This window comes from Aotus nancymaae, unplaced genomic scaffold (genome assembly GCF_030222135.1).
Source record: "Aotus nancymaae isolate 86718 unplaced genomic scaffold, 86718_ANA_hifiasm-v0.15.2.pri h1tg000131l, whole genome shotgun sequence".
Classification (NCBI taxonomy): Eukaryota; Metazoa; Chordata; class Mammalia; order Primates; family Aotidae; genus Aotus; species Aotus nancymaae.
In genome coordinates, this window is record NW_026988546.1 from 7114723 (window position 1) to 7236618 (window position 121896).

Genomic DNA, 121896 nt, shown 5'->3' on the forward strand with positions numbered 1-121896 from the left:
CCACTCATTGCATTTGGGGTCAAGCAATCCTCCCACTTCAGCCTCCTGAGTAGCTGGGGCCACAGGTGTGCACCACCATGCCCGGCTAATTATTTCTTAATTTTTCTAGTGACGGGGTCTTGATATATTGCCCAGGCTGGTCTCAGATTCCTAAGCTCAAGTGATCCTCCCACCTTGGCCTCCCAAATTTCTGGGATTATAGGCATGAGCCACCGCACCCAGCCTAGCATCTTTTAAATGCAATTTTAAAAGGCACAGAGATGTTGGGGGAGTTTAAAGTAAGTAAGATATAAGTTAAAATAAGTATAATAAATAAGTTTGCAAATAAACCTACCTCTGAACTCATATGACAAAACTCTCTCAACAGCAACTGAATGAAAGCCAGCAATAAAGAAATGAATAAATGCCAAGATTCTTTGTGGCCATTTAGACCCACAGGAAAGGGGACTCAGAAGCTGCTGCTTAAGGCCAGATGCCTCTATTTGACCCTTGCTGTGTACTTTGGCAAAGGTGGGATAATGGAGCTCACCCCAGAATACAGGTGGGCCCTGCCTCAAAGAGCAAATACAGACATAACGTCCAAGTTCATCTGGGGCTCCCCAGAGATGATGACTTTCAGGAAAGGAGATAGAGCAATGTCCTTCCAGTTATAGGAACCATCAAAACATGTCATTTTAATCTGATCTGGGGCCTCTTTTATCACTGGGAGGGTGAAAGAGGAGGAAGGGGAAGGAAGGCCTAGGGGCTCAGCTGGGCGTCCTTCCCAGCACCCACTCGGCTTCACTCTGCCCCTGCCAGGGGAGAGACACAGAAGTGGGAGGTAAGGCCCTCCTGGCCCTCCTGAGGGAGGCAGATGTACACAAAAGCACAGACAGCCCCCCAACATCTGCACGGAACCCCCAGGCCTTCCTATGGCTACCTGAGACACCATTTCCCCATCCAAGTGTCAATTCCCTAGAACTGGGGTCCCAGGTTTCAGTGGCACTCAGTTCAGCCGTCTGGTTTTTATCATAAACAAGGAGGGGGAGAAGTGGGATGGGGAAATATTCTTTTATTTAAGGCACTATAATTTCAAACTCTTTCCCCTCATCTTTCTCAAATTCTTCTTATGATACAGATGTTTTCTGCATCATTATCTGCTCAAATCTTGACTGGATCCTCCGTCTGTAGGAACAGATGCTTTTAATGACTTTGGCCTAAAAGAAGACTGGGCCAAGGCAAAATTCATCATTTACTTTGTTTGCAGCAAAACAAATAGCACATTCACGATTTGGGGCAAGGAAGTTTTGAGTTTTAATATTGTGGCGTGCAACCAAGGGGAAAATGAGGCAGCCACCGATGTTCTGTTCAGGCGATCTCGACACAAGGCTGAAGCCTTCAAACAGGTGTGTTCCTCGTCATTCAGTGGACATTGAGTAGACACCCGCCATGTGCCAGCCACTGTGCACAGGGGTGCAGTGGTAAATTAGACTTGGGTCCTAGACTCCAGGGGCTGAAGTGGGGGCCCAGATAAGTGAAGAAGCAGTGAAATAACCGCAAAGGGGAAACCCCCATCCACCTCACATTTGCTCTTGCATACATCCATGCATTATTGAATACTTATGGCGCCAGGCAGTGTGTGATAGCCCAGCCAGGGTTGGGGAAACCGGTAGGCAAGAGCAGTGGGATGTGAGAGGCAGGGAGCATGACAAGAGTACACACAGGGTGCCCTGGGGGTCACGGAGGGGGGCTTTCATAAAGCAGTGTTTTATTAGTTTGTTTTGTTTTATTTTTGAGATGGAGTCTTGCTGTGTCACCCAGGCTGGAGTGTGGTGGTGCAATCTCAACTCACTGCAACCTCTGCTTCCTGGATTCAAGTGATTCTCCTGCCTCAGGCTCCCTAGTAGCTGGAATTACAGGTGTGTGCCACCACATCCAACTAATTTTTGTATTTTTAGTAGAGACAAGGTTTAGCTACGTTGACCAGGCTGGTCTTGAACTCCTGACCTCAGGTAATCCACCTGCCTGAACCTCCCAAAGTGCTGAGTTACAGGTGTGAGCCACCACACTCATTATTAGGATTCAAACCACTTAGGGCTTAGCCTTTTGAAAGAAAGGAAACTGATTAAATTGTAACCTCCCTTTTTCTCCCCTAAGGGAATTCAATCTTTGCCTGCTCAGCTTCTACTCTGCTCTCCACTCCCTTATTTATTTATTAGAGGCAGGGCCTGGCTCTGTTGCCCAGGCTGGAGTATAGTGGCGTAATCACAGCTCATTGCAGCCTCTGACTCATGAGCTCAAGGCATCCTCCCACCTCAGCCTCCTGAGTAGCTGGGACTACAGATGTGCACCACCGCACCCAGTTAATTTTTTTTTAAATTTTTTTTGTGGAGACAAGGTCTCACTAGGTGCCCACGCTGGTCTCAGGTTCTCAAAGTGTTGAGATTATAGGTGAGAACCACCACGTCCAACCTCTCCTCTCCTTTAAATAAAGAACTGCCTTTTCCACCCAGTTTGTGAATTTTTGTGACACAAAATGGGAGAAAAGATTAAGATGAGAGGATAGGAGAAGTGGATGGAACTGGAGAAGGACTGGGTGATCATCTGAGTGATGGAAGAAGCACCAAAAAAATAAAAAGAAAGAAAGAAAGAAAAGAAAAAGGCTAAGTAGAGCTACTCAGTGCAGCAAGTATGGGAGGATAGAAAGACATGGGAAAATATTGCCCCACTGGCTGTTGGATTGATGGAAGCATGGTCTCACAGTAAGATCCCCAGAGCAGTTTCAGAGGAGAAAGAATTGGAAAGAAAAGGAAAAGGCATTTGAAGAGAGGCTGGCTCAGTGGTTTTCAAGATGTGTTGGGGATTGTGTGTCCCTGGGACCCTTCAGGGCACCTGCATGCCTGAAAGTATTTTCACCATAACATGAAGCTATTATCTGCCTTTTTCACTCACTTCCTCTCAGTCGTACAGTGGAGTGTACTAGAAGCCACCCGATGTGTGATATTACCACTGGCGGAGTACAGAAGCAGCTCTGAGAACCCAGCTGTCTTCTATTAAGCCAGACATTAAAAAGATTTGCCAAATGTAAAACAATTCTACTCTTCCGGTTAAAGTTTTTTTTAATACAGACTTTTTCAATAAAAATGTGTTACTTATCTTAACCAATGGATTTATTATTTTTAAAGAGAATTAAGAAAGATAATTTTTAAATTCTCAGATCTAATTTCTAACAGAGTGTATTAGTCTGTTTTCATGCTGCTGATAAAGACATAGCTGAGACTAGGTAATGCATAAAGCAAAAGAGGTTTAATGGACTCACAGTTCCATGTGGCTAAGAAGGCTTCACAATCATGGCAGAAGGTGAAAGCCATGTCTTACATGGCAGCAGGCAAGAGAGAGTGAGAGCCAAGTGAAAGGGGAAATCCCCTTATAAAATCATCAGATCTCATGAGACTTATCACTCTCATGAGAACAGTATGGGGAAAACTGCCCCTATGATTAAATCATCTCCCACTGGGTCCGTCCCATAATTCCAACACTTGGGAATTATGAGAGATACAATTCAAGATGAGATTTGGGTGGGGACACAGCCAAACCATATCACAAAGTAAATAGCATTAGAAGGAAGGCACATACACAAAAACTCTCAAGTTCCTCAATTTTATTTTATTTTCAGGAGTCCAGTCTTATTTATTGGTTACTCAAAACACCCTATTTTTGCCTAGATGCAAAAGTAGAAGCTCACAGAGGACAGTGTGCATCTCTTGGCAATCTGTTCCTGGTGTTTCTCTTTGACCTCCTTCATTCTCTTGGCCAAAAGTTCAGTGTATTTTGCAGCCTCTTCCACATTTTTCTTAGTACACTGTTTCTTCAGAGCAATATGTCAGCATTTGTGTTGCAAGTCACATGGAGTAGCAAGAAGCTGAATCTTGGGTGCTTTGGTCCCAGGCTTCTTGCCTTCTTTAAGGGCTTTCTTACAACACATTGGTGGACAGTATCTTCTTCAGAGAGACTGAAAAGTTTGTGGATTCTGCTAGCTCTTTTGGGCCCCAGGCGATGAGGCTCCACAGTATCAGTCAGTCCAGAAATATCCTTCTATTCTTTTTTTTTTTTTTTTTTTTTTTTTTTTTTTACCATAACAAAGTTTAGAAAGTTCAGACTGGCATCCACAATGCAACCACAAACAGCTTTGTGCTTCTTGCCCCAGTTCTCCTTGGTCTGTAACAGGAATGCCCCTTGCTCAGCAGTAGCAAGCAGACCCAGCCATGAGTCAAGACACTCTGCTTCATGGGAAACCTCGTTTGTCATTTCCGTCACCGATTCCCATCGCAGAACCTTTCCATTCTTCACCCTAGAGCGTCAGCAGTAACTTCTATGGCTGTATGCGTCTCATAAAAAGTACAAAGTTTGCATTCCTCGTTCACTTCAAGGAGCTTCTTGCAGCCAGCAGCTGGAAAGGAGACATTCAGCTTCATCTTGAAGTGGCTGATTGCCTCTGAGGTGCCTCTAAAAAGAGCCCTCAGTAATTTTAAAGAGTGAGACCAAAATGTTTAAGAATTGCTGGTGTAGGTTATAAAATTGGACCCCTTTTTTGTGCTTTTTGAGGGATTCACATAAAAGCTGGGCCATGTGGGCTCTGCATTCTTTGGGATCAGCCATAAGAACTTAAAAGAGGGGGAGAACGGACACAAATGTTATCCATTATTATTATTATATGGAGAGTAATCAGAAAAAGACTTAATATGCAACACAGTCAGGATTATCTGAAAAACCAGGTATTGCCCAAAGATTTCATTGACAGTTTGCATCTTTGTATGTTACTGGAACACATTGGTACAGTTGTCACTGGGAGATACAGCACTTACCTTTTAGCAAACAAAGGGTTTCTCAAACTAGGAGTCCAGGGATATATCTCAGTGGTCACAAGTTTCACAGATTGAGATACACATCTATAAACTAAATGGAAAATGCCTTCAAACTACATGTAACTGACAAACCACAACTCTGCCTTGAAGATGAATCATGACAGAAATACCAATAAATGTGGCAACTGTATCTCTGAATACAAATGTGCTGTGGCCCTGTGCTGCGTGAGGGGTGGCCAGCTTGCCTCAGGTCCTCTGACACTCTGGAGCTTACTCCGTGGTCCCTGCAGCCAATGGAAAAATGACCTTTGCATGTGCAGTGTGATTAATTAATTAGAAGAAACACAGTGTATTAGTCCATTCTCACATGGCTATAAAGTAATTCCTGAGACTGGGCAATTTACAAAGGAAAGAGGTTTAATTGCCTCACAGATCTACACAGCTGGGGAGGCCTCAGGAAACTGACGATCATAGCGGAAGGGGAAGCAAGGACCTTCTTCACATGGTGGAAGGAGAAAGACAGAGTGAAAAGCCCAGGGGAAACCACCATTTATACAATCATCAGATGTCGTGAGAACTCCTTCACTATCACAAGAGCAGCCCAGGGGAAACTGCCTGTGTGATCCAATCACCTCCCACCAAGTTTCTCCCTCAACACCTGGGGATCACAACTCAAGATGAGATTTGCGTGGGGACACAAGCCTAACTGTATCACACAGCAAGGAAGTATGTGCTCAGAATGGGAAACTAGAGTGTAAGATCTCCAAGGTCCTTTACAGCTATGCAAATCTAAAATAGTACATCTGCATTGGATAAAGAAAATGTCTTGTATACACCATGGAATACTACTCAGCCATAAAAAAGAATATCATGTCATTTGCAGCAACATGGATGCAACTGGAGGCTGTTATCCTTGGTGAATTAGTGCAGAACAGAAAACCAAATAGCACATGTTCTCATTTACAAGTCACGGGGGACTACAGAGGGAGGAAAGATGGAGATGAGTGAAGGCTGAAAAATTAACTACTGAGTACTATGCTCACTACCTGGATGATGGGATCAGTCATGCCCCACACCTCAGCATCATGCAATATAGCCATGTAACAATCTCCTGCATGTGTACCCCCTTAATCTAAAATAAAAGTTGAAATATTTTTTTAAAAAGCTTCTCAAAAAAATAAAAAATTATATAAAAATAGCACCTCCTTCAAAAGGTCTGAAATCACATGCCAGCCCAGAGGCCAATCACGGTGCTATGGACTGGATGCTTGTGTCTCCTCCAAATTCATATCTTGAGGCTGGTGTCCATATAAGAAGTGGAAGGGACTAGAGTCCAGTCTTTCTCTGCCATGTAGGACACAGTGAGAAGCCGGCTCTCTGCAAGCCAGGAAGAGAGGCTTCACCAGCAGCCCCATCAGCCAGCACTTTAATCTTGGACTTCCAGCCTCCAGAACTGTGAGAAATAAATTTCTGTTGTTTAAGCCACACAGTCTATAGTATTTGTTATCAGCATCCTGAGCAGACTATGACAAATGACCATCTATGCAGCCCCATTTGCTTTTAGGTAGTATTCACTCAATTAGGTGTTCAGTTTGGATAAAACTTGGCAGCCTTTTGCTAGTGATTCCTAGTGGATTCTAGCTGGTTGCCTTACTAAGAATTTTACCAGAAAACTTGTAGAAGACTTGGCGTAACTCTGCGCCACACGTGTGCAGCCTTAATTTAATGAAGGGCCACCTAATAAGGGATGGGCTGGGAGTTAAGGGGCCTAGGGTTAGGTTTCTGCTCTGCTACCAAATAACTACCTGGGCTAGAAGGTTCTTCCTCCCTTTGGGTGCCAGGAGCTTACCAAGAGCAGAGCAAAGGGAACAGCCTTCAGCTGCAGGGACTCAGGGCCACTGTCCATAGAGAATTTTAGAGTAATAATAAAATTGACTAAAAGTCCGTCCACTTTCATTTATCGCTGTGCTTTGGCAATTCTAAACAAAGTCAGTGATAAAATTTTCCTCCCTACAAAAACATCTTTTTTGGTTTAAGTTCTAAACAATGGCTATAGTTCATGTAGATTTTAAATCTATTTATATTAACCTTAACATATTCATATTACTTCTATATTGTATTAGTTTTCAGTGGCTGCATAACCCACTGCCACAAACTAAGTGGCTTAAAACAAACCCACCTGTTGCTCACAGGTCTATAGGTCAAAAGTCTAGTGCAGTGTGGCACGGTGGGCTTTCTGCTCTGAGATGCAGTGCTGAGGTTATGTTGTCGGCCAGGCTGAGTCCTCACCTGGAGGTTCTAGGGGAAAATTAACTTCCCAGCTCATCCTTGTCACTGGAAATTCAGGTCCTAGGCCGGGCATGGTGGCTCAAGCCTGTAATCCTAGCACTTTGAGAGGCCGAGGTGGGTGGATCACCTGAGGTCAGGAGTTCAAAACCAGCCTGGCCATTGTAGTGAAACTCCATCTTAAAAAAAAAAAAAATTAAAAAAAAAGAAAGAAGGAAAATTTTAAATTAAAAAAAAAAAAAGATGGTGCTGGGCGTGGTGGCTCACGCCTGTAATCCTAGCACTTTGGGAGGCTGAGGCGGGTGGATCACGAGGTCAAGAGATCGAGACCATCCTGGTCAACATGGTGAAACCTTGTCTCTACTAAAAATACAAAAAATTATCTGGGCATGGTGGCGCGTGCCTGTAATCCCAGCTACTCGGGAGGCTGAGGCAGGAGAATTGCCTGAACCCAGGAGGTGGAGGTTGCAGTGAGCCAAGATTGCACCATTGCACTCTAGCCTGGGTAACAAGAGCAAAACTCCGTCTCAAAAAAAAAAAAAGAAAGAAAGAAATTCAGATCCTTGCTGTCATCCTAGTTCTGAAGATCCCATTTCCTCACTGTCTGTCTCTTGGCTGGGACTGCTGTTGACTCCTAAGGCCACCCACATTCCTTGCCTCATGACCCCTCCATCCTCGAACCAACTATGTATGTTAAATAGTTCTCATGCTTTAGATCTCTGAATTCCCATGTCTCTGATCTCTGCACCAGATTGGAAGGCTTGTGGGATTTGGCCAAGCCCACCTGGATAATCTTCCCAAAACATCAACTGATTTGGGACCTTAATTACATCTGCAAAGTCTTTCAGAGCAGTCCCTATATTAATGTTTAATTCGATGATGGAGAAGATGTTTGTAAACCAGAAGCTGGAAATCTTGGGGGCTGTCTTAGAATTCTGCCTGCTGCAATCCTACATAGACATTGTTACACTACATGGAAGTTAAATCAGACAACTTGCAATTATACAATTGGCCCTGAATTAGCATGAACTCAGCTACATCCGTTCCTTAGGAGAGTAAGTTTGCTTTGTGTTCCTTTTGAGAAAGTTCACTTTGAGTTCACGTCTCATCCTCTGTGGAACTACATATTCCTGCCTTTAAGTAGTAGGTTTGAAAAGAACACTGATGATAGTGTGACTGTAAAGATAAAGAAAGAAAAATGGAGTTACTTCAATTGTGCCTTTCTATGGGATCACTTGGAGTTTTGACTTATGTTTAAAATTTAAACTTTGCACATAACAGAGATATTATACTTTCTGTGAAACAGAAAGCAACCTGAAAATATCTGTTATGTGTAAATTCTTCATATCTGAAATACATATTAAATTTGAAAAATATTTGAAAATATGAATATTTAAAATTGAAATGTATTTTTTCCATTCATCTTGCTTTTTATTCAATTGCTGTTTAACTATAATATTCTTTACAGCCATGAAAGACCAGTTTCCTTGGTTTTGTTTTGTTTTGTTTGAGACAGAGTTTCACTCTTTTTGCCCTGGCTGGAGTGCAATGGCGTGATCTCGGCTCACTGCAACCTCTGCCTCCTGGATTCAAGCAATTCTCCTGTCTTAGCCTCCCAAGTAGCTGGGATTACAGGCATGTGCTACCACACCTGGCCAATTTTGGTATTTTTAGTAGATATGGGGTTTCGCTGTGTTGGCCAGGCTGGTCTAGAACTCCTGACCTTAGGTGATCCACCCGCTTTGCCTTCCCAAAGTGCTGGGATTACAGGCGTAAGCCACCATGCTCAGCTGGAAGATCAGTTTTTAGGTACATAGTTTTCCTTGATACGAAAAAAAAAATGCAATTAAAAAGCACGAATCCATTGCCTGTTTCCTTTGTTGTAGTGGGTATTTATTTTACATTTTAAGTTTTACTCTCATGATTGTATATACAAAGTTCAATAAAAGGGAACTGTTACTGCATTAGTCTGCCGCCGTTATTAGTCATTGCATTTCTGGTACGGCTTGGCTCTGTGTCCCCTGTGTCCCCACCCAAATCTCATCTTGAATTGTACTCCCATAATTCCCGTGTGTTGTGGGAGGGGCCAGATGGGAGATAACTGAATCATGGGGGCGGTTTCCCCCGTACTGTTCTTGTGGTAGTGAATAAGTCTCATGAGATCTGATGGTTTGATAAGGGGAAATCCATTTCACTTGGCTCTCATTCTCTTATCTTGCCGCCGCCATGGGAGATGTGCCTTTCACCTTCCACCATGACTGTGAGGCCTCCCCAGCCACATGCGGCTGTAAGTCCAGTAAACCTCTTTCTTTTGTGAATTGCCTAGTCTTAGGTATATCTTTATCAGCAGCATAAAAACAGACTACTACAATGATTATTACTAAAAACATGTTGTTGTAAATGGTGTATGTGTGATAAAAAGGAATCCACTTTGAGTGTCAAGTGCATTGGGCATCCACTGCAGATGCTCAGACAAACCTCAAAGATGTCAGCAGAGGCAAATGCTTCCTGGCTGCCCGCTACCTTCAGGAGACTGTGGTGAGTGGCTTGCAGACACTGTCTCATCTAATCCTCACAGAAACAACATTTTAGAGATGAGAAAAAAGCCCAGAGAGCCATTCACTTGTAAGTGGAAAAGCTGAGACTTGAACCCATGCTAAGACCGTTCACCACATCACGCACTGGCATCTCTCAGAAAGGCGTCGGTTTGTTGAAAATGATGCATTTTTATCCTGCCCAGAGCAGGCAGCGGTAAGATTCCTGGATGCAACTTCTCTGCTGAAGAGAACATTATCAGCTCCTGAGTTTGGCCTGAGAAGCATGCCGAGTCTCCCCATTGGCTCCCCAGGAACGCCTTCCTCCTGCCCCGTCAGTACTTCTGCAAAGGCAAGACTTGCTTGGGAGGTTTTTGAATGTGCCTGCCTGCATGTTAGTATCAGAGTTCTTTCACAGCCAGGACTGTGTGTGTTTAAAACGTGTAACCCAGCAACTCCCAGGGTCCTTGGTACGTAATAGGTGCTTGAGAAATGTTTGTGGAACTTACCTGACTGGCTGAGTAAAAATTACTGGCTTAAGAGAGTGGGAATTCTCTGGGAATTTTGCTTAACAACATGACTCTCATCTCCCATGAATGATGATCTGTTCCTTCCTCTGGCAGGAAGTAGTGGTTGGTTTCCTCAGCCAGAGAGATTTTTTTCCCCTGCAACCCGTGGGTGGATTAAAATGGAAGGAGTGAGCCAAGCTGAGCCAGGAAGGACAGCCAAGGTCAGCAGGGCTGGCGGGTCTCCGCACACTGTCAGTAAGAGGGGAGGCTGCAGTCACTAAAGCCATCCACAACTATTCTAGTTCTTTTCTCCTTCTAGTTCATGGTAAGATTTTAATTCTGTGCACCCACTGAAATTAGGCCTGTTCACATGACTTGCTTTGGCCTTGAAATGTGAGCTTTGCGGGCTTGTGTGCTATTTGTTGCATTGCCTCCTTCTCATGCCACAGTGATCAGGGACTTGGGTGTGGGGAAACCTTTATCAACCTGGGTCCTTAAATGTTTGTAGAAATCCCTGCCAACCCGTAATAGACATGTAGGACCAGCAAGAAACAAACTTGAAGCCATCGTCATATGATTGACAAGAAGTCTGGATAGAAATATAGTTATAATTAAGCATTAATCAGGATGCACTTTTTTTTTCTTTTCTGAGATAGGTCTTGCTCCATTGCCCAGGCTGGAGTGCAGTGGTATAATCATGACTCACCACAGCCTCAACCTCCTGGGCTCATGTGATCCTTCTACCTCAGCCTCCTGCGTAACTGGGACCACAGGTAAATGCCACCACACTTGGATAATTTCTTTAAAACTTTTTTTTGTAGAGAGAGGGTCTTGCTGTGTTGCTTAATAGCTGGCCTCAAACTCCTGGGCTCACGTGATCCACCCTCCTTGGCCTCCCAATATGCTGGCATTACAGGTGTGAGCCCCTGTGCCCAGTATCAGGCTGCCCTTTGACCCACTTCCTTATAAGGGAAAGTCACGCAGCACTGGATAGCGACCACTGGCATCCCCATTGTTCCTATAGATAGGATCTCTGGTGTTAGAGACTTTTGTTTAAGAATTCCTGAAGATGTTTTCCAGATCCCAAATTTCAGTGGAACAACTGACACCAACCAGTTTGAAGACCCCCACAGAGAAACAAAATCATCATGAGAATCCAGCTTCTTCCTCTCCTGCCCCATGACTTCACCCTGCACTTTTCTACCAATCAACTCTCTCCACACTTCAGCCCACTCTGAAACCCTTAAAAACACTAACTCATCAGGGACACAGATTTGAGGGTTTCTCCCATCTCCTCATTCATTGGCCCTATGATTAAACCTATTTCTCTGCTGTGACCCAATCTCTTGGCATATTGACTTGCTGCACATGTCAGGCAATAGACCTATGACAGTTACAAACTTAATGTATGAGGTCATTAAGATTTGGAGGATGCTTGTTACTGCAGCAGCTTCTAGCCTCTCCTGACTAGCTCAGAGGACCTGAGGCAGACATGAAGAGGCTGAGGAGGACATCAAGAAACTAAAGAGTTAAGGAAAAGAGCAACAGGAAATGTGGATCAGGGTTCAGTGTGGACCCTGGAGCTGGGGCAGTTGCCTGTGGCTGGGCTGTCCACACTCTGTGCAGCAGGCTGGCTCCCTCTGAGGCTCCAGGAGGGGAGGTAAGCACAGGCCATGGAGTGGTGCCATCCATGTGCTAAGGATGATTTTGTAGCATGTGCTGACTGTGGGTCACAACTGACTGGGGAAGAGGTAGAGGAAAAGGGTTGGGGAGAATGTGTGTCACGCACTGAACAGTGTGATCCCAGAATGTTCTAACACTCCTCAAGAACAAATGAGTCGGGCATCAACAAAGGAGGCTAACCTCAGACTTCCTGTGTGGGGAGCAGTGCTGAGCTGGCAGTGAGTTATCTGTTTATCCCTTGTGCCCTGTGGCTAATGTACTTACTCTGTAGCCACTCCTGCAATAGGTTTCCTCTAGGACATTGGTTGTTCATTACTCATACATTCATTCTGCAGATACTTAAGATCCTAGGCACTGAGCCTACCACAGTGAGTAGACAGCTTCCATGGGCTTTATGGTCTGCATATAGTCAAACAATTAGTAGCAGTTTTCAATATGGATTGTTAAGTACTCTGACGGAGTTTAGTATAGGTTGTCTGGGAGAAGGGCATAGAAACTAGTCCAGGAGGTCTACAGAGAACAAGGCTGTGAGTAACTGAATCAGGAGTTAAGTACATGCTTCTGCATAGCAAAAGCCCCGACAATTACAGGCAAATAAATGCCACCCTTCCCAGCAAGGGCCAGGGAGTGCAGGAAAATATCGAGTTGCCTGAGAATCTGAATGCAATAAAAAAAGTTCTGAAAGTCAAAGGCCTTGCAATAGAACATTTGTGAGGTGAAGCCTCATGATTCATCATCTTGGGTTCACTCAGTGGTCAAATCAAAGAAGAAAGCCAAAAAAAAAAAAAAAAAAAAAAAAAAAACTGAAGGAATCCAGGTGTCTGGAATGAATTAACTCTTTTTTTCCTCTTTCTTTTATTTCTTTCTTTCTTCTTTTTTATTTTTTTAAGATGAAGACTGTCAGAAACTCAAGGGACCTGAGGATATTAGACAATTAGAATTTCACAATGATAACAGGTCTGTGCCCATCTATAGTTAACTCTTCCCACTCCACAGAGTCCCAGCACATCATTCTTCGCCCATCCCCTCCACTGACCAAATCTCATCATTAAGACCCAGTTTAAAATCCACCTCCTGGAAATAATTATACCAAGCCAACTCCAAACAGTGGTCACCTGTTGGGAATGGAAGTGCTTAGGGGAAGGAGGGAACTATGTGTCATTTTGTTTAAATAAAGCCAAATTTAAGCTTATGAGGAAAAAGAAAATTCCACCTCCTCCACGGACCCTTCTCTGCTTCTCTATCATAGAGTGGCCCCATGCCCGTCTCATTGCCGTCTACCGTTTACTGGTTTTTCACAACTGAGTCCTTTCCTCTACTTTGGACTCAGCCCCAGCTAGAGCCACCTGTAGAATGCACATAGCCTGGCCCATATACAGGGGACTACATGAATGGTTGGCAAAGGAATAAAAGCCTGTAATGTTGGCACCTCAGCTTACGGAAGTTGGGGGGAGTTTTCTGCGCTAGAAAGTCGTGTCTTTCACTGAATCCCCAACTTGAAGCAGTTTCATAAGCAGATCTTAACAACTGTGTTCCAGTCCCTGCTGGTTCCCACACACCCACACCAGGAAGAGGCTGGCCGGATCATCTCCCCAGGAAACGTAGAATGATAGTACTCGGGAACTGCTGGGAGCAGGGGATCCTACAACTCTTCCTCCTGTGAGGAACAGGACCCTAAGTTGGCGTCCTGTGTCTGAAGAGCCTGCTGGATCTGTGCGCACCTGGGAAAACAGCTCCCCTCTCTCCTTCCCCTCCCTCAGCACTGGACATTTTTCCCACGTGGATCCACTAGATGGCCTGCAACGAACACAGTGACTTTGAGGAGGCCTGTGCTGGAAAAGGAAATACCTTCTTGCTTATCTATTCGTTTGCTTGCTTTGTCACTCACCATTCGTCCTCATAAATCCTTTCAAGTTTAACTCATATTAAAAACCAATAACTTACCCATTCAAGAACAGGAAAAGGGCTGTGTCAGAATTGAATCTGTGAGTCTTCAGGCAGAGATTTTGGATTGTTGGCAAAATAATCGGAAATTGTTTTGCCAAATTGATTTCTGAGTGTTGTTAGCATTTTGTTAATTACAATGTAAACAACTCTGCGTAGAAAGAAATGAATAATTAAATAATTCTAAGGGCCCAATAAGTATATTTTAAACTAGTTCAAATAAAGAGAAATGATGCTACTTAGTACTGGTAGGTATGAGATAGAACAGGCTCATTTGCACATCACTGGTACCCTACATATCATAGTGGCTTTTGCAAAGCAATGTGGCCTTTCCTCTAAGAGCAGTGAGATAGCCAGGCCCAGTGGCTTATGCCTGTAATCCCAACACTTTGGGAGGCTGAGGCAGGCGGATCGCTTGAGGTAAGGAGTTAGAGACCAGCCTGGCCAACATGGTGAAACCCTGTCTCTACAAAAAAAAAAAAGCTGAGTGTGGTGGTGTGCACCTGTAATCAGGAGGCTGAGATGGGAGGATCGCTTGAGCCTGGGTGGTGAAAGTTGCTGTGAGCTGAGTTCGTGCTACTGCACTCCAGCCTGGGCGATAGAGCCAGACCCTGTCTCAAAAAAAAAAAAAAAAAAGCCGTGAGATAACACGTACTCTTTAACCAGGAAACTCTGAGGAAATGTCTAAAAGTTAGAGAACAGCAATCAGTAGTAAAATGTCCAGATTGCTGCTGTTTGTAGTAATAAAAACTTGGAAATAACTTGCAGAACCAACAATAGGGGAATGACTTAGTCAACGGCAGTATTATCAGTATAATAGGTACAATGAGAAAGGTTAGAAAGTGTGAGCTCTGCCTGTACCTGTGCATGTAAAGCCTTTTTTTTTTTTTTTTTTTTAAATATGGAGTCTAGCTCTGTCGCCAGGCTGGAGTTCAGTAGCGTAATCTCAGCTCACTGCAACTTCTGCCTCCTGGGTTCAAGCAATTCTTCTGCCTCAGCTTCCCAAGTAGCTGGGATTACAGGCATGTGCCATCACACCCAGCTAATTTTTGTATTTTTAGTAGAGATGGGGTTTTACCTTGTTGGCCAGGATGGTCTTGATCTCCTGACCTCGTCATCCGCCAACTTCGGCCTCCCAAAAGCCATATTTTTTTAAAGGTCCAGGCTTATTCTTTATTTAAAGCACAGGCCTGGGTTGACAGCTCATACCTGTAATCCCAGCACTTTGAGATGCTGAGGTAGGCAGATCACTTGAGCCTCAGGAGTTCAAGACCAGACTGGGCGACATGGTGAAATCCCCATCTCTACCCAAAAAAAAAAAAAAAAAAAAAAAAATACAGCACAGTTCAAAGTCATTAAATCATTAAATCTAGTACAAAAGAAATGGCTCCTATTTCCTGGATTGGCATCAGACATCCTACCAGCTGCAATTACATCATTTTTATCTATCCTCTGCTTTTCCTTTTTGTTGGGGTAGGGGTGGGGACTTTTAAATGGGTCAAAGAGACTTCAACCTCAAAACCAAGGAGAAATCCCTGATTGCAGAGAAACACAGGAAATGACTCTTCCTCTGTGAAAGGCAGTCAGGAACTCTGCTCCAGTGATGAGGACCACCGATGGTGTGGGAGAGAGATCAGGAAGAGAATCTTCCTGGAGGTAGCATAAAGACAGCGAGAGCCCAGGAAATCACACTCCTGGGATGGCTGCTGTCACCACCATCACCCTCTCTTCTGTCTCCACCTTGGTGCCATCAAACTGAGTGAGGAACAAGGGAAAGTAATTACATGTAGAAAACCAAAGTGAACAGGAACGTGGGTGGTGTGAACATAAAAGAAGAAACTAACAATGTCCAAAAGTTTCTGAGTGCTGCTTTCCCGCCCTGTAGTGGAAATCCCTGATCCATTTCTTCACGTGTCTAACTTCCAAGGAGGGGGCTAACAGTACACACGTGGGATCTCAGGTATGGTTGACTCAGAGATCTAAACGGTGGGCCCTTTTGAGATGGTGAATTCAGCAAAGGTGTCTGCGATGTCCTTGGTTACTCCACCTCTTGATCAGGGGTCTAGTTTACCATTGCTGAAAACAATGTCCATGTGCTAACTATTTTTTTGTCTCCATACATAGTAGTGATCCAGGAGGGCCTTGGTCTCACACTCCACTGTTTAAAACACTTATCAGAAAACTCCTTCAAGTTCCACAAGTGAAGTTCAAACAGGTCATCGATACAAAAGTGCATGACTATTTCTGTGCAGGCCTGATAACTCCAACCCAGGAATTCCAGAGTGCTAGCTGTTGCCTCTGAACTACTCAGGCACATCACCTGGCCCAAATCATTAGGATATACACTCACAGCTTGGAAAATATTCTGCACCAGCAATGAATCTGATACATTGGTTTTTCTCAAATATTGGCACATGGCCTTGATGGGCCAAGCAGGCAAATGCTATAAAGCGTTAGTGGCATAAGGATAGCTCACCACTGCAAGTTTCACCCAGTTTTTAGAGATCCAGCCTTTCAAATGTCGAATGTCAGTAAGCCACTGCAAACTACCACCCATATTTGAGAGTCAATTAATGGCATCCCAGGACCTGTGGATGTTCTCTGAACAATATGGACCACTTTTCCTAAAATCTGTAGTTATGATCTTCATAAATATACCATAAGGTACTAAATCCTTAAACTGCCAGATAAAGGCAGAAGTTGCAAGAGCTCCAACTACCATATGAGGGTATTTCATCCTGAACTAGGCTGCAAGCATGCCACCGTATGGACCCCGGAGGGCCACAACATGGTGATTTTCAGCTCCTAGGATTGTTCTGTTCAAATGTTTGATTAGCTCTACAGAATCAGCCAGAGCTTGTTCTGATGTCAGGAGATCCAAGTGTCCAGAATCCTTGAATGGGTCATCACAGGGCAGGGAGTCTCCACAGTATCGCTGTTCAGCATACACCAACGTAGCTTTCAGTTCCTCAGCTGTATACCGCATGAACCATGTATTACTGCAAAACCAGATGATGTTCCTGTCTTCTTTCTCCCAGCATTTATCAGCTATTAGATACTGCTGTTAAAAAAGTTTTCACAGTATTAAATCCAAAATGATCAACCCTCTGATGGAAGTGGAGAACCGAGTAGTTCTTGGCAACAGCCGGGTGGGATGTGCGGTTGGCTGGCAAGTGCAGGCTTCCCAGAGCCCTTAAGGCCAGCTGGAGAGCTGTGGTGGTCCCGGGAACCAGGAAAGCCACCAGCAGAAGCAGGAGGGCTTGGTGGCCCATGGCTCAGGCTGGTGGCTGCAGTGCAGGTCTAAAGCCGTCTTAAGTGAATGTTTTCTCTATTTAAAAAGTAATTTTCTAGTTTCAAGGCTGAGTTTAAGAGTAGGTTATTTTTCTCTGAGTAAGCACTTAGACAACAAAGTTTCACCAGATAAGAGTTACACAAAAGTAAACTCAACAGCTGCCTTCCACCCAGAGGCAGGGAGGGAGTGGACAGCCCCTAGCCGGGGGAGAATACAGGGCAGATTTATGGAAGGGGGAGCTGGGAAATGTCTTAGATGGCTTGAGCTGTTATAACAAAATGCCATGGACTAAGTGACTTTAACAACGGAAATTTATTTCTCATAGTTCTAAAGGCCGGAAGTCCAAAATCAAGGTTCTGGCTGATGTGGTTCCTGGAGAGGGACTGCTTCCTGGCTTGCAGATGGCCACCATCTCGCTGTGTCCCCGAATGGCAGGGGATGGGGGATCTGGTGTCTCTTCCTCTTCTTATAAGAACACTAATTCCATCCTCATGACCTCATCTAAACCTAATTACCTCCCAAAGGCCCCCATCTCCTAATACTATTCCATCGGGAATTAAGGTTTCAACATACACATTTGAGGGGGATACAAACATTTAGTCGATAGCAAAGGATAATTCCACCAGCAGATGTTGGGCAGTGCACAAAATAGTCCAGGCTGGGCCAGGCACGGTGGCTCATGCCTGCAATCCCTGCACTTTGGAAGGCCGAGGCAGGTGGATCACCTGAGGTCAGGAGTTTGAGACCAGTCTGGCCAACATGGTGGAACCCCATCTCTACTAAAAATACAAAAAATTAGCCAGGCGTGGAGGTGGGCGCCTGTAATTCCAGCTACTCAGGAGGCTGAGGCAGGAGAATCACTTGAACCTGGGAGGCGGAGGTTGCAGTGAGCCAAGATTACTGCACTCCAGCCTGGGCAACAGAGAGAGACTCTGTCTCAAGAAAAAAAAAAAAAAAAAGTCCAGGTTAGGAAGGCTCAAGAGCTGCTCCCTCTCCGAGTCTAGCTGGGAGCAGTCATAGTTGTGATGAAGAGAGGCTGGGCACTCAGGGCTGGCCCACACATGCACACATACACCACAGTCAGATTGCATCACTAACAGCCAATCACACTCCTTTAACTCAGACCTAGCATTATAAACTTTATTTCTCAACACAGGCTCCATCAAGTTCAAAACACTTTTGTAAGTGACGATATTAGCCATCTAGTCAACCCCTAGAGAACGGAGGGTCCTGGGAATTTAACCATGTCAATACAGTCATTTTTATATTTATTAACTGAAGAAAAATGAGTGCGCTTTAAGAATTTTTTTAAGATTAAGATATAAAAAAGAAGTCAGAAGGAACCAAATCAGGACTATAAGGTGGATGCCTAATGATTTCCCACTGAAACGTTCATTGAATTACCCTTGTTGGTTAAGAGGAATGAGCAGGAACGTTGTTATGATGGAGACGGACTCTCTAGTGAAGCTTTCCTGGACATTTTTTTACTAAAGCTTTCGTTAACTTTCTCAAAACACATTCAAAATAAGCATATACTATTGTTCTTTGGCCCTCCAGAAAGTCAACAAACAAAATACCTTGAGTATCCCAAAAGACTGTTGCCATGACCTTTGCCCCTGGCTGGTCCACTGTTGCTTTGGCTGGACCACTTCCATCTCTTGGTAGCCAGTGCTTAGTTGTGCTTTGTCTTCAGGATCATATTGGTAAAGCCACGTTCCATCTCCCATTACAGTTCTTCAAAGAAATGCTTCAGGATCTTGATCCCACTTCTTTAAAACTTTCATTGAAAGCTCTGCTCTTGTCTGTAGCTGATTCGGGTGCAACAGTTTTAGCAGCCATCAAGTGGAAAGTTTGTTCAAGTTTAATTTTTCAGCCAGAATTGTGTAAGCTGAACCAGTTGAGATGTGTATGGTGTTGGCTATTGTTTCTGTTTTTTTTTTTTGAGACAGAGTCTCGCTCCGTTGCCATGCGCCAGACTGGAGTGCAGTGGCGTGATCTCGGCTCACTGCAACCTCCACCTCCCGGGTTCAGGCAATTCTCCTGTCTCAGCATCCCGAGTAGCTGGGACTACAGGCACATGCAACCACGCCCAGATAATTTTTGTATTTTTTTAGTAGAGACGGGGTTTCACCGTGTTGGTCAGGATGGTCTCGATCTCTTGACCTCGTTATCCACCCTCCTCTGCCTCCCAAAGTGCTGGGATTATAGGCGTGAGTCACCATGCCTAGCCTGTTTCTGTTGTTAATCATTGGTCCTCTTCAGTTAGGGCATGGATAAGATGAATTTTTTTCCTCAAAAATTGATGTGAATGGTCTGTTGCTGTGGGCTTCATCTTCAGTATCATCTTGTTCCTTCTTAAAATGAGCTATCTGTTTGTAAACTGCTGACTTCTTCAGAGCATTGTTCCTATAACGTTTTCATAAAGCGTCAGTGATTTCACCATTCTTCTTACCCCAGCATCACCATAAATTGGATGTTTGTTCTTGCTTCAGTGTTAGCAGAATTCATGTTGCTCTGATAGGAGCTCTTTTCAAAATGAGGAAATCTTTCTTAGTGTCTCAAACTATATCCTGTTCAGACATGTTATAACAAATTAGTATGAATTTATTTTGGCACAAAAAATGAAAACCATAGTTTCCATTTCTATTTCCATTGTATAGTTCTTTCATTATATGCATTTTCCATGAACTTTTTGAAGACCCCTCGTGTAGCTTGTGGCCTACAGTTAAGCTGAGCCACTTTAAGGGATAGCCTGAGGACCAAAAGGAAGAAGTCATGAAATAAGGCAACATTGGATTGGATATTCAGGACCCACAAGGGGAATTTCCCTGGCATCCCCTTTGTTGTAGTAAAGATAGCAAAATATAAGACAGTACTAATTACTGCAACATGCTAATGTATATTTGAGGATTGACAAACATTGCAATTTTAAAAGGGTGACATAGAATATAAGATGTGTTCTTTTTCCCCTAGAAGATTGCAGATCCAAAAATAAAATTTTAAAAAATGCTCCAGAAGATTTCCTTGAATTCAAGAATAGCTTTCATGATCACGTATTTAAAATATTTATTGGCCGGGCGCGGTGGCTCATGCTTTTAATCCCAGCACTTTGGGAGACCAAGGTGGGTGGATCATAAGATCAGGAGTTCAAGATCAGTCTGGTCAATATGGTAAAACCCCGTCTCTACTAAAAATACAAAAATTAGCTGAGTGTGGTGGTAGATGCCTATAGTCCAGCTACTCAGGAGGCTGAGGAAGGAGAATCACTTGAACATGGGAGGTGGAGGTTACAGTGAGCCGAGATTATGCCACTGTACTCCAGCCTGGGCAACAGAGCAAGATTCTATCTAATATATATATATATATTGACCACATACTATGCTCTCGACCCTATGGTAGGTTCTGAGGTTACATCATTGAACAAGAGAGACATTGTCTCCATCTTCATCATGCATAATCTAGTGGAGAAGGCACCAACACTTGCACAACTAATGCTATCATACAAGTGCTACAAAGGAGAATGTGACTGCTATGAGACTGAAATTGTCTTAGTTCATTTAGTGTTGCTGTAATAGAATATGGACATTGTCTTAGTCTGTTTAGCATTGTTATAACCGACTACCTGGGGCTGAGTAATTTATAAAGAAGAGATTTCTTTGGTTCACAGTTACGGTGGCTGGAAAGCCTAAGGGTGTGGCGCTGGCATCTGCCCAGCTTCTGGTGAGGCTCGTGTTGCATCACAGCATGATAAAGAAGCAGAAGGGGACACGGGCTTGTGCAGAGAGACAAAGCAAGAGAAGCAAGCTGGCTTTGTAACAACCTATTCTTGCAAGAACTAATCCATTCCTGAGAGAACTCACCTAGTCTTTTGAGAAAGACGTTAATTTGTCTTAATGGCTTAGTCATCTCTTAAAGGTCCCATCTTCCTGCATCATGACATTGGCAATTACATTTCAGCAGGAGTTTTGCCGGGGGACTCTCAAACCATAGCAAACATCACGGGGTCCCATCTAAATGGGAATGTGGTGTAGGAGTGGGGAATCAGAGACAATTTTTTAAATAAGTGATTTAATGGAGATTTGAAGGATAAAGAGGGGTTATCTGAATATGGAGGTGAATGAAGAAAGATACTGGGGAGCAGAGGAAGTAACAAGGGCAAAAGCCCAGGGGCAGGGAGACCCAAGAGGCTGGAATGGCCGGAACGAAAACTAGACAGGGAGGAACTAGATTACCTCGCATCTTAGAGGCCAAGTTAAAGATTTTGTTCCCATCCTAGATACAATAGAAAGTGCACCCACTGGACTGTCTGAAGCAGGGGGGGTGATACTGAAGGGCAAGAATGAATATAAGGAAAGCTGTCAGGAGGCAAGAGATAGCAGGGGCCTAGACCAGGGTACTGGTCATGAAGATGGACACAAAGAAATGGACTTGTGGTATGTTTTGAATATATAATCAACAGGACTTGGTAAAGGCTTGGACATGGGACATAAAGGAGGTGTCAAAGATGATTCTCAATGTGGTGTTCAACTCGAGCAACTCCACAGATACTGATCATTTGCCACAGGGGCTTTGGGGGAGGGGTGAATTTGGAGGGGAAATGATGAGTCCGGTTAGAATTCCAAGGCTGACGTTGGACAAAAATGAGAGGTACACATTTGGGAATCAAATGAATAGGATCCACTAAGGAGAGAGCACAGAGAAACAAAAAGCCCAGGACCGCACCCTGAAGAATGCCAGGATTTATAGGTTGGGGAGGGAAGGATGAGGCAGCAAAGGAAGCTGAGAAGTGGTCACTAAACAGGAGAGAAACTAGAAGAGGATGCTTGTGGCAACTGATGGAAGAGAATATCTTAGGAAGGTGATATCAACACTATTGAATGTTGCTGCCAAGTTGAGAAGAGAAGGACCAAGATGTCTCTGTTGTTAGCAATTCCCATGCCCTTCCTTGCGTGAGACAGATTTTCTGGGTTGTGAGATACAAGATAGTATGCAGTGGGTCGAAATACAACTGGAAGGTGAGAACATGTGACTTTAATAGGGAGAAGAAGTGTGGTGTGGAGCTGAAGACAATGGGGCATTGAAGGAAGGATACTAAAGATGGAAGCGACTTGATCACGTTTCCACTGCTGATTAGAAGGATCTATTACTTGATAGGAGGAGATTCAAGATAGCTACACCGTGAAGGTCAAAAGGGATGGATTTAGAGCCATCTCTTAAAGGCACCATCTCCCTGGGTTTAGAGCCCAGGAGTGAAAGGCTGTTTGGACATTCTGTACTGGGGGAATGTGGTGGGGAGGTGGTGGGAGTTGTTGACTGTTAACTTCTCAGTCGAGTTATCTGGCTGGGCCATGTGCTGGGGAACCCCTGACATCAGTACCTTCAGGTCTCTCCTCTGGGCCATCTGATTCCCCTGAGGAGAAGCTTTCAGCATCTTGCCTAGAGGGTCAAGACCTGCCTGCCTGCATTCTGGGAGCTGAGTGAGAGAAGAGGCTGCCCACTGCAGCTTCCAGCAGACATAACTCATTTCATTGCCTCATGCTTTTAGGAGACTTACCTTTCCTTGTGCCTGATGTTCTCAGTCCTGAGACTCTCTTTGCTGTCTCCACAGACTGAATCTCCAGGCTCCTGATGGGGTTGGGGAGAGGCAGTGGGGGAGTGGGGATGGGGAAACCACCCCCATCGCTTCTCCCCCACTTCAAGTGCCTTCTTGAGCTGTTTGAGGGTGCTGTGATGGAAATCACGCTGAGCTTAGCTTTCTGCACTGCCAGATTTAGCTTTCAAGAGTTTTCTAACTTCCAAAACCTCACTGTTCTCTCTTTACTGTGGTTTGGTAGGGCTTCAGGAGAGGTCAGAATTAGATGCAGGTGTTCAATCTGCCATCTTCATCCGGAAGTCAGTGTCAAAGCCTGTCGATGGTGGAGGAATATTTTGGTTTTTATAAGAAAGGAAAAGGCCCCAGTGTCCTGTCCCTTCTGATGTTGTGTGGATGCCAACACCCCAAACCAACACCACCCAGCTGTATCAAACCAAACCAATGAGAACAACGAGCACACATAGATGGCAAACTGCAGGGCCCAGGGCTCAGGCAACTTGTAGTTGGAATTATTATTATTATTATTTTTGTAGTTGGAATTATTAATATGTGGACCCAAAGCCTTTGATCCACTACATCAGCCACCAAAGAAAAAATGAGATAAATTTAGGAACACGTTTGTCTTCCTGCTCTCATGATTAATAAAAGGCCCTTTAAGCTCAGAGAAGTGATTTCTTTTTTCTGAAGCCTACAAAGAAATTTCATTAAAAATATTTAACAGAAATCCAAATGAAAGAGAAGAAGAGCCTTATTATAATCCCATCCGCTCAGCTCGCAGTTTGCTTTGTTTTTTTCCAGGTTCTCAACCAGTTGTGATCTACAGACATTCATAATTTGACAAAAAGGATCTATTTCTATGTCAATTCTCATTGGTTTGTGAAAATGGGCATTTCCTCAAATTCTTCCGGTGCCTAAGCTGGGCCCCTTTGGGAAGAGCGTTAACTGTTCTGGGTCACAAGCACGCAGAACAGTGCTTTAATTGTCTAAAACAGTGGTAAGAGTATTATCCCCTCCTTCTAAGGTGCCCGGTAGTCAGGTGCTTCAGCACATAACGGAGGCAGACACCGCTCTGGGGATGATTTGCAGGTTGTAGAGAACCTGGCTCCAGATTTTTCCTTTCAGGCAGCCACAGGGCCTAGCTTCTCCCTGAGCAGAGTCTCCTTCTGGAAGCTTAAGACATTATGTCTCATAGAAGTACTGACATGGAGGGTTAGGAAGAATCTTCGAGGCCCTATGGCCAGCACCCCTGATGAGTGGCGGTCTATCCTCGGCTGCTCACTTCCATGGTTTGGAAACTCACTACTGGAAGTATCTAGTGATGCTCAGACACATCTCTGAGACTAACTACAGCTGACCCTTGAACACCCTGGGGGTTAGGGGCACTGAACCTCCTCCACCCCTTGCACAGTCAGAAATCTCTGTATCTCTCTTTTGGCTCTCCAAAAACTTAACTACTAATAGCCTACTGTTGACTGGAAGCCTTACTGATAACATAAACTGTTGATTGATTAGCACATATTTTGTGTGGTACACACACACACACACACACACACACACACACTGTATTCTTACAATAAAGTCAGCTAGAGAATAGAAAATGTTACTAAGAAAATCCCAAGGAAGAGAAAATATGTTAACTATCCATTAAGTCCAAGCGGATCATCATAAAGGTCTTCATCCTCATTTTCTTCACGTTGAATAGGCTGAGGAGGAGGATTGGTCTTGCTTTCTCAGGGGTGGCAGAGATGGAAGAAAATCTGAGCATAAGTAAACCCATGCAGTTCAAACTTGTGACATTTAAGGGTCAGCTGTGATTCATCAAGTCCTTAGCTCCCCAACCCCCAACCCCTAGCTTTACAGTTTTGAGCAGGGAGCATGGCCAAGGGAGGCCAAGCCAGACTGGGCACTGCAATGGGGATTGGAGATACCCAGATGCAGTTTGTGTTCCAAGTGAGCAGATGTGGGCACAGAGAGAAAGCCTAGCCTGTTAATGTAACCCTAGAAGGCCTGGCCAGCAGCAGTCCCCAAATTCCAGCTGTGTGTGTCAGTCTGATACAGTCCCCAGCATGAACATATTTAACTATCTGCAGCTCCCAGCAACATTCTGCTTTCTAGTTCCCAACACCTGCTGATCTGTCCTGATCTGCAACCACCCACCCCCACCCCATCCCCATCTCACAGCCCCTGCCCCAGACGAGGCCCTGACCCCTAAATCAGATTGTTTGATTTAGGGCATAACAAAGCTTGCAGCTCCCTGTGATGGATACTAGACTGTCCCCTGTCACCCATTTCAGTGCCTTCTAGAATGCCTTCTTGTTTTGTAGTCGACAAAAAGCTAAAAACTCCATTTCCCAGGTTTCCTCCCAACCAGGGCCCTGATGGGCTCAGATTCCACCAATGAGAGAGGCAAACGTGAGGCTTCTTCCACTGGGACCTGAGCCAAGAGGGGCGGGGAGAGGGCAAGACAATCAGTAATTCAGCCAGCTTGGAGGGCCAAGGAGGCAGCATGAGTGTGGTGGTGACCCCTTATGGATGGCTTTCTTCAGAGTGTGCTGCTGAGGCTGGGAGTTGTTCCTGGAACCGCCTCCCTATAGTCAGCTTCTCCAGGTCTTCAAGGAATTTTGTAAACGATCTAATAGTAATGAACCCCATGAACTGGCCAGAGTAGTTTCTGTTGTTTACAAGAAAACCCTTTTTTAATGTACCCTCAGATGCTGGTTGATATAACATTTAATAGGTATATTAATAGTTAATATCCACTTATTGATATCCTGTGACATTCCATTCTCTCATTATCTATACTTGTATATATGTACACACTGTGTACATATATATGTATATATACATGCATAATCAGTCAATTGTAATGTATATATACACACTGTTTGGAGATATATATATATACACACACACACACATATACACACGTGTGTATATTTAAGGTATACTGGAGTACTTAAGTATTTAAGGTCTATGGGAAGATGTGCATAGGTTATAAGTAAATACTATATCATTTTATATCAAGGACTTCATTATTTGTGGGATTTTGGCATGTGGGGAGCTTCTGGAACCAATTCCCCACAGATTCCAAGGGATGACATACATGCATATACATACATGTGTATATGTATACATATATACAGATACATATATACCCATATACATGTATGTTCATATATGTATACCATATATGTGTGTATATGCATTAAACACATATATACCCATGTGTATTATACACATATATCCACATTATATACATGTGTTTATATGAATATATACATGCATCCAGTGTGTATATATACACACATGTGTCATTCATGTATGTACAAAACGTGTATGTATATGCATATACAGTTGTCACTTGGACTCACAGGGATTGGTTCCAGGAGCACCCCATGCCTAGATCTCACAGGATGAAGTCCCCAATAAAAAATGATACAGTTTTTGCATGTAAATTATACAGATCCTGCCATACACCTTAAGTACTTTAAATAATCTCTAGATTATTTATAATACCTCATACAATGTAAATAGTTGTTATACTATATTGTTTAGTGAATAATGACAAGAAAAATATATGTACATGTTTAGTATCGACACTTTTTTTAATTCAAACATTTTTGCTCCATTGTTGGTTGAATCCAAGCATGTAGAACCCATAGATAGAGAGGGGTTGGCCAGGCACAGTGGCTCATGCCTGTAATCCCAGCATTTTGGGAGGCCAAGGTGGGTGGATCACTTGAGGTCAGGAGTTCAAGACCAGCCTGGCCAACATGGTGAAAACCCGTCTCCACTAAAAATACAAAAAGTTAGTCAGGCGTGGTGGCATGCGCCTATAATCCCAGCTACTCGGTGGCTGAGGCAGGAGAATCGCTTGAACCCAGGAGGTGGAGGTTGCAGTGAACTGAGATCATACCACTGCACTCCAGCCTGGGTGACAGAGCGAGACTCCATCTCAAAAAAAAAAAAAAGAAAGATAGAGAGGGCCTACTGAGTATGTTTGTGTGTATATCGTCTCACTTAACATCAGAACAACCTCAGATGTAGCATTATTCTTAATTTGGAAACAAGCTGAGAGTCAGAGAATTGAACAACTTTCCCAAGGTTTTGTAGCCTGTAAATGGCAGAACCCAAATTGAATATAAAATATCTAAATCCGGAGATTTTGTTCCTTTCTACACTGGCACCCAAGGTAGTCCTCTGAGACATCTATAACTGCTATGCTTGAAACCTGCATTTCCTTCCACCTGGCACCGACTCGCCTTAGATGCCAGGCTTCACGTCACGTCCAGTCTCTAAGACCCTCACAGTTCCAGGTCTGGGTCTGTTTGGCAGCAGGGTCCTCTGAGAAGGCCTGCAGTGTGGGCCAGGCCTTCACAAACCTTCATGTGCATGTAAAGCCTGGGGTCTTGTCAAAATGCAGATTCTGATTCAGGAGTCGGGGGCAGGGCCTGGGACTCTGCCTTTCTTACAATTGCCCAGGTGATGCTGCAGCTGCTGTGGGTCCCCCAGACCACTCTTTGAGTAGCAAAGGTGGGGCAGTGTGGCATCTCACTCTTGGTTTTGAATTTCATCTCAGCATGATCTGGGGTCACTTGTTTAACTAATGCGACTCCTCTGTGGCTTAGAATCCTCATCCGTAAAATGGGAACAATAGCATCAACCCCACTGAGGAATTTAAATGAAGGGAGATGATACATAACACAGATCAGCTTCTCATTTGTTTTGGTTAGAATTGGAGATGATTCCTCCATTGACATAAAACACCAGGCTGTTATCCAGACAGAGCTGTTAAACTTTGGGTTGAGTTCCAAATCATTTGGGTTATAATGTCAGCTCTCTGCATCACCCTAGAAAAGTGATCTTAGTGAGATCCTTCCAGTTATTTTGGCTGAAACTTGTTTCAGGTGGTCTGGAAGGCTTGGCTATTTATTATTTATTTATTTATTTATTTATTTATTTATTTATTTATTTGAGACAAAGTCTCACTCTGTCCATGCTGGAGTACAGTGGTGCGATCTTGGCTCACTGCAACCTCTACTTCCCAGGTTCGAGTGATTCTCATGCCTCAGCCTCCTGAGTAGCTGGGATTACAGGTGCCCGCCACCATGCCCAGCTAATTTTTGTACTTTTAGTAGAGATGGGGTTTCGCCATGTTGGCCAGGCTAGTCTCAAACTCCTGTCTTCAGGTGATCCACCCGCCTCACCCTCCCAAGGTGCTAGAATTACGCTGTGGCTATAGTTTTAAATGCTGCCTAGACTCCAAACTGCTGCACACAACCTGTCCCCAAGTCCGTGTGTGCACGTCCATTATCTGGAGTTTCAGAAGGAGTTGTCCCTAAGTGTGGTGTCCAAACTCTCCCTACGACGTAACTGGGGGAAAAAAAAAAAAAAAAGTAAAGCTAGTTCCACTTTTATCCAGAGAGAACCGAAAGATAGGATCACATTTCCTCAAACTTCTAGTGAAGAAGTCAGGCTGGGGTCTCGGCTCTGGAGCCTGGAGCCAGCTGTAGGGCCGGGCTGGCCGCCTGGAAACAAACAGCCCCACACAGGCCAGGCGGAACATGCGCGCACTGCCTGCCTCCATTGTTTTCTTTCCTGGAATAGCTGCTTGTTCTCACCAGTTAGTGTGGTCAGCATTTCCATTCAAGACCATATTGTCAGGGCTTTATTTTTAAGTCAGGCATAAAAATGGGCCTTGAACTGAAACTTGGAAGCTGGGCAATTAGCATATTTGAAAGGAAGCCAACTGGTCTTTTGTTATTCCATGGGGCAGAAGGGGCTTTTTCCATGCTCTTCTAAATGACAAAAAGGGTTTGTGTTTAGGGCATTTTAAAATGAAGCAGTAGGCATAGACATGGCTGTTTATACACAGAAGCTCACCAGACTATCGTCTCTGGGCTGCCCAGATGATGTCTGTGTAGGGGGCTGCAAGACCCCAAGTTTCTCTGCTGACCAGAGGAACTGGAGCACTTTAATGTGGAAATTGGAAGCCCAGGAACTTTGTGTTTAAAGTAGAACTGCTGGAAGTGGTCAAGTCCACGGCTGCTTTCCAGAATGCCCTGAGAGAAAATGCTGACCCACCAACTGGCAAATGCATCCTGAGTGCCTTCTCCCCAGGAGGCACTAGTTTAGCAGAAGTTTGGAGCTGGGCTGGGCAGTGACACGGAAAGAAGTATGCAGTCTAAGTAGGAGGGTCATCGGTATCTAGAAGGCTAAAAGCACAAGGTTAGTAAATGCTCCTTGCTGAGAGAGGAACCAGATGGAAAGGGATAGGGAAGCCCAGGACGGGAGGGACCATGAAGGACTGGGAAAGATTGCTGTGTGCGTGTTGGGGGTTGGAGGGCAGGTGGAAAGAACAATGGCTTTGGAACCCTTGACTCACTGTGACACTGGCAAATTTCTGGGCCTTGGGGAAGTACCAGAAATTATAAGAAAACTAGGAAAAATAGTTCCAGGACTGAGTTGCTGTGGAATTGTTTAATGAGATAATGCATGTCAAGGTTTAGCATACAGCAAATGGTAACTACAGTGTTTACATGATGGGTATATTGGTTTTTGGAGTTAAACAATCTGAGCAAATGGATCTGGTCAGAAATCCCTGAAGGTCCAGGCAGCCCGTGGCAGAGAGGCAGGATGCTCTGTAGTCCCCTGCCCTTGTTTTGTGCACACTAAACCCATGAGGTTAATTTTTTGCTGATTAATATTTTCATAATGTACATAAACAGGACAAACATATTTTTCTTATATTTCAGATGTAGAGATCAATATAAGTAGGGGTGTCAGACAAAGCATAGGCTGTCCCAATGGGAGATGTTTTTGTTAAAAATTATTTATACTAAAATGTTGTTGGTTGTTTATCTGAAATTCAATTTAACTGGGTGTCCTGTAGTGTGTGTGCGCATGTGCACGTGTGTGTGTGTGTGCCCGTGCACGCACATCCTAAGTCTGGAAAGCGTACTTCTAACACCTATGTACCCAACACTCAGAGTTAAATATCAGTGCTTTACTATCTTAGCGTGAGTTTTTTAATGTTTTAAAGAGAAAGTTACAGACCACAGTTGGAATCCCTTTGTCACAAACACACCAACATCGTTCTTCTCCAAAAATGCCCACAATTGATTATATTAGTGTGTATCCTTATGTGGCTGTTCTACATTTTCTATATGCGTATGTATCCAGAAACAAAATACATCTTGTTTTCTGTGCTTTATAGATTTACATAAATTATATCTAACTGTATTTTTATTTGTCATATAACTTTATTTTAAACATGATATTTTTGATAAAAATATTTTATATGTGATATACACATCGTCATCATCATAATACAGCCAATGCCTATGCATCCATTACCCAGCAGAAGTACCGTCCACTACGCAGCAGAAGTACCGTCCATTACCCAGCAGAAGTACTGTTCGTTACCCAGCAGAAGTACCACCTATTACCCAGCAGAAGTACTGTCCATTACCCAGCAGAAGTACCGTCCATTACCCAGTAGAAGTACCATCCATTACCCAGCAGAATTACCATCCATTACCCAGCAGAATTACTGTCCATTACCCAGCAGAAGTACTGTCCACTACCCAGCAGAAGTAATGTCCATTACCCAGCAGAATTACCATCCATTACCCAGCAGAAGTACCATCCATTACCCAGCAGAAGTACTGTCCACTACCCAGCAGAAGTACTGTCCACCACCCAGCAGAAGTACCATTCATTACCCAGCAGAAGTGCTGTCCACTACCCAGCAAAAGTACTGTCCACTACCCAGCAGAAGTACTGTTCATTACCCAGCAGAAGTAGACCATCGCCGACACTTATGAAGTCTCTGTGCCCTCTTCTGAATTGCATCCCCCTGACTCCACATAGAAGGTAACTGCCTCCATGAATGGAGTGCTTATTCTTTATATTTCTTTGTATTTATCTATTTTTGAGACAGGGTCTCACTCTGTCACCCAGGCTGAAGTGCAGTGGCACAAGCTCTGCTCACTGCACCTTCAACCTCCCAGGCTCAAGCAGTCCTCCCACCTGAGCCTCCCCAGTAGCTGGGACTACAGGAGTATGCTAGCACACCCAGCTAATTTTTGTATTTTTTTATAGATATGGGGTTTCACCATGTCGCCAAGGCTAATCTCGAACTCCTGGGTTCAAGCGATCCATCCACCTTGGCCTCCCAAAGTTCTGGGATTACAGATATGAACCACCGTGCCTGGCCATTCTTTATATTTCTTTATATTTTATCATAATATATGTAATTCTAAATGGCAGTGCTCAGTTTTGAGTGAGTTTAAACTGTGTACAGAATAGAGCATCATGCTGTTTGTATTCTTCTGAAGCTATTCTCTCTTGACTTCATATATTTAAGAAGTTCATTTCATGTTGATGAGTGTTCACTATGGCTGATGGATTTTTTCACTGCTGTTTACTATTCTGTTGGATAAACATAACTGCATCTTGTATTGCCATGGGACATTTGAATTGTTTCAAGTTTTTGTCATACAAACACAGCTGTTATGAACATTATTACACTTTTTTTCTGGTATGTATATATGAAAGAATTTGTCTGTGGTAAAAATTCCTGAGTGGGATCTTGGGGTCCTTGCATTATTACAATCATTTCTCACAGTGGGTCTACAAGTTTATGCCCTCACCAGAGACCAGTTTCTACCTCTACCAGAAGTGTGTAAGTGTCCTGGGTGTTTCATAGTCCCTCCCACACCTGCCAAGCTCCTGGGGACAAAATGATATCTTGCTAAGGCCTAAATTTTCTTTCCCTGATTATTAATGATATTGATCATCTTTTCCTGTAAGTATTGGCCACTTCCAGCTCCTTTTCTGTGAAGAGACTGTTCCGGTCATCTGCTTATTTTTCTATTGGGTTTGTCTTTTTTTCTTATTGATTTGTAAGAACTCTTTATATATTTTGGATATTAGTCCTTTGTTGGTTACAGATGTTGAAAATAATGACTTTTAGTTTGTGCCTTGCCTTTTCATTTTTTATGATATCTTTTGAGGAAGAAACAGTCTTAATTTTAATGTAGTCAAATTTATCAGTCATTCACTTTTCTGGTTAGCACTTTGGGGGTTAAGAACATTTTCTCTCTCTCTCTTTTTTTTTTTGGATACAAAGTCTTACTCTGTCACCCAGGCTGGAGTGCAGTGGCACAACCACGGCTCACTGCAGCCTCCAACTCCTGGGCTCAAGCGATCCTCATGCCCCAGCCTCCTGAGCAGCTGGGACTACAGGTATGCACCATCATGCCCAGCCAATTTTAAAATTTTTTGTAGAGATAAAATTTTTTGCTATGTAGCCCAGGCTTGTCTTGAACTCCTGGCCTCAAGCAATCTCCCTGCTTTGGCCTCCCAAACTATTGAGATTACAGAAGTGAACCACAGTACCCAGCCAAGAAAACTTTCCTTATGCTGGCATTATAAATACATTCTCTTATATTTTCCTTTTAGAGTTCTAAAGGTCAGCTTTGTTATTTAAGGCTTCTGGTGCAGGAGCTGAGCTCTTAATTAGTTATTGCTTATATCAGGTAGTAATACCACCTGCAAAGTGAAGCAGCTTGCACTAAAGAAAGCATAGAAAACAGCACAGTTCTGTAAATAGACAACAATATTTACTGAATGCTTATTTCTTTAAATGTCGTTGGGTACATAAAACCAATATTGGAGATCTATCCATTAAACTCATGGAATCATTCCAAATTCTAACTTAACTTCAGCAGTAGAGATGATTCATAGGAAAGCAGAACCAAACGGACTGCAGCTGGATTTTCAGGTTCCTGTAGTTCGTGTTTTCAAGTTTTAAAACAGATTTACAAATAAGCAAATGTATTTGTTTGTTTGTTTATCAGGCGGCCTCCTAAGCCAGAATAGGCTCAGAGAGACTCCTTAAACAGCTTTATTGGTAAGGCATAATCCAGGAGGCTGAGGGAGGGGAATTGCTTGAAACAGGAGGTGGAGGTTGCAGCGAGCCGAGATCACGCCACTGCACTCCAGCCTGGTGACAGAGCAAGACTCCGTCTCAAAAAAAAAAAGGGCTAAATCTACTGACTTTTAAATTCATTCATTGTAAGTGTTCAATTCAATAATTTTTCACAAAGTTAGGGAGTTGTGCAGCTATCACCATGATCCAGTTTTAGATCATTCCCACTAACCCAAAAGTTCCCTCAGACTGGTTTGTAGTTATTTCTCCCCACCCCTTAGCAATGGCTAATCTGCTCTCTATCTATCAATTTACCCTTTCTGGACATTTAATATAAATGGGATCATACAATATATAGCCTTTGTTTCTGGATTCTTTCACTCTGTTTTAGCAGACTATTTTTGAGGTTCATCTCTGTATCAGTAGTTTTTTTTTCCTTTTTCTTGCTGAAAAGTGTTGCAGTCAAATAAAATATATAGAGGCAAATCTCTAAATGTAGCATTTTCTTTGGGAAGAAAGAATTGCAGTTCAGGACATACACACAGACTGGTTTGTCTTTGGTATGTCCAAAAAACAAGGAGAAGTTTAGAGGTTTTATTTTTTAAAAATAGATGTTATATGTTGCTCTTTGAGAAAGTTCATTGGCACTACTAAGGTTTTAGGGAGCTGGCAGGCTCTGACTGGTAAGTGATGGTGGTGGGCAAAACTAGTTTTAGAATTGCAGAAAATTATTTCAGCAGCTGTAGATAAAACTGGTTTCAGTTTACAGCAGGCAGTTTTAGCAATTGGGCTTGCAGAGAATTACAGTTTTGGAGAGATGGTATGTGTCCCCAGGGTTTTTCCCTCCTGGCTTCTCAACTCTGTTTTAGTGACTATGACAAGACTTTCACAAGAGTATTTCACTGTATGCATGAGATGCACTTTGCTTATTCATTTCCCAATTAATAGACACTTGGATTGTTTCTAGTTTTGAGCTATTATGAATGATAATGCTCTGAGTATGTGCACATGTCTATGTGTGGACATGTGCTTTCATTAATCTTAGGTAGATTACTAGGAGTGAATCTAGGAGTGATTTACAAGGAGTGAATTACTAGGAGCTGAATCAAGTGGTTAAGTATAACTTTCTAAGAAAATACCAGATTTCTCTAAAGTGGCTGCACTATTTTAAATTTCCACCAGCAACATGTGACAGTTAAAATTTCTCCACACCCTTGTCGCACATGATATTGTCTGCTTTTTGATAATAGCCATCCCAGTGAGCATGTAGTTGTATCTCATTGTAGTTTTAATTTGCATTTTCCTAGTAACTAATGTAATTGAACATCTTCTCAAGAGCTTTTAAGCCATTTGTATAATTTTTTAGTGAAATGCCTATTCAATTCTTTCAACCATTTTTATACTTGGTTATTTGCTTTCTTATCAATATATATTTGAAGAACTCTTTATACAATTTAGATATGAGTCCTTTATCAGGTTTGGAAACATTTTCTCTGAGTCTTTGACTTATATTTTTATTTTTTTAGTGGTGTCTTTTAAAGTATGAATGCTTTAAATTTTGATGGTTTCCAGTTTATCAATTTTTTTCTTGTACGGATCTTACTTTTGGTGTCACTCATAAAAATATATAACCTAATCTAAGGTCAGAAAAATTGCCTTCTATGTTTTCTTCTACAAGCGTAATAATTTTATCTCTTACATTTATGTCTATGATCCATTGGAGGGGTAATTTTTCTGTTTATGCTGTGAAATGAGAGAGCCTAAGTTCTTTCTCTCTCTCTCTGTGTTTTTTTTTTTTTTTTTTTTTTTGGCATGTGGTTATTCAATTGTCCCAGCAATGTTTGTTGAAAAAATTAATCTTTCATCATTGAATCGAGTTTTCTGGAACCTTTTTAGAAAATCAGTTGGTTGTAAATGTGAGGGTTTATTTCTAGACTCAAAATTCCATTCCACTGATCTATATGCCTATCCTTGTGCTAGTACCATATAGTCTTAAAAAATGTAGTTTTAGAGTAGGTTTTAAATTGAGTAATGTCAGTCCCTAACTTGTTTTCTTTTAAAAAATTGTTTGGCTACTGTAGGCCCTTTGCATTTTTATATAGATGTTTTTAAATTAGGTTACCAATTCTCACAAAAAGAGTTTCCTGGGTGTTTGATAGGGATTGTGTTAGATTAATAAATCAATTTGGGGGAGAATTGCCATTTTGATAATATTGAAATCCATGCTCACTTGTGATATCTCTCCATTTATTTAGCTTGTCTTTGATTTTTCTCAACAATGTTTTGTAGTTTTCCATGTGTGAGTCTTGTATTTTATTTACAATTTATTCCTATTTTATTCTCTCTGAGGCTATTATGAACAGAATTATTTTCTTAATTTTATTTTTGATTTTTCATTGCTAGCATATAAAATTACAATTTATTTATTTTATAGTGATCTTGTGTCAGACAACCTTGCTAAACTTGTTTATTTGTTCTTATTAGTTTTAGGAGGATTCTTCGTCATTTTCTGCATACGTGATTCTCAGAAATCATCTCTTCTGAGAATAAACCCAGTTTTACTTATTCCTTTCCAATCTGAATGACCTTGCTATTATTGCTTTGTTTTTATTGTTGTTGTTGTTGTTATTTTGTTTTTGACTACTTTCCTGTCTAAAACCTCCAGTACAGTGTTTTAAAAAGTGACAAGAATAGACAGTTCTACCTTGTTCTTGATTTTAGGAGAAAGCATTAACCTTTCCACTAGCCAGTATATTAGTTACGGGTGTTTCACACACGCCCTCTATCCAGTTGTGAAAGTTGCCTTCTACTACTAATTTATTGAGAGTTTTTATCATAAAAGGGTGTGATATATTTTTTTGTCAAGTGTTTTTCTGCTTTTATTGAGATAATCATGTGAACTTTGTTTTTTATTCTGTTAATATACTGTATTATATGGTTGATTTTCAAATGTTAAACCAACCTTGCATTCCTGGGATAAATCTTACTTTGTCAGAGCGTATCATCCTTTTTATGTTACTGGATTCAGTTTACTATTATAATATCTTTTTAAAGAATAATGTGTCTATGAACATTAGAGAAATTGGTTTATAGCTTTTTCTTAAAATGTGTTTGTTTGGCTTTGATATCAGAGTAATATTGGCCTTCAAATAAAGTGGGAAGTGTAGCCATTTTTTGAAACAGTTTTTGAAGGGTTAATGTTACATCTTTTTTAATTATTAGATAGAATTCACCAGTGAAACCATCAAGTTCTGAGGTTTCTTTGTGGAAAGCTGTAAGCTAATTCAATTTCTCTACTTCTTAGAGTTCTATTCAGATTTTCTATTTCTTCTTAAGCTTTGATATTTTTTGTCTTTCTAAATATTTGTCCATTTTTTGGTCTGATTAGTTGGCATAAAGTTGTTCATAATAGCCCTTGTAATCTTTTTCATTTCTGTAGGATCAATAACAACATCCTCTCTATGTTCTCTCTCTCATTCTTGATTTTGGAAATTTGTGTCTTCTTTCTTTTTTCTTCATCAGTCTAGTTAAACATTTCTTAATTTCATTGTTCTACTCAAAGAATTAATTTTAGTTTTGTTGATTTTTCTTTTGCTTTTCTGTTTTCTATTTCATTGATATCTCTTGTAATCTATATTCCTTCCTTTCTTCTATTTGCTTTGGACTTAGATTAGTCTTCATTTTCTATTTTCTTAATGTAAAATATTGGGTTATTGATTTGAGGTCTTCTTTTCTGTTACAGCCATTTAAGCACTTCTTTAGCTGAATCCTGTAAATTTTTATATGTTGTGTTTTCATTTACATTTAGCTTAATGTATTTTCTAATTTCCCTAGTGATATCTTTTTTGACCCATGAGTTATGTGAAAATGTGCTGTTTAATTTTCAAGTAGCATGGAATTTCCCAGATTTACTTAGTTCACTAGTTTCTATCATCTTAGCCCAAAATCTGAGACTGAAACTCATAAGCAACTTCAGCAAAGTCTCAGGATACAAAATCAATGTGCAAAAATCACAAGCATTCCTATACACCAATAACAGACTTAAAGAGAGCCAAATCAAGAACAAATTGCTATTCACAATTGCTACAAAGAGAATAAAATACCTGGGAATACAACTAACAAAGAATGTAAAGGACCTCTTCAAGGAGAACTACAAACCACTGCTCAACAAAATCAGAGAGGACACAAACAGACGGAGAAACATTCCATGCTCATGGTTAGGAAGAATCAATATTGTGAAAATGGCCATCCTGCCCAAAGTAATTTACAGATTCAATGCTATCCCCATCAAGCTACCAATGACCTTCTTCACAGAACTGGAAAAAACCACCTTAAACTTCACATGGAACCAAAAGAGAGCCCACATAGCCAAGTCAATTCTAAGCAAAAAGAACAAAGCTAGAGGCATCACACTACCTGACTTCAAACTATACTACAAGGCTACGGTAAGCAAAACAGCATGGTACTGGTACCAAAACAGCATGGTACTGGTACCAAAACAGAGATATAGGCCAATGGAACAGAACAGAGGCCTTGGAGGCAATGCCACACATCTGTAACCATCTGATCTTTGACAAACCTGACAAAAACAAGCAATGGAGAAAGGATTCCCTGTTTAATAAATGGTGTTGGGAAAACTGGCTAACCATTTGCAGAAAGCAGAAACTGGACACCTTCCTGACACTTTACACTAAAATTAACTCCAGATGGATTAAAGACTTAAACATAAGACCTAACACCATAAAAACTCTAGAAGACAATCCAGGCAAAACCATTCAGGGCATAGGCATAGGCAAGGACTTCATGACTAAAACACCAAAAGCATTGGCAACAAAAGCCAAAATAAACAAATGAAACCTAATCAAACTCCAGAGCTTCTGCACAGCAAAAGAAACAGTCATTAGAGTGAATCGGCAACCAACAGAGTGGGAAAAAATTTTTGCAATCTACCCATCTGACAAAGGGCTAATATCCAGAATCTACAAAGAACTAAAACAGATTTACAAGAAAAAAACAAACAAGCCCATTCAAAAGAGGGTGAAGGATATGAACAGACACTACAAAAGAAGACATATATGAGGTTTCTAAATTACTTTTGTAATAGCTAGAGAACATACTTTGTATAATTAATCTATTTAAATATATTGAGACTTGTTTTGTGGCCTAACGTATGGTCTAAGGGAATGTTTCATATACACTTGAAAAAAAAAGTATATTCTGTAGTCAGAGTGATGAGTATATGTCAGGTAGATTGAATTGGTTAATAGTGTTGTTTAATTCTATATCCTTTTTGATTTTATGTCTAGTTTTTCTATCAATTATTAAGAGGTAGTAATCAAATATTCAAATATTTTATGGAATTATTTCCATTCTGTCAGTTTTTCCTTTATATATTTTGAAGCTTTGTTTTTAGGTATGCATACATTTGAATTGTTATACTTCCTGATGCATTGACCCTGTTGTTATTATGAAATATTCCTATATATCTCTGATTATATGTCTTGTAGTCATTTATTTTGTCTGATGCTAATATAGTCACTTGAACTCTCTTATAGATACTGTTTCATATGTCCTTTTCCATTATCTTACTTCCATCCTCTTTTGTATATTCAAGTCTGTGTCTTCTATTTCTTGGAGACAGGATATAGTTGGACTTTGGTCTTTGTTTTTTGGGGAATTTTTTTGTTTTTTGTTTTTTTGAGATAGAGCCTCACTCTGTCACCCAGGTTGGAGTGTAATGGCCTGAACATGGCTCACTGCAGCCTTGCCCTGCCAGGCTCAAGTGATCCTTCTGCCTCAGCCTCCTGAGTAGCTGGGACCAAAGGCACCTGCCACCATGCCCAGCTAATTCTTAAAAATTTTTTGTAGAGACAAGGTTTTGCCATGTTGCCCAGGCTGATCTCAAATCCTGGACTGAAGCAGACCCTCCTGTCTCAGCCTCCCGGAGTCCTGGAATTATAGGTGTGAACCACCACACGTGGCTGGATCTTAGTTCTGTGAAAGGGAAATGAAATCTTGGGACCCTAAACTCATTACATCAAAGGGAAAGTTGAGCTTGGGAACTGAGTCACACAAAAACTGCCTTCCTTTTGTTTTTCGGATAACTGAAATTTCACATGCTTGCTTTATCTTATGTAAAATGTACATGAATGCATAAACTACTTTCCCCACACTCTTTTCACATGTCAAATGTGGATTCAGTGAGTGCTCATCAAAGCCTTACAAGAATCTCCCTTCCTTGTTTTCTTTTTTTTTTCTTCCTTCCTCCTTTCCCTCCTTACCACTCTTTCCCCTTTAAATGTTGAAGTCCTCAAAACCCTCTTTGGAAGAAGCACAGGCCATAGGTCCTACTGTAACTTGTGTTTCTTTTTCCCAAGCACATCCTCAACCTTGGCAACATTAACTTCTAAGTCCATTAAGATCTATCTCAGACACTTTTTCATTTACAGTTTTCACTTCAATATGATAATGTCTGCTTTTTGATTCCAGGGGTTAGACTTGACACAGGCTTTGCTTAAGAACCTCAAATTAATAAAGTTTCTATCCTCTGTGAGTGGACAAGGGACACATTAAAAATTCAGGTCATTTTCAAGCCTTTCTCAAGCTTTTACTTTTCACCTGCATTCCCTCTGTGTCTTGTGTACAGCCTCATGGCTGACCATGAGTGTGGCTACCTTGGAATGTCTTCACTCTCTTCTGCACAAACACACAGATAACCGTAAATATACTTGTCTCGATCAGAAAGGCACCTTAGGCTACTAAAGCCACCCCTTGCCCACTGCCAAGATGGTCGTTTCTAGACCATCTTGGATGTGGGTGTCCTCCACGGCTCCAAATGAAGCAATCCCCTTTCATGGTGGCAGTGAAGTTGCCGGACCTCATGGCCCACCTGCTCTGGCAAAACATTCTCTTCACCTACCTGGGGAGTGGAAATGGAAGCAGCCCCAGGCAAGAATGCCACAGACTCCCACTGTTTTTAGTAGTTTTTTGTGCATAAATGCTTCTTAAGTTGTTATATCCCTTTGATCAATTTGCAGGGCACTGAAATTGTTGTTTTTGCCAATTTTGTTCAGTTTTATAGCTGCTTTTTGAGAAGAGGATTTTTTTGACCTCTTCATTTGGCTGTAGCCAGAAATCTCATTAACAAAGCCTGGGGGCACTGAAGCCCATCTCCTTCAGGGCAATTGAATGAGGCCTTTTAGATCCCGACGACTGCTCTCACCTCACTCATTATGGAGCAGAGTTACACAATACTGGTTTGTTCATGATGCCAATCTAAGGAAGTTTAGTTAATGAAATGGTAAAAGACCTTCACCAAGCAGCATTTTTCTCAACCCAGCAAACCCACCAAACCCATTTTTCTCAATCCTCAATAGAGACTTGCAGGTAGTGTTCCAATGTATTAGTAGATATATTTTTGTATGTTTTAACATTCATGACTTGAAGTTTTACAGTATCCCCAAGTAAGACATAGAAAGCAAGATTTTCCATGACCATTTAAAACTGGCGTAACTGTGTCTTTAAAAGATGACTAATAATAACACATGTTAAATGCTTAGGCATTGTACTGTTTCCCCTACATTAACTTTGAGATAGGTTTTATGACCAGCCACATTTTATAGTTGGGAAAGTAACCTACTAGGAGTTGCTATCTAATAACTGGTCTTTGAAGCAAGAAGTCCTTATTAATATAGTCTATGGCTTTGTGGCCTGGAAGTGACCTTTCACAACTAATCAGAAGAAGTTTGGTGAGTCATAACCATTTCAAAATTAAAGAAATGAACAAGGAGACAGTGTTTATACCCAGATCAGACGTTAAAAGTATAACTAATTATTCCCTAAGTGTTTGACTGGAGCCGTTGATGATGACTTTAAGCTTGCCCAGCCCCTCAAATGGTCCACACGGAATAAGATGGTGGAGTCGGGGAGGGACGCTTCTCCAGGGACAGCACCTCCTGCCTGTGGGTGGGCTGAGCAATTTTTACTGGGAAAGACCTTCTCTTGCCTATGGGAAGAGCTAATGTTGAAATTGGGGACCATCCAATTTCCTCATTTTAATGACAAGAAAATTGAGGCCTAGAGACAGGAAATGACTCTTCCCTGAAGACTCTGAAGGCCTAGTTCAAACATTACCTCTTCCCTGAAGCCTTCTGTGTCTCTCAGTTCCTCTAGTGTGATCCATATGCTTAGTGCAGAGAACCTGCTCTGGTTGGCTGAATGGTTGATTCTCATGGGACAGGCTAGATCAAAGCCATTACTGAGCAGCTACCTGTGCCCAGAGAACAACTGCTCTACCACACGAATGCAAGGCAGGGTGGCAACCCATTCAGCTTCTGCAGAAACATCTCAAACATGGGACCTTCTAATTATGGGCATACTCTTCCACTTATATGACCATATAGAATTCTTTCTCCCTTTTCCTCTCTCTCTAGCTCATAGAAATATTGAGACAAATCACATTATAGGCTAAAATAAAAGCTTCCCCAAACTGAGCCTTACCTCATTGTGGCATTGGAATGAGAGAAGTTAGCCCTTCCCAATCCTTCCCTTTCTGGCTCTTCACTCTATTTTCGAATTAAGAATGGGCCATTATGGGCATCTTTTCCAGGATGGAAAAAGCCCAGGGACTAAGAAAGGGCAAAAGCAGAGAATAGGCAGAAATACTTTTGTCCATAAACTTCGTATGTCTTTCTAAATGGTGCATAATGTGGAAGAGGCACCCACACTCTGCCCATGTGTGTTGCAAAGAATGAAGGTCAACCAAGGTGGTTTGCACTTTGAGACAGAAAGGAATTGGGCAAAAATACAGTTACTTAAAATGAAGTTTGAGTTGGATGGGTCAGTAGCGAGGAGTCATTGCAGAAGGAGAAATTTAAAGTTAAATATTGTTTCATAAAATATTTCAGGAATAGAGGCTCATTGGGTGGAGAAAGAACTGTTCTAGATGAAATAGCAAGAGAAGGGTACAGTTGTCCAGGTACCAGCAGCACATTGTAGATTAAAGGATTACAAAATATCTGGGTTTGGGGTGCGGGACAATGCATAATATAGTTGGGTCTTGTTTTTTTTTTTCAACCCAGTCTGAAAATCTCTGCCTTTTAGTTGTCCTATTTAGACCATGTATGTGTAATATGATTATTGATATGGATGGATTTAAATCTATTATCTTGCTACATGTTTTATATCATCTGTTCTTTGTTCTTTCTCATTTTCTGTTTTCTTTTGGACTAGTTGAGCGTTTTTAAATAATTTCATTTTATCTCCTTTGTTGGTTTATTAGCTAAAACTCTATTGTGTTTTAATGGTGGTTGCTTTATGATTTAGCCTATGACAGTCTATCTTCTAGTAATATTATATCATGTCAATTATAGTATGAGAAACTTGCAACAGTGTACTTCTATTTCTCCTCTCCCAGCCTTTGTGCCATTGACATCATACATTTTATTTGTATACATGTTTAAAAGTCTACAATATAATATTATTATTTTTTAAACTTCCAATAATCTCTTAAAGAGATTAAAATAATTAGAAAAAAATATGTTAAATTTGCTTATATAGTTACCATTTCCAGTACTCTTCCTTCTTTTGCACGGATCCAGATTTCTATCTAGTATCATTTTTCTTCTGCCTAGATGACATACTTTACCACTTCTTGTAGTTCAGGTTTGCTGGTGATGAATTTTTTCAACTTCTGTATATCTGAAAGAGTCTTTATTTTGCTTTTGTTTTTATAAGACATGTTTTTTGGATGTAGAATTCTGAGATGACAATGTTTTTCAGATGTTTGCTTCCCTATCATCTACCCTCCCTTGTTTCAGACAAGATAGCTGCCATTCTTTGTTCTTTTTGTGCATAACATGTCTTTTTCCCCGGGATGGCTTTTAATATTATTTATTTATTCATAATTTAAAGTAATTTTATTATTATATGGCTTAGTGTAGTTTACTTCATGTTTTTTGTGTTTGGAATTCATGGGACTTAAATTTGTGTGTTTATAGTTTTCATCAAATTTAGAAAAATTTTGGCCATTATTTTCTTAAATATTTTTTCTGTCCCCTACTCCCTTTAGGGGACTCTAATCACATGTACATTGGGTTGCTTTAAGTTACCTCACAATTCACTGATGTTCTGTTGATTTTTTCCCTAGTCTTTCTTCTTTCTGTTTTCATTTCAGATAATTCATATTGCTATGTCTTCAAGTTCACTAACCTTTCCTTCTGTAGTATCTAAATCTTCTGTTAACCCCATCTGGAGTATTTTTTATCTCAAACATTGAAGAATATATTTCTAAAAGGTTTATTTGTGTCTTTTTTATGTCTTCCATATTTCTGCTTACCAGGTTTAATCTTTCCTCTAGGTTCTCATGCATATGAAACATAGTTATAATGACTGTTTTAATGTCTTTGTCTACCGATTCTATCATTTGTTTAATTTCTGGGTAGGTTTCCATTAATTACTCTCCCCTCATATTTTTCTACTTCTTTCTATGCCTGGTAATATTTAACTGAATGGCAGACTGTGAATTTTACCTTTTGAGTTCTGGATATTTTTATATTTCTATAAATATTATTGAACTTCGTTTTGACATGCAGTTAAGTTACTTGGAAATAGTTTTGCCCTTTCAGATTTTGCTTTTAAGATTGGTAGGTAGGGCTAGAACATTGGATAGTCTAGTGATAGTTTTGTTCCACTACTGCCCTACTGTCCTACCCAACACTATATACGCCACCAATCCCCACTAACTTGACATTCATTCTTTCAACCAACAAGTGTTTATGGAGTTCATATGGTGTACCAGGCAAAACACTTGAGTCCTCTATCTGATGTTCCATGAACTGTGAGGTTTTTCACACTGGCTGGTAGGAAGAGAAACTTTTCTGGCCCTGTGTGAGCTTAGAAGATTATTTCCTCTAATGCTTTTGGGTAATATGCATCTGGCTTCTGGTAGTCTCCTTGTATGCACACGAAGATTAATACTCAGTTGAAGACTTGTGGGAGACTTCCTGCAGATGACGAGTCTTCATGTGCAGTTTTTTGGTCTTAAGTACTCTTCCCTGAAAACTCAGTCACCTTGTTCTCCCTGGACTCCCAGTGCCATCTACTCAACTCATGGAGACGATGGGGCCCCACCTGGCTTCCCTTCCCTGTGCTACAGCTTGGACCCTCTCTGAAGGCAGTAAATTGGGGCATGTTTTGTTTGTTTTTCCCTCTCAGAGATCCCTGTCCTTCATTCCTTGATGTCCAATGTCTTGAAAACATATATTTTCTTCAGTGTTTCAGTCTTTTCAAGTGGGACAATAAATCCAGTCCTTGTTACTACATTTTGGTCAGAAGCAGAAGTTCGTCTGTGTTTCTGGATGTTTTCCATCCATGACGTTCACTCTGCTTGGTTTAGAGTGAGAAACAGATGAGGTTTCTTGACTCTATGGGTAAAGAATCTCAACACCCACTGTGCAGGGTTAGGGAACACAGGTGCTTACATCAGTAGGCCTGGAAACCTATTCTCTTCTATTTCTAATCTCAGTGATCTGACTGCTTCTGCAAGCCCAAACTAGCTTGCTTGGCTCTTATTCTATATCTTGTTATAACTTCTGGTAAACCAGATTTATTTAACCTTTTCCTTGTCCTCCTAGAGAGCAGAAAATCTCTTGCCAAAACCAATCTCTACTGTCCTATGCAACAATATATACCTACCAACACCCACTAGGTTGACATTCATTCTTTCATTCAACAAGTATTTATGGAGGGCTGTGGTGTACCAGGCATTCTGATAATATTAGGAATATAATTGTAAGCAAATGTAGACACTATCCCTGCTTGCAAGGAGTTATTTAAATATTTTCTCACCACAATAATCAATAAATATTGAATTTTACACATTTGGCCTACCTAATTCTAAATATAACCATAATGATTACTACATATAAGCACTTTACTTCCTGTTTCATTATTTAGTACTTGGTCTCAGTTGGAGTGAGATCATGAACATTTAAGTTAACTTTGAAGGCTGCTCAAAACCATGTCATTTCCTGTGCATATCGATTTACTGCAGAGGCTATCATGGGGTCAGTTATCCAATTTTGCTCGTAGTTCTTGAACTAGAAACTAGGCTTCCTTGTCGGAAGTAGTTCCCATGTTTTGAAAAGCCCCCACCAAGCTTCAACTTCACCACTCAGGATCTGTTTAGGCAACTACTCAGAAAAGCTGTAACATGAAAGGTCATCACTCAGTCATTGACTTGAAACAATAACTAACTCAGCCGACACCGGCCATTCTTGGTCTTGTCCCTCCATGAAGCCTGTGATTCCTAGGGTGGAAAGTTTGAGTCCTTATTTTCTTTTTTTATTCCTTTGTCCTGAACCCTCACAGTCACCTCACACCTACCTCACTCCCTAATATGCACCCATTTATTAGGAAGGAACATTCCTACCCCACTCCTCCTATGACCTATGAGCTGATAACCTCTTGAGCAATACTCTTGGTCTATTACTACCCCTTACTTACTCCTCCACAGGCTACATGATTCATGAGAGACAGCGATTAGTCCATGTTCTCCACTGGGAGGATGTAATCTATTAAAAGGCTCTAAGCCCTGAAGTACCAACCTCTCTTCTTCCCTGTCTGCCCCAAGCCAGTGTCAACTACACTCTTGGCTTAGAGGGTATGCTTACAAACCCATGCTTCTTCTAAGTGGACTTTCCATGATCCGGATCTGGGGGCAGGGGAGGGATGTATGTGAAGGAGTGATGGAGAGTGTGTTAGCAAGCCAGCTTGGGTTGATCACCTATGCCGCATCCTCCATCCTAGCTTTTATCAGTCAAAATCTGCCCTGTTGATCTCCAGCTGCTGATCCCTTCATCTACCATTCAGTTGAGTCTATACTCAAGACGGGAGGGAATAATTTCTCCTGGAGTCTTACCTACAAGTGGACAGGTGACAGGTGGCTGTAACTGGACAGGGAAAGATCACTTACACAGGTGACATGCACTAGGACTCATGGTCTGCATGAATGTATGAGTGGGAGTCAACAAAATCCAGTGTCCCTGACACTGAGGCAGCAACGCGCACACAAAACGAGCCCTTTGTCTGCTGGTGGCTACTCATGCTCTGAGTTGAGGACAGGGGTGTGGATGGCGGGGGCGTTAGGAATTTGGATGGAGCAGTGATGAAGCTGTTATCCAGGAAACATCTTGACCCTGTGATCCCACCCTGCACTTAGAGGCTCAGCTTCCTGGATGCAACATGAGGGATTCTGTATGAAAAGTTAAATATAACTTTCGGTGTAGTGTTTCTGGACAGGAAGTGCAGTTTGAAAGTGAGGAAGACGAAAAACATAGTGACAAAGGAGACACAATCATGAAAATTGAGCCCAAGGGAAAACCAGAGCCTTTATTCTGAACACTTAGAGGACTATTGAAGGCATGGCATTTTTGTGCTGGTTGTTGTTTCTGGTTTTGTTTTAGGACAACTTGAAACAGGATGTGATGAAGAACTGGAACAAACAAAACTTCAGTTTTCTCTGGGCAAAACTTACCCTTGACCTAGGTGGAAACTGTAGAAACACAGTATTTAACAATTTCTTATAACTTTTGCTTCATATGCTGGGGATGGCTTTTTCATCTTTAAATACCAGCACATTAATTTTATTTCAAACACCAGTACCTGAAGGCTTCTGATGGTAACGGAGGTTAAATTGCTTTCATCTGTCATGAAAGACACTGGGTTTCCTGGTTTCTTTTTTTTGATAACCTTATTGTCTGCTTTCTGTATGTCCACACTCCAGAGCATGTCTCACAGAGACCTAGAAACAAACACGGTTCTCCCATTTCCATTTGGAATCTGTGTGCCATTTCCCTAGTTTTGTGTGTGTGCCCAGTTCTTCAGTAGCCCTTCACACGATGGGCCAACACCAATTTATACTCCAGACATGAATCAATAACTTTATAGCCTTGGTTTTAAAACTTTGTATCTTGGAAAATGTCAAATATCTACCAAGCCAGAGAGGAACCTCCCACTGAACTACCTCGTGTCCATAAGCAGCATCAACAATGACCATCTATATCCCCACCAACTCCCCACTGCTTAGTTTATTTTGAAGCAAATTCCAAATATCACATCGTTGCATCTGTAAAGATGTCATTAGGCATCTTAAAAATACAAAGAAAGACTCTAGGCCAGGTGCAATGGCTCACGCCTATAATCTCAGCACTTTGGGAGGCCAAGGTGGGCGGATCACCTGAGGTCAGGAGTTCGAGACCAGCCTGGCCAAACATGATGAAACCCCGTCTCTACTAAAAACACACACACACACAAAAATAGCCAGGTGTACTGGTGCATGCCTGTAATCCCAGCCACTCAGGAGGCTGAGGCAGGAGAACCCCTGAAGACAGTGGTTGCCGTGAGCTAAGATCCCGCCATTGCACTCCAGTCTGGGTGACAAGAGTGAAACTCCATCTCAAAAAAAAACCATATATATATATATGGACTCTTTAAAACTACCCAGAATACCATGTTCACATCAAAAATCTTAATAATAATTTCTTAACATTTCAAATGTCTCCACTGGATTGTTTTGAAGCAAATGACAGGCATCCTAATGTTTCATCAATAAATAACTCAGTCTGTATCTCTCTAAAAAGCCTCCTTTTCAATTTTTTCAAGCAAAATCACAATATCATCATCATGGTTTAAAAAAGCCATTAATTCCTTAAAATCATCAAATATTCAGTCAGTGTATACATTTTCCTGATGTTCTCATAAATATTTTATATTAAAGTTGAGTTGTTTGAATCTGGATTCAATTATTTATTTATTTATTTATTTATTTTTGAGATATAGTCTCACTCTGTCACCCAAGCTAGAGTGCAGTGGTGCAATCTTGGCTCACCATGACCTCTGCCTCCCGGGTTGAAGCGATTCTCCCGCCTCAGCCTCCTGAATAGCTGTGATTATAAGTGCCCACCACCACACCCGGTGAATTTTTGTAATTTCTCTACTAGATGGGGTTTCACCATGTTGGTCAGTCTGGTCTCAAACTCCTGACCTCAAGTGATCCACCTGCCTCGGCCTCTCAAGGTGCTGGGATTACAGATGTCAGCCACCGCTCCTGGCTTGAATCTGGATTCAAATAAATCTATGCGTTGCATTTGATAGATAGGTCCCTTACATTGCTTTTGATTTATGAGTTCTTCTTCCCTCTTATTCCGTCAAATAATTAATTTGTTGGAAAACATGTCAATAGCTGGATTTTTAAAGATTACAGTTCAATAGTGATTTGGGATTTTCCCCCTTTATCTTACCTTTATTCTTTTCATAAAGAAAACTTTATTGAGGCATACTTAACATAAAATAACTGCACGTATTTGAAGTATATCATTTGATAAGTGTTGACTTATATATCCACTGAGAAACCATCACCAACAGTCAAGATAATGAAACTGTACATATACATGTAGCTCTCCGAGTTTGGGCACATGCTTAGCTTCTCCCTGACTCAGTTTCTTTTCTGTAAAATGAGTGCATGTAAAGGACAGGTATATGTAACTACGTGATCTTTAATGCCCCTTGCCTGTCTAAATATCTATTAATCTTTCCTCCTTTGCTCGCCACTCTGTCAGACATTAGGAATGGATACATGTGAGCCCCGAGTTTTATCTCTGTAAATCCACAGCTGAAACATGTAGGTTAATTTAGTTTTTTGTATCTCGTAGGTCTTTTCTTTAATTAAAAGAAAATCAGAGGCTATCTAGCTGCTTTCTCTCCAGTATGTCAGAAAGATGTATAAGTTGGTTACTCATTGCTGAAAACTGGCGTATTTCTATTTCAGTTCTAGCATTGCATGGTTCCCACCCTGAGCCTTTTCGAGGCATTGTCCTTCTTGAAACTAGACTGAATGTAACGTGGGTTCATGGCCCCAGAAGCTCTAATCATTCTCTAACACAGGAAAGCACAGAGATGAAGGATCAAACTCCTCCTACTGAGAAGTTCAGGAGGTGCTGATTTTTAAAACGTTCGAGGGATGATCAAAATGAACACAGCAGGATAGCATGTAAGACCGACGAAACTAAAGCAAAGGCTGTTTGAATAAAGTGATATTTATATATACTAAGGTCTAGGCAGAGACTGGTGACAGGGCATGAGCAAATTTGGGCCTACAGTATTAATAAAAAGTACGATGAAGGCCAGGTGTGGTGGCTCATACCTGTAATCCCAGAACTTTGGGACCCTAAGGTAGGTGGATCACCTGAGGTTAGGAGTTCAAGACAAGCCTGGCCAACATGGTGAAACCCTGACTTTATTAAAATACGAAAGTCAGCTGGGCATGGTGGTGCATGCCTGTAGTTCCAGCTACTCAGGAGTCTGAGGCAAGAGAATTGCTTGAACTCAGGAGGCGGAGGTTGCAGTGAGCCGAGATCACACCATTGCACTTCAGCCTGGGTGACAGAGTGAGACTCTTGTCTCAAAAAAAAAAAAAGTATGCTGAAAATGTCCCTGGGGATTTAAATTTTTCACGAACTCTAAAGCCTTGTCAGTAACACAGTGGCTTGTTTATTTACTCTCACACTTGGTGCCAGGTAACTGGTAGGTCTAGGAATACTAAAATACACAATCCATGGCCCCTAAGGAACTCATTTTCTCATGGTGGGTAAATGTGTACTTGAATCTCTACGAAACTAAGCAGCCTGTACTTTGGGCTCAGCTTACCTTCCTGAGAGGGTTAGACTTAAAGATCTCAAAGACAAAATACCCAGACAATTCAGATGGAAGCTAAAAGCTTCATTTTATTGCAACCTGGAGCATATCTGTCCTTTACTGTAAGGGTCTTTGATTCAAAGGTGTTACATTAATAATTATCATTCATCCATTCATTCATTCATTCATCTGTTCATTCATTCATTTATTCTAGTGCCTTCAGTCTTCTGGGCACAGTTCCATTTCCCTGGAAATCTTTTTTCATCCTTTCCCTGGCTAATTTCTACTCATGTTCAGGTCTCAATTTAGGCATCTCTTGCTCTGGGAAGACCTCTCTGACCTCTAAGTCTTTATTAATACTCTTCTTGATGAAGAATATTAATACATATTAATTAATACATCTTCTTGATGACCACTCTGGTCAAGTACCTATTACTCCTTAGTAACCACCCAACTGGACCATGCGGTAGGAAAGTATTAATAATTGCAGGTAATATCTCTTAGCTGTTTCTGCATTTAAAAAAATCCCCAAGTGAATACCTTAGAACCACAACTGTCTACCAAGCTCAGAACTCTAGACTCGCCGGCTGCTTCTGCTGTGCGCTGGCCTGACTGGTCTTGCTGGGATCACTCATGATCTGTGGTCAGCTGGGAACTGGGTGATCTAGGGGCCTCATCCTGGTGGCTCAGCTCTGCTTTGTGTGGTCTTCTCACCCCAGAGTCAGGCCTGGGAGCGTTCTCAAGGAGGTCATGTTCCAAGAAAAGCAAAGTGGCACCTCCAGGCCTCCTGAGGCCCTGGCTCAGAATGTGTATGCCTCCCTCAGGCTGTCTGCTGGTTCCAGGTCGCAAGGTCATTCCAGATCAAAGGGCTCAGGAAATGGACTTCACCTGTTGAGGGGAGAAGCTGGCCACTTCTGCAATCTACAGCCCTGATTTTAAAACTGAGACTATATTCCTCAGGGAAAGAGCTGTGCTTCATGAAAGAAAGAAAGGAAGGAATCCTCAGGGAACTGCCACAATAGGCTGAGGATGAGCAAAGAGAAGTAAGTTGCTTAGAATAAAAATCTTTTTAAAAATTTGTTTTAAATTTCCATTGATGGCTGAGCACGGTGGCTCACGCCTGTAATCCCAGCATTTTGGGAGGCCAAGGAGGGTGGATCACCTGAGGCCAGGAGTTTGAAACCAACCCGGACAACATGGTGAAACCCCATCTCTACTAAAAATACAAAACATTATCCAGTCATCGTGGCGCGTGCCTGTAATCCCAGCTACTCAGGAGGCTGAGGCAAGAGAATCGCTTGAACCCAGGAGGCGGAGGTTGCAGTGAACCAAGATCATGCTACTGCACTCCAGCCTAGGTGACAGTGAGACTCTGTCTCTAAAAAAAATCTCCATCCACGGCCAGGAAGCGGGAGGGCCCCAAGGAGCAAGAAGGGGGCTGAGAACTCCAGCGCGTCCTCCATGAGGGCTGGTGCATGCCTCACGCACTCACATACCTTCCAGCGGATCTTGATGAGTCTCCCTGAACATCCAGGCCTGGGACACTTGGGAGGAAAAAGTGAAATGGGAGGCATCAGGCAAGGTGACAGGAGGTAGCAGAGGGGACCTGAGGACGTCCAGCAACCTACACCTGTGCCACCTCTGATTTGTTCCTTTAATACAGCCAGTTTTGGGGGATATTGCTGGATTCCATATTTTTGCTTTAAGCAATGCTATCATTTTTGTCTTATCATGCAAAATCTCAAACATATAAATAAGTAGGTAGAGCAACCTCATAATTCCTCATGCACTCAAATCCCCGCTCCCGCTATGAACAAGTCAAGGATCTCTTGCTTCATCTGTCCTCCTGCCTATCTCCTGCCCAGTACATTGTTTGAGGCAAATCCAGGATCTCTCCTCTGTAACCATTTCAATATATCCTTCGAAAAGAAAGGGAATTACTTTTAAAATACGTAAACACAATATTGTTATCATGGTGTTAAATTTTGACAATGGTTCCTTAACATAATCAAATATCCAGTTAATGTTCAAACCTCCCATTGTCTCCATAATAAGGTCTGAACATCGCAAGTGATTGATATTTGATGTCATTCATAGAATGACCGACCCTCTGATATTCCCGCCCCCACTTCTGTACTTTCTCATATACTTGCTGAAGAAACTAGATTTTGTCCTACTGGTCTAGATCCCGTGCTCTAGATATTGTGAATGGCAATGCTTTGCAGCCATTTAACATGTTCATCTGTCTCCCGGATTTCTTGTCAATGGGTGATTAGATCCAGAGGTTTGATTCATTTGTTTTTTTGTTTTTTGAGATGAAGTCCGGCTCTGTCACCCAGGCTGAAGTGCAATGGTGTGATCTCGGCTCACCGCAACCTCCGCCTCCCAGGTTTAAGAGATTCTCTTGCCTCAGCTTCCCAAGTAGCTGGGATTACAGGAACCCACCGCTGCGCCAGGCTGATTTTTGTATTTGTAGTAGAGACGAGGTTTTGCCATATTGGCCAGGCTGGTTTCGAACCCCCGACCTCAGGTGATCCACCCACCTGGGCCTCCCAAAGTGCTGGGATTACAGGTTTGAGTCACCGCGCATGGCTGATTCATTTGTTTTGAGAGGACAATTTCATAGGTGATGTTAAGGGCTACCTTGTTTTTCTTAAATTTTTATTTTCTAAATTCTTACCCTATTTTATGGTGCTGATAAATACTACCCCTTTTATTTTGAAAGATTTTCCCCCCAGATTCTTGGCTTTAGATTTCTGTGCCTCTAATTTGTTAATTGGTTTCTTTCTTCCTTCCTTTCTTTCTTTCTTTTCTTTCTTTCTTTCTTTCTTCTTTCTTTCTCTTTCTTCCTTCCTTCCTTCCTTCCCTCCCTCCTTTTTTTTTTCTTTCTTTCTTTCTGACAGAGCCTTGCTCTGTCTCTCAGGCTGGAGTGCAGCGGTGCCATCTCAGCTCACTGCAACCTCTGCCTCCCAGGTTCAAGCAATTCTCTTGCTTCAGCTTCCTGAGTAGCTGGGATTACAGGTGCACACCACCACACCCAACTGATATTTTATGTTTTTGGTATAGACGGGGTTTCACCATGTTGGCCAGGCAGGTCTCAAACTCCTGAGCTCAGGTGATCCGTCCACCTCGGCCTCCCAAAGCACTAGAATGATAGGTGTGAGCCACTATGCCTGGCCTGGTTTCTTAAATAAATAAAATGTTCACAATCTTTTCCTCCCAATTAATGAACAATTTTTAGCTTTTCCATGTTAAAATAGGGAGTGAAGAATACACATAATTTTTGAAATGCCACAGCAATAAATTTCCAAATCAGTTTCATTTGGAAGAGCCATCTGTGTGCATGTGATCTAGCTTCCAGCACTCACCACTAAGGCTTTATGGGAAGGCCCAGGGAAAGGTCCAACACACTGATGTGAGCAGTAAACAGGAAGCCACTGGTTAAAGGAAAAGAAAACTGCAGCCACAGGGAGGTGCAGAGACTGGCTAAGGGGAGAGTGAGAGAAAGATGCTTGTCAGAAACTTCCGGCATCCAGTGTCAGTGTCAGCCATCTAAACAAGATATTTCTGTCTCTGTTGGCCACGCGTAAATATTCGAGTTAGCTAGCAGCTCTTCATGAGCTTATTGTTAGTTAAGAGTTGGAAACTTAGACATGACACGTGTTTGTAAACACATATGCGGTCATAGTTTACATCATCTCTTTAAATAGAATCACGTTCCCTTTCTGAAGTATGCAGCCATGAAGGCTGGGAAAGCAATCCTTTTTTTATTATACACTTCAAGTAACAATCTGAAGAAAAAAAAATCCATGATTTTAGAACTGGTTCTAGCACCAACTATGAAGAGAGAAAATGCAAACTAGAGCAGCCTTTTATCAAAATTCCCACGGGTGCACATCTAGCAGCGTGGAGCTGTCCTCTGGAGGAAAGGCCAGTCTAACTGTCGGTACTATATATAGAAGCCAGGAAGAGAATGTGACCCGTGGGCCTTGATCCAAAGGATATCAGCAAGCAGGCCTGAAATTTAATATGCCCTCAGCCTCACCCTCCTGGTCTCTTTGATTTTTATGAGAATCCATATGAGGGCTCTATCTCATTCTCTTTTTTCATTTTTCTTTAAAAATAAACTATGGAATTGTCTTATTTTTAGGATATAGGAAGCAATAGACAGAGGTGGCTTCCATGGAGAAGCAATAAAAGGCTCCATTTTAACTTGAGACCATGAAAGTCTGGAAACTAATGACACTGTTGTTTGATTGCTGATTCCTGCTTGGCCCCAGATTAGGTGTGACACAAATGGAAATGCTCTCCAGCCACCACTACTCCAACCAGTCACAGTTGGAGGGTGGAATATACAGAAGAACTGCAGGGCAGCGGAACTCTGGGCTGGGAGCCTACATTCCTTGACCACGAACTGGATGTGTGAGCTGGACTTGGGTTTCCTCTGTCATAAAATAGTGGGTTGAACCAGGTATAGTTGGCCATCTGTATCCACAGTTTCCGAATCCAGATTCCACTCACTGCATATTGAAAATACTCAGAGAGGTTGGGCATGGTGGCTCACACATGTAATCCCAGCACTTTGGGAAGTCGAGGCAGGTGGATTGAAGTCTGGAGTTCGAGACCAGCCTGGCCAACATGGTGAAACCCTGTCTCTACTAAAAACACACACAAAAAATTAGCTGGCATGATGGCACATGCCTCTGAGCCTGTGATCCCAGCTACTTGGGAGGCTGAGGCAGGAGAATCGTTTAAACCCGGGAGGTGGAGGTTGCAGTGAGCCAAGATTGCACCACTGCACTCTGGCCTGGGTGACAAAGCAAGACTCTATCTCAAGAAAGGAAAAAAAAAAAAACTTATATGCACAGAGAACATATGAGTCCTCACAAGATGGGGGGCGGGTGGGGCCTCTGTATCCCCTTCAGGAGAAGCAGACACCGCTTGACCCTGGGTGAGGCTCACAAGTAGAAGAGAAGAGTTGGTAGAGCCTCCCTTCCCCCTCAATTCCCAGACTTCCCCCACTGCACTCACACAGGTAGCAGTAAACTGTGTGGTCCTTCTGGGACCGTATAAAAATAGGTCACAAAACAACTAGGATTCCTCCATCTGCCCCAACAGCTCTGGCACGAGTTGAGTTGAATTGTCTCCCTCCAAATTGCGATGCTGAAGTCCTAACCCCAGGATCTCAGAATGTGGCCTTACTTGGAAATAAGGTTATTGTAGATGCAATCAGTTAAGGCGAGATCATGCTGGTACAGCCTCTAGTCAGTCCCTACTCCAATATGACTGGAGCCCTTATAGGAAGGGGAAGTGTAGACACACACACACACACACACACACACACACACACAGGGAGGACATCATGTAAAGATTACACTTCTGCTGCCACAAGCCAAGGAACCACTAGAAATGAGGGAACACATCCTTCCCTAATGCCTTCAGAGGGAGCCTGGCTTTGCTGACACTGTGGTCTTTAACTTCTGGGCTCCAGAACCATGAGTCCCATTGTTCATTCCCACGGTTCTAAGCCACCCAGTTTGTGGTGCTTTGCTACAGCAGCCCTGGGGAACTAATACCAACTCCAACCCATTTGGCTTGACTTCCTGTGAAAGCCAACATTTTTCTGTAGACAGAAGAAACTTCCAATAGTGCAGGAAACACCACCACTGACTGTTTAACCACTCTAAACCCCAATTTCCTCATCTGCACAAAAGTGAAGACAGCGCCTACTCGATAGAGTGGATGCGAGGATAAATGTGACCTTGACCATAAAGCATCTAGCCTAGCCCCGGGCACATTGGAAGTTCTCAGTAAATGTTGGTGGTTTTTTTAGTCTCAGTTCACGTGTGGGTGTGGGCATGCTCAGTTAGTGGTCAGGGCTGGGTGGAGCACCAGGCACCAGGGGAAGGGACTGGGAGAAGCCAGATGATGAAGCTGAGGCACTGCTGGAGTCTCCTAGTCCGGCCCCTTCAGGGGTCCCTGGCTCGTCTGCTTCCTCGCCTGCCTCTGCCTTGTCTTCATCCCCCTCTCCTGCTGGCTGTTGTGCTGAAGAGGACAGGAATGTATGTGCATTGTAGTTCATGGCCATCCTATTGATGGGCAAAATGAGTTGTATCAAGTCACCCAAACGGTAGGACCCAGCTTATAATAATATTTGTTGAACAAGCAGATGAGTGAATGAGCAAATGAATGAATAAATCTATCTCTTGACTCCATGGACTCAGACATCTGATCCCAGCAACCTGATTAAAAGTAGGATTGTCTTGGCCCCCACTACCCTCATTCAAATGGTAGCTGCTCTACCTTCCAACTCAGATTTGAGAGGTTTTAGCAGTGACATGAGAAGAAAACATGTCACATGGGAAGAATGCCACCGAATCGAATCCTCTTGCCACCTGGATGATTTCAATAGCTCAGCATAACTTTCTGGGCTGACTCGTAGGCCCTCAAACGCTGGCTGGCTTTCCCCTCTCTCCCTCATGCCCTCGTTGGCCTCACACCAGCCCACCCAGGGATTCACCAAGCTGGCTATCCACACTTTCACTCTCTCAATGTAAATCCTGGGCGTCAGTCCCCCTTGACATCCCCTGTGTTTGCCACACCAGGAAGGGGCATAAAAATAACAGGAGAATCCCTCCCTCCCTTCAGATCAGATTCACTTCGGTGGCTTTTCTTCTCCATTGTGTCTTAAGTTAAACTTCCTAATTCCATATCCCTGCATGCTCGGACTTCCAGGCCTGTTTGCTCCACCCTGGCTCAGCTGTAGCCCATGCACATCAATGGCACCTGCAGATTTCCTGCCTGTGTCCCTGCCCTGGAGTTCCAGAGCCCTGCTCTGTTCTCCTACAATCGGACTCTCCCAACCCAGCTGCTTACGATTCCTGGGGCCCTCATTGCCCCTGGGATGCTCAGGCTGTTCTGTCTTCTTGGCATGATCCCTCTTCTCCCCCAGGCTTGCTCTTGACTCATTTCAAACACCTGAAAAACATACCCTCTCCACTTCCCACTTCGATTCACACCTCCATTCCATCCCGGCCTGGACTCCGCTTGCAATAGACTAAGAAGCCTTTATTTATACAGAACCCAGAGGGCCAGCCCCTATTTTCCTATTAGGATTATCTGCATCTTCAGAAGAAGATACATTTTTACTGTTTTCAATTATTTCATGTCCTTTGTGCTTAGTAGAAAAGAATCTAATTGATCAATGTACTCAAAGTACAGCCAGGACCAGTTATTCTGTCACTGGGATGGCAAATAAATTTCCACTTGCATGCCAACCCCAGTGGTTAACAAAGCTGCTGGAGTGCTGAGTGTTGGAGATTAGAAGAGTCTAGGTTCACATCAAGGCTTGGAAAGACTGTGACCCCTGGGTGATGCCCCTCAGGCCACAGGGGAAGGGAGCTGACCCCAGGTCACATGTTTGCCAGCCCCTGTCCACTAACTCTGTCTTCCTTTCTGAACTCACTTTAGGAAAGGGGGATTTTGTGGTTCTTACAGGTTGGAAGTTTCTGGGGTTGCCAGGGAAACACAAGAGTTGCTTAGCTGAAAATGATCTTTGTCTCTAATATTGAACGTCCTCTCATCTGAGATCCAGGGTTGGCTAGAAAAATGAGTGAAGCAGGGGGTAAAATGACAGCCCATGACCCCTGCAAGAGCCATCATTCACTCAGGAGCTTTGAACACATTAGGATTCTAGCAGAAATGAGCCTTGACAAGTCAGATTTTTTTTTTTTTTTATTTTTTTTGAGATGTAGTTTCACTCTTGTTGCCTGGGCTGAAGTGCAATGGCATGATCTCAGCTCACTGCAACCTCTGCCTCCTAGGTTCAAGTGATTCTCCCACTTTAGCCTCCTGGGTAGCTGGGATTACAGGCGCCTGCCACCTTGCCCAGCTAATTTTTATGTTTTTAGTAGAAACGTCGTTTCATCATGTTAGCCAGACTGGTCTCGAATTCCTGACCTCAGGTGATCCACTTGCTTTGGCCTGATCAAAGTGCTGGGATTAAGGCATGAGCCACCACACCCAGCCAACAAGTCAGATTCTTTAAATAGAAGTTGTCTCTAGACAGCAATCTGAACTGCCTACTCAGCCCAGATGGAAGAAGAAGAAGAAGAAAAAGAAGAAGAAGGAGAAGAAGGAGAAGCAGCAGCAGCAAGGGGTTCTTGCAAGTGAGACCTTAAAGAAGTTAAGACTGACTTTTACTATGTAGACCTGCTTTTTTCTTTTTCTTCTTTGAGACAGGGTCTTGCTCTGTTGCCCAGGCTGGAGTGCAGTGGTGTGATAATAGCTCACTGCAGCATTGAACTTCTGGGCTTAAGTGATCCTCCTGCCTTAACCTCCTGAATATCTAGGACTACAGGTGCACACCACCACACCTGGCTAATTTTTTGTTTTATTTTTGTAGAGATGGGGGTCTCACTATGTTCCCCCAGGCTGGTCTTGAACACCTGGCCTCAAGCAATCCTTTGATCCTCCCTCTTCAGCCTCCCAAAGGGCTGGGATTACAGGCATGAGCCGCTGCTCCCTTGGTGACCTGCTTTTTTACATAAATCTTAAGTTCCTAAAACAGACTGTCAGTCTCCTCAGGTGCCTGTCATGCTTGAGTTCCTCCAGTGACCTTGGGCTACCTCTGGTCCAGCCCCAGTCCTCTTCTCCTGTGCCCTTGACCTTGTCTCTCACCCTTGTCTCCTGCTGTCTGGAGGTCCTGGGCTATTCACTCCTAGCTTCAAGCCTTCCTTACCCTTGACTCTGGCTTACACACAACCAGTACTGTCCACAAGGAGCAAATCCCTATTGCTTTATTTCTATAAAATGTTGCTGCCCTCCAAAGACCTCTGTCAGCTCCTGGCTCCAGCATGGGTAGCTGGAGTTCTGGCACTGAGTATTCAGTGTCCACATTCTTACCCAAAATGCTATTCCGGGAGGAGGGTGTGGAAACTCCTCTGGGGAAGGATGGTTATTTCCTGTTTGGAAGGGGAGACAATTCCTCCATGTGATACTTTCTTTGCAATGCTATGAATGTCCCCTCACCCCATGGCACCCTCTCTCATAAGAGAGCCCTCATCCATCGCTTCCTGCCTAGAAACCTGTATCTTACACTTGGAGGCATCATTTCACGCTCCCTGTTGCCATATCACTAGGAGATGGGTCCTGGTGGCATCTGGAGGAGGAGGAGGAGGAGTTAATCCATAAGAACTCGAGCAAGTGGGAACAGAAAAAGGAGAGCTCTCCTTCTCAACCTTTTAAACTCTTAAATGGCAAGGAAGAATAAAGAAAGCTCTCCCTATGGGAAACAGCTCTTCTTAAAGACCAAAATTTCTCTTTTCATTTGAGGGTTTTTAATTAGGCACTAACAATAAATGGATCTCTTCAGTGATATTTAGGCAAATATTACACAATGCCTCCATTTCTTTTCTTTTTCCATTTTCAAATGAGGATCTGTAAAGAAAAAAGGAAAAGTAAAAATTCCCCTAAACCTAAAGCAAAGAATTGTAGCAACATATTTATCAGAGACCAAGCTAAAATCAAACATCTCTGTAATCACACTCACGTATCTATAACATTTTGATTTTGACTAATTAAGAAAACTTTTGGTGCAGTGGCTCATGCCTTTAATCCCAGCACTTTGGAGGACCAGGGTGGGCAGATCACCTGAGGTCAGGAGTTTAAGAGCAGCCTGGCCAACATGGTGAAACCCCATCGCTACTAAAATTACAAAAAATAGCTGGGTGTGGTGGCATATGCCTGTAATCTCAGCTACTCAGGAAGCTGAGGTAGGAGAATCATCTGAGCCCAGAGGCAGAGGCTGCAGTGAGCGGAGACCATGCCACTGCACTCCAGCTACAGAGCGAGACGCTGTCGCAAAAGAAAAAGAAAACTTTTAAGCAATTTCATTCCCCTCCAGCCCCATAATACCTCTATTTTGAAACAGATATATATCGTCTCCACTTCAACTTTTTATTTCTTCGAGTTTTAACTAATCACGAGCATTTAGCATTCTTCATGGGCTGCATTATTCTGAGATCAACTTGGAAATGCTCTGCAGGGAGACTGAGCGCCAATACTGTCTGACACACCTGCTTCATGGGAATGGACTTTTTCCCCCTTTGAACAACTCCTGAATAACCTAGAGTTGGGAGCTTGTCCTGGGGAAAGCAGATGATTAGTCATTAGCAGAGATAAAGGAGAAGTTCTCCTACCTCCAGCTATCCCAGCAGCTGCCCAAAAGGCAGAATAGATTGACCTCTACCAATCTCCTCCCAGAATTACACGTGCCCCTGCCATGGTTCTTGACATCACTCCCCGCTTTGGTGAGGCCCTGTCCTGGAGGGTTGCCTCTGCGTAGTTTTATCAGTTGATCATAAACAAGTGGTAACTCCACTTCCAAGCACTGAAAAGCAACTTCCTTTTCCAAATTTTTCAGTTGCTATTACCCAGGATGAAGTTTAAGAGGAAATGGTTAGAATGGTCCAGGTTTGAGCTCAAAGCTTGGGTACCAGTCTTGATGGGATGATGGCAGGGTCTGGCCTAGAGGAGTTATGGAAGGTGCATATTCTCACTTTTGAATGTGAGCAAACAGTGCTGCACTTGACGAACAGAAAGACATCACAAAACCAAAATATTTTAGAGATGAGTAGTGTTTAGAATTCACAGGCATTGAGAATGTATATGACTCCTCTTCTTTTTTTAAAAAGGAAGCTCTCAATCTTGGAACATTGCATTAGTAGGTCCCAGGAAGGAGGTGTGATAAAACCCAAAGGACAGAAGTTAACTCTGCTTAGAGATAGCACTGAAAGCACTAATCTAGTGCTAATTCATGCTGAAACGCTTCCTGTTTAGACTTCAAAGGGGCTCAAGGACGGAGCAGCTGTGCCCTGGCAGCATCTCCTTTGATAACCAGACCTCTCGCCCCAGTGCGCCAAGGGCAAGCCAACAACCTGTGTGCAGAGAGAAGGGAAAACATTGCTGATAAAATGCCTCCCGGACGACAGAGACTGAGGACAAATATGAAAGATCAATACCTAGGTTCTATCTGATATGGGATCAAAGCAGCCAGACAGTTTATGCACGAGCAAATACAATGAATCAATGCATAGCCGCAATTTTAGAAATGTAAATATACATTTTTATGATACTCTGAAGGACCTATAAAGCTAGCAAATAAGAATGTAAATATCCAGCTTGGTCAAATTCTAAGTCAGTTTGATCATTCAGGACAACAGTGTGGCAATATGTATAATAAAGAACCGTCAATGTGTTTCGTGCCCTCTAGCCCAATACCCTACTTTGGGTAGGTATTTTCTCCTGTTTACACTGCAGAAAAAATTTATTATTTACAATTGTAAAAGATAGGGATTCTTGCAGACGCTCAAGAATGGGGAATTGGTTATATAAATACAGACCCCCTGTAAACTGTTACCGGCAAGGATTCCATATGGGTCTGCAGCAACTTCAATTTTTGCCTCCTCAGAACAAATAATTAAACTGAGGGGCATAAGGCAGAGTTAGAGACTGAGGCAGGTTTTAGAGCAGGAGTGATAATTTATTAAAAAGCTTTAGAACTGGAATGAAAGGAGGTAAATTGCACTTGGAAGAAGGCTAAGCCGGCAACTTGAGAGATTCAGATACACTGTTTGATCTTTGACTTGCGGTTTTATACCTTGGCATGCTTCCATCATCTTGCGTCCTTTCTCCCCGATTCTTCCTTGGGGTGGGCTGTCTGCTTGCCCAGTGGCCTGCAGCACTTGGGAGGGGAGCATGCGCGGTGCATTTGCTGGAGTTGGATGCATGCTCACTTGAGGCATTCTTCCCTTCCCAGTTGAATGTCCCTAGGAGGTCATATGCCAGTTAAGCTCTGCCATTTTGCCTCTTAATGCACATGCTTGAGCCCACTTGCCCAGCTCCTGAGATCTTATTGGGAAGCTGCTGATCACCAGCTTCAGGTGTTTCTGTTTATTGGGAGACTGCCTTTCCCTGGTGGTGGCTGCAACCAATTATTGTTTTAGAGAGACAGTTAACAACCGCCTGACCATCCCCTGATGGTCTCCTGACATTCCTGGTGGGGGTTGGGAGACTCTCTCCTGCCCTGCTCATGTCTGACTAGCTATTTACTGTAACAACTCCTCTATGACACCGTAACCTAAAAGCATGGAGACCTATACCATTATTTTATACATGAGGACACTCAGGAGACTTTAAATCTATGATCGCAAATGGTTTTCACCTTACTAATTCCCTCAGTTGGAAAGTGTGTCTGAGTCCTGAATTGAAAAGAGTCCACCCCACTTACTACTGCTAAAGAATGATTCTCATCCCTAGGATGTGACATTATCTGGAAAGAAATATAGCTTCAAATAGCCAAAGAAATAGTGGTCAACGTCACTGTTTTCAATGTAGCATAATGATTTCTGCCAGTTTTCGTGATTCATTGACTAAAACCCACTGACAAAATTGTTACATAACTTTTTTCAGATTTGGTGTATATTTTTCAAAGTAGTGGTTAAAAACTATTTTTACAAGTATTATGAGATATTAACTAGGTAGATATTCAACTTTGTTTTATTTTATAAGATGATAACCTTTTTTACCTCATAAAAGCAAGAAATAAATAATATACTAGCAATCATTAAGCTTTTGGCGTTATCTACCTTTCATTACATGAATATTAAATAACTGGTTATGCTGTTTCTGATTTAGAGATTCATTCCTCCCAAATTCTGCCTTTTATGTTTCATTAGATATTAATATTGATAACATATTTCTGTTGTTGTAATCAATCATGTTCTAAAATTATAATTATAATAAAAAAATTTGGAAGAAAACTGAATACTTAGACAAAAAATTGTGAATGAAATATTAAGTGAGAAAAGACGAACAAAATAACATTGACATACATTACAGCTATGCAAAACTGTTTACTGGTTAAACAATTTCTGGATCAATGTAAATAGCCTAGCATTTCCTGTTCTTTTCTTTTGAAAAGTTGTTTAAGACAAAGACAGCAAGTTGGAAGGAAAGAAGAGAGAGAGAGAGAGAGAGAGGATGCCTGTACTGAAATGGTACAATTCCAGTTTCCATGCATTGATTTTATGTGGTAGGATAACCAATAAAACACTTCTATGCATAAATATAGTATGAGGACAAAGGCTATGGAAAAAGTGAGTTGGAAATACTGGTTCAAGAGGAAAAAACTACCTTAGTTCATTCTTTAAATGAATGTTGGTGAATTTCAAATTATTATAGTTTTGAAATTCTATTGGAAACTTTTTAAAGAGATAGATGCAAAAAAGCATTAAACATCAAATTAGAACGATGTTTAATGCTTTTTTGCATCTATCTAAACTTATGTAAAAATTATAAATATCACTTAAAATATGCAACAAAGTGAATAATTTCAAAATCCTTTTAGGAAGTATGTGAAAATAATCTTTGTAAACTATTAGTCTTCAAAGCTTGTCCTGTTAAAAATGTCTCACAAAAAGAATTCTCTTTCTTTTTGAGACTCTCACCCAGGCTGGAGTGCCTGGGGCACGATATTGGCTCACTGCAACCTCCACCTCCCAGGTTCAAGAGATTCTCATGCCTCAGTCTCCTAACTGGCTGGGATTACAGGTGCCCGCCATCATGCCAACTTATTTTTGTATTTTTAGTAGAAACAGGGTTTTGCCATTTTTTCCAGGTTGGTCTCAAACTCCTGGCCTCAAGTGATCTGCCCAACTCAGCCTACCAAAGTGTTGAGATTACAAGTGTGAGCCACTACATCATGACAGGAAGGAAGAGAACAGGCTCAGAATATCACCTTCACTCTAAGAAAATGCATTGTCAGGCCGGGCGCAGTGGCTCACGCCTATAATCCTAGCACTTTGGGAGGCCGAGGCAGATGGATCACCTGAGTTCAGTAGTTAAAGACCAGCCTGGCCAATATGGTGAAAACTCGTCTCTACTAAAAATAGAAAAATTATCCAGGTGTGGTGGTGCATGCCTGTAATCCTAGCTACTCAGGAGGCTGAGACAGGAGAATCACTTGAACCCAGGAGGTGGAGGTTGCAGTGAGCTGAGATCATGCCATTGCACTCCAACCTGAGGGACAAGAGTGAAACTCCATCTTAAAAAAAAAAAAAAGAAAAGAAAAGAAAAGAAAATGCATTGTCAGACTAGCTTCCTAAATAAGGATGTCGCTCCTTAAATAACAAAGTCCGAAGTAGTCTATGCTTGATTATCTGAGTTTACTTATCTAATTGCAGATTATCTATATTATCCACATATATACGTGGCCACAGCAATTATCTCCTATTCTACATGTTCTTTTTATTACTATTGAGGCAAAATTCATATAACATATAATTAACTGTTTTAAAGTATACAATTCAGTGGTATTTAGTATACTCACCATGTTATACAACCGCCAGCTCTAGCTAGTTTCAAAATGTTTTTATCACCCCATATAAGCATCCCATACTCGTTAATCAATCATTCTCCTCTTTCCCTTATCCCCAATTGCCTGGTAATTTCTAATCTGCTTTCTGTCCCTATGGATTTGCCTGTTCTAGCTCTTTTTGAGGATTTTTGTATCTATATTCATAAGAAATACTGGTCTGTTTCTTTGTCTGGCTTTGGCATCAGGGTAATTTTCACCACATAAAATGTGTTAGAAACTGTTCCCACTTCTATTTGTTTGGAAGAGTTTGAGAAGGATTAGCATTAATTCTTTTTTAAACGTTTGGTAGAATTTACCAGTGAAGCCATCTGGTCCTAGGCTTTTGTTTGCTGGGAGGTTTCCGATTACTGATTCAATCTTCCTACTTGTAACAGGTGTGTTGATTTTTCTATGTCTTTTTGAGTCAGTTTCACTAATTTGTGTGTTCCCAGTTATTCATTCATTCCATCTAGATTATCTAATTTGTTGTCGTACCACTGTTCATAGTACTTGCTTTTAATTCTTCTGATTTCTATAAGGTCAGTTGTAACGTCCTCGCTTTCATTTCTGATTTTAGTTATTTGTATCTTCTCTTCTTTTCTTTGTCTAGCTATAGGCTTGTCAATTGTGTTGATCTTTTCAAAGAAGCTGCTTTCGGTTTCATTGATTCTATTGTTTTTCCACTGTCTATTTCATTTATCCCTGTTCTAATCTCTGCTGCTGCTTCTCTACTTCTTTACCTCACCTACCACATAAAAGAATTGCCATAGAAAAGGTGAAGATGTGTTTGTTAAATCTTCAGATCATTTTGTCTTATTTACTAGTCCTAAAGCTATGAAACTTAAGGAGGTACAAAGAGCTCCAATACCCTAAAGAAAACTTCCCTGAGACTTTTAGAAATATATGGCACATAATCAGCTAAACTAATCATGCAATATAAATTATTTTAGTTTCTTCTTGAAAGTGATAGAATTAGAAATTATTTTGCAATATAAAAAAAAATCAAAGAAAAATGTCTGCAAACTATGACATGCAGGGAGTTTCCTTGTCCTTCTGCCCTCACAAGCACCTGTCAAACAGCCCCTATGCATGTATATATGTATGTAAGAGGGTCTTCAAAAAGTTCACAGAAGGCCAGGCATGGTGGCTTATGCCTGTAATCCCAGCAATTTGGGAGGCTGAGGCGGGTGCATTGCTTCAGCTCAGGAGTTTCAGACCAGCCTGGGCAATATGGCGAAACCCTGTCTCTACAAAAAAGTACAAAAAATTAGCTGGGTGTATTGGCGCATGCCTGTAGTGGCAGGAGGATCGCTTAAACCCATGAGGTAGAGGCTGTAATGAGCCAAGATCACACCACTACACTCTAGCCTTGGTGGCAAAGTGAAACACTGTGTGAAAAAAAATTTTTTTCATAGAAAATGCATATTATGAAAGAACTATTCATGAATTTCAAAAATTTTTTTGCACCAAAATAAGCTCATGCTTATTTACCAGCTTGTAATAACATGTCTGAACCGGATCTAATTTGTGGCCCTAAGAAGGATAAGACATCAATTTGGAACCAACCCAAATGCCCATCAATGATAGACTGGATAAAGAAAATGTGGCACACATACACCATAGAATACTATGCAGCCATAAAAAAGGATGAGTTCATGTCCTTTGCAGGGACATGGATGAAGCTGGAAACCATCATTCTCAGCACACTGACACAAGAACAGAAAATCAAACACCTCATGTTCTCATTCATAAGTGGGTGTTGAACAATGAGAACACATGGACACAGGGAGGGAAACATCACACAGGGACCTGTTGGAGGGTCAGGGGAGCTAGGGGAGGGGTAGCAGGGGGTGGGGGGATTGGGGAGGAATAACAGGAGAAATATCTAATATAGGTGACAGGGGATGGATGCGTGGCATATGTATACTTATGTAACAATCCTGCACGACCTGCACATGTACCCCAGAATTTAAAGTATAATAAAACATAATAATAATAATAAAGAAAAGATCTCCTATCAGAGCGATATGATTTCTGCCAATATCGAAGCAAGAACAAACATCAAATTTACGGCAACACTTGGGTGGAAGAATGGTAGAACCACTAATGCTTTATGAAAAGCTTACGGTGATAATGCCCTGAAGAAATCAGCAATTTCTGAATAACTGATTTAAAGAAGGAAGATGATATTGAGGATGAAGCCCACCGCAGCAGATGATCCACATCAGTTTATGAGGGGAAAATTCATCTTGTTTGTGCCTTAATTGAAGAGGACCAATGATTAACATCATTGAAGAGCAAGAGTGAGAAAACAACAGCCAACACCATAAACACCTCAATTGGTTCAGCTCACACAATTCGAACTGAAAATTAAACTTGAGCAAACTTTCCACTTGATGGGGGCCAAAACTGTTGTGCCCAAATCAGCTGCGGACAAGAGCAGAGCTTTCAGTGGAAATTTTAAACAAAAGGGATCAAGATCCTGAAGCATTTCTTTGAAAAACTATAACAGGAGATGGAACGTGGCTTTACCAGCACAATCCCGAAGCCAAAGTACAATCAAAGCACTGGGTACCAAGAGGTGGAACTGGCCCAGCCAAAGTAACAGTGGACCGGTCAGGAGCAAAGGTCATGGCAACAGTTCGGAGGATGCTCAAGGTATTTTGCCTGTGGCTTTCTTGAGGCCAAAGGACAATAACATCTGCTTATTATAAGAGTACTTTGAGAAAGTTAGCTGGAGCCTTGGTGGAAAAACACTGGAGAAAGCTTCACTTGAGAGCCCATCTCCATCCTGACAATGCTCCTCATTCTTCTCATCAAATGGGGATAATCTTTCGAGGGTTTTGATGGGAAATCAGTAGGCATCCACACTGTCGTTCTAATTTGGACCCTTCTGACTTCTATTTATTTCCTAATCTTAAAAAATCTATCGGGGCACTCATTTTTCTCCAGTTAATAATGTAAAAAAGATTGCATTGACATGCTTCGATTCCCAGGATCTTCAGTTCTTTAGGGATGGGCTACATGGCTGGTATCATCACTTACAAAAGTGTCTTAGACTTGATGGAACCTACGTTGTAAAATAAGCCCAGCATGGGCCTATAATCCCAGCTACTCAGGAGGCTGACGCAGGAGGATCACTTGAGCCCAGGAGTTCAAGAAAAGCCTGGCAACATATTGAGATGCTTTCTCAATAAATTAATTAATTAATTTTAAAAAAGTTTATAATTTTACTTTTTCTTGTAATTCCATTTTCCTACAGACTTTTTGAAGTTCCCTTATATATGAGGGTTCATATATATGTGTGTTTGTATGCATGTATGCACATGTGTATGTATGTAGGTAGTATATGTATGCATGATATGTGTATATATGTGTGCACATGTATGTGTTTGTAGTGTATGTATGTATGCATGATTTTGCACTGCCCTAGACCCATGGTTCTGGTGAAGTCATCAAAGACCGGGAGTGAGAAAACAGTCCCGTCCTGTCTCTGCCACGGTCACTGTGTAAGGTAGTTACAGCAGATGTCTCTGGGGTGCCAGCGCAGCTCCCGACCATTCTGCCCTTTGCTATGTACTATTCTCATCCCCTATCCTCACATACCACCAAGTTTATATTATATGAGTCCCCTGCCCCCAGCAATGACTAATTCAACTGGGTTGGACAGTTGTCCCAAACTGTATCAATCAGATTCCTTCCTCCCAAAACTTTGACTAGGGACTAAAAAGACCCAACCAGTTTCTTTGTGTGACTGGAATTGGAATGTGCCTCTGGGTGCTCTCTAAGCAGCAGAGAGCCAGGGCCAAAAACACCAAGCAGACACCGAGAAACGTCAGGTGAAAATGTAAAGAGAGAATTCCCTGAATTCTCCATGGCTTTCTATAGCATTATTTCCAGCCCAACTCTATCTTTCCCTTTGGACTTCATGGAATACCTCTGAATCTTTATAACAAATTCTATATTTTTGCTTGAAATAAGTGGGATCGGCTGCTGCTTCTAACAAAATATTCCTTACTGTGCCACCTTGGACAAGTCACTTACCTTCATTTTCTTTCCATTTCTTCGCCTCTGAAATAAGGAACTTTGGCCAGATAGCTTCCTACCTCTAAATTATATTAAACAGCACCTTCCTGGAGCCCGCCTCCCACGTGAAGCTAGGGTTTTGCTTACCTGCAGCAGAGAGACGGGAAAGACTACTGGAATCTTTTACTGTGTGAGTCAGCTCTCTGGGAGTTGACACTGAGGTAGAATCTCACTTCCTCCAGAGCATGCCGGCTAGAAAGACCTCATCTTTAGATACACCAAATAAGGGCTGCACTCACCAAAAGAAATGAAAGTCTCTGGTCAGGAGGAATCTTTGCAAACAGAATCTGGATAGAACATTTTTCTAGATGAGAATTTGGATCATGACCCTATAAACATACAAACATTCTGGTCTCTATCTCCTCTCTATACTTTCAGTCAGTCCCGTACAAGTATATATTATATACTGAATTATAGACTTTTTAATATTATTAAGTATGGTTTTATGATCATAAATCTTGTCTTCCTAGATTAAATGTATTTCTTTCTTAAAAATTTATTTGTTTATTTAGAGAGAGAGAGAGTCTCACTCTGTCCAGGCTGCAGTGCAGTGGTGTGATCTCAGCTTACTGCAGCCTCCGCCTCCTGAGTTCAAGTGATTTTCCTACCTCAACCTCCTGAGTAGCTGGGACTACAGGCACATGCCACCATGCCCAGCTAATTTTTTCATTTTTAGCAGAGATGGGGTTTCACCATGTTGGCAAGGGTGGTCTCGATCTTTTGACCTCATGATTCACCCTCCTTGGCCTCCCAAAGTGCTGGGATTACAGGCATGAGCCACCGGGCCTGGCCTTAGATTAAATGTTTTTCAAGATTAAGGGTGAAAATATGTACATGCTGTTCTGCAATCCCCATCTTATCCAACCCTATTTTTGGTATTTGGTAGTTGCTTTTGAAAAGTAAGTTTCATTCACCACTTAAATAAATAATTGCTTAAAGATGCTCTTACTGATGTCAAGATTCTTAAGAGGGGACAGATTCAGTGGCTCATACCACTGAATCCAGCAGTTTGGGAGACCAAGGAGGGAGGATCACTTGAGCCCAGGAGTTCAAGACCAGCCTAGGCAACATGGCAAACCTCGTCTCTACCAAAAAAAAAACCAAAAAAACAAAAATCAAAAATTAGCTGGGCATGGTGCCACACATCTGTAGACCCAGGTACTTAGGAGGCTGAGAGGTGAGAGGGTGGCTTGAGCCCAGGAGTTAGAGGTTGCAGTGAGCCATGATCACGACACCGCATTCTAGCCTGGGTGACTCAGTCAGACACTGTCTCAAAAACAAACAAGCAAAAAAAAAAAAAAAAAACAGGAAAAAGACTCTTAAGAGGAACAATTTCGGGGCACAGTGGCTTACACCTATAATCCCACCACCTTGGGAGGCCAAGGCGGGCAGATCACCTGAGGTCAGGACTTCCAAACCAGCCTGACCAACATGGTGAAACCCCATCTCTACTAAAATACACAAATTAGCCAGGTATAGTGGCAGTCACCTGTAATCTCAGCTACTTGGGAGGCTGAGGTGGGAGAATCACTTGAACTCAGGAGACGGAGGTTGCAGTGAGCTGAGATCGCACCACCGCACTCCAGCCTGTGCAACAAGAGTGAGACTCCATCTCAAAAAAAAAAAGGCCGAGCCCAGTGGCTCATGCCTGTAATCCCAGCACTTTGGAAGGCCAAGGCGGGTGGATCACAAGGTCAGGAGTTCAAGACCAGCCTGGACAAGATGATGAAACCTCATCTCTACTAAAAATAGAAAAAAAATTAGCTGGGCATGGTGGCAGTTGCTTATAATCCCAGCTAATCAGAAGGCTGAGGCAGAAAATTGCTTTAACCTGGGAGGCAGAGGTTGCAGTGAGCTGCACTCCAGCCTGGGCAATAAAGTGAGACTCCGTCTCAAAAAAAAAAAGAGGAACAATTGATTGAATAATTAATTAAATGGAAGAAATGAATGATGCCAAACATATTCATTGAGTTCATGCTAAGCATCAAAGTGCACCCACCCCTCTCATGCACACAAGCTCAGCTCTCCAAAAGCAAGGAAGGAGGAAATAGAGGTCAGCTGTTCTCCCATTCCTACTGACAAAGGTTTGCTTTTTTTTTTTTTTTTTTTTAAGATAGAGTCTTGCTCCATCGCCAGGCTCCAGGCTGGAGTGCAGTGGCATGATCTCGGCTCACTGCAACCTCCACCTCCTGGGTTCAAGCAATTCTCCTGCCTCAGCCTCCTGAGTAGCTGGGACTACAGGCGCGTGCCACCACGCCCAGCTAATTTTTGTATTTTTAGTAGAGACGGGGTTTCACCATGTTGACCAGGATGGTCTCTATCTCTTGACCTCGTGATCTGCCCACCTCGGCCTCCCAAAGTGCTGAGATTACAGGCGTGAGCCACCGCGCCCAGCCAGGTTTGCTTATTGAATGTCACTTTGCACACACTAGATACTATGCTAATCCAGGTCATTGGAGAAGTATATGGGATTAAATGTGGAAGCATTTTATTAGGGGAAATGCTTGTGTGAGAGAAAATAGGAGAGAAGCTGGAAAAGGCTGAGACAGTTATCAGATCATGATACAAGTCTGACTCTGAGTGAAGGAGAGGGAGGGAAGGTTGGGTGAAATTCTCCTGGGCTGCCACTCAGTAAAAGGAAGGTTCAGCAGAGCCTGAGGAGTCCTGGGGCTCCAACAATAGACCTGCCTTAATGCTCCTGCCTTGCTCAGGCACTGACTGAGCAGCCCATGGGAGGCATGGCCTCGGTACAAGCTAATGATGGATTTCAGAGTGGAGCAGATGAGGTCCTTGACTGGTTACACTTCCTGTAGCTGGTTATCTGCAAGGCATGACCACCACAGATGTTCAAATATTTGCTTCATTAAATTGGCAGTCCTACCTGAAAGAACCCACACTCCTCCTCTTTTCTTACCATATCCATTCTCACCATGACAGATAGGTTACAGATCCCAAGAGGTTAAGTGACTCCAGTCATTCGGTTTTATAGTCTGGCAAATTTCCATAATTTCAGCCCATTAGGAGGTTTCTAGGATCCACGATTTTTTCAGGTTCAGACAGTTCAGATTACTTGACAAACACCTCATTTAAAAAATATAGTCCAAGATTTGTTCTCTAAAAAATATGGGATAAAATAGAAGGGGAGTGTGTGTGTGTGTGTGTGTGTGTGTGTGTGTGTGTCAGAAAGAAAGACATCTGACTGATTCAGAATTTGCTCCAGCTGAGCTTTGATTCTGAACATTTCAGTACTTACCCTCCTTTGATTAAAATGGAAAAGCAGAGATAATGCAGCCAAATCCACTCAATATCAAGTCATCAATAAAAAAATCTGTTTTATGATTTTTTTCTCCTGACTTCAAGCAATTTGGCAAAATTGCAGTACAACTAGCCAAACACTCACTGACATCAAAACATCCTCAAGGTTAGGACTGAGTAAAAACCACTGCTTTATGAAATTCAAAAGAAAAAAAAAAACTATCAACCCAAGCAAACAAAAATTAATCATTTTAATAGATAAAACATGCCATTTCATGCCTCCTCTCTGGGTATACACAGCAGCAATATTTGAGCAGACCAGAATGGTAACATCAATTCTGTAGAATTAAAGGCTAAGAACTTGCCCTGGCTTTGGATAATGTCATTTTCTTCTACTTTCATTTTTAGGAAACCTTATTTACATTATTCTGGAAGAGGAAATCTAATCATATTAACATAGAGTTTTCTAGTAGTACGTAGACAATTAAACCAGACTTGCAAATGGCTTGAGCAATAAGAAATTCAATATTATCTGTGAACGACCTATGTTTGATTGGAAATAACTAGACTCAGTCTGTGTTCACACCTGAACTTCCTACACAGCCATCGCAAGAAAAGTAGATTTTGTTCAGGGAAAAGCCATTTGGCTAATTTCCTTGAATCTGCATGTTCTAATCAAATTTGGTCAAACACAAAGGACACAAGAAGCCAAGCATTATTTAGATGTGTTGTTTAGATTGGCTTTTAAAATGTTCTTTTCTTCAGAAGTCCTCCTAAAGATAAAAGAAAACCTCTTCCCAATTTCTATGATTCCTATTGGCACTTTTTTCTTGAACTTTTCTTTATTCTGGTTCTTCTAACATCCACTGACTAATATGTGCCTATCATTCTGTTAGGGTCTGTGGAGGATATACAAAACAGAAAATGTATCTTTATTCTCACAAGCCTTTTATTTCAGTTGGAGAAATAAGACATCTGCGTATATACCTATAACACATAACCATACACAATCAGTAAAAGATAAGTTTAAGGTGGTGAGATAGGAATGTTGGCCTTGATTGTGGGGTGGCGTTTGAAGTAGAGATTGTGAAAGATGTGTCAGCTGAAAAAAAGCAAAGAATATACCAGAAAATGAGAAAACTGTGAGCAGAGACAAGGAGGAAGGAAAATAGCAAGCATGCTCTTGACTGGGCGCCCTGTCTCAAGCCTGTAATCTCAGCACTTTGGGAGGCCAAGGTGGGCAGATCACTTTTGGGCAGGAGTTCAAGACCAGACTGGGCAAAATGGCGAAACCCTATCTCTACCAAAAATACAAATACTAGGCAGGTGTGGTGGTGCGCACCTGTGGTCCCAGCTACTGAGGAGGCTAAGGTGGGAGGATCACCTGAGTCCAGGAGGTCAAGGCTGCAGTGAGCTGTGATCATGCCACTGCACTCACTCCAGCCTAGGTGACAGAGTGAGACTCTGTCTCAATAGAGAAAGAGAGAAAGAAAGAGAGAGAAGGAAAGAAGGAAGGAAGGAAAGAAGGAGGGAGGGAGAGAGGGAGGGAGGGGAAGGGAAGGAAAGGAAGGGAATGAGAAAAGGAAGGAAGGGAAGGAAGGAAGGGAAGGAAGAAAGGAAAGGAAAGGAAGAAGGAAAGAAAGAAAGAAAGGAAAGTAAAAGAAAGAAAGAAGGAAAGGAAAGAAAAAAAGAAAGAAGCAAGCTAGCTCTGTTTTGTTGAAGACAAGGCCCATTTAGGGGTGCAATGCGATATAAAACTGAAAAGGAAGGAGGGCCGAGTACCAGGCAGGGCATCTGGTTGCATTAGGTAGGCAACAGAAACCACTAAAGCTTCCAACTGAGGAGGAACGAACACATTTTTGGAAGATATGAGCCTGGTTGGTGACATGCAGATTCCTGGAAGAGGCCAAAACAAGAGGTCAGAAACCAGGAGGGTCTCACGAGAATCAGAGCCTAAAGTGAATGGCCAGGTTAGGATTGTGGCAGTGGGAATGGAAACGTGGGGGCAAAAGGAAGAGCCACTAAAAATGAAGACTGGACGGGATGTGACCCCTCGAATGATGAGGATGACAAGAGAGATGACCCCATTCCAAGCCTGGGTGATGGGAAGTGGCTGTGCAACCACTGAAAATAACAATGGGAAAGAGAGAGACACTGGCATGGACGGAAGGCTGTAGAGGGAAAGCAAAGATTCCATGTAGATGGAATTACTCATGTAGAGTTTGCAGTGTGAACAATTCGTCCTCACAGTCACCTGGCAGGAATAGGGGTGAGAATTCAGGACAGAAGGTATGGGAATCTGGGAGTAATAAGGGAAAGGCAGAGGTTGATTCCATGGGTACATATAAGCCCATGAGAAGGATGTAACACGTAGAGAGGAGAGGTGCATCAGGGGAGCAAAAGGGGAGCAGAAAACAGAGTTCAAGCCAGAATTTGGGAAGTCTGTCTTCCCTTGTAAGGCACCTTCCTGTAACGTCTTTGGGGTGCAGTGCAGTGTGGTTGCCCACCCTGTTCCACCCTCCCTCTCAGCATCCACACCTCTGGGTCTCCTGCCCTTCCCTCAGCAGGATCCACCTGGGTGGGTGGGGACGATGCAGAGATGGCTCCAGTCTTCTCTCTGGGCTGCTCCAGATTTATCCACACGACCACTCATACACAAGTCTCTAGAGCATGGCAACATCTTTATCAAAGTTTTGGGGATACCTGGAAGAAATTATAATGTAGGAAAGAAGAAATAGAAGTCCATATGCTAAATATGAATATTTTATCCCAGAGTCCGGAAGAAGAGGAGAAATGCCAGTGCTTTCACAAGGCAGACTCAACTTCCCAGCCTTGCATTCATGACTTGAGGTCCATGAATCTTCTCTTCCCCTCCTTAAGAAAATCCCTTCTGATTATTATTTATTTATTTTTGGTGTGTCAATCTCCACATCCCTCTTCTGGACCCAGTGGGTGCTCTCACATGGAGCCACATCCTCACTCCACACAGGCATGCAATCCAGGGAATGCAGTAAATACTAGGACATTTCCCAGCATGTGAGTTAATCTCCTCAGAGCCCCAACGCAGGTGGCTTCGGGAGCAGAGTGCTGAGGCCTCTCCCATGCAGGTTCGATCCCTGCCCAGGTGTCTCCATGGTGGGAGGTGAGGGTAGTCTTCTAAATTGTCCTACATACCATGAAAATACAACCTCACACACCCCTTTCAAGGACAAACAGTCATTCTCAGAAACAGTGTAGTCTAAATACACAGTAAAGGAAGAGAAACATTTTCCTAAAGGCACTATAACCTGCAAAATATTTCCCAGCCTATCACTGAAAGAGCTTTTTATACTTTGAGGCAGAACCATCTGTTTCTCTTTTTCCCCATTCCCTGCTCTAGGACATGTCTAGGGCCCAGCTGTGAGATGGATGCTTGGCTTTGCAACAACGGAACCATCCATCCGCCCAAAGACCCTGCAGCAATTCTGCAGTTATACTTGTTTGATGAGGAATGTGAGAAGAGAAGCCTGCTGAAGTGGGAGAGACATATGGATGAAAGGTAGAGGGCTGAGGAAAATAGAACTACAATTTAGGCCAAGGGAAAGAAGAGATGTAGGGAATAGTAGGCCAGTTTCATGTGCTCCAGTAAAATCAACATAGAAGAGTGACCCCTAAAAATTGAATTTCCAACCTAGATGTTATTGGCGACCATCTACAAAGGCAATTCAATAGAATGAGGGTGGGAGTGGAGCAGAAACCACAGGTTTCCTTTTCAAGAGAAGATAACAATGAGGAAAAAAAAAAAAGATGAGATGACAGACCAAGATGGCAGGAGATGTGGGGTAAGGTTTCCTGAGGTGAGAAATACCTGGGAATATTTGTAAACACAATGGAAAATCCGGGGATAAGGAGAGATTGAAGCCTGTCTCTAGTTGATGAACAGCAGTGTGACATGGGAACTGGGGGAGGTGGGACATAGAAAGTTGAGGCCCTGTAAACAGTGCATTTTTATTATTTATTTATTTTGAGATGGAGATTCGCTCTGTCGCCCAGGCTGGACTGCAGTGGCATGATCTCAACTCACTGCAACGTCCGCCTCCTGGGTTCAAGTAACTTTCCTGCCTCAGCCTTCCTAGCAGCTGGGATTTCAGGCGCGCACCACCATGCCCAGCTACTTTTTGTAATTTTATTAGAGATGGGGTTTCACTATATTGACCGGGCTGGTCTTGAACTCCTGACCTCAGATGATCCGCCCACGTCGGCCTCCCAAAGTGCTGGGAATTACAGGAGTGAGCCACCACGCCCCTGGCCTAAATAGTGCATTTTCAGAAAGGAAGTACACAAATAGGCTGGGCACGGTGGCTCACGCCTATAAGCTCAGCACTTTGGGAGGCTTAGGTGGGCAGATCATGAAGTCAGGAAATCTAGACCATCCTGGCCAACATGGTGAAACATTGTCTCTTCTAAAAATACAAATATTAGCTGGGCATGATCGCACGTTCCTGTAATCCCAGCTACTCAGGAGGCTGAGGCAGGAGAATCGCTTGAACCCGGGAGTCGGAGGCTGCAGTGAGCCGAGATCACACCACTGTACTCCAGCCTGGATGACACAGTGAGACTCCGTCTCAAAAAAAGAAAGAAAGAAAGAAAAGCAAGCACACAAATAGATATAGAGATACAAAAACAATCAAACAAGAGCCTGCAACAATACTGAGGCAGAGGCGGCTGTAGGGGAAGATTGGCTTCCTCAGTGGGGTGAAAGCTAAGCAAGGTGTTGAGTCTGAAGAACTGAGTGGTAGATTGAACACCGCAGTGAACGATGCCACAGCTCCTGTGTGGAATTCGAGAGGCAGCAACGGAAAGGTGGGGGAGGGAACACCAGACCTCCTTTTCCAACAACTTAGACCATCCCTCCCAATGTGCACACTCAAAAAGCCAAACGAAAGAGAAGCAGCAGCTACCTGATGACGGCTAAAGGCCATGAGAGATCCCCCAGGGACTTGGGAAGAGAATCCCCTAGAGAGGTGAGCGTGCGCGGAGTCCTTTTCCCTCGAGAGTGTCTGCCGGTTCCCGCGGAGGCATCTGGGCAGTGCTTCTGACAGCCTTATGGGGTTTTGATTTTTCCAAAGTCCAGTTAATTTTCCTAATAGTAGTAGAGCCACCCCTATCTTTTGCTATTTGCATGGACTTGGAAATTTCCATCCTTTCACTTTCAGCCTGTTTGTGTTGGAAGCTCCTACATCGCTAGGGGGAAGTAAACCCGGCAGCAGCTCTGGAAAACGATTTGGTTGTTCCTAAAAAGCTAAACATAGAATTACCATATGCCCTAGCAATTCTGCTCCTAGTTATAAACCCCAAAGAATTGAAAAGAGACTCAAACAGATACTCGTTCATGAATGTACATAGCTAGCCCAGATGGAAACAACCGAACTGTCATTAGCAAAGGAATGGATATATATTAGTCAGTGTTCTCCAGAAAAACAGAGCTTTGTACATGCTGAGTGTGTGCATAAATTAACCATTACAATGAGTAAACGAAACATCATATATATGTTTTGTTCAGAAGAAGAAATGAAGTTCTGAATCATGCTACAACATAGATGAACCTTGAAAACATTATGCTAATTGATATAAACCAGACAAAAAAGGACAAATATTGTATGATTCTACTTAAGTGAAATATCTAGGATAGGCAAATTCATAGATAGAAAATAGATTAGAGATTATGAGGTGCCGGGAGGAGGTGAGATGGAGGGGGTTAAAGCTTAATGGCTAGAAAGTTTTCATTTGGAGTAATAAAAACATTTTGGAGCTAGGTAATAATGATGGCATGTGCATAATTAATGATATTGAATTTGTACACTTAAAAATTATCAAAATGTACAGAAAGCCTCATAAGTTTTATGTTACATATATTTTACCACAATAAAAAAATTGATTAACATATCTGATCATGTAACTACAGAGAAAAACCATATGGTCTCCTCAATAGATGTAGAAAAGTCATTTGATAAAATTTAAAATTCATTTATGAAAAATAATTTTAATAACCTAAAAACAGGCCAAGTGCAGTGGCTTATGCCTGTAATCCTAGCACTTTTGGAGAAAGTTAATGATCCTGAAGAGGGGGAATCTCTTTAGGTCAGGATTTCGAGACCAGTCTGGCCAATATGGTGAAACCCTGTCTCTACCAAAAACATAAAATATTAGCTGGGCATAGTGGCAGACACCTGTAATCCCAGCTACTCAGGAAGCTGAGACAGGAGAATCACTTGAACCTGGGAGGCAGAAATTGCAGTGAGGAAACTCCATACTCTTTTCTACAGTGGCTATACTAATTTACATTTCCACTAGCAATGAACAAGAATTCTCCATTCTCCACACCCTCATCAGCATCCCTTATGTTTTGTCTTTTTGATAATATCCATTTTAAATGGAGTGAGATGATATTTCACTGTGGGTTTCATTTACATTTCCCTGATGATAACTGATGTTGAGCATTTTTTTCATATGCCTATTGGACATTTTTATGTCTTCTTTTGATAAATGTCTATTCAGATGATTTGCCTTTTTTTTTTTTTTTTTTTTGCCATTGAGTTGTTTGTGTCCCTTATATATGCTGGTTACTAATCCCTTATTGGACGAATAGTTTGCAAATATTGTTTTCCCATACTGTAGGTTGCCTCTTTACTCTGTTGATCGTTGCCTCTGCAGCACAATCCTTTTTAACTTAAGGTAATCCCATTCATCCATTTTTTGCTTTTTTTGCCTGTGCTTCTAAGGTCTTACCCAAAAAGAAACTTTGTGCAAGTCAGTCTCCCCAAAGTTTTTTTCCAGTTGTTTTATAGTTTCAGGTCCTACAATTAAGTCTTTAGTCCATTTTGAGTTGATTTTTGTATACAATAAGAAATAGTAGTCTCATTCCATTTTTCTAAATACAGATATTCACAATCTTCCCAAACTATTTATTGAAGAGACTGTGCTTTCCCCATTGAATATTCTTGGCACCTTGCTAAAAAATCAGTTGGCTATAAATATATGAGTTTATTTCTGGGCTCTCTTTTCAGTTTTATTGGTCTATGTGTTGGTGTTTATGCCAGTACCATACTGTTGTGGCTACTGTAGCTTTGTAATATATATTCTAGTCAGGTAATGTAGTGCCTCCAGCTTTGTTCTTTTTGCTTGAGATTGCTTTGGCTACTTGGAGTCATTTGTAGTTCCACTCAAATTATGGAATTTGTTTTTAAATTCTGTGAAGAATATCATTGGTATTTTGATAGGAATTGCATTGAATCTATAGATTGCTTTGGGTAGTATGGCATTTTCACAATATTAATTCTTCCAATTCGTGAACATGAGATGTCTTTCCATTTTGATGTAACATCTTCAGTTTCTTTTTTATCAGCATTTCATAGGTTTTTTTGTTTTTATTTTGTAGCAATCTTTTACCTCTTTGGTTAAGTTTATTCCTTTTTTTTTAGTGGTTATTTAACATGGGATTGTTTTCTTGATGTCTTTTTCCACTGGTTTGTTGTTGGTACACAGAAATATTATGAATTTTGTATATTAAGTTTGTATCATGCAACCTTACTAAATTTTAAAATCACCTCTAAAAGTTTTTCTGGTGGAGCTTTTAGGGTTTTCTATATATAAGATCATATCGTGCTCGCTTCGGCAGCACATATACTAAAATTGGAACGATACAGAGAAGATTAGCATGGCCCCTGCGCAAGGATGACACGCAAATTCGTGAAGCGTTCCATATTTTAAAAAAAAAAAAAAAAAAAAAAAAAAAAAAAGATCATATCATTCACAAACAGGGACAATTTCATCCTTTTCAATTTATTTCTTTCTCTTGCCTAATAGCTCTGGCTTGGACTTCCAGCACTATGTTGAACAAGAGTGATGACAGTGGCCTTCCTTGCATTGTTCCACTTCTTGGAGGGAAAGTTTCAGCTTTCTCCATTCAATATTAAGTTAGCTGTGTGTTATACATGGCCTTAATTAGGTTGAAGTATGCTCCTTCTATACCTAGTATGTTGAGGACTTAGTTTGTTGAGGATTTTATCAAATGCCTTTTCTGCATTTTTTGAGATGATCATATGGTTTTTGTCCTTCATTTTATTGATGTAATGTAAAATGTTCATTGATTTGCTTATGTTGAACCATGCTTACATTCCTGGGTTATTCCCACTTAATCATAGTAAATGATCTTTTTAATGTACTACTGGATTTGGCTTGCTAGATTTTTGTTGATGATTTATGTTCATCAGTGATACTGGCCTGTGGTTTTCTTTTTCTGCCACGCCCTTGTCTGGTTCTGCTATCAGGGTAATGCTGGCTTTGTAAAATGAGTTTGGAAGAATTTTCTCCTCTTCAATTTTCTGGCAGAGTTTGAGAAGAATTGGTATTAGTTGTTTGTGTATTAATGTTTGGTAGAATTCAGCAGTGAAGCCATCAGGTACTTGACTTTTCTTTGATGGGAGACTGTATTACTGACTTGATCTTGTTACTCATAACTGGCTCATTATGGTTTTCTGTTTTTTCTTGGTAGGTTGTATATGTGCAAAAACTTATCTATTTCTGTTAGGCTTTCCAATCTAGGAGGTATAGTTCTTCATAATAGTCTCTAGTGATCCTTTGTATTTCTAAGTTGTAATGTCTCCTTTTTTGTTTCTGATTTTATTCATTTGAATATTTTCTCTTAGTCTAGCTAATAGTTTGTCTATTTTGCTTATTTTTTCAAAAAATAACTTTTCATTTTGTTGATCTTTTTGGTTTTTTTTTTTTTGAGACAGAGGCACGTTCTGTTGTCAGGCTGGAGTGCAGTGGCACAATCTCGGCTCACTGCAACCTCCAACTCATTGGTTCAAGCGATTCTCCTGCCTCAGCCTCACAAGTAGCTGGGATTACAGGCACGTGCCACCATGCCCAGCTAATTTTTGTGTTTTTAGTTGAGGTGGGGTTTCACCGTGTTGGCCAAGATGATCTCGATCTCCTGGTCTCGTGGTCCACCTGCCTCAGCCTCCCAAAGTGCTGGGATTACAGGTGTGAGTCACTGCACCCGGCCGATCTTTTGTATTTTTTTAATCTCAATTTGTTTATTTCTGGCCGGGCATGGTGGCACGTATACATATATTTTTGAGATGGAGTCTCGCTCTGTCGCCCAGATTGGAGTGCAGTGGCTTTTGGTTTATTTCTTCTCTGATTTGTAAAAATTTCTTTCCTTCAACTAATTTTGTGTGTGGTTTATTCTTACTCTCCTGGTTCCTTGAGATGAATCATTACATTGTTTATTTGAAATCTTCCTACTTTTGTGGTGTAGATGTTTATTGCTATAAAATTCTCTCTTTATGCTGCTTTTGCTGTATCCTGCAGGTTTTGGTATGTTTTGTTGCTATTTTCACTTGTTTCAAGACTTTTTTGTTTTTGAGATGGAGTCTTTGTCACCCCGGCTAGAGTGCAGTGGTTTGATCTCGGATCCCTGCAACCTCCGCCTCCCAGGTTCAAATGATTCTCCACCTCCTGAGTGGCTGGGATTACAGGTGCACACCACCATGCCCGGCTAATTTTTGTATTTTTTAGTAGAGATAGGGTTTCACCATGTTGGTCAGGCTGGTCTCAAACTCTTGACCTCATGATCTGCCCGCCTCAGCCTCCCCGGGATTGCAGGCGTGAACCACCTCATTGGGCCTATTTCAAGACATTTTAAATTTCCTTCTTAATTTCTTTATTGACTCAGTTGTTGTTCAGGGGCATGTTGTTTAATTTTCATGTATTTGTACAGTTTTGAAAGTTCCTCTTGTTACTGGTTTCTAGTTTTTTTTTCCATTGTGGTCAGAAAAGATATTTAATATGATCTCAATTATTTTAAATTGGTTGAGATTTGTTTTGTGGCCAACATGTGGTCTACCCTGAAGAATGTTCCATGTGCTGATGAGAAGAATATGTATTCTGCAGCTGTTGGATAAAATATCCTGTAAATGTCTGTTAGGTCCATTTGGTCGAAAGTGCAGTTTAAATCCAGTGTTTCTTTGTTGATTTTCTGTCTAAATGATCTGTTTAATCTAGTGAGTGGGGTGTTGAAGTCTCTAACTAATGCAGTACAGGCAAGCCCTCAAATTGTGATTTAGTCCTGGAGAGTTCTTGGCTTCACCCATGAAAGAATTCAAGGGCAAGCTGGTGGTGTTAGACAGTGGCAGTGTACAGCAGCAACAGAGGTACCCATAGGGAATGTGCCCAGAGCAGCAGCTCCTAGGCAGTTCTGCACTCATATTTAGATACACTTTTAATTATATGCAAATTGAGGGACAGATTATGCAGAAGTTTTTAGGATGAGGGTAGTAACTTCTGGGTTGTCAAGTTGTTGCCACGGAAAGGGGCAGTAACTTCCAGGTGTTGCCATGGCAATGGTAAATTGACATGGCACATTGGTGGGCATGTCCTTTTTTTTTTTTTGGGATGGAGTCTCGCTCTCTCAGGCTGGAGTGCAGTGGCACAATCTCAGCTCACTGCAACCTCCACCTCCCGGGTTCAAGCAATTCTCCTGACTCAGTCTTCTGGTAGTTGGGACTACAGGTGTGTGCCACTATGCCTGGCTAATTTTTGTATTTTTAGTAGAGATGGAGTTTTGCCATGTTGGCCCATCTGGTCTCGAACTCCTGACCTCAGGTGATCCACCCTCCTTGGCTTCCCAAAGTGCTGGGATTACAGGCATGAGCCACCGCGCCTGGCTGCTGGGCATGTCTTATAGAAAGATACTTCCACCCCAACCTGTTTTATTTTTCATTTTATTTTATCTCTTTGAGATGGAGTCTTGCTCTGTCGCCCAGTCTGGAGTGCAGTGGTATGATCTTGGCTCACTGCAATCTCCATCTCCTGGGCTCAAGTGATTCTCCTGCCTCAGCCTTGTGAGTAGCTGGGATTACAGGCACCTGCTACCATGCCTGGCTAGTTTTCGTATTCTTAGTAGAGACAGGGTTTTACTACGTCTGCCAAGCTGGTCTTGAACTCCTTACCTCAGATGATCTGCCTGCCTTGGCCTCTCAAAGGGCTGGAATTCCAGGCGTGAGCCACCACACATGGCCAACCCCAATCTGTTTTAGTGAGTCCTCAATTTGGTCTAGCATCTGAACCCTGCTTTCAGAGTCTAGTCTTGCCTCCTACTTTACCAATATTATTGGAATACAGTTTATCTTTCCCTTTAGATCTAATATTTGCTTTATGTATCTGGGTGCTCCAATGTTGGGCATATATGCATTTATAATTGTTATATCTTCTTGCTGAATTGATCTCCTTATTATTATGTAATAACCATCATCTCTATTTACAGTTTGTGAGTTAAAGTCTGTTTTATCTGATATATGTATAGCTACTTCTGCTGGCTTTTGGTTTCCAGTTGCGTGGAATATCTCTTTCCATCCCTCCACTTCCAGTCTATGTATGAATTTACACATGAAGTGAGTTTCTTGTAAGCAGCATATAGTTGGGTCATATTATTTTTATCCATTCAACCAGCATATATCTTTTAAGCAGGGAATTTGATTCATTTACATTCAAGGTTGTTATTGATAGGTGAGCACTTATTCCTGTCATTTTGTTAATTGCTTTCTGAGTGTCCTTTGCTCCTTAATTTCTCTCTTGTTGTTTAAGTGTTTTTGCTTTTACTTCCTCCTGCTGCATAGATGGTCAGAGGTGTAAATGTGCTGGGACATTTGATAATGCTCTATCTACTCCAGCAATGTGCCCAGAATATGTAGTCCACAGCATCTTTCAGCATTAACCCAGGCCCAGTAACTAACTTCCCATGACCCTTACAAGGTTCCCAGCAAGCCATTCTTAGTGGCAGCCTAACATCTTCTATACATCTACCCAGTAACCCACCAGCTTTGGATTCTAAAGAGTGGTTTTCTGCTTGCCCATTGACTATGGCCCAGTTCTAGCCTGTGCAGTCCAGTAAATTTCTCCACCAACCAGAGTGCTGCAACCACATGGTCTAGAGTAAGAGTGGAACCCCAGGCTTTGGAAGACAGCCACTCTTCCTTGTGTACTCTCCCAGAGCCCTAGGGTACCTTTTAAACATCTTTAGAGTTACCATCCTATCTTTGCTTAGTAATTTTTTATACTGAACTTTCCTGTTTAAATTATCATGTGGTTTCTGATGGATCTGATTGGACCCAGACTGATACAAGAATCTACAAAATATCTGTAATAAATGTTGTACTCAACAGTTAAATGTTGAGTGTGTACCCTTTGACATCAATAATAAGACAAGAATGCCCGACTGGGTGCAGTGGCTCATGCCTGTAATCCCAGCAATTTGGGAGACTGAGGCAGGTGGATCACCTGAGGTCAGGAGTTGAGACAGCCTGGCCAACATGGTACAACCCTGTCTCTACTGAAAACATACAAAAATTTAGCTGAGCATGGTGGCAGGTGCCTGTAATCCAAGCTACTTGGGAGGCTGAGGCCAGAGAACTGCTTGAACCTAGGAGGTGGAGGTTGCAGGGAGCCAAGATCATGCCATTACACTCCAGCCTGGGCAACAGCAAAACTCAAACTCTGTCTCAAAAAACAAAAACAACAACAAAATGCCTATTACCACTTCTATTCAACATTTAACTGAAAGTCTTGCCCATTGTAGTAAGACAAGAAGAAAAATTAATAAAATATGTATGGATTGGAAAAGAAGAAAGGAAATTTTTATTATTCACAGATTATAGTGATAGTATACATTAAAACATCCAAAGCAATCTATTCAATTATTATAATTATTAAATACAATTAGCAAGATACCTGAACACAAATAACATTCAAAGTCAATCATATTTCCTTATACAAGCATGAGCAGTTAGAAAAATAAAGTTTAAAAAATACCACTTACAAAAACATCCAAAATATTATTTGGCAACAAATGTAACAAAAGAGATGCAAAAAATCATAATACATTACTGTGAAAAATTGAAGAGCCCTAAAAAATGATATTCATGTTCATGCATTTGCAGATTCAATATTGTGAAGCTGTCAATTCTCCCCCAAGACTGGCGTCCAGAGTCAAAACAATTACAATTTCTACAGGTATTTTTTGTTTATGTAAAAAAGCTGACAAGCCTATTTTTAACATTTATAGGCATACCTTGGAGATATTATGAGTTTGGTTCCATACCACCACAATAGCAATAAAGTGAGCCACACAAACCTTTTGGTTTCCCAGTGAGTATAAAAGTTATGTTTACATTATACTGTAGTCTATTGAGTGTGCAATAGCACTGTGTTTAAAAAATAATATATATACCCTAATCAAAAATACTTTATTGGTGGGGCGCAGTGGCTCGCACCTGTAATCCCAGCACTTTAGGAGGCAGAGGCAGCTGGATCATGAGGTCAGGAGTTCAAGACCAGACTGACCAAGATGGTGAAACCCCGTCTCTACTAACAATACAAAAATTAGCTTTTTATGGCTACAGGTCCCCAAGCGGAGCGGGAGGCCAGACTGGGTAGCTGAGTGGTGGCGTCAGCGGCAGAGGCGGTAATAGCGGAGCTGGTGTAGGGGCGGAGCGCTTCTGTGGGGATGAAGGCCGAGGGCTGCATGGATGCCCTGCACCAGTCCAGCAGATTGCTGCTAAAATTGATTCAATTCCTCACTTGAATAATTCCACACCTCTAGTGGACCCCTCAGTATATGGATATGGAGTACAAAAACAGCCCTTGGATGATGGAGGATCTGCTTATTCATATTCTTACGCTCTTGAGAGAGTGGCCCAGTGACCTTACCCCTAGCGGAAGAAAACTGATCAACTCTTGAGGCACTAGAATCACTTGACTCCATGAGGCGGAGGTTGCAATGAGCCAGGATCGTGCTCCCTGCACTCCAGCCTGGGCGACAGAGCAAGACCTTGTCTCACAAAGAAACAAGCAAACCAACCAAAAGATTATTGCTCAGCCTGGTGTGGTGGCTCACACCTGTAATCTCAGCACTTTGAGAGGCTGAGGCAGGCAGATTGCTCAAGCTTGGTCTGAGACCAACCTGGGAAACATGGCAAAACCTCATCTCTACAAAGCATACAAAAAAAAAAATTAGCCAAGTGTGGTGGCACATGCCTAGAGTCCCAGTCACTTAGGAGGCTGAGGTGGGAGGATCTCTTGAGCCTGGGAAGGTGAGGCTGCAGTGAGCTGAGATCGTGCCACTGCACTCCAGCCTCAGAGGCAGAGTGACACCCTGTCTCAAAAACAAACAATCAAAAAAATTAAAATAAATACTACTGCTCATTGGCAATGTGCCTGGTCGCCCAAGAGCTCTGATGGAGATGTACAAGGAGATTAAGGTTGTTTTCACACCTGCTAACACAACATTTATTTTGTAGCTCATGAATCAAGGAGTAATTTTAACTTTTGAGTTTTATTATTTGAGAAATACATTTTGTAAGGCTATAGTTGCCACAGAGAATGATTCATCTGATGTATATGGGCAAAGTAAATTGAGAACCCTCTGAAAATAATTTACTATTCTAGATGCCATTAAGAACATTTATGGCCGAATGCAGTGGCTCACGCCTGTAATCCCAACACTTTGGGAGGCCAAGGTGGATGGATCACCTGAGGTCAGGAGTTCAAGACCAGCCTGACCAACATGGAGAAACCCTGTCTCTACTAAAAATACAAAATTAGCCAAGCATGGTGGTGCATGCCTGTAATCCCACCTACTCAGCAGGAGAATCGCTTGAACCTGGGAGGTGGAGGTTGCTGTGAGCTGAGATCGCACCATTGGACTCCAGCCTGGGCAAAAAGAGCTAAATTCCGTCTCAAAAAAAAAGAACGGGCTGGGCGCGGTGGCTCACGCCTGTAATCCCAGCACTTTGGGAGGCTGAGGGGGTGGATCACAAGGTCAAGAGATCGAGACCATCCTGGTCAACATGGTGAAACCCCGCGTCTACTAAAAATACAAAAAATTAGCTGGGCACTGTGGTGCATGCCTGTAATCCCAGCTACTCAGGAGGCTGAGGCAGGAGAATTGCCTGAACCCAGGAGGCGGAGGTTGCGGTGAGCCAAGATCGAGCCATTGCACTCCAGCCTGGATAACAAGAGCGGAACTCCGTCTCAAAAAAAAAAAAAAAAAGAATATTCATATTCATGATTCATGGCAGGAGGTCAAAATATCAAGATTAGCAGGAGTTTCCAACCCTCATGAATGATTTTAAGGAGTTCAGGACTTCAGTGGAGGAAGTCAGTGCAGACATGATGGAAATAGAGAACTACAATTAGAAGGGGAGGCTGAAGATGTGACTGAATTACTGCAACCTCATGAGAAAACTTGAACAGACAAGAACTTGCACTTCTTATGGATGAGCAAAGAAAGTGTTTTATTGAGATGGAATCTATTTCTGGTGAAGACGCTGTGAATATTGTTGAAATGACAACAAATAATTTAGAATATTACATAAACTTCGTTGACAATGTAGTGGCAAAGTTTGAGAGGATTGTCTCCAATTTTGAATCAAGTTCCACTGTGGGTGAAATCACACGCTACACAGAAATTCTTCATGAAAGGAAGAGTCATTGACGGGACAAATTTTTTCCTATTTTCTGAAATTGCCAAAGGAATCCCATTTTTAAGCAACCACCACTCTGATCAGTGAGTAGTCATCAACGTGAAACAGGATGCTCCAAAAGCCAAAATATTATAACTCACCAACAGCACAGATGACCATTAGCATTGCTAAGCAATAAAGTGTTTTTCTTTTCTTTTTTTTTTTTTTTAAGACTGGGTTTCACCATGTTGGTCAGGCTGGTGTTGAACTCCCGACCTCAGGTGATCCGCCCGCCTTGGCCTCCAAAGTGCTTGGATTACAGGTGTGAGCCACCACGCCGGGCCTAAAGTGTTTTTCTTTCTTTCTTTCTTTTTTTTTTGAGATGACATCTCACTCTATAGCCCAGGCTGGAGTGCAGTGGAACAATCTCGGCTCACCGCAGCCTCTACCATCCTGCCTCAGCCTCCCAAGTAGCTGGGATCACAGGCGCCTGCCACCACATCTGGTTAATTTTTGTTTTTTGATTATAAAAATTCTTGTGTATTTACAAAGCGTTTATGACCACAAAACAGAAAATTCACCCCGGGGCCACTGGAACTAAGATAACCATGTAAACTGCTTCTCCAGAATTGTATGCTGTGTGCGATCTTTTTATATTTGACTGGTATTAGTGATTCCCTAGACCAAAGAGGGATGACTGCATTATCTGCATTTTTGCCTTAGCAGAAAGCTGTCATGGAAAGTAGCCTTTTTACCTCTTCAGGGCAATCATGCTTTGGTTCCTCTTAGGAGACAGCAACGTGAAAACAAAACTAAGTTGTCTCCCTCTGTGCACACATCTCATTAATGGACAGTGTCTCTCTGGCCCAGTGTTTCCAGAAATCGAGATCGATACATTTCACAACTCATTCAGCCTTTCATAACAATTTCACAATTCAGCCTTGTTTTTTTTTCACTCACTGCCTGGAGTTGAAGTGTTAAAAATTTGTGCTTGTAGTGAGCAGGTATCTGCTGTCCTCTACATAAGGAATACCTGAATATTTGCAAATAAAACCCTCTGGCATTTTGCAGACATTTTTCTCCCATTAGTCCACTGCACACACATTTGAAAGAAATTAGCACCAATAAAGAGATTTTCAGTGTTGATAAGGAGAACTGGGTCACAGGCAGATGTAGCTGACTTGGCCAAGATCACCCAGTAGATCCGGAATCTCACTTAAAACATAGGGTTCATTATTATATTGTATATTTTCACTTCTTTGTTTTGATAATTTTTTTCCATGTCTGCCTTTTGGAGAATAAGTCTTTACAAACAGAAAATGACTATGATTTCTCTTTTTCCTCCCTCTAAATATTAAGCCCTCTTTTAGCAAGAAAGAATGATTCTGTGCCGTGCTGAATCTCTCGTCATCCCAGAACACTTGGTCTTATGTAACAACAGACTGTATTTGAAGAACAAGGAATTTCCCTCAGGCTTCTTACATTCTGCATTACGGTTCAACAAAGTTAATTCTGTCTTCTGCTGAGCATTGTTTAAATAAAAGGATTACACATATTGTTTTTTTTTCACCAAGTTGTTCTTCACACGTAGAATTTGAGGTCTGCGTTGTTCAGTTGTCTTCTGGTGGGGTAAGGTAACTGGGCCACGTAGCTGGGACTACAGGTGCAAGCCACCACACCTGGGTAATTTTTGGTATTTTTAGTAGACACGAGGTCTCACCACGTTGCCCAGGCTAGTCTCAAACTCCTGCACTCAGGCAATCTGCTCACCTCAGCCCCCCAAAGTGCTGAGATTACAGGCATGAGCCAATGCACTTGGCCTGCAGTAATATTTTGAAAGGAATTTCTTTCCTAAGCAGTAGGTCTCAGGAATGAAGAGTAGACTTAAAGTTTTCGTAAATCACTCCATATACAGATGTGCTGTCATCCAGGATTTGTTGTTCCCTGTATAGAGTACAGGCAGAGTCGATTTAGCTTAATTCTTAAGGGCCCTGAGATTTTCAAAACGATAGATGATCATTGACTTCAACTTGAAGTCACCAGCTGCACTAGCCCCTAATGAGAGAGTCAGCCTGTCATTTGAAGCTTTGAAGCCAGGCATTGACTTCCCCTCTCTAGCTATGAGAGGCTGAGATGGCATCTTCTTTCAATAGAAGGCTGTTGCATTCTACGTTAAAAACTTCTGTTTTGACTAGGTGTGCTGGCTCACGCCTGTAATCCCAGCACGTTGGGAGGCCAAGGTGGGTGGATCACCTCAGGTCAGGAGTTCGAGAGCAGCCTGGCCAACATGGTGAAACTCTGCCTCTACTAAAAATACAAAAATTAGCCAGGCATGGTGGTGCACACCTGTAATCCCAACTACTTGGGAAGCTGAGGCAGGAGAATCGTTTGAACCTGGGAGGCAGAGGTTGCAGTGAGCCGAGATCGTGCCATTGCACTCCAGCCTGGGTGACAAAGCAAGGCTCCATTCTCAAACAAAGAAACCAACAAACAAACCCTCTTTTAGTGTGGCCAGCTTCATCAATGATCTTAGCTAGATCTTCTGGATAAGTTGCTGCAGCTTCTTCGTTGAAGAAATTCACCTCGCAATTTCATGTGATGTTGATTACTTCTTTCCTTAAACTTCGGGATCCAACCTCTGTTAGCTTCTAATTTTCCTTCTGCAGGTTCCTCATCTCTCTCAGTCTTCATAGATTTGAGAGTTAGGGTCTTGCTCTGGATTAGGCTTTGGCTTAAGGGAATGTTGTGGCTGGTTTGATCTTCTAACCAGACCACTAAAACTTTCCATGTCAGCAATAAGTCTGTACTGGAGTAGCAGTTTTAATTTCCTTTAAGAACTTTTCTGTTGCTTCGCAGCTTGATCGTTTGGGGCAAGAGGGCTGGCTTTCAGCCTGTCTCAGTTTTCAGCACACCTTCCTTACTAAGCTTCATCATATCTAGCTTTTGATATAAAGTCAGCGATGTGTGATTCTTCTTTTCACTTGAACATTTAAAGGCCACAGTAAGGTTGTTGATTGGCCTAATTTCAATATTGTTGCTTCTCAGAGAATAAGGAGGCCCTAGGAGAGAGAGAGAGAGAGAGAGAGAGACAGACAGACAGACAGAGAGAGAGAGAGAGAGAGAGAAAGAGAGAGAGAATGGGGAGGGAATCGCTTTGCTGGGGAGTAAGCGGTTTTCTGTCTTATACGGGCAGTTCATAGCATCCCCAATTATGACATTAACATCAAAGATCGATGATCACAGATCACCACAAAAGATATAATAATAATCAAAAAGTTTAAACTATTACAAGAATCACCAAAATGTGCCACAGATCTGAAGTAAGCACACGCTGTTTGAAAAATACTTTATTGGACTGGGCACGGTGGCTCACGCCTGTAATCCCAGCACTTTGGGAGGCCGAGGCAGGTGGATCACCTGAGGTCAGGAGTTCAAAACCAGCCTGACCAACAAGGTGAAACCTCATCTCTAAAAAAAAAAAAAAGAAAGAAAAATATGTTATTGATGCAGAACTGCCACACACCTTCCATTTGTAAAAAATGCAACCTCTTTGAAGCATGATAAACCAAAGCACAATGAAACAAGGTGTGCCTAACTATGGACATGAAAAGGTCAATAAAGAGTCAAGACAGGCTGGGCACAGTGGCTCACGCCTGTAATCCCAGCACTTTGGGAGGCTGAGGCGAGTGAATCACAAGGTCAGGAGTTTGAGACCAGCCTGACCAACATGGTGAAACCCCCATCTCTACTAAAAATGCAAAAATTAGCCAGGCATGGTGGTGTGCACTGGGAGTCCCAGCTATTCAGGACACTGAGTCAGGAGAATCGCTTGAACCCGGGAGATGGAGGTTACAGTGAGCTGAGAACGCACCACTGCACTCCAGCCTGGGTGACAGAGCGAGACACTGTCTTAAAATAAATAAATAAGTAAGGTATATTGGCCAGGCACAGTGGCTCACACCTGTAATCCCAGGATTTTGGGAGGCTGAGGTGGGAGGATCACTTGAGCTCAGGAGTTCAAGACCGACCTGGCCAACATAGGGAGACCACATTTCTACTAAAATTCAAAGAAATTAGCTGGGCATTGTGGTGCACGCCTGTAGTTTCAGTCTTGAGGCAGGAGGATCACTTGAGCCCAGAAAGTCAGGGATGCAGTGAGCCCTGATTGCCACACTACACTCCAGCCTGGGCAACAGAGAGAGACCTTGCAAAAAAAAAAAAAAAAAAAAAAATTATGGTCTATTTATAAACAACATTGGGAACAAATGAACTACAATTTTGTTTCACAAACATAATATTAAGTGAAAGAAGCCAGATAAACATAACACACAATATGTGCTGTTTAATTCCAATTATATGAATTTCAGAGAATGGGAAAAACTAAATTATAGTGTCTAATGGTGCGTGTTTAAGTGGCAAAATTATGAAGAAAGGTAAGGAAATTCTTACCAAAAGACAAAGTAATGGTGATTAGGAAGGGGCGTGAGAGGGACTTCGGGGGTTTGACATCATTCTAGTTTTTGGCCCAGGAAATGTTCAAATGAAGAATAACTTTGGAATGGTTATTTGAACTCTATAGCTTTTGTAGATGTCTGTAATATTTTATTTTTTAAAGGCATAAAAGACAAACGGTTGGCAGGCAGCATTGAGCACCCAGTAGAAGGTAGACAGCATTAAATTTCAGTAAATCCTGGCAACTAAATGTAATGAATTCGCTTGCGGCGAGCAAGGGCTTGAGAATGTGAGAACAGAGGGAGGCTATGGCGCTGGCCCAGGAGTGGAATGGCCTGTGAGCTCACTGGAAGGCTAGGCTTGGGGACAGCACGCATATTTGACATTGCAGACTGTGAGGCAGACATTTAGGCAAACATACACTCAGAGTCAAATGTCCTAGGTGATTAGAAGAGAGCTTTAAAGATTAAAGATCACAGTGAGGGTGAAGAGTGAGTTCATAGATGTGAGTCTGGAAAAAGTAGAAACATGTAAGGGAAGCTTCCATGAACACTTGAGTAAGATGTAGTGTATTGATACGATGTACACAGAGGAGAGAATCTTTTAGCCTGGTATTTATTTATTCAAACACTTCTTGAGCATCAGAAACTGTTCTGGATGCAGTTGAGAAGACAAGAAGGTATGAGACACAGTTCTTCTCTTTAGTTTTAACTACAATAAAACATACCTTCATGAACATTTAAGCAAAATTCCCATTGGCCAAGGGATAAAGTCCAAACTCACCTCCTCCCCTAATATAGAAACTTCACTCCATATTGGCCCCTTGTTGGTGGCATCTCCCCATGGGTCTCTGCTCCTCCCCAGAGCTGTTCATCTTCACTGCTCCTATAACCATATAGGAGGCACAGTCCTATGCACTTTATATCTCTTCATTCCTACAGCAACCTCAGGAACTGGTATTATTATCAACAATGTCCAGGTGAGGTAACTGAGGCCCAGAGAGGCTAAATAACTTGTTCAAACACTGTTTGTCAGTTCTCGGGCCAAGATTCCAACCCTGGGAGTCTGTCTCCAGTACCTGTTCTCTTAACAATCCAATTGGGCTATAGCCATTTGTGCTCCAACCCTGACAAGCTCAAGCCCCTTTCGTCTCTCTGTGGCTTGGGATTTCCTGTTTGTGGGCTTCTCCCAAGACCAGCTTGAAGGCTGCCTTCTCTGTGCAGCTTTCTGTGCTACCTCCTCCAGGTTAGTCTCTCTCTTCTTCCCTGACCTCTCTTTCAGGGGCCTCCTCTAACACATTGCTGAATGTCCTTGAGGGCAGGAAGTTGGACTTAGTTTTCTATATGTTTCACAGAATCTGTCACATATGAGATCACAGACAATGTTGAATTGGATTCCAAAGAAGAATGTGAATCCCAAAATGCGTGGTGTCAGCATGAAGGGTCATGAAAGGTAAAAGGAAAAGAGGCACCTGTTATCTGAGGTATCCCAGGGAAGGCTTCCAGAAGGGGTAGCTCTTGGCTGGACTTTACAGAATGAGCAAAATGTGCATAGCTGAAGATGACCAAGAGGGTGTGCACAGGCCTGGACACTCCAGTGCACAGGACATCTCTAGGAGTCGGTCATTAAACCAAACCCATCAAAGCAGAGCTGCAGGGAAAACAACCAGTGAGCAGGAGGCAAGAACATCAAACTCCCAATACAGACCCACCCCAGAACCCTCAAAAAGTTCTGCTATGTAAGTAAATCCAGAAAATCTGAATACTACAAAGTATAATAAACCTGGTGGGGGGGAATTCCAATTTAACCAGATTTAGATTTTAAAAATAATTTTTATTGGATAATATGGTACATAATTAACTGCAGGGTTAGAGCTGCCCTGAATTAGGTCCTGTTTTAGATAAATCAATATTGGAGTGAGGGGATTTTACTGCATATTCTTTGCAACTAGGCCATCTGAATCATTGCCATAGATCAGGTTCCAACAGAAGAATCCAGCAGGAGATCTCAGCTGGTGCCCGTGAGACGCCTACCCAAGCCAAGAGCAAGCTCCTTCCCAAGCTTCTCTCGGTGGTGATACAGACAGTCTAGGACCCAGCCAAGAAAGAGGGCACTGGCCATGCTAATGGGGTATTTCTTGAGGTGAACGTGGGATGGACTTATGTGGTCCATTTTGGTAGGGAGGAGGGTCTGAAAAATTATGCCACTGGCTTTGGCTTACTGATGGGATGTCTTGGCAAGACAGACTGAATGGATTAGGGCTTAGGGGAGTTGAACCTACAATATCTAAATTGTAAGGTTTGCCCTGTTTAGTCTTTGCTTATATTATTACCTTTCTTCTAGGTGAATTTTGGGAACATAAGGAATACAAGTTGAGTATCCCAAATCTGAAAATCTGAAATGCTCCAAAATCTGAAACTTCTTGCCACTCAAAGGAAAAGCTCATTTTGAGATAGAAGATCAGTAGGACTTGTTTTCACAACCTTGCTGATCAAACAGGATGTAGCAAAGAAACCAGTCCAAACCAGCTAGGACCAGGAATTATAATGCATTTGCGTGCTATAAGACACTCGCCAGTGCCATGACAATTTGCAAATACCATGGCAATGCCTGGAAGTTACCCTATATAGTTTTGGGCACTCCCTGCCCCTTTTCCAGAAAGTTCCTGAGTAATCCACTCCTTATTTAGCACATAATTAGGAGTAGGTATAAATATAACTTGCCAGCAATCCACAAGTGCTACTCTGCCTGTGGGGTAACCCGGCTCTGTCTATGGAGCAGCCATTTTGCTATATACTGTTGCTCTAATAAACCTGCTTTCTTTCACTGTCAGCTCAGACTTGTTCTTGAATTCTTTCCTGAGCAAAGCCAAGAACCCTCCCCGCCAGAGCCCCAGTTTGAAGGTTCACCGGCATTTGGGATTTCAAATTTTAGATAAAGGATGCTCAGCCTGTACATAAATAATATTTTCAGCCGGGTGCGGTGGCTCACGCCTGTAATTCCAGCACTTTGGGAGGGTGAGGCAGACAGATCACCTGAGGTCGGGAATTCAAGACCAGCCTGATCAACATGGCGGAACCCTGTCTCTACTAAAAATACAAAAATTAGCTGGGCATGGTGTCAAGTGCCTATAATCCCAGCTACTCAGGAGGCTGAGGGAGGAGAATCTCTTGAACCCAGTGGGTAGAGGTTGCAGTGAGCCGAGATCATGCCATTGCACTCCAACCTGGGCTACAAGAGTGAAACCTCATCTCAAAATATATTTATGTTTTAAATATCATATATATATATTATTTTCAACTGGTGTCTAAATGAGAAAAACTTTCCGCTTTTCATCAGAAGACCCCAGACCTGTCATAACTTCTTCAAGGTGTATAAGAGGCCCCTTGCCCACTTCTGATCTCTCAGCACCCATTACTAAGAGAGAATGCAATACAGGGAGTATGGTTTTCAGAAGATGAGAAAATCCTTCCTTCTACTGTTACCTATTTGCCTTAGATTCTTCACAAACAAGGACAATACATTTCACTGGCACTCTTCCATCTACAAATTACCTTGCTGACCTTGATCTCATTGAAACTCATTTTGCAAATGAGAAAACATTGTTCTGTGAGTTTTATTGATTTGCCTAAGATGGCAATGTTACAAGGTAGTGGATTCAAGCCCAAGTCTAGGACTGCAGTGCCCAGGACCCCAGCCCACTTCATAGCAAACGCATTACAACATATTTACATTCCACAGAACATATACATTTTTGCTGTATAATTTTTATAATTCCAGTTTGGAGTTTTGTTATAACATACATTTTTTCCTCGTGATTCAAACCGTGTTATATTTTCATGTAACCATATAAGGCTTGAGTTGAGTGGCAGCTGACTCATTAATATCACATCACAATTTGCAGACACTTAATTAAATATTTATTTCCATTTTAATGTTTTATTTTCATGTTTAGGAGCCAGTACATTTTTTCCAGGTCTGAAATACTGTCTTGGGTCCTTGAAAGGTCACAGGCCCTGATCACCGAGCCAAGAATACCTAGTGGCAGAAACAACCCTGTTCTGGCTGGGCTGCCACCACAGCACAGGGCTGTGATGTGAGCAGTTGCTTAGAGGCTGGAATTACAGCAGGCAGGTAGAGATGGCTGTCACTGACCCCAATGACCAGAGCAGAACGAACAAGATCCTGTCAATCTCTGGCCTTCAGACAGCAAGGTTCACTTTCATGGATCTTCTCTGGAACAACTTGCTACCTGCATTCTGAACAGCATGGGTCCTTATGCTAAACCATGATATTACCCACACTGTTAAGCCAGCATCCGGGAAAACGTCACAGATGACCAGAGGAAGAGTTTACTGTATATGTTTTTTGTTTTGTTTTGTTTTGTTTTAGACAGAGTCTCGCTCTGTCACCAGGCTGGAGTGCAATGGTGCCATCTTGGCTTATTGCAACTTCCATCTCCCAGGTTCAAGTGATTCTTCTGCCTCAGCCTCCCAAGTAGCTGGGAATACAGTCACACACCACCATGCCTGGCTAATTTTTGTATTTTTAGTAGAGACAGGGTTTCACCATGTTGGCCAGGCTGGTCTTGAACTCCTGACCTCAGGTGATCCACCCACCTCAGCTTTCCAAAGTTCTGGGATTCTGGCTCACAAGTGTTAACCACCATGCCCAGCCCAGTAGACCTCATATACAAACCTCACAGGCTGGCATTTTGGATTCAATGGACGGTAGGATTTGTACCCAGAGACAAGCTAGTCCTGACTGACTTCATCACCAAAAACTCCAACCCTAGAGAGAGCTGGGATTGTCAAGAAACTCCGGCAGCAGAAGGGAGCCCCTCCTTCTGTTGCCATGGAAACACTCAGAATCTTCCCACCAAGCCTTGATTAAAACCCATTTATGCCTAGCGTTCCATGATTGGAACGCTAAGCTTGTGGGACTTATTTATATCCTACTGATAAAGGTTATCTCCAAGGTCTGACTTTTCACACAAAAAGTTTTGCAAGCTCCAGCATAAATAGGTTAAGGCTGTATCTACTGAACCTCCCACTATATGCAACATTTGATACATGCACCATCTCCCTAATAATTCTGCCTAAGTTGAGCTTTAATAAAATACATTTTAGGCTGGGCACAGTGGCTCACACCTGTAATCCCAGCACTTTGGGAGGTTGAAGCAGGCAGATCACCTTAGGTCTGGGAGTTCGAGGCCAGCCTGACCAACATGGAAAAACCCCATCTCTACTAAAAATACAAAATTAGTCGGGCATGGTGGCACAGGCCTGTAATCCCAGCTACTTAGGAGGCTGAGGCAGGAAAATCACTTGAACCCTGGAGGTGGAGGTTGCAGTGAGCAGACATCACATCATTGCACTCCAGCCTGGGCAACAAAAGCAAAACTCCATCTCACCTCTCCTTTTAAGTGAGAAAGCACACTCAGAAGGAAGTGGGGACCAGTCTCTTTACTGCTCTAAATGGCAAATAATCCAAGGAGGAAAAGACAGACCTCATGCCTGTTCAGGAGGGGAGAAATTCACATGGAAGATATTGACGGTTCTGGGGTAGTGCACCCTTCAGAACTCTCCAGAGCCTCCTGCCTCACTTCAGGATCTCATTTTTGATCCTCAGAACTCCAGGTTTCTGAGTGTTGGTTCTTTCTCCAAGTTCATCAGGTTTCCTTTACCAAATATTCTACTTCTTTGCACCCATCCGTCCCGGAGCTTCTGTGAACACAGTTTCACCCTCCAATTATCCTTTTCCATTGCCTACAAATGGCTTCATTTGCCTATTCAAATTCCTTCTCATCCCTCATTCCTCAGGGAGCCCCCTTTGCTCTGTTTACCTTAAGGAAGGAGGAAACTAGCTAATAATGATAATAGACATTAATTAAACACTTCTGAAGCACTTGTTTGGATTACTTCATTTTATCTCCCAGCAACCTTAAGATAGATCATATCTCTACCCCATTTTACAAAGGAAGAAACAGTCTTAGGAAGCTCAGATAACCTTGTCACACAGTTGGCAAGAACCGGAGTCAGAGTTCAACCCAGACAGTCCAACCCCAGAGGTTCCCCTCGTCTTTCCATCAGATCATTCATTCATTTATTCAGCCAGTATTTATTGAATCCTCACTACATGCCAGGCACTGTTCAGGGTTTATAGCATTGAGGCAAAAGAGGTTTCCTCCCTCATTATGAGACTAATTCTAGCAAGGGGAGGTGGGCAAGGAACGAACAAATAAGTCAGATAATTCCTCTGTTTGCAGATGACATAATCTTATATGTGGAAAACTCTGAAGACTCCACGCACACAAAAAAACTCTTAGAACTAATAAATGAATTCAGTAAAGCTGAAGAATACAAAATCAACATAAAAATTGGCAGTGTTTGTATACACTAATAGTGAACTATCTAAAAAAAAAAAAGAAGAAAACAATTCCATTTACAACAGCTATCAAAAAAAAAGAAAGGGATACCTAGGAATAAACTTAACCAAGAAGGTGAAATATCTCTACACTAAAAACCATAAAGCATTAATGAAAAAAATTTTAGAAGACACAAATAAATGAAAAGATATGTTGTGTTCATGGATTAGAAGAATTAATATTGTGAAAATGACCATACTACCCAAAGATAGCCACAGATTTAATGCACTCCCTATCAAAATACCAAAGACATTCTTCACAGAAATAGAAAAAAAAATCCTAAAATTCATATGGAATCACAAAAGACCCCAAAAAGCCAAAGCAATTCTGAGCAAAATGAACAAAGTTGGAGGCATCACACTACCTGATTTTAAAACATACTACAAAGCCGAAGTAACCAGAACAACATGGTACTGGCCTAAAAACAGACACATAAAGCAATGGAACAGAAGAGAGATCCTAGAAGTAAATTCAGGGACCTACAGCCAACTGATTTTTGACAAAGATACCAAGAGCACACATTGGAGAAAAGATTGTCCCTTTAATAAATTGAATATTCTAGGGAGGGTGAGGCAGGAGAATGACTTGAACCCGGGAGGTGGAGGTTGCAGTGAGCCAAGATTGTGCCACTGCACTCCAGCCTAGGCAATAGAGTGAAACCCTGTCTCAAAAATAAATAAAATAAAATAAAATAAAATAAAATAAAATAAAATAAATTGAATATCTACATGGGGAAGAATGAAATTAGACCTCTATCTCTCACTGTATACAAAAATCAACTCAAAATGTATTGAAGACTTAAAAGTAAAACCTGAAACTATAAAACTACTAGAAGAAAACATTGGGAATCACTTCACAACACTAAGCTAGGAAGGATTTTTTAAATAAGAACTCAGAAGCACAGGTAATAAAAGCAAAAATAGACAAATAGTACCACATGAAATCAAAAAGCTTTTGTATAACAAAGGAAACAATTAACAAAGTGAAGAGAAAACCTACACTCTCTTATAGGTTTGGAAGAAAATGTCAGTAAACCATCTGACAAGGGGTTATTATTCAGAAATATATAAGGAATTGAAGCAACTCAACAGCAATAAAACAAATAACTCGATTTAAAAATGGGCAGAAGAAACCTTAATAGACATTTCTTAAAAGAAATACAGATGGACAACAGGTACATGAAGAAATGCTCGACATCACTAAATGTCAGAGAAATGCAAATCAAAACCACAATGAGATACCACCTCGTTCCAATCAGAATGGCTCTTACCAAAAAGACAAAGGAAAACAAATGTTGGTGAGGATGTGAAGAAAAGGGAACACCTGCACACTGTTGATAAGAATGTAAATTAGTACAGCTATTATGGAAATCAGCATAGGGGTTCCCCCCGAAATAAAAATAGAATTATAGTATGATCTAACACTCTCACTGCTGGATATATATCCAAAGAGCCAGGCACAGTAGCTCAGGCCTGTAATGGAAAGCCAAAGCAGATGGATCACTTGAGGTCAGGAGTTTGAGATCAGCCTGACTGACATGGTGAAACCCATCTCTACTAAAAATACAAAAAATTAGCCGGGCATGGTGGCGCACACCTGTAATCTCAGCTACTCAGGAGGCTGAGGCAGGAGAATCACTTGAACCCAGAAGGCAGAGGTTGCGGTAAGCTGAGATCACACCACTGTACTCAAGCATGGCTGACAGTGCCAGACTCTGTCTCAAAAAAACAAAAAAAAAAGGAAGTGAAATCAGTATGTTGAAGAGATCTCTGCACTCCCATCTTTACTGCAGTACCATTTAAAATAGCCTAGATATGAAATCAACCTAAGTGTCCATCAACAGATGAATGGTAAAGAAAATGTGGTATATAAGCATGACAAAATTCTATTGTCATGAAGAAGAATGAAATCCTGTCATTTGTGACAACATGGCTGTACCTGGAGGACACTGTGTTAAACGAAATAAGCCAGATGCAGAAAGACAAATACCACATGATCTCACTCATGTGGAATTAAAAAATAAAGGTGATCTCATAGAAGCAGAGTATAGAACAGTGGTTATGAACCTGTGGGGACTGACTACGGTTAATTGTAAGGTATTGTATACCACCCTATAGCTAGAAGAGAGGTTTTCGAATGTTCTCCTGACAAAGAAATGACAAACGCATGAGGTGATGAATATGCTAACTACCCTGACTTGATCATTGTACAACATATAGGGGTAGGTAAATATCAAATTGTATCCCATAAACATGTACAGTTATAATGTGACCATTTTGGTTTTTTTGAGATGGAGTCTTGCTGTGTTACCCAGGCTGGAATGCAGTGCCACAATCTTGGCTCATTGCAACCTCCACCTCTCACAGTCAAGCTATTCTCGTGCTTTCGCCTTCCGAGTAGCTGTGACTACAGGCACCCACCACCATGCCTGACTAACATAATGTGACAGTTTTCTGGTTTTTTTTTTGGGGGGGGATGGAATTTCACTCGTTGCCCAGGCTGGAGTGCAGTGGCGCTATCTCTGCTGCAACCTCCGCCTCTCAGCTTCAAGCGATTCTCCTGCGTCAGCCTCCCGAGTAGCTAGGATTACAGGTGTGCTGGAATTGAAGCAGGAAAGGCGGCAAAACACACCTCTCAAACACCAAACTGAGAAGGAAGGGGTGATTTATTCAGCTGGGAGCAAGGCGGCATATGCCTAACAGCGAAGCTTGAGCTCACAGAGAAAGTCCCTGCCCTTTTAAAGGCTTACAACTCTAGACATTACATGTGGAAGAGTCTTGGACCATGGAGTAGGCATGGAGTATAGTAACTTAGGTGGGGGTTTGATCTTGTTTAAGTAAAAACAATGCCTTCCAGAAAGATTCCTCCACACCATGCCTACAATCTATAGGAGGGTGACGGGGAGGTGGGGGGGATGCTCTTAGTGCTTAAGTGTGATTAAGGGTCTCCTCCCTCGGGCTTACTGGCTAATTTTTGTATTTTTAGTAGAGTCATGGTTTCACCATGTTGGCCAGGCTGTTCTTGAACTCCTAACCTTAGGGTGTCCTAACCCACCTTGGCCTCCCAAAGTGCTGGAATTACAGGTGTGAGCCACCGCGCTTGGCCAACAGTTTTTTTGTTTTTTTGGGCGGGGGTCAGGTAATTTCCGAGAGTGATAGGAGCTATGGAGGAAAAATTTCAAGGAATGGGACAAAACAGTGGTCCTCAAACTTGGGCAGCTGGGCCCCACCCTCGGGGCTCCTGGTCCAATAGGTCTGGAGTAGGGCCAGGGAATTTGCATTTCTTTCTTTTTTTTTTTTCCTTGAGACAGACTGAAGTGCAATGGCACAATCTCAGCTCACTGCAACCTCCACCTCCTGGGCTCAAACAATCCTTCCTCCTCAGTCTCCCAAGTCTGGCACTACAGGTACTTCCACCATGCCTGGCTAATTTTTTTTTTTTTCACCATACTAGCTAGGCTGGTCTCCAGCAATCCCTCCACCCAGGCCTCCCAAAGTGCTGGGTTTACAGGCATGAGCCACTGCCTGGGCCTGAATTTGCATTTCTAATGGGTTTCCAAGTGAGGCTGCTGCTGGTGGTCTGGGTACCACACCTGGAGAATCCCTGGGACAGAGACAGTTGGGATTAGAATGGGGAATGGGGGAAGCCTCTCTACCGATGTGTGGCATTTGAGTTGAGATGTGAATGAGGAAAATGAGTAAGTCACTGGAATTATGAAGAAAACAGGTTTCAAGCACAGGATACGGCAAATGCAAAGTTCCCAAGGTAGGAAAGGGAGCTCCTGGAGTTGGAAGGAGGCAAAAGCCAGTTAGCCCCATCCCAGATTGGTTCTTTCTTCTCCGATGGCTCCTCTGGGCTGTGTTGTTTAACACGAAAATCAGAATGTCTTTCACCAACAAAATAGTGGCAGTAGATTGACTTAAAAAATAAAGATCCAATATAGGATTCCTTTAAATGGGTTCCTCCTTTGGCATGTTTGAAATATTTTAGTTGTCCTTCACTCCAATTTCAAATTGCAGTTTTTCAAGTAAAAATAACCTCTTGTGTTATATGCAACGTATGTTGATGTTGTATGTAATTTAATGATTTATTTATTTTTATTTTTTTTTTTTTTTTTGAGACGGAGTTTCGCTCTTGATACCCAGGCTGGAGCGCAATGGCGCGATCTCGGCTCACCGCAATCTCCGCCTCCTGGGTTCAGGCAATTCTCCTGCCTCAGCCTCCTGAGTAGCTGGGATTACAGGCACGCGCCATCATGCCCAGCTAATTTTTTTTTTTTTTTGTATTAGTAGAGACGGGGTTTCACCATGTTGACCAGGATGGTCTCGATCTCTTGACCTCGTGATCCACCCGCCTCGGCCTCCCAAAGTGCTGGGATTACAGGCTTGAGCCACTGCGCCCGGCCATGATTTATTTTTTATCTGGGCAATTTGCCCAATCTTCAAGTTGTTTCAAAAGATCAAAGACAGGAACTGTGCCTTTTCTTTCCTCATTCTTTCACCCCAGTGCCTTTCAAATGTAAATGTGCCTAGAACTGAACTCACTGAGCTCCCTGGAGAGGAACCTTTAAGAAGGAAAAGTAGCCCAGGTGAACCTCTGAGCCCCTTATCCAACCCCGGCCCCAAGAAGCATGAGTAATCAGTCTGGGAAAGGGTGAGGTCTAGGATTCCACTGAGTTATTTGTCAAGGTGAGCCCCGTCTGTTAGGGGAATTGGCTTTCCTCTCTCTCTCAGCAGACTTGCCTGGGGCTGCTTCTGCAGCGTGGTGTTCCTTACCTGCCTCTGTTTTTATCTGCTCTGATGAAGCAATCATGTTCTCCAAGATTGACAGAGGCTGTTGATCCAATTTCTAAGAGAAATGAAGGCTACCAAGCATTCTAAATTTCCTAACCATTGTGCAATTGACGGTTGGCTGGAGCATCCAAAAGTTTATTACTGGTGAGTTTTATGGGCTGACTTGGGTCCCTCCAAAATTTGTATATTGAAGCTCTAGCCCACAGTAACTCAGAATGTGACTGCATTTGGAGGTAGGTCTTTGAGAAGGTAATCAAGGTTAAATGAGTCCATTAGGGAGGGCCCTAATCCAAAATGACTGCCATCCTTACAAGAAGAGGACATTAGGCCACAGACACACACACACAGAGGAAGGCGAGGTGAAGACTTAGGAGAAGGAGACCAACTACAAGCCAAGGAGAGAAGCCTGAGAAGAAACCAGCCCTGCCCACAGGGTGATCTTGAACTTCCGGCTCCTCCAGAACCATAAGAAAATAAACTGCTGTTGTTTAAACCCCCAGTCTGCATGGCAGCCTTTGCAAACTGACACAGTGAGTGTATGTGTCTTAGATTCTTACGGAAGTTTGGTTATACATTTCACTCTATACTTTTAAAATAAGTTTCTTTTTATGAAATAAAAGGAAACCAGGTCTCTCCCCTGAGCAAATCTTGCAAGTTTCAATTCTGCAGAAAACCTATTGGTCAGAGCCAGAGAGAGGAGACTGAACTCCTGTGTTCTGCTGCAACTTTTGGTGGGTGTCACTATACCCGTAATGACAGCTCTGTCCCTTGACTTCTGTTTTTCTCACTCTGGCTGGTCAACAAACAGGATTTGTGGGTTGTTGCTTGTGTTTCGTATTTCACATTTGGTTGAAATACACCCTGACCCAGATTAGTCCACTTCAGTAGTTGGAAAGAAAAAAATCCAGATTCTTCCCCCATCTCTGAGGTTCAAGGGGTGCTAAGAATGAAAAGCCCTTCTCTATACTGACAATGACACAGCACTGGATATCCATAAGAGAGACTCCAGAGTGAGGAGGGAACACACTAAGTCCCTTGAGTCCTGTTGGGGGAGCTTTCCATCTGGATAAATCAGAATTCCTTTGGTTGCAAGTGATGAAAAAACCAACTCAAACTAACTTCAAACAGCAACAACAACAAAGAGTGTGGAGAGGCCTGTGTACGGGCGGTGTCGAAGTTCTGGAGGTTTCAGGTATAGCTGGACCCTGGGATCAGTCTACTCTGCTCCCCTGATATGTTGGTAAAGATGGCCAGAGATTTGTCTTCCATAGACATATTGTTCCCAGGCCAGAAGTGGTGGCTCAAGCCTGTAATCCCAGCACTTTGGGAGGCCAAGGAGGGACGATCATGAGGTCAGGAGTTTGAGAGCCTGGCCAACATGGTGAAACCCCGTCCCTACTAAAAATACAAAAATTAGCTGGGCGTGGTGGCATGAGCCTGTAATCCCAGCTACTCAGGAGGCTGAGGCAGAAGAATCTCTTGAACCTGGGAGGCAGAGGTTGCAGTGAGCTGAGATCACACCACCGCACTCCAGACTGGGCAACTGAGCAAGACTATGTCTTAAAAAAAAAAGGCTGGACACAGCAGTGGTCCACATCTGTAATCCCATCACTTTGGGAGGCCAAGGCAGGTGGATCACCTGAGGTCAGGAGTTTGAGACCAGCCTGGCCAACATGGTAAAACCCCATCTCTACTGAAAACACAAATATTAGCTGGGTGTGGTGGTGGATGCCTATAATCCCAGCTACTCAGGAGGTTGAGGCAGGAGAATCTCATAGATCTGGCAGGTGGAATTTGCAATGAGCTGAGATTGTACCATTGCACTCCAGCCTAGGCAACAGAGTGAGATTCTGTCTCAAAAAAAAAAACAAAACAGTGCTTAAGTTTTAGGAGAGTTAACCTGAGGCAAAAGGCGGGGGGGGGGGGGGCGGGGGGGGGCGGCGGGGGGGGAAAGAGTGCTTACATGACAATTAGACATAAAAGGGAAAAGTGCTGTTCCAAAACTTTGAAAGGCTGTCGTGTGGAAGAGAGAGAGGAAAGGAAAGAGGCCGAAACTCAAAATTATGTGAAGAAGTTGTAAGAGAGGCAGATTTCACTTTAGTGCAAGGAAAACCCTTCCAGAACCGAGGGATAACAAAAAGGGGTTGCTTTGTGAATTGATGTGGCCCCCTTTCCTAGCTGAGTCCTAGCAGGGATGAACGGCCACCTACCAGCAACACAGGAAAGGGAGGTTCAAAAGCAGGTGAGTTACTGATGCCGAGACCCCATTTCAACCTTAACATCTGATGATTAGAAAACACTGAAGCAGACCGGGCACGGTGGCTCACACCTGTAGTCTCAGCACTTTGGGAGGCCAAGGCAGGTGGATCACCTGAGGTTGGGAGTTCGAGACCAGCCTGACCAACATGGAGAAACCCCATCTCTACTAAAAACACAGAAAACAAATAGCTGGGTGTGGTGGCGCATGCCTGTAATCCCAGCTACTTGGCAGGCTGAGGCAGGAGAATCGCTTGTGGCAACTTCACTTCATGAGCAAGGAAACTGGGATGCAGAGAGGTTGAGTAGCTTGCCCAAAATGATGCAGCAAACAGCAGAGCTGGGCTTGGAATTCAGGCCAGCTGCACTTTAAGTCCCAGCTCTTCACCTCTGTGCTCTTGGGACACAGGCAGGCCGGCTTCTTTGCAAAGAGCAGCATCACACACCTCCCTTTGCTCACCTACCCCCTCCCACCCGATTGGATCAAGGTCAACTTGATCCAGATGGCGGTAGGCAAGTCTAATGAGATGTGAAGGGATTCCCCATGGGGAGCCAAGAGTGGCTGGGAGAGAATCCCAGATTCACATCCCCTGACTTGAGATGTCACGAGCAAATGCTATAGCCATGCATTAAAAACAGCAGAACAACAACAAAGTCAGCACTCTCACTGAGCCCTCTCCAACTCCCATCCATCCAACTGCTGAGGTTGGAAGGACCTCAGGCCCCCAGGTGTGGCACAGGCACCACTTGCCCTAGGCCCCCACATGCACAGTCAGACCCCGCCTCCACCATCCCTAGCATCCACACAGACAGCATTGCCGACGGGTCCATCTTTCACAGACCCGACTTGCTGTTTCCTCTCGAAATGGCAGAAAGCACCTGCTCAGGCACTGGGACACACACCTAGGAATTTATATTTCTCTTTTTTAGAGAAAGTAAATCTTGCCGGGGGTGGTGGCTCACACCTGTAATCCTAGCACTTTGGAAGGCCAAGGTGGACGGAACACCTGAGGTCAGGAGTTCAAGACCAGACTGGCCAATATGGTAAAACCCCATCTCTACTAAAAATACAAAAATTAGCTGGGCATGGAGGCAGGCCTGTAATCCCAGCTACTTGGGAGGCTGAGGCAGAGAACTGCTTGAACCTGGGAGGGCAGAGGTTGCAGTGAGCTGAGATGGCGCCACTGCACTCCAGCCTGGGCAGCAGAGTGAGACCCTGTCTCAAAAATAAAAAAATAAAAAAATAAAAAATAGGCCAGGTGTGGTGGCTCATGCCTGTAATCCCAGCACTTTGGGAGGCTGAGGCGGGTGGATCGCAAGGTCAGGAGTTCAAGACCAGCCTGACCAACATGGTGAAACCCCATCACGAAAGAAAAGAAAGAAAGAAGGGAAAGAAAGGAAGAAAGAGAAAGAAAGAAAGAAAAAAAGAAAGAAAGAGAGAAATAAAGAAAGAATCAAAGAAAGAAAGAAAGAAAAAGAAAGAAAGAAAGAAAAATAGAAATAGATAACATGGAAGCCTCCTGGACTCTGGACCCATGTGTGTATTGTTTCTTAGAAATGATTACACAGAGCTGGGCCACCTCTCACCTGCTTCGGTTATTAGTTTTCCCCAAGCTTCTTGTTTCTGTTCCCCTCTGTGCCTGAAGCTAATCATCAGATTTCCAGGTTGGTCACGGCTTCAGAAGTTTCACTGAGGCAAGTGGTGATCTGAGCTCACAGTCTTTCTTTCTTCAGCTCTGCAGTTAATGATGAACACTGGAACAGCCACCTTATCAGATACTTCCAAAAGCCAGCCTGAAGTTGACAGGAGAGTTTGACAGAGGCCAAGGACGTGTGCTTTTTAAAGTAAACATGATGGCTTTGACAGGAATGCATTTTGAGAGGTTAACATAGCACCATTGTTTCCTATGATCCATGAAAAAATAAAAAAATAAAAATCATAACACCAAAAAGATGGTTTATTTTTATTTTTATTTTGAGATGAAGTTTTGCTCTTGTTGTCCAAGCTGGAGTGCAATGGCGTGATCTCGGCTCACCGCAATCTCCGCCTCCCAGGTTCAAGTGATTCTCCTGCTTTTCAGTCTCCCAAGTAGCTGGGATTACAGGCATGGGCCACCATGCCCGGCCAATTTTGTATTTTTCGTAGAAACAGGGTTTCTCCATGTTGGTCAGGATGTTCTTGTACTCCCGACCTCAGGTGATCTGCCTGCGGTGGCCTCCCAAAGTGCTGGGATTACAGGCCTAAGCCACTGCACCTGGCCAGAGATGGTTTATTCTAAAGGCAGGTCATAACTCAGGACCACAAGCTTGGAGACTTGAATGCAGCAAAAGGCAAACTGAGCCTGGCCCCTGCAAGAGCCTCCTGTTAACGTAAGCTGTGTCCCAGTAGCCTTTGAGGGTGGACTCTAAAGAGAAAACGTCTTAAAGAATTGCAGATACTGTGACTTGGAGTTGTGTTGGGGAAAATTTTGCAGGCACATTATTAGAATATATCAATTAAATATGACATCAGTATGAGAGTTAAGGTGAAATTCAAATTACTTGCTGGAAACAACCATAGCAGTGATTCATCCTATAGGTCTTGAATTAAAGCTATATTTCAAAACCACAAAATGGAAGCTTTGATTTTTCCTTCAGTCACCTGAAAAGTACTGTAGCAGTATTCAAGTATTGCATTTCAGAGACCCGACACGAGATGGTTAGCTGATGTTAGGAGAATGTATGGTTTTTTGCTTTTTGAGATGATGGAGTCTCACTCTGTCACCAGGCTGGAGTGCAGTGGTGCGATCTCGGCTCACTGCAACCTCCCCTCCCAGGTTCAAGGGATACTTCTGTCTTGGCCTCCTGAGTAGCTGGGATTATAGGCACGTGCCACCATACCCAGCTAATATTTTGTATTTTTAGTAGAGATGGGGTTTCACCATGTTGGCCAGGATGGTCTCGATCTCCTGACCTCGTGATCCGCCCGCCTCGGCCTCCCAATTTCTCTTACCCCAATTTGTGTCATATCTACTGGAGTATCATGAGCATGTATTATGACGTCACAATATATGATGACATGCTAATTAGTATGCACTATGACGTCACAATATATTATGACGTCATAATGTATCCGCATTATGACATCACAAGGAATTATGAGAGCGTAATCTGCAGGTATTATGACCAATTTCTCTTACCCCAATTTGTGTCATATCTACTGGAGTATCATGAGCATGTATTATGACGTCAGAATATATGATGACATGCTGACAATCCTCCCAAAGTGCTGGGATTACAGGCATGAGCCATAGTGCCCAGTTACATGTCTATTATTTTCAGTGAAAATTAAAAATGAAACAAAACTCACAGAGGTGGCATGGTCCAGGAGCATTCTGAAGTCTCCATTTCTTAGTGATGGCCAACCTGGGACAATGCATCAGCATTTCTTCCAAGATGAAGGGATCCCTAGGGAAGTAGCAGGTGGTCATCTATGACTTATTTTATCTTGCATAAAAAAAAATCTTTGAAATATTAGACTCAGGAATCACACTTTATCCTGTGAATGTTGTATGACAGTTTTATTCCTTAATCGAACTTACCTTAGGAAGGCAAAAGTGCATTCGATCCATGCCTGATTGCTGGCGCAAGGTCTTGCTTAAGCCCTCGTGACTAGATCTTGAATTATGGAAATGCAATTTTTGCTGGAGAAAAAGAAATGAAGGTCCTGCAGTACCATTTCCTTCCACAATTTGTAATAATTTTTGATTAAGCATGTTATTTCTTTTAAAAACAAGAAAGGATCTTTCAGTATCCTCTAGGAGTAGTTTATCGGCAGCAGTTTTGAGTGACAAACAAATCAGAAGGGGTCATTAAAACACAAACAGAGGGCATGGTTGCAGTGACCTGAGATCTCACCATTGCACTCCAGCCTGGGCTACAGAGCAAAACTCCATCTTAAAATAATAATAGACATACAGAAAAATGCATATATCATAGGTGTCCAGCTCAATGTATTTTCACAACCAAATACCCCTGTTTAACCAGAACGCAACCAACATCCTAGAAGCCCCCTCATTCTCCCTTTCAGTCACTGCCGACCCCCAAGGTAACCAATATTCTAACACCATAGATAAGTTTTGCCTGGTTTTGTACTTTGTAGAAATGGAATCATGCAGTCTGTTCTCTTTTGTATCCGGCTTCTTTCACACAATGTTATGTCTGTGCCATTCATCCATATTACTGCCTGTAGCTACAGGCAGCTCCTTCTCTGTGGTGGCTGGTATTCCATTGTGTGAATACACCACCATTCATTTATCCATCCTACAGCTGATGGACATTTGAGTAGCTTCCAGTGTGGGGCTGCTAGAGAGCCAGCTGCAAGAGCGTGTCACATGGGTCACAGTGTGCTGGTGCCCAGGACTGCTCCTAATGTGCTCGAATGCTTCACGGAGCTGCTTGGAACGGCGCCGGCTCTCGAGTTCTGCACGGCATTGTCTGTTGCCCTTCTGCCGGCAGATGTGAGCCTTGGGCGAGAAAGGCCACAGCTCCCCACCTATGAAAACTGACTCTTGTTTCTATAAAAAAGTTTTTAAAAAGATCAGCAACTGAGAACAGAGGTAAGTATTGTTTGCATTATCTTAGAGACTGCAGCAGTTGGCCACAGAGAATCTGGATCAGAGCTAATAGAGAACTTATTGAAACAGGATAAAGCCTAACAATTCTTGAACAAGGAATAGGGCGTGCCAAGGGAAGTAGAAAATAGTAGAAGCTGAGAGGTAAAATGTTGCCAAAAAACTTAACTGAACCATCTTATGTCAATAGCTTATGTGTTTTAAACAAGAGCAAAAAGACAGGCATGGTGCCTCGTGCCTGTAATCCTGCACTTTGGGAGGCTGAGGTAGAAGGATCGCTTTGAGGCCAGGAGATCAGCCTGGACAGCATAGTGAGAGCTTGTCTCTACAAAAAAAAAAAAAAAGGTCAGGCGCGGTGGCTCACGCTTGTAATCCCAGCACTTTGGGAGGCCGAAGTGGGCGGATCACGAGGTCAAGATATCAAGACCATCCTGGTCTGGTGAAACCCCATCTCTCTATATATATATTTAAAAAAAGCCAAAATTCTTCATGAACAAAATCACTCACCTATCTTTTCCCTGAGAAAGTGAGTTCGCATTTGAACCCAGGGCTGCCCTAGGGATGTTGCCCAAGCTCTCAGTGGTACAGTTCTGCTTCTCATCTGTGTAAAAGGGGGGACTATGTTCTCAGGGCCTGAGGATCAGTGAGACATGGGAGGTGCAAGTGCTGAAAAACACTGAGTAGATGCTGACCAAATGTGCATTCTCTCTCAGCCCCCACGTGCTGTGGTTTAGACAAGAACTAGTACGTGTAGCCAAGAGCTCAAGTGCACAAATGGGCTAGAATGTGTGACTCAGAGGAAGGTCAGAAGATGCACAGCTTGTGCCCTTTGAAAATCTAGAAGAAAATTAAGTGAAAAAAATTGCATGGGTGCCAGCGCAGGGCAGAGAGTGAGTGGGGAGGAGAACAGCGTGCTCCAGAGGGGGCTAACGCCGGCCAGGGGCAGGATCGAGGGCAGCACAGCCACACACACCAAACTGACAGCCTTTTCATCAAATGCAGCTTCACTCTACACGTATCAGATTCTGGGTACTAAGAGAAAGGCTCTAGCGCAATCTGCGTCTTGGAATGTTTTCACCTGTCCAGACGCTCAATCACTTGGTTGGGTGAACAAAGCAGGGCCTGAGGTCTCAGGATTTGGGGTGCTTTCAGGATGCCTCTTCCCAGAACTTCTCTTCTGTGTGAACCCAGAGTCAGCAGCTCCAAGACAGACCTTAACCTCTCCTGTGAGTAGAGATGACAAGTTTGGATTTGAGGGCAAAAGATCATATCTCTGGGAATGAAAGGCAGGAAACGCAATGACCCTTTGAGGTTCAGGTGCCTGAAGCGTCACTGCTGCAGTTCCAGCTGTGCTGGGGGGTCTCCACAGGGCCTGGAGACTCTCACCAGGCTCACCAGCAGGGCTGCAGGAAACGGGGAGGAGTGAGTGCGCTCCAGTCAGGCAGAAAAAAATCACTCCAGCTCTGCTGGTTTCTCCACCTTGACTGAGGCTCCTTCTGCCTGTTAGACTCCCAGCCCCAGTCACAATCATACTTCACGTTTACCCGTGTGCGTGATGTTTTCTGGCCCTCAAAGAGAGGCAACCCACTTTATCCCAACATGAAGGAGATCCGGTGGTTGCCATCACACCCGCTGTACAAATAAGCTCAAGCAAACCTAGAGACGTTGTGTAACTGACTGCTGTATGAAAAGCCACAAGCCATAGGTCCAAGACACCTGGATGTGTTCGCTAGACCTGAGCCCCTGACATAAGGAGGTGTAGATGGTCTTCAGGTTATAAACCAACAGAGCTGGATTTAGGGATCACGGAGAGTGGCCACTTAGCCATGGCGTGGAGAGGCTCAGCTTGTTACCTCCTAAGAATACCAGGGGAACAGATTTGAGAGACGCTTAGGTGATAGAGTGAACTGGATTTGGTGACAAGCCGCTCGGAGAAAAGGAAAGTCAAGATATCCTTAAGTTTCTGGCCTGTGGGTCTGTGTGGACAGTCATGCAATCACTGGCCAGCTGGCCGCGTAGATCAGCCTCGGTAGAGACTGGATTTCAGGGTCATCATTCATTAATTTTCTGAACAAACATTAATTGAGTGCCTATATGTACCAAACACTCTACTGAATGCAGAATCATGAGGAGTGGAAGCATCCTTCCTCTGGGTTTAGTCTGTGTTTGACATGGCTTCGTGTCACCAGCAATTCACCTACCACCTGACGTCTTTGTGAGTTCTCAGTAGACACATTCTGAACAAAGAAAGGAAGAGATTTTTGTTGTTGTTGTTGTTGTTTGTTTTTGAGGCAGGGTCTCCTCTGTCACCCAGGCCTTGCCTCCAGTGCAGTGGTACAATAATGGCTCACTGCAGCCTCGACTTCCCCAGCTCCAGTGGTCCTCCCCTCTCAGCATCCCTGTTACTGGCGGCAAATCCATACAGGTCTGCAGTGACCTCAGTTCTTGCCTCCTCAGAAGAAAGAATTCAACCAAGGAGGCAGAAGGCAGAAGGCAAGACTGAGGCAAGTTTTAGAGCAGGAGCGAAAGTTTATTAAAAAGCTTTCGAGCAGGAATGAAAGGAAGTAAAATTTGGAGGAGGGTTAAGCAGGCGACTTGAGAAATCAAGTGTGCTATTTGACCTTTGACTTGGGGTTTTATATGTTGTTCCTTCCCCCTGATTCTTCCTTTGGATGGGCTGTCTGATGTATAGTGTGGCCTGCCAGCACTTGGAGGGGAACACGCACAGTGTGTTTACTGGAGTTGCACGAATGCTCACTTCCCATGCCAGTCGAATGTCCCTAGATGGTCATATGCCAGTTAATGTACATGCTTGAGCCCACTCGATCAACTCCTGAGATTTTATCAGGAAGCAGCTAATCACCAGTTTCAGATGTTTCCTAACTACTGCGAGCCTGCCTTTCCCTGGAGCTGGCTACAACCAGTTATTATTTTAGGGAGACAGTTAACAATCTTGAACATCACCTGATGATCACCTAACATTCCTGGTGGTGTCAAGGGAGAGCCTTCTCCTGCCCTGCTCATGTCTGACTAGCTACCTAATGTAATCCTGAGTAGCTGGGACTACAGGCATATCCTACCACACCTGGCTAATTTTTTTTGTATTTTTGGTAGAGACTGGGTTTCACCAAGTTGTCCATGCTGATCTTGAACTTCTGAGCTCAAGCGATCCACTGGCCTCAGCCTTGCAAAGTGTTGGGATCACAGGTATGAGCCACTGTGCCTCGCCGGAGAGATCATTTCTTTTTTCTTTTTTTTTTTTTGAGACGGAGTTTTGCTCTGTCGCCCAGGCTGGAGTGCAGTGGCGTGATCTCAGCTCACTGCAACCTCCGCTTCCCGGGTTCAAGTGATTCCCCTGCCTCAGCCTCCCGAGTAGCTGGAACTACAGGTGCCTGCCACCATGCCCAGCTAATTTTTTGTATTTTAGTAGAGATAGGGTTTCACCGTGTTGGCCAGAATGGTCCTGATCTCCTGACCTCGTGATCCACCCACCTTGACCTCTCAAAGTGCTGGGATTACAGGAGTGAGCCACCATGCCCGGCTCAGAGAGATAATTTCTTAATAAACATAATCAAACTATATTACTTCTCTGCGTAGAAGTCATCAGTGGCTTTCCAATGCATTTGGAATAAAACTTGAACTCCTCCCCAAGGCCTCCAGAACCACACAGGAGCCAGCCCTTGTGAGCTCCACATCCCCTACCACTCACCCCCTTATCTCCAGCCTATAATCATCCGACCATTGAACCTTCAAGGGTGCTCCCATCTCAGGACCTGTGTATTTGAGGCAGACCTGGAGTCCCCTTCCTCATCATCCTCAGCATGATCTCCACACAGAGCCTTCCCCAGCCACCCTCTCGGTCACTCTCCAATCAATTACCCAGGTGTATTTTTCTTCATGGTACTTAGATTATCTGAAACAACTTGAATTATTTATTAGTGTGTTTGTTAGCCCTTTCCTCAACTATATTTTATGTTGAACATATAGGTAGAAAAGTCAGAGGCAACAGCTGAGCCAGAGAATGGGCCTGGGTCACCCCAGGTGAGGAGGGAGAGCAATGCGCAGATATTTGAGAGATTTATTTGGGTTTTGGGTTTGTTTGGTTTTTTTAGACGGAGTCTTGCTCCGTCACCCAGGCTGGAGTGCAGTGGCACCATCTCTGCTCACTGCAACCTCTGCCTCTTGAGTTCAAGTAATTCTCCTGCCTCAGCCTCCTAAGTAGCTGGGATTACAGGCACACGCCTCCACGCCCGGCTAGTTTTTGAATTTTTAGTAGAGATGGAGTTTCACCATGTTGGCCAGGCTGGTCTCCGCCCTGTTGAGAGATTTGTTTGAAAGGTACTTTGGAGGTAGAGCTGATGGGGTTTGTGGAGGCACTGAACAAGTGAAGGATAGAGCAGGTGCTCACCAGGTCTGCATGAATGATTGTGTTGATCCTTAACCATGGCTGACCCAGGGGAGGGCCACACGTGGGTACAAAAGGCATAAGCTGGGCTTTCACTCTCTGGGTTTGTAGTGCTTCTGAGGCACCCTAAAGGACCCTTGCAGTGTGAACTTGACTCTGCACCTGGAGCTCAGCAGAGGTCAGAGCTGCAGGGGAAATGTGTGAGCCCTGGAGTGGCTGGCTGTGGGCCCTATGGGTTGCATGAAGTAGCTTAAAGGGGGTAGAAAAGAGAGATGGGAGGGGGCCTTAGTGCAGCTCTTGAGGACCTCTCCGAGAGAAGAGCTGGGCAGGGAGGAAGGCATGGGGAGCTCAAAACGGAATCACAGGGTGGAGAAAGCAAGCCGGGAGACTGGCCCCAGCGGCTTCCGGCATCATTCCACCCTTGCCTGCTTTCCTGTGCTGTTGATGACCAGTGGGTCTATGTTGTCATTCCCCTCTCAATATCAAGGGAGTTTTTATAAATTGGAAAATCTGTATTTTAAATGAAGATGGAAGAGTATGTCAAGAGGTGTGGGTGGGCATGCCTGGTACCAAACTGTACCCTTCGGAAGGGTCCTGCCAACCCTGCCAGCCAGTGCCAGATACGTGGATGTGTGTTGGGCTGGACTACACAGAGACCCAGGAGGCTCTCCAAGTGGCCTCTTCTGTCGTCTTTACAAGTGATAACTCACAAGGACCCTCTCATGACTTCCCCCTCTTCTCCAGAGGATGAAACCAAGGCACAGACAGGAGAAATGACTTGTCCAAGTCAACAACCAGTGAGGCTAGGTATCAGGGTTCAAACCAGGCAGTGTGGCTCCGTGGTCTTTATCCAAAGCCCATGCATGGTCTTTATCACCACCCCCCACCCTTTGGCAAGCTCCACTTTGGATAGCACTGATGTGACAGCAGACAAGGTATAACGGTCAAACTTGAGTCATCAGCATGCTAGCTTTGAATGGAAAAGCAAGGTATGAGCCTATCTCTTTTCCTTGAACATTGGGTTGAGATAATGATGCGATCTTTATTCGTCCCTGCCCCCACTTACCTTCTTAAGGAATCGCTGTATCATGGTCTAGGGGATTTTCCAGCTCTGAGAGGCTTCTTTACAGCTTCTGAGGTGAGGATTCCCCCTGCACGAAGGATACCAGGCTACTCAGGCCTGCTCCCACTCCCTGCCAGGATTCTAGAGCCTGAACACACTGGAGCCATCCCGGGTGAGATGGGCCCTGTGACCAGCCTGCAGTGCAGCAGACATTTGTGCAGGGCGTCTCTCCACACATCAGCTGAGCTTCTTGACTCAGACGAATTTGATTGTTTCACTATGACCTCGGCGAGAAGACACCCGAAGTCAGAGAGCACCTCGGTGCTTTTTACGACCTTGAGAGTTTCTCTTCCAAATAATAAGCCGTTTCCCACATCATTCTAGCCATGCCGGCTTACCTGTTTAATAACCAACATTGCCGTGTTGCCATTCCACCCCTCCGAGTTTAAAACATTTGAAAACCCGCATTTTAAATGAAAAAAATCCTGATATGCAACACAATCTTGTCTTTCACAAAAACTAAACAGGAGTTTCTCTTTGGCTTAACAAAATCTTAGAGCAGCCAACCTTGGAGTGTATTTTAGTTACTTTACATCCAAACTGTAGGATTTAGTGAAAAGCCATGTGTTTACTATCATGAAGTAGAAATGTGTTGAAAACGTATTATCCAATTGCTATGGTGCAGGCTCTTCTAATAGCCTATTGGAACTTCCTTCACTTCAGAAATGATACACTCTAGGGTAGAACTTCCTATTTTTAAAACCGCATAAATTCCCCCACCCATTCCCCTTACAACACTTCAACAATCTGATTACGTGGTATTCTTACCTTCCCACTGTGATTACGCTTTATGGAATGCAGCCACACTAAGTGAGATGCACTTTTGCTGTTTTTCCTTCCTTTGAAGGTCAGATGAACTTTCAGTATTATTTTCCCCAGTTGCGTTCATTGCAAGCAGGATCAGTCTGGAAAATATATCTTTGCCCCATGACGAGAATACAGAGGGAGATCTGTTTGCCTTTTCATTGATGTGATTATGATGTGGATTTTGTAGTTTAAAAACAAAGCAACTCCATTTTGCAACTGCATACTTCACAGAAATCTGAACTTTGGTGGCGATGACTAATCTTATCAACAAATCAGTCCCGCAATGATTATTCTACCCATTCATTCTCAGCAACAAACGATAAACAAAATGGCCGGAAGGACAACTGACTCCCCTGAAGGCTCCATCAGGCTTCAGGCCCTATCTTTGGATCTGTGTTCATGACGGTGATTGTCAAGTGTGATTTGCAAAGCTGATTTGATAGGCTTTCCTCTGGTATACCCAAAAATAATGTACAGAGAGACCTGGTGCAAATTCTGCTCTATAGTTGACCATTGTATTACAATAGTTTCCCATAACACCAATTTCTATGTTTTCCATTTGTAAACACCTGTAATTCACCTTGCTTGGCTTTATGATGTGTGAGTAGAATACATTTGACATTATAATGGGAATGTGCACTAATAAAATGCACCTTTAGCCATTCGCTGTCTTAGGGATTTCTGTAATGCATTATTTATAAGAAAGATGGGTTTGGCCATTTCTTTCTTTTTTTTTTTTTCATGAGATGAGTTTTTCGCTTGTCACCCAGGCTAGAGTGCCATAGCACAATCTCAACGCACTGCAACCTCCGCCTCCCGGGTTCAAGCTATTCTCCTGCCTCAGCCTCTTAAGTAGCTGAGACTAGAGGCACATGCTACCACGCCTAGCTAATTTTTGTACTTTTAGTAGAGATGGGGTTTTACCCCATCTCTGGTCTTGAACTCCTGACCTCAGGTGATCACCTGCCTTGGCCTCCCAAAGTGCTAAGATTACAGGCATCTGCCACCATGCCTGGCCCTTTTATTTTGAGACAAAGTCTGACTCTGTTGCCCAGGCTGAAGTGCAGTGGCGCAATCTCGGCTCACTGCAATCTCCACCACTTCCCAGTTTTAAGTAATGCTCCCACCTCAGCCTTCCAAGTAGCTGGGACTACAGGCATGCACCACCACACCCAGCTAATTTTTGTATTTTTAGTAAAGATAGAGTTTCACCATGTTGGCCAGGCTGGTCTTGAACTTCTGACCTCCAGTTATCTTCCAGCCTCAGCCTCCCAAAGTGCTGGGATTACAGGCGTGAGCAACCATGCATGGCCTAGCCGTTTCTTTAAGTTTGAAAACTACTGGCCAAGGAGAAGGGTGCTAAGGCTGAGGGTGTCGGGAGATTCAGCATCCATCTCCCAAGAAAACAAGGCAGCAGCCTGGAGCCTGGGCCTGGGAGTGCAATGAAAGAGTTCAGTGTTCTGCCGAGGAGGGGAAGCACAGGGGGCATCTCTGAGCCTCTGTGAGCACAGGAGCCCTGCCTGTCTCAGGTCTGGAGGAGGGTCTCACTTCTGGTTTCAAAATGGGCTGCCTCTGCTCTGCTGCAGTGAATCCCCTAACAGATGCTGGAGCCCGAGTGCTAGGAACTGAGAGGATGGGGATGGTCCCGCCCCTCCCTCCAAATTCCCCAAGGGGAGTTACAAAGGGGTCGAGATCAGAGGAAATGCGGCGTCAGGAGCTTTATGGGAAACTGTGGAGCTAAAGAAGGAGAAAGAGCCAGTGCTAGGCCCCCTTGCCCCAGAACTGGAGGCAGCGCTAAGGGCCCTTCTTTTCCCCCAGATGTTGTACTGAGCGAGTGCTGTGGGTTTAGCTGTCCACCTGGGCCTTGTACCCTTCCCCGCGTCCTTCTTGCTCTTTTTTTCTTGAGACAGGGTCATACTGTGTTGTCCAAGCTGGAACGCAGTGGCATGGTCATGGCTCACTGCAGCCTCAACTGCTGGGGTTCAATTGATCCTCCCAACTTAGCCTCCCAAGTAGCTGGGACCACAGGCATGTGCCACAACATCCGGCTAATTATTTTTGTATTTTTTGTAGAGATGGAGTTTTGTCACGTTGCCCAGGCTGGTTTCGAACTCCTGGACTCAAACGATCCTCCCTCCTTGACTTCCCAAAGAGTTGGGATCACAGGCGTGAGACACTGTGTGTGGTGCTCCTGGGTCATCTAACAAAGGTACATTGGTCAGCACCGGCCAGGGCTGGGCTCCCTTTCTGAGGGCGTTTCTCTAGCTAGACTGACTCAGGGATACCCTAATCTAACAAAATCCTTCCCTTGATTCCGCCCTCCCCTCAAGCTACTATCTATCGCATCTCAGAAACTTCTTGAAAGTAAGGAACCACCACTACAGACCATTGTGTGTGTCCTTCCCTGACCTAATACACCTGACTCCCCGCACCCCACTGCACCAACGACATCATCCTCCCAAAGGTCACCAGCAACTTCCTGATTTCAAAACCCAGCAGCTTTCTGTCAGCCCGGAGTCCTCACTGACCTCTCGCCTAGCGATTCACACAGGCAGCCATCCCTCATCCAGGAGATGCACTTTGCTTCTGTGACTCCACCTCCTGCCTGTCCCACCACCTCTCTGATACTTCTGTGCTGTCTCTGAGGACTCTTCCACCCGTTCGTGTTCTTCTTAAGGAAGATGGTTGTGTCAGTCTTTCAGGGCTGCTATTACAAGGTACCATGACTGAGGGTTTAAACAATAGGAGTCCACTTTCTTGAAGCTCTGGAGACTGGAAGTCTAAGATCAAGGAGCCCCCAGAGCTGGTCCCTTCTTTTTTTTTTCGAGATGGAGTCTTGCTCTGTCGCTCAGGCTGGAGTGCAATGGCGTGATCTAGGCTCATTGCAACCTCCACCTCCCAGGTTCAAGTGATTGTCCTGCCTCAGCCTCCCAAGTAGCTGGGATTTCAGTCGCATGCCACCATGCCCGGCTAATTTTTGTATTTTTGCTAGAGACGGGTTTCACCATGTTGGCCAGGCTGCTCTCGAATTCCTGACCTCAAGTGATCCACCCGCCTCGGCCTCCCAAAGTGCTGGGATTATAGAAATGAACCACCACACCCGGCCCCTTCCTTCTGAGGCCTCTCTCAGCTTGTAGATGTCGGCTTCTCCCTTCATCTCCACAAGGTCCTCCCTTGGTGTGGGTCTGTGTCCTGATCTCCTCCTCTAAGGTCAGCAGTCATATTGGATTAGGGTCCTCCCTACTGACCTCATTTTAACTTAATTACCTCTAACTACCTTATCTCCAAATATAGTCACATTCTGAGATACTAGGGGTTAGGACTTGAACATATGAATTTTGAGAGGTAGGGGGACACAATGTATTTATTTATTTGTTTGTTTATTTATTTTCACTTTTTTGTAAAGGTGGGGTCTCACTGTGTTACCCAGGCTGGGCTCAACCTCCTGGCTTCAAGTGATTTTCCCGCCTCTGCCTCGCAACATGCTGGGATTACTGGTGTGAGCCACCATGCCTGGCCAGAGAGACACAATTTCGTCCTTAAGAGTGGTCTTCCAGATTTGGTTCTTGATCCTTTTAAACATTTCTTTCCTGTGCCCACTGCTGAAGTTTCATGTATTACTATTCAATAAATGAATTTATTAATTTCATTGTTTAAATTACAGAAGTAATGTATTTCATTAAAATAAAGTGAAATTTATTTTTCTTTTGAAACAGAGTCACCCAGGCTGGAGTGCAGTGGTGCAATCTCGGCTCACTGCAACTTCTACCTCCTGGATTCAAGCGATTCTCCTGCCTCAGACTCCCAAGTAGCTGAGATTACAGGCGCGCACCACTGCACCCAGCTAATTTTTGTATTTTTAGTAGAGATGGAGTTTCACGGTGTTAGTCAAGCTGATCTCAAACTCCTGACCTCAAGTGATCACTCACCTCGGCCTCCCAAAGTGCTGGGATCACAGGCTTGAGCCACCTTGCCCAGCCAGAAGATGATATAATTTCTAAATAAATAACTATTGCTCAAAGTTCTTTATTGAGCTCTAAGATCAAATTCCCAAAGCACTATCGTGGGTCTCCTCACGTGTGTTGTCTCCCAAACACCGTCTTCTTATCTCCTCTGACACCTAAATTCCCCACAGCTTTTTCAGTTCTTTCTCTCCTCTGCCCCTCTTCATAGCTAAACATCTCGCTGGTCTCCCTGTCAAGATTGGCCACAGAATTTGAGAGAAGCAGGTCAGAATTGTGGGGCTTCTTGTTCAAAGCAGATTCAGTTTCAAGACAGTGACAGCATAACTTTATGCCGAGTGAGTGAGGGCTCTGCTGCCACAGGCTGTGAGGCCAGCCCAGCCCTCCCTGTCCATCCCTCCCCCACACACTTCTTTGCATCCGCCGTACCCCGGCCACTACCTGCTTAGATTTCCACTGCAGCCTCCTGTGACCCCCACATCTGTTTCATCTTCCTCCCACCACATCTGCCTGGTTACTCCTACCCAAGGATGCCTGCCCTTTGAGCCTGTGCTCTGAACCTCTGGTATTTCCTCATTTCTTTAACAAACTGGGCAGTCTCTTTGGGCCAGCATCTAAGGCCTTCATTTCCTGGCTTGACTCCTACTCACTCCCCAGCCGAACACAAAGCTCGGGGCCAATGTTTCCCCATAGAGCTCAGCCTCTGTTCCTCCGTGCGGCTGCACCATTTCTGTGAAGTCCTACCCACCCCATCTGTGTCATCGGAACCCCTCCAAAGATCAAGGCCTACCTCTGTTGAGAAGCGTTTCCTGGCCTCTGACCAGGGTCTGATCACTTCTCTCTAGTCAGCCCTGCACGCTCTGGGAACACGCTGAGCCCCGCTGCACACCGGGCGCCCTGCTAAGGGTTCGTGTGCTTTCACCATTGACATCTTTAACACCCCTACCAGGAAGGTTCTATCACTACCCCTTGGGCAGCTGAGTGGGTTTTGCAAGGCCACTTATACTGGCAAGTGGTGGACTCGCGTTCAAACTCCACTGTCTGGCTCATGTTGTGCCTTGTGGGGCTGACATTGGTGCATTTCTTTTGGCAATATGCCCTTGGAAGAAAATAGATCCTTCTCATTTTTGTTTTCCTGGAGGAGCTTTCTCTATCCCCACATTCAGCCCTTACTGTTACTGTGATGGAGCATTAGCAGGCCTTCAAACTTCAGGTTAGCTGAGGAAGATGCAGTGAGCAACTAGATCACCTTATGTTTCCAAAAACAACCAATTATGGATTCCCTGGAGTGAAAATAGCCCCTTCCAAAAGCAACATACCTTGGCCACTATTTAGGGAATGTGTATTTGTCAGTCACACTTGACTATGAATTCTCAGATTCAACTCCAAACTGGTTTGCTTTCCTTCCTTCCAACTGAGAGCAGCCGCTAGGGAATTTCCAGTTGGAGGGAGGCGGGCAAGCTCCCCTACGTTTACCATTTTGTTTGGTTTTGCATTAAGTTCTGTCTCTGCCTCAAACTCCTCTCCAAGGCTTGCGGTAAAGGAAGAAGCCAGACTTCTTTGTTGTTGTTGTTGTTTTGAGACAGAGTCTTGCTCTGCTGCCCAGGCTGGAGTGCAGTGGCACCACTACATCTCACCGTAACCTCAAACTCCTAGGCTCAAGGGAGCCTCCTGCCTCAGCCTCCCAAGTAGTTGGGATTACAGGTGTGCAGCACCACTCCCAGCTAATTTATTATTATTTTGTAGAGATTGGATCTCCTGGTGTTGCCCAGGCTGGTCTCGAACTCCTGATGTCAAGTGATCCTCCCACCTCATCCTCCCAAAGTGCTGGGATTATAAGTGTGAGCCACTGTCCTTGGCCAGATTTCTTAGCTCCAAATATTTCTTTTCTGCTCACTGGCACTGAGGGAGCCAACTTCTTCCAGAACTTCTGTGGGGCCCAAATAGAAATAGTGCCCATCCCTCCTCTTTGTTTCCTTCCCTGCCCAAAAAGCAGCTCCACCGTGATGCAGAGTGAAAACTGGGGCAGATTTCAGTGGGAGTAGCACCCAATCAACATAAGTTAGAGAATGTGCAACCATTAACTACTGCGTTGGGCTGGGTGCGGTGACTCACACCTGTAATCTCAGCACTTTGGGAGGCCAAGGTGGGTAAATCACCTGAGATCAGGAGTTTGAGACCAGCCTGGCAAGCATGGTGAAAACCCATCTCTACTAAAAATACAAAAATTAGCTGGATGTGGTGGTGGGAGCCTGTAATCCCAGCTACTCAGGAGGCTGAGGCAGGAGAATCTTTTGAACCTGGGAGGTGGAGGTTGCAGTGAGCCAAGATCATGCCATTGCACTACAGCCTGAGTGACGGAGCGAGACTCTATCTCAAAAAATAAATAAATAAAGACTGCACTGCAAAATAATATTTCATGTTACGGAAAATGTCCATCACATACAATTATTGAGTGAGAGAAAAGCAGATTACAAAGCACTA

The 121896-nt window shown here is 43.0% G+C and overlaps 2 long non-coding RNA genes, 1 other non-coding gene and 1 pseudogene across 3 annotated transcripts; 1 reads left to right on the forward strand and 3 right to left on the reverse strand.

Annotated features, from left to right (window-relative positions):
• Window positions 1-15639: 15639 nt before the first annotated feature.
• On the reverse strand, window positions 15640-17072 carry LOC135272762 (lysosomal Pro-X carboxypeptidase-like; annotated as a pseudogene).
• A 41577-nt stretch (window positions 17073-58649) lies between these two features.
• On the reverse strand, window positions 58650-76029 carry LOC135272736 (uncharacterized). The gene is made up of 3 exons (XR_010340726.1): window positions 76009-76029; window positions 60971-61139; window positions 58650-58749 (listed from the first exon to the last, which is right to left on the reverse strand). It is a non-coding gene; the product is annotated as an uncharacterized LOC135272736 (long non-coding RNA).
• Window positions 76030-78709: 2680 nt separating this feature from the next.
• LOC135272815 (U6 spliceosomal RNA) lies at window positions 78710-78816 on the forward strand. The gene has a single exon (XR_010340775.1). It is a non-coding gene; the product is annotated as a U6 spliceosomal RNA (small nuclear RNA).
• A 29053-nt stretch (window positions 78817-107869) lies between these two features.
• On the reverse strand, window positions 107870-114619 carry LOC135272774 (uncharacterized). Its single transcript, XR_010340741.1, has 3 exons — window positions 114587-114619; window positions 108084-108185; window positions 107870-107949 (listed from the first exon to the last, which is right to left on the reverse strand). It is a non-coding gene; the product is annotated as an uncharacterized LOC135272774 (long non-coding RNA).
• Between the last annotated feature and the right edge of the window lie 7277 nt (window positions 114620-121896).